Source organism: Artemia sp. Qi Xiang Cuo, chromosome 13 (assembly GCF_049724085.1).
Source record: "Artemia sp. Qi Xiang Cuo chromosome 13, ASM4972408v1, whole genome shotgun sequence".
Taxonomy (NCBI): domain Eukaryota; kingdom Metazoa; phylum Arthropoda; class Branchiopoda; order Anostraca; family Artemiidae; genus Artemia; species Artemia sp. Qi Xiang Cuo.
The window spans coordinates 25,492,781-25,636,959 of record NC_142806.1 but is presented as its reverse complement, the minus strand read 5'-3'; the positions used below and the strand labels follow the sequence as shown (position 1 = coordinate 25,636,959).

At 36.0% G+C, this 144,179-nt stretch overlaps 4 protein-coding genes across 4 annotated transcripts in view; 2 read left to right on the top strand and 2 right to left on the bottom strand.

The window, feature by feature from the left end:
* LOC148945119 (sialin-like) overlaps positions 1 to 17,675 on the top strand; it is a 149,223-nt gene extending 131,548 nt beyond the window's left edge. The window contains exons 5-8 of the mRNA XM_089099528.1: positions 245 to 483; positions 10,590 to 10,736; positions 13,639 to 13,927; positions 17,226 to 17,675. Of these exons, the coding sequence (XP_088955654.1) occupies positions 245 to 483; positions 10,590 to 10,736; positions 13,639 to 13,927; positions 17,226 to 17,476 (926 nt within the window). The 3' untranslated portion in view covers positions 17,477 to 17,675. The remainder of the gene's footprint in view (positions 1 to 244; positions 484 to 10,589; positions 10,737 to 13,638; positions 13,928 to 17,225) is intronic.
* An 11,680-nt stretch (positions 17,676 to 29,355) lies between these two features.
* Positions 29,356 to 107,256, bottom strand: LOC148945118 (translation initiation factor eIF2B subunit delta-like). Its single transcript, XM_089099257.1, has 5 exons — positions 107,158 to 107,256; positions 48,807 to 49,779; positions 40,478 to 40,798; positions 35,533 to 35,704; positions 29,356 to 29,608 (listed from the first exon to the last, which is right to left on the bottom strand). Coding segments are annotated over exons 1-5 (1,644 nt in total). The 5' UTR covers positions 107,160 to 107,256; the 3' UTR covers positions 29,356 to 29,432.
* Positions 107,257 to 116,587: 9,331 nt separating this feature from the next.
* Positions 116,588 to 129,292, top strand: LOC148945117 (sulfiredoxin-1-like). Its single transcript, XM_089098854.1, has 3 exons — positions 116,588 to 116,671; positions 126,644 to 126,800; positions 129,064 to 129,292. Exons 1-3 carry the CDS (start codon positions 116,589 to 116,591, stop codon positions 129,271 to 129,273), a joined length of 450 nt encoding a protein of 149 aa, XP_088954980.1. The 5' UTR covers position 116,588; the 3' UTR covers positions 129,274 to 129,292.
* An 11,491-nt stretch (positions 129,293 to 140,783) lies between these two features.
* LOC148945116 (sulfiredoxin-1-like) overlaps positions 140,784 to 144,179 on the bottom strand; it is a 5,273-nt gene continuing 1,877 nt past the window's right edge. The window contains exons 2-3 of the mRNA XM_089098821.1: positions 143,195 to 143,351; positions 140,784 to 141,012 (exon numbers count right to left, since the gene is read on the bottom strand). Of these exons, the coding sequence (XP_088954947.1) occupies positions 140,803 to 141,012; positions 143,195 to 143,335 (351 nt within the window). The 5' untranslated portion in view covers positions 143,336 to 143,351 and the 3' untranslated portion in view covers positions 140,784 to 140,802. The remainder of the gene's footprint in view (positions 141,013 to 143,194; positions 143,352 to 144,179) is intronic.

The following is a 144,179-nucleotide window of genomic DNA, read 5'->3' as shown; positions in this document are numbered from 1 at the left end:
TTATTTTGTGTCAATAAGTTTTTATTCGTTTGTTTCCACTGACTTCTTTTATATTTTCTTTTATTTTTTTTTATTTGTTTGTCTCTTATCATCTTCTTTTTATATTTTCTTTCTCTTTTTTGCATGCCTGATACCACTATCCTTTCTGTTTAGAATTCAGACTGACTGATTTTGTTAAATGTTTGAGACTATAAAAAGAAAATCTGTATCATATGTTTAGTTTGAAATTATTTTGCTGTTCTAGGTATGTCTCTTGGAACGGTGATCTCTTTGCCGTTTTCTGGTGTTTTGGCTGGCAAACTTGGTTGGGCATGGGTGTTCTACATTCAGGGCATCATGTCAATCGTCTGGTGCGTTTTATGGATATTTCTGGTGTTTGATTCTCCGTTGACACACAAATTTATCAACCCAGTTGAAAAACAATTTCTTATCGATTCAATGAACTTGAAGGCAGTACCTGTCGATGGCGCAAAGAAACAAAAGGTATGGGATTTTCAGATACTTCACAGTGAACCACCTCTCTCTTCCTAAATCTCAATATACTGGAATTTTTTCTTTTGTTTTCATATATTTTGCTGTTTTTTTCTTTGTTGCTGCTTTTACAAATTACTCTCCTTTATTACTCTCCTTTACTTTTCCTTAAAAAACTTATTTTGTGGAAAGTTTTTTTTAATTAATTTCTGTTCGTTTTATATTGACATAGTCTTTTCAGGGAAAAAGAAAATAATACTTTAAATTTTTTCGTTTTTTTAAGAATTTATAGTTTGATCTGCTATTTGTATGCTGGAGAAAAATTTTCAGTAATTTTTAACAACGTACACCTTTTTAAAAATCTGGACACAAAATGTTGGGTTTAATTTAGTTTCATACCTCCTCTAGTTGACCTGAAATGGAAAACTTGATACCATTCGCAAAAAAATCTGTTTACTTTCTTTGATAGCTTAGATACACTTACGCTATTTTGATTTGGTTAAATTTTAAGAGCAGAAGTAGCCCCAAAAGTTTGAACATAATACCCTCAGTTGTTCTTGGGATACTGCTGAGATGCCTTATTGGGAATTAGCATTAACACAGTGCATTTTGATTTAATCTTATGGCAACATTTAGTTTTTAAACATAAAGCCAAATGGGAGGATGGGCGTGGGAGGGGGATTAGTTTCCCTCCAATCACTGTCGACTATTAAAAGGGTATCAGCCCTTTCTATTTTCAATCGAATGAACCCTTTTACAAGTTCCTACGACAACTCCTTCGATACATAGTGCCCTGGTCTACACAACAACAACAGCAAAAAATAATACATTTTACCCACATCAATCTTTACTATAAAAATGTCAAGCCTTCCAATCACTTTCGACTATTAAAAAGGCACTAGTCACTAGGCTACTAGGCTTAGGCTTTTCAATTTCCAATCAAATGAGCCCTTTTTGAGTTTCTACACTTTCTATAAACACCTTATATGCCCCCAGGGCATAAATTACAACCCTTGCCCTAAGGGCTGTGAGGGTGGTTGTAATCCTCTAAGACCTAATTTCCAGAACTTTCAACTACGTTAAACAAAATGGCTATCTCAAAATTTTGATTGGATGTGTCTGGGAAAATGGTGGGCGGGAGAGGGGCGTTAGTCGCTCTCCAATCACTTTCAACTATTAAAAAAGGCACTTGCCCTTTTAATTCCCATTCAAATGAGCTCTTTTGAAGTTACTACGACAACGCTTTCAATAAAAATCGTATTTGCCCCCAGGGCATAACTTACAACCCTTGCCCTGAGGGCTGGGGGGGGTTGTCATTCTCAAAGACCTAATTTCCAGAACTTTTTGCAACGTTGAACAAAATGGCTATCTGAAAAATTGATTGGATGTGTTTTGGGGAATGGTGGGCGTGATAGGGGGGTTAGTTACCCTCTAATCACCTTCAACTATTAAAAAGGGCACTAGCCCTCTCAATTTCCAATTGAATGAGCCCCTTTTGAAGTTTTTACGACAACTCTATCTATGAAAACCTTATATGCCCCCAGGGCATAACTTACAACCTCTACCCTGGGGGCTCTAAGGGGTTTGTCATCCTTAAATATATAATTTCCAGAACTTTCAACTACGTTGAACAAAATGGCTATCTCGAAACTTTGATTGAATGTGTATGGGGAAATGGTGGGCGTGAGAGGGGGTTAATTATTCTCCCCTCACTTTCGACTATTAAAAAGGGTAATTTCAATTTCCAATCAAATGAGCCCTTTCTCAAATTTTTTCAACAATTTTCTACAGAAGCCCTATTTGCCCCCAGGGCATAGTTAAAAGCACTTGTACTAAGGGCTCTGAGGGGGTTATCATCCTATAAAACCCAACTTCAAGAATTTTTGCCAACGTTGAAACAAATGGATATCTCAAAATTTTCATTGGATGTGTTTGTGGAAATGGTGGGCGTGAGAGGGGGGCTAGTTGTCCTTCAATCACTTTCGACTATTAAAAGGGCACTAGCCCTTTCAATTTCCGATCGAATGAGCCCTTTTTGAAGTTTCTACAACATCGCTTTCTATAAAAACCCTGTATGCCCTAGGGCTTACGACCCTTGCCCTGAGGGCTGTGGGGTGGAGGGTTGTCATCCTTAAAGACCTAATTTCCAAAGCTTTTAACTACGTTGAATGAAATGGCTATCTAAAAATTTTGATTGGATGTGTTTGGGGGAAAGGTGGGCGTGAGAGGGGGTTAGTTGCCCTCAAATCGGTTTCGAGACTATTAAAAAAGGGCACTATCCCTTTGAATTTTCAATTGAATGAGCCCTTTTTCAAGTTTCTACGACAAACATTTCAATAAAAACTGATATGCCCCCAGGGAATAACTTATAACCCTTGCTCTGAAGACTGTGGTGGGAGTGTTCTAATCAAAAGGTACAATTTCCCGAACTTTAAGCTACGTCGGACAAAATGCCCATCTCATTATTTTGGTTGGATGTTTTGGGGGAAATGGTGGGCGTGGAACGGATGTAAGTTACCTTCTATTCACTTTCGACTGTTAAAAAGGGCACTAGCCGTTTCAATTTCCAATCAAATGAGCCATTTTTGAAGTTTCTACGACAACGCGTTCTTTAAAAACCTTATATGCCCCAAGGGCACAACTTACAACCCTTGCCCTGAGGGATTTGGGGGGGGGGGGGTTGTCATCCTCAAAGACCTACTTTCCACAACTTTCAACTACGTTCAACAAAATGGCTATCTTAGAATTTTGATTGGATGTGTTTGGGGAAAAGGTGGGCATGAGAGGGGGGTTAGTTGCCCTTCAATAACTTTCGAATATAAAAAAGGGCACTAGCCCTTTGAATTTCCAATCGAATGAGTCTTTTTGAAGTTTCTACGACAACGCTTTCTGTAAAAACTATATATACCCCGGGGGCACAACTTACAACCCCTGCCCTGAGGGCTGTTGATGCAGTGTCCTCCTCAAAAAAATAATGTCTATCTGGAAATCAACTATGCTGAACAAACTACGCTGAAAATTTTTACTGTCTAAAAATTTTGATTGTATGTGTTTGGGGAAAAGGTGGGCGTGAGAGGGCGGTTAGTTGCCCTCAAATCACTTTCGAGAGTATTAAAAGTGTCCTATAGTATCATATTCAAAATTATATTATATTTAACTTTGACGTATGCTTCTAACCAAACCATTATACTTGCGAAAAGATGTCCAATTTCTATTTTCGAACAGATTCAAACAGCACCGTCTTCTGAAACCTAATCAGGTCGTCCATGTGAAATTTTCGACCAGTCAGAGAACCAACAACTGCATCCCAAGATTTTTTACAAGCAAACTCTCTGTGAACAGAACTAAGGATGACTATTCCTTTCATGGACTTCACCAATCGATTCTTCAGCCGGAGCAGTAATCCTTTTAAACTAAACAGCATGAAACATGCAGGGAATTCATCATGAAACGGTATGAGTTTTTCATTGGCGTCGATGGAGAGGGGGCTAGGGGCTTGTGCCCCCTATATTTTGAAAAATACCTTTTGGGGGTATTTTCAATGAAAAAGGCCTCTTTTGGTATTTCTATCATTAAAAGATGAAAAACAACAAGTTAACTCCCCCTGTTTTTGAAAAATATACCCTCTAATCTCTGTGAATTGACGCCACTGGGACTTATCCTGATAAGGGACTATGACCTTACAGTGGCGTCCATCACGGAGGGGGGCACGATACCACCCTAACCTTTTTATCCCCTTTATATTCTGAAAAATTGCTCTTTTTTAGAGGACGTGAGGTATTTTCAATGAACATTTTTTGGGGGGAGAGGGGGACGAGATTGCGTATTTTCCTTTTTATGGGAGGGGGGATATTCCTACCCTAACTTGTCAAACATTGACGCTTTTGGAATATATGAGCCTTATATCAAAATTTTGCTCCCAAGCCGTGAGTCTAACTCTAGTTTGTGGTAATTTCTGTTCATTTTAAGTTGTACTTCATTACTAACATTAATTTATGCAGTATGAAAGCTTCATTTATTCCTTAAAAGTAATTCCTGCTCGCTATACATTTTCGTTGATTATTATCTGACTTGATTTTTACTTGTTTTGGGTTTTAAAACTGAAATTTATTTCCAAAATTTATTTTTTCATGTTTATTTCAAATATGTTAGATCTATTCACCCGTGTAGAGCTGGACGATACTTGGTATCATCCAGCTCTTGGATGATCATTGAAAATGAGATATCGAGTCAAAGCATCGATATTTTCAAAGTCAAAGTATCGATATTTTCACCTCCTACGGTCTTTTTTCACAAACCGCGAATCGAAGACAAAATTCCGAAATCGAAGGCGAATTCCGAGCTGTTTCGTTCAGAAAATGTGACCGTGTTTCCTTATAACGCTGGAGAAGGGAGGTGGTTGTTCTCCCGAAATATATGTTTTTTCATCCAGTACTTTCATTGGCCTTAAAAAACCATTTTCGATCTTCATTTCTTCAGTATTGTTTTTATTTATTAAGCTTGTCAGTGTCACAAAAACCGACTAGATCTGAAAAAAAAACTTTGATTCACTTTTGAAAAGATGTGATATTTTTTTGTTACAAGCTCAAGCTTCCCGTTGCTGTGCAACACATGGCATCGCTTGCCCTGAAGACTGTGGGGGAGTGCCCTGCTCAAAGGTATAATTTCCTGTTGAAGGAAATTATACCTTCAACAGGTATAATTCCAGCCCAGAGTTGAAGAGCCATCTGTTTATTCCGGTATCTGGAAATAGTGTTATTTGTTGATTGTAGAGCGTATAACCCACACTCGAGTTATCCGCATTGTCGGTCATAGATTTGATGGTTTTGTGACAACATTTTTTATTGATTAATAAAGGACTTGAACAATGATTGATTCCCAAAATAATATTGAAAAAGTAAATAACTGAAAAAGACCGTTTCTCAAATAGTAAGCTGTACGAAAAATATGGTTCAATCCCGCTTTCTCGGGCTATAATGAAAAAAAATGCTGAGATAGCTAGGACACGTTATGCGAATAGTTGTTAGTAGTAGTAGTAAGTTCATTTTGTGGGGAGAGGGTCTGGTCTAAGAAATAGGTTTGCATAAAGAAATTATATGGGCAAAATTAAATATTTAAATAGAATAGTTTTAAGTTTCAGGGAAAGAATATTAGCAATGTATGTCGACAGGTACTTACAGGCATTTTTTAGTGCAGGCGATAAATTGTAAATTTATATAAATTTAATTATATATTGTAATTTATAGTATTTTAAATAAATTTAAAATCATTGGCATCGCAATAGCGCAGCCTAAGTAAAGAACGATGTTGGCACAATGTATTGTTTTTTTGTTTTTTTTTTCTTGGTCTTAGACCAGGACACTTCGTATTGAAGGAGTTGTCGTAAAAACTTCGAATAGGGCTCATTCGATTGGAAATTGGAGTGGCTAGTGCCCCTTTTAATAGTCAAAAGGGATTGGATGTCAACTAGCCCACCCCCACGCCCATAATTCCCCCAAACACATCCAATCAAAATTTTGAGATAGCCATTTTGTTCAGCGTGGTTGATTTTCAGATTGAAAATGTGTTTTCAATGATCATCCAAGAGCTGGATCATACCAAGTACCGTCCAGGTCTACACGGGTGAATCGATCTAACATATTTGAAATAAACATGAAAAAGTAAATTTCGGAAATTAAGTTTCAATTTTAAAACCCAAAACAAGTAAAAATCAAGTCAGATAATAATCAACGAAAATGTATAGCGAGTAGGAATTACTTTTAAGGAATAAATGAAGCTTTCATACTGCATAAATTAATGTTAGTAATGAAGTACAACTTTAAATGAACAGAAATTACCACAAACTAGAGTTAGACTCACGGCTTGGGAGTAAAATTTTGAAATAAGGCTCATATATCCCAAAAGTGTCAATGTTTGACAAGTTAGGGTAGGAATATACCCCCTCCCATAAAAAGAAAAATACGCAACCTCGCCCCCCCATCTCCCCCAAAAAATTTCAGTGAAAATACCTCACGTCCCCGAAAAAAGAGCAATTTTTCAGAATATAAAGGGGCCAAAAATTTTAGGGTGGTATCGTGCCCCCCTCCGTGATGGACGCCACTGTAAGGTCATAGTCCCTAACCTGGTGACTAGCAGCACAAATATCATATGTGATGTCGCTCATTCCACACTGGGTACCCAAAAAAAAAACATTCAGATGCCTTGGATAACAGATGAGATCATTTCACTCTGCGACGAAAAGCGCCAACTCACGAACAAGCAAGATAAAGAAAGTAGGGACCGGTACAAGCAACTCAAACGAGCTGTGGAGAAATCCATCAGACGTGCTCATCGTGCTTTTATTAAAGACACGTGTGATCAATGTAAATCGACCTTCAAGAAAGGAGACCCCCACTACATGTATAGAAGAGTGCGGGAATTGGCCAAAAAGAAGGACATCAAAGCGTTCTCCCTTCTCGACGAACATGGAAACCAAATACAATCCACAGACGGAATCCGCTCACGATGGAAAAACAATTTTAAAAATAAACTGAATCTGGACATCCACCCAGACCCTACAATTCTCAACACTTTCCCTATAACCTCTACAGATCCAAGTCCTCCCCCTCTTCACTCTGAAATAGAAGCAGCTATCAGAGACTTGAGAACAAACAAAGCTGCCGGCCCCGATGAAATCCAGCCCGAAATACTGAAAGTAAACTGCAAATCACACCTTGACCTTTACCACAAAATTACCACAGCTGCTTCGAAAATATGTCACTTCCCTTCACCCTGGTGCGAGACCGTGATAATTCTCCTGCATAAAATTGGCTCTAAATCTGTCTACAACAAATATTACCCAGAAAGTCTTACCAGCCACGCAGCAAAAATCCTCATTGGAGTCGTGCTCAGGTGTATACGAGCCATTTTTTAACTGGTCATTCTGGACTACCAAGCCGGCTTCTGACCTAATAGATCAACAATTGATCAGATATTCACTGTTCGGCAGATCATGGAAAAGTATAATGAACTTGGCCGCAGCATCTACCACCTTTTCATAGACTTTAAACAAGCTTTTGATCGGATATGGAGAGAAGGTCTATGGCACATCCTTCTTCACTTTGGCATCTCATCCAACCTGATCTCGCTGAGCAAAGACATGTATATGAAGTTCAGTAGCCGCGTCATGACTGGAGAGCGACTTACCGAGAGCTTCAAAACCTCTACTGGAGTACTTCAAGGTTGCCTAATATCACCGGAGCTGTTTAATCTCTTCCTAACTGCAGCCCTTTCACTCAGTGATAACCCGCCAGGCGCCCTTGTCGGAGCAGTGGTGACAGACAAACTGACATACGCTGATGACATAGACCTAATAGCCGAGTCCCTACAAGATCCACAATCTCAGGCTAACAGCGTTCAGTCGTCCAGCAACCTCTTCGGGATGGCAATCAACACCTCAAAAACGAAAGCCATGCGCTGTTCACACAAATTCGATTCACATGTAAATCTCAGCCTTTAGCTTGGTGAAGGTACCATTGAGTGGGTGGAAGGCTTCGCCTACATTGGGAGCTTACTTCATTATGAGAACAACCAACTCCAAGACATCAATAGACGCCGGGAACTTGCAAACTCCGGTCTTAAAGTTCTGACGCCTATTTGGAGGACTAAAACCTCAACAGACAGTTTAAAATCGACACTGTTCTCTTCCCTCATTATTATGATCGCCGTCTATGCCTGTAAATCTTGGACGCTTAAAAAAGACGATCAACGCCGCTTAGCTGCCTTTGAAACCAAATCTCTGCGACGCATCGCTGGTATCACCTTCCATGACAGAATCTCACACTCCAAGCTTCTCTATAATCTGAGTCAAATATACAATGCTGGACGAAATAAAACTAAAACACCTCAACTGGCTGGGACATACACGAGGCATGGCTAGTACACATATCCCAAAAGTAAGCTTCGATGGAAGAGTAAACGGTTCTCAACCCAGGGGTCACCCTCCAAAGAGACGGAAAGAAAACTTTCCACCTTACAACCTGCCACAACTTTGCCGCCTGGCCAACAACAGAAGTACCTACAAGAGGCACATCAATGAACTGGTTAAAGAAGAGGCCCCAAAACGACCTCCAAGGACGGATGGGACATAAGTCAAGTCAAACTACAGAAAAACCACGGGTCAATTAAGCATGTAGAATCTGATCATCATCCTAAAGAAATATATTATGCAAATAAAAATAATTAGGCAGAGCATAGAACATTTGATACATACTTTTCGTTGACGATTTACCAGGGTAAGAATATGGACTAGGTAAGTGATTTTTCAATATACGCAGACCTTTATTTTGTTGCCTCTGAAGGGGAAGAATATGAGTTTTAAAAGTATTCGAAAGAATAATAGGACAGTAATTTATATATGAATGTACCAGAGAATGATAAAGATATTTCAGGGCTAAAAACGGCAGAATAAATTTCAGACGGTTCATCATTCCAATATTTCTTGACAGTTTCATTCGAAGATAAATTGCATGGCTTTTAAATGATAAATTTGGATCCATTATTATCCCAAGATATTAACTCTTTCAATTTCTACGGATGAGCCTAAACATTAATCGTCATAACATCCGCTGCTGCTCTCCCAGTACGAAAGGAGATAATGAAAATTGTCTTAGCACAATTGATAGACAATTTATTTCTCAGAAACCATAAGAAAAGCCTCTTTAGTGTTGATTAGAACCTGAGCATCAAAGATCTAGAGTCGGGCTGCTGATATTGCATGCCGTGTCATCGACGAATAATATGTTAAGGCCAATATCGTTCACACAAATGGGAAATAGCAGTGGACCTAAAATAGAGCCTTGTGGAACTTCAATTGACTGAGATGGAGATATTGACGAGGAAGAAGTATTGCCCCCGTCGACATACTGATTTCGGTTTTTTAGGTATAACATTATCAAGTCGTTAGTGGGGACTCTTATACCACAGTTATCAAGTTTAGCTTGCAATATTTTATGAGAAATCGTATCGAATACCTTTTGAATGTCTAGAAAAATTGTAAGCAGGAATATCACCTTTGTCGATGGCGTCATGAGCAAACTGAGTCATTGTCATAATAGCATGCTCAATAGAGTGAGACTTCCGGAACCCAAATTTCATCGGGCTAGAAAATTTAGTTTTCATTAGAAAGCTGACTATACGGTTATAAAGGCACTTTTTGAGCAACTTCCCAAATGCAGACAGGATTGAAATCGGCCGATAGTTTGTTGGGTTTTTCGCACAGCATAAATATACATACGAACAGTAGCGAAAAGTCCTATACTCTCCATGAAAGATTTTTGAAACACATCAATCTAACCCTCTCTTCATGACCCCGTATCTTCGCGCACGCGCAATGACAAATGTTTGGCACATTACAGCGGGCTTATACTGTGACCTGACTGAATGCCAAGAAGCGACTGAAACTATTGCGGAGATGTACTGGGAACTTCCCAGCATTAGCGCGCTATGTATGATGTATGTGGTTTTTGGAGAAACTTGTCACTACTGTTCGTGTATATATTTATACTGTGGGTTCTTTGGATCTTCTCCTTTCTACATAGAGATAATTCTTACAGACTTGAAAAAAGAAGGAAATCTTCTGGTTTTAAAACAGAGATTGAACACATGGGATAGCGAGATTACAATATTCGGTGCTATGCACTGAAAATGTGTTTCAGGTGGTGATTTTTATTTTCTTTTCAATTTCTTATTTTTTGAAAAGTATTTCTTTTTATTTTAATTTCTTTAATGTATTACTTTTGTTATAATGATGATGTTAAATTCTACCACATTGAAAGTTTTTTTTTTATGAAACAGGGTTTTAGGTGTTTTTTTTCCACTTAATGAGCATAAATTGCTTGTTACAAGATGCAGGTAGCATTATGGTTCAGAAGAATAATGTCTAATATTAAAAAAAATGTGCTATTTCATATTTTTAAGTCAATGCTGGTATATAAACATGTAAAGTAAGTAATCAATGAAAGATAATTGGATAATACCATCGAGAAGAAATAATTAATATTCAACTAGAAAAATATATTGGAAGTAAGGCCTTATGTGCGTTTTCTTGCATTAGTCGCTTTAACGCTTTATTTTTTTAGGTTCCCGTACCGTGGTTGGATGTCCTGAAATCAATGCCGTTCTGGGCCATTGCAGTTGCCCACACCTGCGGTAACTGGGGATGGTATATGTTCCTTGTGGAGCTTCCCACATATATGAAGCAGATTCTTCGATTTGACATTGCTGAGGTAAGAAATATATTTTTGAATATTTTTTCTTCTAGAAATTAGCGTGCATAATTTTTTTAAATCGGGTAAGAACCACAGCAATTTAGTAAAAGCAACACTGTGTAATGTTAGTAAGAACTGTGATGCTCCACGGATAAATATTGTTTTTTTGGCTCCCCACGGTCCCTCTCTGGGAAAAATGTTTCTAGCTCAAGAACAATGGTTGCCTCCTTAAGGGCAACCTAATGATGAATGAGCCCTAGCCCATGGTAACCAAAAAATTAAGAAGTCGTTTTGAAAGAAACCGTCAAGTTTCGGGGATGGGGAGTTTGACCTACCTTTTGTATATTTAACTTAAATAAGAATACTACTTTAAATGCTGAACGTTGTTAAAATCATAATATTTTTTTGGGGATGAGACCACCACAGTCATGTTCTTAAAAGTCAAATCCAATGTTTATGACCACTACAGGTAATATAGACTAATGAGGATACAAAAGCTTTCGTATTGTTCCCAGCGGCAGTCAGGCACGAACCTTTGGTCACGTATCTGCAGACAAAGATCAGTCCCCGGGTAAACTTGGGACACAATCTTTTGCTATTATAATGTGTTTAAATATCCATATTCATTGGCTCATTTATTTAACAATCACCCACAACAAGTACAAAAAAGTACATATATTATAAAGTATAGAAAAATAAAAGACATACGGACTTAAATATAACAACAGCAACAACAAAAAGACAGATATAATAAGAACAAAAGAGAAAACTGAATGTTATCGAAAGAAAAAAATATTCCTGTTTTACCAAGATTTAAATGGGAATATTTTTCATTTCCTTATTTATATGTATTTGCAATCCCTTTTGCCTACTGGGGGGAACATTGCCTTTAACGGAGTCCATGAGGTAAAGGTAAAGGTAAAGGATGCGGCACTAGACCCTTAAGGTCCAAACCGGCGGTGCTGATCTCCGTTTCGTGGCCCTTCAGCCAGGAAGTGCAATGGGGGGCTGGGGGCCAGCCAACCTATGCTTTCGCAAACCCTTCCTGTTTTACCTTCCCCAGATTTCTCCAGGTACCCAATTAGAGCTTGGTTGACTCTGGCTAAGCTTACAGGGTCACACCACTGACCCGCGTCCCAAACTAAGAAACTGACCACACCAGGGATCGAACCCGAATTCACGGATTCTCAGCCCAGTTTTGTTTTGAGTCCATGAGGGCATCCATATGAAAAATATATGTTCAAAGAACTTAGCTTGAAAACTGAGGAAACAACAATTTTTTTTATATTAGATTTCATGAAACGGAAAAAAAAGACAATATTACAATGCTCTCTGTCTGGTTTTCGATGAGTTGCAAAGCTTAAAGAAAAAATTTGTTTTGAAAGGTAATGAAAAAAAGTGTGTCAAGTAAAGTAAAAGTATATAAAAATTAAAAAAATTAAAGTAATTACCAAAATACACAAAACAATAGCCTACTTGAAAAATCAGATAGGAACTCCTCGTATTTAATTCTTTTTAGTAATGCCGAAGTGTTTTAAACATTTTGAACTTGGTTATCAAACACCGATATTTTAACGCTTTTAAACTCTGTAATTATAAAAGTAATTATAATTATAAAAGTAAATAATTATAAAAGTAAAGCAAAAGTAAAGCATTTTCAAAGTAGTTGGTTCAAAGTAAAGCATTGAAACTTAGATTAAGAAAATCAAATTAAAATTTGTAGTGCTGGGCGTTATTGAGAAAGGCTGTAAGTGTTGAACATTACTGAGTAATATTGATATTTTAATTTAATTTGAATACCAAAAAATATATTTGATGGCTTTATACTTCCTAACTATAAAAAATTCAAGCTTTTTCAAAGTGAACAACAAGATCAATACAGTCACTCCTGGTAAAAAATAATAATAACGAAACACAAAGAAACATGATTAGGTTCTGGGGAAAATACAATATTAAACATTTCTTATTATAGTGGCTTCAGATATTGGCTCAACGGTACTCAGGCTTGTTCAATTTGACGGCCTATTTTATAGGGGTTGCCTCCTTTTAAGTTGTTTTCTTTCTTTTTCTATTATAATACGGACTTTCTTATGGACTAGTAACTTGGGATGTTTAACTTCAAACTCGAAGCAAATACATGTTTGGAATAAAAAGCTGATTCTTTGATTTAATGTTATCAGTATTTAGGCTCTTATGATTTTCTTATTTCTAAGGATCGCTGTTTTTCTACCATTCATTGCTACGAAGAATTCGTTTTGTTTCTTAAGAAAGTGATATACAAAAAACGTTTATGTAAAACTGGAAAGGATCATTCAGTCACAAATTAGAACACAAATTGCCCCTACTAAGGGCCACAACCTATTGGCAGGCAGCCAACCATGGGCCAACACACAATTTTTTCATGGTTTTCCCTACTCTGCTCTCTTTCCTTTGGTCTCCTCAAAATTACTTTATAATCCTCGAATTCAAGGGGGCCAAGGCCCCTCCTGCCCTCCCCTGCGGGTGCATGGAACATAGCTCGAATTACCAGATTACGCAAGAGAAACATTACTGATATTGGTGTCGTGTGTAACTTCTAGTCAAGCTTCTCCGCCCCCTGTTCATCCCTTTCATTTTTTTTTTTGGTCTTAGCATAAATGATCTTGTAGATTAATATTTTGATAGGAAGAAGGGAAGTGGTAAGTAGATGTTACTCTCATTGACGAAGATGAACGTATAGAGTGATGATGTCACGTAGCTCTAAATAAAGATGCAGACACAATTTAATTGACGCTTTATTTTCATTAATTTTAGTTTTTGCCTTTTTTCATAATATCTGAGTATATGCACACCCATTAATGCTAATGATACCTGAATGGCATACCCCTTAATGTTTTAATGTTACCTCTTGGGTCTTGTTGTAATACATTATGTAATTTAGAACGCCAGCTTATCTGCCCTTCCATACCTTGCCATGTGGGTCTTCAGCATGATTTTAAGTTCTATCATGGACAAGCTTCGTAAGGATGGCATTATTGACCAAACAGCTGCCAGGAAAATATGCACAGGGATCTCTTCTCTCCTTCCTGCTATATGCCTGGTTGCTGTCTCTTTCTCTGGATGCAACCGACCCGCTGCTGTAGCTCTCATGACTGTTGGTGTCATGTTTGTATCTGGGATGTACTGTGGATATTTGACAAACCACGTGGACATAGCTCCAAATTATGCAGGTAAGGGCCAATTTGTGAAATTTTTTATAAAGGCAATTTGTCGTGACTATGTCTGCGTGCAATAGGGGGAGGAGATGAGACTTTCAAAAGAGTCCTCTCAATCTCGGAAAAAAGCGGGACGGAAAATTCACTTTGCTTCTGTTTTGACGCTTATGGAAAAGGTTGAACATCAAAATGCTACTTATTCGACCCCCACACCTCTCATAATAAAAAGTATCTGCCATATATGTTATTATTATGGACATAATTGCCAATAGTGAGTCGAGGCTTAGGCCTCTAAGGCTATTGCCTTTAAACCCATTTATATTGCAACATGAAAAAGAAATGATTAGAATTTCCAGCCAAAAATGATTGCTTCACACCGTCATACCCAAAATGCAAGTGCTGCGTGGTACACTATTCTCTATACTATGTATCCTTTTTTAATATCTGGTTGTCTAATAATCTTGATAGACGTTCATGTTGGTTTAGTTTGATTGAACCTAATTTTGTTTTCTTTTTTTTAATCTAATTTCTTACTGTCTTCAAATTTGAGATCGGCTTATGCAAAACTAATCTACCAATTTTAGCCATTTAAAAATCTAATTTCATTTAATAATTGAAGCCATATTTTCAAGAAACCACAATAATTTTTATGAGTTTTTCTGATTTAAACCTAAGAGAACAAGAGCAGTAGCTTCAGTGGGAGGGGGTATGAGCCCAATGATTTTTCGTTCCCATTCCTAGATTTTTAAAAACACCTTTTTTTTGAGGAATTGTCATTGATTTTTTTTTTTGATTTTTTTTATGAAAAAAATTGCCCCCCCCCCGCTTGATTTTGAGAAATAAATTTTAATCCTCCCCCTCTATCACCTTTTTTTCGTGAACTGACGCCACTCACCGAGCGAAATTACTTTGCTACACTTCCCTGTCAAAATGTGTGCTGTAATTTATTGGCTTATTTTTGTGACGTCAATCGTCACGGTTTCTTTTATTTATTTTTTTTAAGTCCCACCTCCGCTCCTCTCAGTAACGACAACTTTAAAAACAAATTTAATTTGAAATCTTACACGTCACCTACTAACCACTATGTACTAAGAAAAAATATTCCATAGAAAAAAAGCCTTTCCCATAATAAAAGGCGTCCTCCCAGTACAGGAAGCCCTCCTTACGGAAATCTTTCTTACTACAGTTTTTGAGCCTAAAATATTATTGCTCTACCATATATCCAAAAGACAGGCCAAATAGCCCCGCCTTTTTCTGCTTTGTTGAATTTACCTATTGGCTCTATGCCAAACTTTGAGCCAGTTCATTTGCAGGAAATTTTAAGCAAGTAAAAAAAGCGAAGAGTTTTTATTCACAATATTTTTGCATAAAAATAGCCTTTCCCGTAATAAAAGGTGTCCTCCCACTACAGGAAGCCCTCCTCACGGAAGCCTTTCTTACTACAATTTCTTGAGCCTAAAATATTATTGCTCTACCATATATCCAAAAGACAGACCAAATAGTCCCGCCTTTTTCTGCGTTGTTGAATTTACCTATTGGTTCTATGCCAAACTTTGAGCCAGTTCATTTGCAAGAAATTGTATTCAAGTAAAAAAAGCGGAGAGTTTTGATTCACAATATTTTTACATGTAAACTCTCTGTTTTTGTGTTCAAGCCATTGAGTAAATGATTATTATGTGAAAACTTTGAAACATTACTTTCTCTCTCTTCTAATATTATAAGAACAGGGATATACGAGATTCTAGAAATAAAATCTTCGGACGAATGGAATTTGGTGAAGTACAACTAAAAATGTGAGTTGATTGAATGCTATTAGGTACTGTTGGAAAGATTCCTCATGGTAGGTATGAGCATGTTGAAATTTAAAGGGTACTATAGGCTAGATTTTACATAATTGAGTTCACAATTTTTTTTTTAATTTATTTATTAGCTCTTGTTATTATTCTGCATGCTGTCATGACCCTATGTTATTCATACAATTTCCAATCGACTCAAGTTGTTCCGTGCCATAAGATACCATATATTTTTTTTTACCATAGAGGGTTTTTCTAATTGTTTTTAGTTATTTCTAATTAGTCTCTGCTCTGCGTGACTTTAATTTAAATCCTCTAAAAATTACCGTTATTTGAAAGGGTTTAGAATCAAACTGAAGCAAAAAAATTAAAAGAAAATAAATTAAAGAGGAGATTTTATCATGATCATCACAGTTTATCATAATAAAAAATATGGTGTTGTTTCACCCCCCCCCCCACCCACCCTGAAGAATTAGAAAAATGTCCAAAACAGGATGGTAAGCTACATGCACTGCTGTAATAAAAATGTGGTTACCAAATATTTCCCCTTTGGTGGCATAAACCTTACAAATAAACAGCAATACTCAAATAAAAAAATACCCAAAAGAAGGATACAGAGTTAAAAATCCTACTTACTAATAAGGTTCTTCTTAATTACTTTCTTAAACGTAGATATATCACTAATTTATTTTCATATTCCGACCAGAAGGGTAATAACTTCTAATCACAATATGATGAATAGAGAAAGTTGATTGCTTTACAAAAAAAAAAAAAAAAAAAAAAAAAAAAAAAAAAAAGAAGTATTAGCATATATCGAGGACGGAATGTCATAATTCTGAACCGAAGATCTCAACTGCGCTAAGCTATCAAAATGCGAAATGTGTTCATTGTGTTGCAGCTCAAAAATGACCAAAATGGACTCCTTAGCTAAACAACCGAAAAATCTTTACTGTTGGAATATAACAGTTCAAGAAGCTTTAAGAGTACTTAGTCCTTGGACTAGTTGAAGGAGCTGTAGCACCGCAGCGCTTTGGGCACGAATCCCGTTCCGTTTGTACTTTTTTTTAATGGGGTTGCTCGATATCTTCCCATACTTTTTAAGAAGCGCTTTAAATTCGATGGAAAATTCCTTACTAACCCAGTCTACCCTCAAAACCAATCACTATCCAATTGTTTGTTCCTTTAATTGGTGTAAAGAGTGCTTTCTGGTAACATTTTTCTATTTTTCAAGTGGCCCCAAAATTCGTACAAGAATTACAGAATGGTGCTTCTGCCAAATAAAGGGGGAAGAGGTTTACTAATACTATTCTGCGAATAAAAACGCAGTTGTAACTCGCTATTTAAACGAACAAACTTACTTTCCTCTATAACAACTATGCCGCGCTTAGAACTACAAAGAAATTTTTTTTTTTTTTTTGCAAAAAGACATCTTAAGTAGGTATTTTAAATAGATACTGCCGCATTTGATAGGCTTCAACTGTGTAGTTGACGAGTTTTATTGACGCTGCGGTTTATTTCAGGTACTTTGATGGTACTTACCAACACTGTGGCAACCGTGCCTGGATTTATTGTTCCTATTTTTGTTGGGGAATTAACTCATGGTAATCAATCACATGAACGTTGGCAAATTATTTTCTGGGTCACAGCTGTGATTTATATCGTACAATTAATTTTCTACACTCTATTTGCGTCGGGCGAGGAGCAACCATGGAATAAAAAGTATACTAAAGATGGAGACAGTGTTGAAGCCGGTGAATTTTTGGGACACTAAGTAGTGCTTTTAGTGATAATATGAATTATGTGTATTTTATCAGCTGTTTTTAAACCAAAGTTTTATGGATCATATGTGTTATTTTTATTTCTCTCATCCTCTCCCACTTTCTATTCTTTTCTCTCTCCTCTCCCCTCTTTCTCCTTAATCTCTTCACACTGTAAAATTGGAAACTGTAAATAAAATATTTTTTTAACTAGTTTTTTGTTCCTAGCAAAAATATAACTTTTGGAGGATCTAATATTTAAACATCAAATTCTCTCTGCCTTTTAAAGCCTTTACGAGAGAGCTGCAGCTCACTTGTCTATCCCACTTGAATAGTTTTTCTGACCGAAAATAAACAAACACAAACGACAAAAATATCTAGGCACAAACATGTGTTCTTCTCACTTTAGTTTAAGGATTCATTTCCTAAGAGCTTACTCGGATGCTAAAAAAGATTAGGAGCTTTATTCCATTTTCAGGGAAAAAGTCACCAATTCACGGTAATTTTTTTCCGTGTTCACGGTAAATTAGCACCAATTCACGGTAATGTATGTGGGGCATGTATTTTACAGAATCTAGGAAAGGGGGAGGGGCAATATTGTTCTTTGTTTTAAATGAATATGCAAAAAAAACATCTTTCAGTGAAAATATAAAAAAATATTTTTCAAAATATAGTTAGGGGGGGGGGGGTGAACTCCTATCCTCTTAAAATTGACCCAACTGGGGAAAAGCCTCGAATATTCGGCTGTCATAATTAAAAGAGCGACATACGCCATTTTTTTAAGTTTTTCAGGAGAGCCGAAAAACGGAAAAAAGTTTGTCGGCTGTGGTCGCTCTGAGGGATGGGGCTAATGGAGATACAGGGAGCATCTTCTAAACCAAATTTTTATGCTCTTTTCAGTGGTATAAATTAAATTCAGGTATTTCGAACGAATTAAAAATTATTTCATTTTATGGCGTATGTCTCCTTTTTCCTTGACAAAAAAAGGAGACAAATTCCAGGTCCCCATGTTGTAACTCCACAGGATAATGTCAAAGTCGGAAAGAACAGGGCCAAAAGGAGACATGTACTCTGCACGTGTCTTTATCTCCGTAACGGTATGAGATAAGACAATTCTGTCTGCACCATTCGATTCCTTGTACTGAGTTTACCCACGGCACTTAACTCGTTTTCGACCAAAATGGCATATGTCACCCTTTTAATTATAACAGCCGTATCGGTATGATCAGGACCGGATTCAAGAAATTTACCGGGATTTGACCCCCCTTTTCTCGAAAGCATTATTCAACTGTGGTCCAACATTTTTCTTTTTGTATTTTCAAGAATGCAGTAACGATGGTCCTTCTTGAACTGAAGAAGAAAGTAATGAAACCTGCGAAAGCACAGTACACTTGCCAATTATGTGCATTGCGCTACCCGTTGTTCAAAATTTGTCCTGGTGAAGGCCTCTAATCTGAAACTATTTAAAGATTCTCAGTGGGAAGCTGAAAGAAGCAATATATTCTCCCTCTTCATTATAAGATATATAGAGAAAGAAAACGAAAAAAAATGATAGAAACTTTGAAGCCTGTAAAAAGAAAAATAAACTCAAAAACTGCGAACTTTCGGAAACAAAACTGACTGACCCACCCTCCTTCTCCAAAATTTTATATAATATGTGCCTACAAAAGTGTAAACGGATTAAGTTGGGTTTCAACTAAACCCCAGAGGACGACTTCAGTGGTTGGCAAAAAATCATCAGAAAAATTTGAACCAGTAAGGATTTATTGAAACGAATTACATGTCTCGTGCTTTAAAATATAATTTTGGCTCAAAGCTTTTAACTGACAAAACTGCTTCTCTGTTATAATTCTCACTGGGTTAAGAGACATGATTGTGTAACTAATTTTCTTGAGTTCGTTTTTGCGGCTGCCGGTGCATATGAGAGCCTTGTCAATAATTGTCTAGCCCGGGTCTAATGGCAAAAGCCAGATCTTTGGTACAATTATCGATCCAGGATTCTGGAACGGGAAAGAGACTTATTTTCTCCCAACGCACATAAATATATGTAAAAACTGCACATAAGCAAAGGGTGATCCCCTTTTTCTGGATCAAAACAAAATTTCCTGGTCACGGTGACCTTTCTTTATTATAGAACGCAATCCCCGATACAGTCCTTATTGAAGCAATTGGCGGGAAAAAGAAAACAAGTATCGAGCACAGCCTTCTCTTAAAAACATCTTTTTTTAATAACGGGGATTTACTTTATAATTTCTACTCTCTTGCTGTTTTAAGCTCCATATTTTCCTTGGGTTTCGTTTAATTTGTTTTAAACTATTATCATAACCTTAACAATGAGAATGTTATATTCTAACTTATACTTATTATTTCTACAATCTTAGCGCATATTATAATTGAAAAAAAAAAAAATCTAGAATCTTTATAAAGGAGCTTGTAAATTGCCTTACCAGAAGATGGCAGAGCTGTAAGAGTGCTAAAAATCACAAACGAGGAGTACAGTCATTAATTACCGTAACATTAGATTGCAGAGGCCCAGGAGTGCTTACGATTACTTCATTGTAGTTATTTCAAGATTTTTAACTTGATCCTACTTTACTCCCCCCCCCCCCCCCTAAAAAAAGAAGCTATTTTGGCACAAACATCCTCAATGTAAAAACGAAATGAGATCTGATTGCTACTACGCATTCAAATTATGACGGTCAACATTTCACACTGCTAAGAGCATGGGTAACTTATAAAAGTGAATACTGGAGCTAGTGTCGAGAAAAAATCGCCAGCGCCACCTAGAAAAGTTTACGATGTTTCTAATTTTGTTTTCCTCAAAAACTGAGGCTATACACTTATCACTGCATGAATTTTTCCAATTATCCTTGGTTCACGCAGCTCCATTTTCACGCAAAAACAACCGTTTTTGAATGACTCAAACGCGATTTTTCTGTTTTTCTTTTCCTGCAAATTTATGCATCATAGCAGTTCAACGGCTGCGTTGAAATATTTCTATTCAACCACTGAAAAATGTTTCCGTTGTTTAGAGCTGCAATATTTTTTTAACCATACAATGCAAACAGCTGTAAAAATAATTACAGCTGTAGTATATGACAATGGACCTGAGTGCTTTTCAAAGAAACATTTAATCCTCAAAGCCCGGAAGGAATTTCCCAGGGAGATAAACATAGAATATAAAACTGATATTATTAATTAGACACATCTAGCCTTTTGAGTATTTTTTCTTGGCTTCTAGAACGTTTTAGTCCATTCTAACGCTGTTTAAATCTCCAACTAGTTTTTGCGCTTCAACGGCGACAATAAACTGTTTCTGTATGAAAAGTTTTGCGATTTTGCTGCAACTGTTATCCGTGAGTTGTTTTGTATTAAAAAAATTCCATGAGCGTGAGCGAAGGGTTATACTAATTTGTCCTTATTTCACTAGAAAATGAACAAAATATCAAACGCTAGATGGCATTAGCAATTAATTTTGAACACTAGTACTAGTTTCCGCTTTTAATACTTTTACTAAAATATTTGGAGCCCAAACATTGCTGAACTCAGACAATACACATTGCATTTGTACTACAATTAAGCAAGGCATTTTCCTTGTTTTTGAAATCTTTTTAGAAAGCAGATATTCCGTTACTAAAGCGTTAACTGATCTAATCTATGAATTCTTCCAAAATAAGATATTGAATTCAATATTCCGCATAAAGCAACGCAACACAAGATGGCAGAGGTGCAGAAATGCTCAGCAGATAATTTAGAACTGAATTTGATTCTAGTTTCCTTGGCAAGTTAGAAGAAAAGAATCGAACTGTGAATAAAGCTCCATCTGTTCAAACTATTGATCATGATTTCCTATATTGTCGTTGGATAGCCTACTCCACAAATTCATTTTTTAGCCATCATTTCTAAGGAGGAGGCAATAACGGTAAACCTAGTTTTATCTACGTTGAAAATCTTTTAATCAAGATTTATTAGAATAAGATCTATTAGAAAGGGTGGGGGGAGCTATTTTTACGAGGATCAAAGGAATGGGCCCTTTTGTGTAGGCATGGTTTCCCCCATCCATACACACATACATACACGCGTGCTATTCAGTAAACGTACAATACTCAGTATTAAGAGTTCTTGTGACGTTCACTAATTGATTTGCAGTTCAAATGATGGACACACGGAAATGTACTCCATTTATGAAGAGCCCTTGTTGGGTATACATACATTTTAAACACGAATCTTTGACAGAAATTTATAATGATGAGATTAATCAATTAGAGAGATAGAGAGGCGGCGACGCTATAAAGCTGTAAAGAACCCGTGTTATGTAGACAGAAGATTTAAACTCGAATCTTTGACAGAAACTTGTAATGATGAGATCAATCAATTAGAGAGATAAAGAGGCAGCGTCGTAGATGATGCTTATAGCTGCAAAGAAAGCGTGTTGAATAGATAGAAGTTTTAAACACGAATCTTTGACAGAAATTTATAATGATGAGCTTAATCAATTAGAGAGATAAAGAGGCAGTGTCGTAGATGATGCTTATAGCTGTAAAAAACCCGTGTTGTGTAGAAAGAAGTTTTAAACTCGAATCTTTGACATAAATTTATAATGATGAGATCAATCAATTAGAAATAAAGAGGCAGCATCGTAGATGATGCTTATAGCTGTAAAGAACCCGTGTTGTGTAGACAGAAGTTTTAAACTCGAATCTTTGACAGAAACTTATAATGATGAGATTAATCAATTAGAGATACAGAGGCAGCGATGTAGATGATGCTTATAGCTGTAAAGAAAACGTGTTGAATAGATAGAAGTTTTAAACACGAATCTTTGACAGAAATTTATAATGATGAGATTAATCAATTAGAGAGATAAAGAGGCAGCTTCGTAGATGATGCTTATAGCTGTAAAAAACCCGTGTTGTGTAGACAGAAGTTTTAAACTAGATTCTGACAGAAATTTATAATGATGAGATCAATCAATTAGAGATAAAGAGGCATCATCGTAGATGATGCCTACAGCTGTAAAGAACCCGTGTTGTGTAGACAAAAGTTTTAAACTCGAATCTTTCACAGAAACTTATAATGATGAGATTAATCAATTAGAGAGATAAAGAGGCAGCGTCGTAGATGATGCTTATAGCTGTAAAGAACCCGTGTTGAATAGACAGAAGTTTTAAACTCAAATCTTTGACAGAAATTTATAATGATGAGATCAAACAATTAGAGAGATAAAGAGGCAGCGTCGTAGATGAGGCTTATAGCTGTAAAGAACCCGTGTTGTGTAGACAGAAGTTTTAAACTCGAATCTTTGACAGAAATTTTTAATGATGAGATCAATCAATTAGAGATAAAGAGGCAGCATCGTAGATGATGCTTATAGCTGTAAAGAAACCATGTTGAATAGATAGAAGTTTTAAACACGAATCTTTGACAGAAATTTATAATGATGAGCTTAATCAATTAGAGAGATACAGAGGCGGCTATGTAGATGATGCTTATAGCTGTAAAGAACCCATGTTGAGTAGACAGAAGTTTTAAACACGAATCTTCGACAGAAATTTATAATGATGAGATTCATCAACTAGAGAGATAAAGAGGCAGCGATGTAGATGATGCTTATAGCTGTAAAGAACCCGTGTTGTGTAGACAGAAGTTTTAAACTCTAATCTTTTTTATCAAAATTTTATAATGATGAGATTAATCAATTAGAGATAAAGAGGCAGCGATGTAGATGATGCTTATAGCTGTAAAGAACCCCCAGAGCTATTAAAGATTTAGTTAAAAAGAACATAGTTGAAGTATCTTCATAATTTTTTCATCGCAGTTGAAAAGCCTAATCCACAAACTCCTATTTTATCCAGCATTTTTGAGAAGTGAAACACGGACTCAAGTATTCTAAAATTCAACATAACCAACTTCGTTATACATATTATAACATTATCATAAAATAAATCTCCTGGTAAATTTTGGTCAAAAGAAACATATGTTTTAGAACAATTTTCCAACTTTAAAATCCATTTTGGTTTTTATATGAAGATTCCTCTAAAATTAAATTACAAATCAGAATTTGTGGATTTCTGTGCATTCGTAATATAAGCTTAGATAATAAGCAAATGAATGGATATCCATTCAGACAATTTTAATTTTGATATTCTTTTAGTTTTCGTTGCTTTTTATACTTATTTGTTTCTCCTGTTTTTTTACCCCCCAAATTCGAATTCAACCGATCGGGGATTCTAAAAGCATTAAAAAAAATATCTCATCAATATTATTTACAATAGAAATCTCATCAAAATTATTTACAATAAAAAATAATTAAGCATTAATAACATAAGCTACAATTCATACTTTAACTGAGATGGATCCACAGTTGCTATATCTGATTCTCTTTTATAGCAACAGTGAACCAAATCAAATTGATTTTATTTTTGTTTATTGTTCTCAGCCTTTACCAAAGATATACCACACTTATTACCACAAATTCGTCTTGTAACTGTCTAATAGTTTTACACAATTGTAAGCACAAGTATTAAGTTAAACTTTAGTGACCTACTTACGATTTGCCATGAAGTACTCCAACGGTTTTTTACCTGAAATCGAGTGCTTTTTTTTATGAGAATCTCTCTAACTATCGTTAGGTTGCTAATCTTTGACCAAGCACTGATTGCGATTCAGTAAACGCCAATAGATGTACGGTCTTTCGTCAGTGGCGTAATTTTTTCAAAATCTTGGGGGATCAAAGTTGGAGCCAATTTTCCCAAATGAAGTAAAAATGACAGTCAAAACTGAAAATGAGCCATATAGTACCAAGATATACTAAATAAAATTGAACCGTTTCTGTGGATGCTTGAATTATGCCAGGTGTATCATAGCATTGGAAAGATTTTTGAAGAAACTAAATCTTAGCTGGGGGGGGGCGAGGTTTGGGAGAGCCCGTTGCACCATTCCCTGCCCCATAGCAAACTATGCCCCTATGCCCCGTCCGTCCCCACTGGACCCCCTCCTTCTTTGGGAACTTTTAATCCTATGCAGAACATCTCGTTTACTATTAAAGTATGTCCCAACGGCCCTTGCAGAAATACGTGCGAATTCCAAAAAAGTAATTATTACAAACCCTTAGACAAAGAAAAAGAACGTGCAGTACAGTAAATTTTCCCTAATTCCAAAAATAATTGTACCACTATAAACTTAAAAACAGATCTATAGCACAGAACAAGGTCTGGGGAGTATTAATACTGGCTAATATACAGGAGTTCTGGTTAAAGAAGCTGCTAAACGCTAGGTGGCGTTAGTTATTTTTCTTTTCTACATTACCGACAGTTTCCACCCTAAAAGTTTCTCAGATTTTTTTTCTACTAATAAAAGATAGCCTGTTAAGAGCTATCTGTGTTAAAAAAGGATTATATTTCGGAATCAATTAGAGACTAAATATATTTCGTCATTGACATCTGACCGGTATACAACAGTTCAATTTTAAGCCGGATTAACTTTGGAATATATTATAATATTGAGAGTGCAGACATATGATGCCTTGCTTGATTGGATTGAGTTTTCATTTGGATAATTAGAAGGCGTTTATTGGAAAGTTGGGGGACTTAAAAAAGCCTCCTTGCGGGCACGTCATTGTTTTGTGACTTTACTTTAAGATTTAATTATGCTTAGAACTGCGTGGGCTTAAAGTTAAAAAATTATTTTGAATATGTTACTGAATTGTGTAACGAGAGCACTAACAGATGGAATAAAATTGGATTGTATCGTAAAAGCGTGTTTTGTTTTCTATACACATGAAGATTTTATAAAGGCAAAGCGAATCCTTCATACTGAGTTGAATATTACGAATCGTCTTGTGACCTACTCTAAAGATGAAGACAATATCATTGAAATATGCAAAATTCTAGTTTCAGCTGCGAAAAATAATGTGAGCATGCCAAAATTTGTCATCTTTAACCCCTGCTCGGTTCCGGTCATCGGAGATGTGGTGAATGCAACAGTTACTGCGAAAGTAAATGAACTCTCTCGGAAGCTTGATAATTTTTTGGCCACCCAGTCCGCACCAGCCACCAGTATTTTCACAAGCAGTCGTAGTGCACCTGAAACGTCCAAGCGCCGAAACTCTACCTATTCTGTCGTCTTGAAAAATCTCCCGAAGGAGCTCAGTGACCCAAATGACCGGAAAGCTTTGATAGATAGTTTCTGTGAAAATACAAGTAATATTAGTGAACTTTGCAAATCTGTAAACGAATGGAAGCTTGTGGTCAGGTCGAAAGCTGCAGCAGCGAAAATCGTTGGGAAAGCGAAATCTTCCAAGACCGATCTCAAAATTACTGTTCGAGAACCCCTGCACATAGCTGTGCTTCGAAATGTCCCTGAGGATATAAACTGTGAAGGACTAAAAAATCTATTCCCGAATAGTACGAAGACTGAACAGTGCGGAAAATCCCGTTCTTTCAAAGTGTATTTTAACACTCTCAGTGAGCTCCAACAATTTCTGAGTGATTCGGTGATTATCGGCTACGAGCGTCTACCTGCTGATCCGTTTAAGTTCTTGCCAAGACGATGCTATAACTGTCACAAAATCGGTCATCTCACTTCCCAGTATACGGCTGAACATGTATGCTCTAGGTTTGCCTCAAGTGAGCATCGTTCTACGCGAGATGAACCATGCAGACAGCCGACATTCTGCGTTGAATGCAAAATCGGCAGTCACACGTGTTACAGTGTAAAATGTCCCTCAAATAGTAATCCACAAAAGAAATGACATCTGAAGCTTATGCAGTTAAATGTTTATCTTGGAACATTAATGGCTCGTACACGAATAAAAATCCGATCTTAGATGTTGTTTTTGAGCAAAATGAAGGTGCCTTTTTACAAGAACATTTCGTCACAAGCCGCAACAAAAGTATTCTTAGTTTTAATAGTTCAGTATCGGTCTATTCAGTTTCAGGGAAGCAGCGAAGTGGAAAAAGGCGACCTTCCGGTGGTATTGCCACTTTTGTTCGTTCGAATCTAAGATCTAGTGTATTTAAATTTAATGATAATTTTCTAGCGATTATTATTGAGGGTTGTGTTTTTATTAATGTACATTTGCCTACAAATTACCATAATGAGCGTTCCGAGCATGCTTTTACTTATTCTAGTGATAAACTTGGCCAGTGCATTAACCGTATTATATCCTTAAGCCTTGAATGCATACTAGTTGGTGACTTCAATTGTGACTTGAATGCTCTTATCTAGGTCTTTACGTTCTACGTTGTTGCTTAGTATTTTTGGAGACCAGTTTGACCTCGAGTGCAAAGATTTAAATTTTACACATGTACACACCTCAATGTCCACATCAGATCTCGATCACGTCGTTGCGTCCGCAAATCTCAGGATTTCACCTGTCAAGGTTGTGCCTGATTTTCAGCTATCTGATTACTTACCAATACAGTTCTCAGCTGAGATTCCTTGCCACAGCTCAGATACACAAACGCAAACAACTTCGAAAACACATCCTAGGTCTCGCCGTGATTGGTGTAAAATTAACCCTGTTTTATTTCAAGAAGAAGCCGCCAGAGTCCTTAGTAAGATCTGTGTCCCTTTCCATCTTCTCTCTGGATTAACTGGTCTTTCAAGGGAGGAACCACAACTATCAGTTGACTTTTATTGCGCAGAAATTGGCCATGCCCTTCGCTGTGCTGAAAAAGCTGCCGTCCCTCTAAGTAGACCCCGTCATCATACCCTTCCAGGCTGGTCTGAAAATCCAGAGTTAGTGGATACCCATTCTAAGTCTAAATTTTGGCTTCAACTTTGGGTTTTTGTGGACGACCCCGTTCGGGGTAGTCAATTCAATCCGCCTGCTCACAAAAAGAAAATTCGCAAAGGAGCTAAAAGCTCACAGAAAAAAGATGATTGATATCGAATCTACACGGGCCAAAATTAATCCTTCTCTCTTTTGGCGTTTTCTTTCCTCTAAAAGCAATGAGTCTTTATCCGCATCTGCTATCCTTGATTCTGAATGGTACGCATAGTATGGGTCAGAATTTTCGCCTCCTGACCCAGCCCTCAACGAAAGATACGAAGCTGAGTTGGACGACATCTTAGATAGTTGTCTTCGGAGTGATTATCTTGTAACGGAGGGAGCTGTATGTAGGGCCATCTCTCACCTAAAACCTAAACACTCTTTTGGGATTGACGGGATCAGTGCACTCCATTTAAAAAGTGGTGGGCCCGCTCTCATTAGTCATGTAACCCCCTTAATGCAGATTATCCTCATTCAGGGTATTGTCCCAACCACTTTCTCAATTGGAGATCTTACGCCAGTTCCTAAAAAGGAAAAGTTACCATGCAATGCTCCTCTTTCCGTCCACTCACGGTTGCTACCACTTTCTGCAAGTTATTTGAACCTTTATTCTTAGATGAGTTTGAAAAACTGTGTTGTAGTCCACCAATACAATTCGGTTTCTAACGCGGCATTGGTTGTGCGGAAGTGCTCCATGTCGCTGCATATGCACTCCTGGATGCAAACAAATCAGGAGAAAGTCTAGCGATCGGGGGCTTAGACCTGCAGAGAGCGTTTGACTCATTGATTCATGCACGTATGTTGCTAAACTCAGCTAAAAGAGGAGTGAACTCAAATATCATCCGGGCTTTCCGTGATATTTATTCTCACCTTCGCGTGCGACTCAAGCTCCCTCCCGATAAAGGCCTTCCGTCAGCCCCATGGTCAGCTTTGATACCAGTCCGTAAAGGTGCCCGTCAGGGAGCAGTTTTATCCCCCAATTTCTTCAATAACTACATTATTGAACCTCAAGACAGCTGTCCTTCATCATGCATTCTCAGGTCCATTGACATCTCCCTAGTATGCTATGCCAATGACACGCTGAATCTCAGTCAGACGCTTAACCGCCTTTCAGAAATATTCTCATGTCTGCAGTCTAACTACGAGAAAGTCGGTCTGAGATTTAACTCCCAAAAGTCGGAAGTTTTGCTTTATAATTGGAAGAATGACCCTTCTACTAATATCACACTAGGTGATTGCTGAGTAAAACCAGTTGATAAAATAGTATATCTGGAGCTTCCAATAGGTTCCTCATTACAGCATACCCGTTCCCTCCTGATCTCACATCTTGAACGGCGAATATCCAGCTCCTATGCTTTGATTGTTAAATCCACTCCGAGATTTAACCGTCCACTACTGGCAAGTATTTACAACACTACCGCTCTGCCACATATATTATATGTGACCCCTTTCTGGAATTTATTGGCAAAACGTGAAAAGTCTAAAATCCGCTCTATATTTTTCCGTTTTGCAAAGTACCTACTAAAATTGCAACCTTGGACAAAAAATAGTTTTCTGATTCTGCGCTATAAACTAGCGGACCCAAATCTAGCTGTTGAGACATTTATTAGCCGGCAAAAAACAAAACCAGCAATTCTAAAGCACGAGTGGGCAAGTTTGCTTGTTTAATTTTCCCTTTTGTTTCCCTTTTTATTTTTTTTTTTTTTTCTCCTTTCAAAAGTTGTTGTCTTTATTGCTATTTTCGAAGAAGTTGTTGTTTCTGTTGTAATCTTTGAGTATGCTATCTTTCAGTTTCCACTTTTCGTACTATTTTGTAAACTATTTAAGAAGTTGTTGCTTTTGTTGTTATTATTATCGTTTTGTTTCCTCTTTTCGTATTTTTGTATACTCTGTCATTGTACATTTATTGTATACGACGGGTTTTCAATAAATATTATATTATATTAAAGCACTTTTTAGCAGGAAATCACTCCTACTCGGGTACAGTCATTCACCCCATGTATCAAGAATAGTAATAAAAGCTGGTAGAAAAAGATCAATTTAGAGTTGAAAGATCAGCAGTTTGGGGTCTACTCCTTGACCAACCCCTGATTCTACTTAAGTAAACGCAAATGGATGTATGTAGTCAGCCAAGTTAATTTCCTCTTAAAAGAATTTACAACAGTAAAACACGTTAAGTGCACAACAAAAGAAAATTATTCATCAGTATCAAGTTGTTTCAACCGTAAAATAGCTTTGGCAGCCCCAGCTGGAAATACTCCAATTTCTGTCACGATTGCTGTCAAAAAACTGTTGGGTGTTATGTCATATACCAAGTTCAATCCGTCAATGTTCGAAGATTCATTCAAATCAACCAGTTGACAGGGACTACCTATAAAAATAAATATAACTGCACAAAATCAAAGGGTATATCTGGTGCTCTTTCAGAAATCGAGTTACTATATATACTTGAGTCGCTCCTAAAAGTAATCTAGAATGCGTTTATCGACTCTGTCCTTTGCAAGGACTTAAATACTCCATTAAAGGCGGGTTGTGTCGGCCATAATTTAAACCAAACACGTTTAAGATTACCACTTGCTGAAATAACACCTGAAATACACCATTTTCTATCGTCCTAGAAAATATTGTTAGCTAGCAATTTTATTAACAATTGCGTTTCATTAGCTAACAAAATATTGTTAGCTAGCATTGTTAGGTTTTCTGTAACAAACCGCATTGTTGTTGAAGAATTTGAGGCGTAATATTAAGAAGCCAATAAAGCAGCATGACATATTTAAGCTTAACACTGATAGAGAATCCAGATAGTAAACTGTTTTTTTTTTAACCTTCGAATTTTGTGTTTGGGGGCAACATATTTTTCCTCCAGTCATTTCAAAAGTATTTATAGGTTATTATTTTTCAATTTTACAACGAAATCCTCCGGATCGATCTCAATAGAGGCACATCCCCCTAGTTTCGTACGTACAGGTATGAAAGAAAGAAGCTCTCTTTCTTTCACGGCTTTTAGGAAATTTCGGGGGGACATAACTTTCGGTTGAACACGAGAAGTGATAAGGTTGGTACATGCTGGAAGGGGAGGAATCGAAGGAGTCAGCAAATGTGGAAGGTTGGGGAGTGTGTTAAAAGCCAGTGGATGACCAACCTTTTTCATTTAAGCTAAAAGCGGCCATTTGTACTCTATTCGCACATTTGTTGGTTTCATAGCATGCTAAGACAGAAATATTATAACTTTTAGCCATTACGGTAAGCAAACTGTTATTTAACCTCTGACGTTAGAAACGTCAAGGTTAAGTAATCGGACTTATCAGATAAGTAATCTTGGAATGATCGAAAGCACTGTGCGTAAACGTAGTGAGACTTAAAGTCTACTGAAATTCAACAAGTATAAACCATTGTAAAGTATGAAATTTTTAAGATTTTTGACTTTCACATACCGGTAAGCAATATTTCCATCTATTTTTCAATCGCCCTAAAGAAGATGTCATAAGTGACCATCTACAAACATGTCCAAAAATACATACATTTTCTCCGAAAGATTCAGTATTTGCATCATATCAATAAGAGTACAGGCGAAAGGGTAGCATGCTGGCACCAGGTAATTGTTTTGGGTGGGGGTTGTCCTATTCACGCAAATATAGGTCAGGATTGTGAAAAAGTAAGGGGTAGTGATTTACTTTAGATATGGTTGGATATATAGGCAAAAGTTTCTGTTGCGTTTTTGTGGCCAATTTCTTACACAAACACACAAACAAAAAAAAAAAAAAAAAAAAAAAATAACAGTTAAGTTTTTTACTGTTAATAATAATCACTTATCTACACAAATACTTTTTGCCTGTAGTACGCAGTAAAGACAATGGAATTTTAAACTTCCAATCAGTCACAAAAAAAAAAACTAAAAAAAAATCGTGTAACATATTGATGAAAGATTGAGGAAGTGGCGGTCTTTTCTGTGCTAAAATTCAGGAATCTATGTCACCAATGATGGTGACTATACAAGTTTAAGGTTACTCGTGATTAAAAAAATTATTTCTAAATGTATTTTTCAAAACCTAGATGGAACAAAACACCCAAAATCTGGAAAGGATTGCCCCCTCTCCGATTGACACTACGGACTCTCTTTCGTCAATAGTTTGCGTTAATATATATATATATATATATATATATATATATATATATATATATATATATATATATATATATATATATATATATATATATATATATATATATATATATATATATATATATATATATATATATATATATATATATATATATATACACCACAGTCTCCAGTGCAGCTGTAATTCTCTGTTTCAGTTCTTCAATGTTAGCTGGAAGAGGAGGTACGAAGACTAGTCCTTTCACATAACCCCAGAGGAAAAAATCACACGGCGAAAGGTCGGGTGATCGTGGTGGCCATTTCAGAAGCAAATCGTCTTCTTCACTACCTCGACCGATCCATCTCTCTGGCAGAACCTCATTGAGGGAGGCTTGTACAGTGAGCTTCCAGTGAGGTGGAGCCCCATCCTGCTGAAAAATGAAACTTTCGTCTTCATTTTCTATGAGTTGATCAATTAGCCAATTCTGAAGCATTTGAAGATAAACATCTCCGTTCACATTTCCTTCGAAGAAAAATGGCCCATAAACTTTTTTCTTGGATATTGCACAAAACACATTAACTTTTGGTGAGTCCCTCTCGTGTTCAACTGTGGCTTGAGGATTTTCTTCGCCCCAAATGCGAACATTATGTTTATTAACTTTGCCACTCGTGTGAAACGTGGATTCATCACTAAAGACTAGCCGATCATCGAAATCGTCTTCTTCGAGTTTATCTAGCATTTCAACACAAAATTCTTTACGTTTTTGCTTATCACCTTCCCTCAAGGCCTGAACGAGCTGAAGCTTGTAAGGTTCAAATCGCAATCGTTTTCTCAGAATTCGCCAAACTGTTGTTTGTGGAATGTGGGTTTCCACACTTGCTCTTCTAACACTCTTTCGAGGACTACGCAGGAAGGCTTCACGAACCTACTCCACTGTCTCTGCTGATGTTGATGGCCGTCCTGGCGATTTAGGTATGCATAAGCAGCCGTTTTCTTGAAATTTTTGGTGCCAAGTCCTAATTTGTTTTGTAGTTTGTGTCTTCTTTGCAAATTTTGTGAAGAAAGCACGCTGCAGTGTCTTAGGTGACTTAGTCCGAGCGTACTCTAAGACGCAATACGCTTTTTCTTTTGAATTGAACGGAATATCTTAATCTGAGAAGATAGAAATACCAAACATTACACACAAAAACGTGAAACGTTTCTATACAAGCTGTGAGAATTTGAGGTCATTCCTACAAAGATTGCCAAAGTTATTGGGCTACAAAATGGGGTCAACCTATTTTGGAACACCCTGTATATATATATATAGTATATATATATATATATATATATATATATATATATATATATATATATATATGTGTGTTAAGATTTTGCTTTTGACAAAGTACAAGACCTTTCAAGAGAAAAAGTACCATATCAAACACTTGCAATTTAAAAGAAGGGATATACTGGGAAATATACAAAGGAGGACATACACAAATGGAGGGAAAATATCCCCCCCCCCAGATTTTTTTCGTCTCCCTGAATTGTGAAAAATGACTTTTGTGGGGTGTTTTCATTCCGAATGTCCTTTTTTAGTATTGCCACTGAAATAAATTAAAAAAAATGACAAATATACATATATATATATATATATATATATATATATATATATATATATATATATATATATATATATATATATATATATATATATATATATATATATATATATATATATTTTTTTTTTTTTTTTTTTATGGTATATGATAAACAAATACATGTGTTAATACAGTGAAAATATCAGAATGGATTATTGACTCTATTGTGAGGCAAAGACATTATTCCTGGCTTTTGTTTATTACAAGTGATTAGTAAACACTTAAAGTGTCTTTTCAAATTCGATTTACCTGTGAATTATCTCCCTTTTCCCCGTAAATAGACTTATAAACTTCAATTCCCAGAGGATTTTAATTATCATTGCGACGCTGTCAATAATTGGCTGCCAACGCAGTGTTGCCGATACAACATCGTCGGTGCTATATTTCCCGGTGTGTCCAAATTTGACACAAAAAAAGTCAAAAACAAAAAAAAGGGTCATTTTCCTACTAAGCGGGCAAGGTTGCCCGTCGCGGGAAGAGGGACGGTTGCCCGTCGCAAGAGCCGGTTTACCCGCCGGCAGGGACCTCCCTTAAACTGCGGGGGTTAGGTGAACGGGAATCGTCGCTTCCCCTGCTCTGTAAGATTTTCAGAAAAAAAAACAGAAAAGCCAAAATCAAAAATTTTTTGGCCAATTTTCTAATCTTCCCGAATAAGCAAGCAGAAGAGGGAAGGTTACTTGTTGCAAGTGCCGTCGTACCTACGGAGAGTGGAGTCTCCCTTAAATTGCGAGGAATAGGTAGCGAGGACCTACGCTTCCCGTGCTTATCGGTGCTCAACATGGCACAGATGTCTCTAAATCTCAAGCCAATCTTGAACTTTTTCCAGTCAAACAGAGAGTTGGATCTAACGTTGCTGTCGAAAATGAAATACGACTTCTTTGATGTAGCAGCATTACGCGACGCTAAACTCGAACTCCTTCAGCTAGCATTCCCTGAAAGAGTAGCTTTAGCCACAAGAAGCCCCACAAAAGACTCAGCATCATCAGAAATATTAGATTTGCTAGCTGAATGTGATAAGAATAATATCCCACTTCCAACTTTCGTCATCACTGACCCATCTCAAGTTCCACAGGTCCCCGAGACCAACTTCTCTATCCTGCTAAGCGAAATTCGGGATTTGAAGAGCTCAGTGTCCGTGATAAAGCAGCATCCGACGGGTGTTAAATTGACAACTTGCCCAGATGTTGGAGCTACAGCCCTAGCGAACAACAAGCCTCCAACTTGTACTGTAATTATAGAAGACGCTCTGTCAATGACTAGACTACAAACACTTAGTCAACCTCAGTCCAAAGACGAGATTCAGGAGTTCAGACAATTAAAAAAACAATAAACTACAAGTTAAATTCAGCGATATTGTAAAAGCAAAAGCTTTTTGTGTTGAAGCTCCTAGTGTCCTTTCGGCAAATGCGCCAAGTGGCAGCAGCATCAAATGCAAACCCAGGGAAGAAAAATCTTATGGCATAATAAGAGGACTTCCAATAGAAGTAGATGGTAGCAAAGTTGCCAAACATAATCCAGGCCTCGTCGAGGAAGCTTTTCGTTTTGGACGAAGTAAAACAATCAGACTGACTTTCAAAAATAGACAGACCAAGGGCTTTGTAATGTCTTTGTAATGTCCAAGGGCTTTGCTTTCTATCAATATTTTTAAGTGTATAATTTTGTCCTTTAAGGCATCGCAGAGTGATCCTGTCACTCTCGGAAATCATGTTGTCCCTAGGGTATTAGAGATGAGATATCTTGGTATTATGATTGCACAAACAATGATAAAAATTAGACAAGCCATTGTTAAGTAAACAACTAAAGCCATTAAATGTGCTTATGCATCAATAGTGCTGAATTGTAGACACTACTCCAGGAAATCTCTTGCTTTAATTTATTATTCAGTGTGCTTACCACACATAACCTACCTTGCCGGTACATCCCACATGCTGTCAGTGAGAGACATTGAAAACGTCAAAAATTGCTACAATAAATTTGCAAACTTTTACTGTACATACCAAAGCGTTATAGGAATTCCCGCCTTAAAAAATAAGGTCCTAAAGAGCCATCCAAACAATGGTCTAGCATTCGAAATAATTCAGTGCTAAAAGTTAAATTTGATAGACGACGTTTCTCACCTGCAATTATTTGAGTGTCGTGAATTACAATAAGTGTTGTACCTTTATCTTTTTGAAGCTGGTTTCTTTTTCTTTTTGTAGTGCTCCACTATAATCTATTTATGTAGATGGTGGGTGAATAAATGTTATTATATATATATATATATATATATATATATATATATATATATATATATATATATATATATATATATATATATATATATACATAAAATACGATGTCCCAATATTAAAAAAAAGTGGCAATAAAAATATTCTTACTTAATATTGTCCTTCCTTTCTTACATAGATTTTTGGAAAATTTCGGGGTGAGACAACTACCGGTCGAACCCGAGTAGTGATAAAATTGGAACACGTTAGAAGGGAAGGAATCCAAGGAATCAGCAAGTGTGGAAGGATGGGGAGTGTGTCAAAAGCTAGCAGAAGACCAACCTCTTTCATTTAAGCTAAAAGCGTCCGTTTGTGCTCTATTTGTACATTTGTAGGTTTCACAGCATGCCAAGACAGGAACATTAAAACTTTTAGCCGTTAATGCCACTTGAGATGTGCCAGCTCTAGCCAAGACGTCACTATTTACAAGCAGAGCCGAGGAGCCGAGGAAAACCTATAAAACAACAAATTTCAAAAAAAAAATTTCATTTAATACTTTCATTTGCCCTCCTCCATTGATTAAAAAAAAAATATGCCCTTCCACAAGTTGCAGGTCACATAGAAGGCTGCAGCCAGACTCGGCGGAGACACACAAAAACACACACGAACACGCACACATACACATACACACACACACACACAAATAGACACACACATAAGACACACAAGACAAAGACAAGGGTTAATATATAACCAAATATATAAAAAATATATATTTGAGTTATGAATTTATTTGTACCCTCTTACAATAATATGAAAAAAAAGCGCAGTACCAAATGAAATAAAAAAGAAAAACCCTATCTAACACTAAGACTTCATTACAAATAGTCTAATAAAACCAAGAGTTGAGTCAGCGGTGAATCGTATAGTTTGCTAGGAGATAGCATTCAAGCTCTCCACTTAAGACCTTTGTTGATTGATTGAAGATTCCGTATATAGATAAGATCTTCGTGTTAAAAAACCTTCGTGGAAGTCCACCAAAAATTTTGCATATCGTTAATAAGTGCTTTGTATATTTTGACGCTTGGTGAAGGACAAGAAAATAAAACTAAAATCCTTATTTCCATGTACCTAACGTAGGAAACTGAAATCATTATTTCCAACTACCTAGCGTATATGACATATTCAAATATTAACTGAGAGCAGTCCCTAACATTAGAAAATAAATTTTTTTGTAATATCTACATTTACATGAACGTAATTATTCTGAAAGTAAGTCTATAAATTGACAAACTGGGGTTTGTGTATGAAACTACTTCTTGTCCTCTCCGAAAAAGAGGGAGAGGGCTGGCCTGTTTAATTAAAACTGGAGTGAATATAGGAAATAATACTAGCCAAATTTTGAAATCCGAGCTTTGTTTGAATGTGTGGAATTGCTTAAGGAAATGCTTTTTAAATTATTTAAAAACCCTACAATAGAGTAATGCGCCAGCTATCAGCCAGACAGCATACGATTTTACCTCTGAGTTGGCATAGCTTAATTCAACTTACATTCTACTGCAATTCAAGAGTACTTATGGATGTAAATTGCACACGCTGAATTTTTTTTTTATATTTACAACTTCCATATAAACAACATTGCCATCTAATTTATAATTGCCACAAAGTAGATATCACTAGTGAACCATTAGTATCCCCCAAAAATGCAAAAATTGTATGCCCGACTCGCACCATTATCGTGTCTGTCGACAAAAAGCTAAGCATTGTGAATGACATGTTTTTTTTTCTTGATTTTAACATCCCAATTATATTTCAGAAGCGAAAACTTAAAATGGCAAGAAATTGGATTGAAGACCCTGTATTAACATTAACTTGCTATCTGCATTACTGGTCAGATTCCTCTTACATACAGAATTAAACTACTGATCAAAGTTTCCATTTTTTCTAGTTTTAAAAACTATGCCTCAACCCTTCACGCTCATTGGCAGTTGACAAATTTTATGCATGAAAGTTGAACACTTCTCAACTCGAGAAATTAAGAACGGTATAACTAGCGCAATTTTGATTTTATCAACAAGTGAGACTGGAATTTGGCCTTGAGCATCGCAGTTTTACAAAAATACACACAAAAACACTTGTGTTCTGGTGATAGGTAGCACGCCAATAAGAGCAGTGCTTCCACTATACCCAAATTTTTCGGGATTTCCCTGAATTAAACTGGGTTACCCTGGAGTTTCCAAAAAATTGATGTTTGTAAACACACAAACGACAACACGAAACAAAAATCGTTGATGTTGGCGAAGATTTTGTTTATAAAAATTTTTCTTTCAGAGAAACCAACTGAATCCCCCGGAAATTCGGGGTAAATAAAAACCTGGGTAGGTGCCAGTGAAAAGGTAACATAATGGTACTACGTATTTTACTCTCAATGATTGAAGTACAAAATACTTCTTGAAAAGTAATTATTGCTTAACTGTACTAGTGAGAAATATCCCACCCGATGCTTACATTTACGACAAAATTTGGCGGAATACTTGAGATTCCTTAGGAATGATTCACATGCGAGCTACATAAAATATAAAAGTTACATAAAATATAAAAAAAAGAGCAATGGTGAATCAAATCTTCGAAACCATATTATTCGAATTTTATGGGGAGATAAAGTAACATCGCCAGTAAAATAGAGCAGCTATATCGTACATCATGTCGAAACATAGACTGGAAACTGCAAAAATTCAAACAAACATAAAATATTATTATATATTACATTATCATATATCATATAAATATAAAAAAAACTATTATATATACATTATACTATATATAAATCCATACCTGAACCATCTCTAAGAAAAGTGTAAAATTGCCACACAGCTTTTCGTTATTTCCCATCCCCTTCCAGGATAAATACCAGAAGAAGCAAATTTTCCCCAATAGCGTTTCAAATTGCTTACAAGAAAATATTACATTATGGACCGAGATTTTTTTTTTTAATGAATCTTCCTCCCAAGTTGTCTCCCCTTAAAGGATGAATGATCAGTTAATTCGTAATTAACAAATTAATACGTCAAATAATGTTTAAGAAAAACAGTGTTATTCTTCATTGTCTTGTATGTTATTGCTTGAGACATTTCCTTTTGAGTATTATACATGCTTGAATCAAGACTTTTTTATTCAAAAGATTAAAACTTCAAAAGCTTCTAAAAATGTTGTGTTTTCAGTAAAGTACTAGTTATCTATATGTTTATATGAGTTAATATTATATAATCATATAAATGTCCATGGAAAGAAATGGGTAATTATAATCCTATATATAAAATAGGTAATATTGTAATTGCCAAAACTAGCATCATATAACCAACTAATAATGGTGTTACAAATATTTAAAACACGTGAAAACAGTTTAGATTAGCAACACTAAGCCAATTTTAAACAAAAAAGGGTCATAATTCTAAGCTACACTAGCACAACAAAGAAGCAGTTATACGATTCCCAAAACAAACAATTTTGAATTGACTTTTCTAATCCTCCCAGATAAAACGATAAATATATTTATTGTTTTACTTACAATACACTTTTAAAGAAGGAAAAAAATAAATCGTACCATGCTTGAATCCCAACAGAACTATGTTTGCATACTAGTTTTTTTATTTATTTTTTTTTATCCTACCAAACATGTAACAACAAATTTAGCTTTGTCTTATTAATTCCTCCCAGGTAGAATTAGGACTAGTATTCCATCGTCATGTTTATAAAGCGTTCTTATAAACATGAAAAAAAAAAACGCACTTGAGGGCCTAGCAGGACACTCCTTGGTATACTAATTTTTTGATTTTTGGTGATCCCGTATAACTGTAACAACCAATTTCACCTCAATTTTGTTCACTCCTCCCAGAAAAGGTACCAATAAAAGTGATGCAGATAAAAAAAATTGGCTTTAAAGTATAGACCATAAAAAATGAACCCAGCATTTCTGTTTTCATAAGGATTATTTTCCAAGTTCAGCAGTTAAAAAAAAACAAAAACAACTGAATGTCAACAAAAAATATTCACCTACAGGAAAAGCTTGTCATTTGTAGATATGCCCTGTCCAAACAGGCGACCGACCAATAAAAAAAATAGCATCATTGAATTAATTTCAGATTTCAGAAGATGACATGTAAATTTTTTATGTTGTCATAGCTGAATGGTCTTTGATACAAAAGGGCAAAATTATGATGAAGCAACTTGCAACTTTTGATCTTTGTAGCTGTTTTTAGTTTTATACTTTATTTTTCTATTTTCATTTATTTTTTATGCAACAAAAATAGTTTTATTGAATTGATTTATTCTATTCAGACTGGTGTAAGTGTCCCAATAATCCACTTCAAAAATCTTCTGGCTTAGAAATATGAAAATCATCTTGGATATGAAAGCCAGGGGCGGATCTCCAGCCTTTTTATTGGGGGGGGGGAAGGCAAGAGAGTTTCTTATTCGGATAGTCAAGGGGCATGGGACATATAATTTTTTCTCCCCACATTATTGGGGGGCAACTGCCCCCCCCCAACGACGCCCCTGATGAAAACTCCCTAATAATGTAACACTGTAATGATGACTGTCATGAACCACAACCAGTCTGAACTATAGCCCCCAAATACACCACGTTTTATTTGTTCTTTTATGTCTAGAAAAACATGTATAAAAAACACAATCAACATTGAACTCTTTTTTACTGAGCCATAAGTTTCCATAAGAAAAATTTAACACAGCATAAACTACAGGCTGCTTAAATATCAATTAATTAAACTATAAATGAGAAAAATTCGCCAGTTGTCAGGTACTACCTTCATATGTTCCATCATGAAGCTAATATTTCTAGAAAAAACATGTCTAGACTAGAAAGATTTAAAAACATTAATAAATAAATAAAATACGAAAATTTTATAAAAATAAACTGAATAAAAAAAACGAAAAAAAAAAAACGAACAAAAAAAAAAAAAAAAAAAAAAAAAAAAAACGGAGTCTTGCCCTGAATTTCGCCTAATCATTATTTTGTCCTTTCGCATCAAAAAACATTTGGATATAAAAGCATCGGAAATTCAAATTTGTAATGTCTTCTTTCTATTTTGATGTAAAAATGTTATATTTTTAATTAAGTTTAAATAAAATTAATTTAATTTCTTTCTCCCTGCATTAAATGGATCTATAGTTTTATGTTACCAATCCTGAGAGGAAATGACACTTATGCAAATAATGCTAAAGAAGAATTTATGAGCTAGTACAAAAAAATCGTTCAAGTATCACATACCATTTTAACGTATTTCATCATGAAACTGATATCCTTGGAAAAAACTAAAGTGCATGGGATGCCTAATCTTGCAAGTCGCTTCATCATCTCTTTTCCCTCTGGTCTCAAAGCACTTTCAACTACAGCAACATGGAAGACCCTTCCAATCATCTTCATCTTCTTAAACGCTTGAAACACAGTTGACGAAAAGCCAAAAGTCATATAGACTTCTTCAGAATTCGAAGCTGTAGCTTTACAAATGGATTCAGCAATGCCATCAATTGCCTTTTTAATGTCTGTGTCAATATACAAGTCAATAGCATCAATTAATTCATCTTTTAGCTAGAAAATAAAGAATATACGTGGAGAGTCTACACAGCATAGATATCCTGGGAGGGGAGGGGCAGGTATGGAAAAAGTTCCAAAGCTGCCAGTAGCAGAATTCAACAGAATTCCAAAAGTTGCCAAGAAATTATACTAGGCCATGAAAACTGCCTAGTAGCATTGCTACTAAGCTACGCAATTTTTCCACGGCAACGGGGGGGGGGAGGTTGTATTCTCCTGAAGAAGGAATCAAACACGTTAGAAATTTTTTTTTTCAGGCTATAATTCTCTTACCAGTCTTTTGAACCAACAATAAGCAAATAAGTAGCTGGTGTGTATGAATCTGTCTAACTGATATTAATAAAAACATGGACTAGATCAGGTACGTCAATAAGACCTTTTTTGGAAAGGGAGTAACAATAGATTTATTAGGGATATAAGCAATCAAACAAGGTTTTTTGACAATTTCAACATTACTTACACACAAAAAAAAAGATTTTAGAAGGGCCCCTGACCCCTGTGGTTATGATCAAGGGCCAGATACTAAGCTTGAAAATGTCACAGACTGCCAAACACTGAAATTACCAAAAAAAAAATAAAAATGAATAGTTATAACCCTATAGGATTTGAGTCACCTAAACTCTATTCACAACTACTGCTGTCCATCTTCATATTTCAAAAGAATTACACAGTAATAGACATCTTTGTTTTTATTTTCCCGTCAAAATGAAACCAAAGAACACGGGGAACGTATATTCATATTAGTAGAAGTATGCCCACGGTGCCATTTGGCCAGTTCAACATCCCCCTCAACGTACCCTGAAAGTTCAACTTAATACCCTAGTAAGCTGTTGTATTCCAAGTAACATGACAAAACTAACACGAAAAAAAAATACATAGAGCCCACTTTGCTCTTCATTTTTTTTTTTTTTTATAACATTCACAACAACATATAATTGCAGTATAGACCTGAAATTTGAAAAAAAGTAGTTCACATAACTTAAGCTAGACCTTTTAATAGAGCCCTGCATATGCTGGAAATGTAAAATAATAAAAAACAAAGAAAAAAAAAAAATCAATTTAATAACTTAAAATCAAAGTTTTTCATATACTGACTCCAAATAGAAATTCAAGATTAAATTTACTTTGAGGGTTTTAACAAATAAAAAAAATTAGTTGTGAAAAATATTTCTATTTTTACTGAACCTGGATATGTAATGGTCGTTAGCGAGCCGTATATCTCAATTTAAGTAAGCAAGTAAAGATAAAGCTTCATGAGTTATCAATCTACTGGACATATCTCATTTCAAGTCATACTAATCACACCGGCTTTGCAAATTTTCTTGCATGTGAATGCCCAGAAATGCAATTTTTTTTTGCTTTTGTAGCTGCAATTTGACATGATTTTCTGAGGAAGAATTAGTGACAGTACTAAAAGGATTAAAAGACAATAATGCCCCAGGTACAGATAGTGTGGTGATTTTTTTTTAAATATGGTGGTTATGAAGTTGGATAAATTTTTTTGGGCATATGTCATGTCAAATTACTACTACTACTACTAACAACTTATTGCTGCACAAAGCACCCTGAGGCCAACACAGCTATGCACGGTCCTCCTCCATCCCAATTTATTCAAAGCATTCCTCTTTAGACCCTCCCAGGAAGTTTCTATTTCCCTTAAATCTTTCCTTATGACATCCTCCCATACCAATTGAAGACAACCTGCTTTTCATTTTGCCCTAGATGGTTGGTCAAAAAGAACAATCTTTAGCAGTTGCCATCCTTCATCTGCACAACATGCCCTAGCCATCCCATTCTTTCTCTCACTATAGCCCTAGAAACCGGGACTAGCCCCATTGTTTCTACAGCCTACTGTTTGAGATACGATGAGTCAGTTGGGTACCCAAAACAATCTGTAGGCAATTTCTCACAAAAACATCTAATGAAAATTCCTCTGTTTTCCGAGCACCCATGCTTCAGAACCATGCTTGACCACTGTCATCACTATAGCTTCCAATATTCTTTCTCTTCTTCTTCTAATTCACAGCAGGCGGGCTATTCAGTTGGTACTATTTAGCCCTCTTCTTTTTGCTTCACTCTGTGGGCTACAGAGCTACTGTCTTGGTTGTCTCTTATTTATTAGATATTGTCAGATATCTTTCAGTAGATCTTTTGACTCAAGGAGTTCGAATATAAGATGATAGATATCGATTTCTGTGCTCTGTGTACAGGTATAGTTGGCTAGGCTCTTGGCTGATAGTGAGATTTTGTGGTGTTTAAAATATTTTAACAGTTTACAAAGCAAGGTATGTTGTGCAGACGTCAGCATATTACATTCAAATAGGCAATGGTCAATTGTTTCATTATTCATATTACAATTCCTGCAAAGAGGGGACAGGGAAATTGAACCACTTGAATTAGAAAGCTTATATGAGAATACAAGGAAATTTAGTCCATTTATTCCAGAACGAATTCTATGATAAATTTTAGAAAGATACTTATTGGGAAAGGGGGAAAGGATAGGATTAATCTTATTAAAATTAACATCTGATAGCCTCCATCGGTAAATATCTCTGATTTGAATTGGTATTCCACTTGGCTGGTCAATATGTATAGCATTTCTTGCTATTTTATCAACCTGATGATTACCACTTATGCCAGAGTGGCTAGTAATGAACTGAAAATAAATTTTTATGCCACTTGTAGCAAGATTATCAATAGTACTGAGACAGTGATAAGTATCAATGTCAAAATTATACTGAGGAGCTGAAGCCAGCAACTCAAGGCTTGATAGAGAGTCGGAATAGATGATAATATTATTCGAATTCGCAATCAAAGGTTGGTTTCGTTTAAGGTGTTCTAATGCCATGATTATGGCATTTAACTCAGCAGACATTATAGATAAATTATTAAATAATCTCTCTCCCATTGCAATTTTCAGGTGAGGAAGGAAAACACCACTTGCAACCTTCTCATTCATTTTTGACCCATCAAAAAATATTTGGAAGTGATTTTTATAGGTAATTGTATTAAGTTCTGAAATTTTTTTCTGGACAAAAGCAATGGGGGTCAAATCTTTATTCCAATTTGAAAATTCAGTATTTATTATGGGAAATGATCAATTCCATGGAGGGGATTGGGGGAAAGTAGGTGCAATAGACTTTGCTGGTACAGGGAACTTCTTTTGAGTTTTGGCATACTCATTTGCAATACCTCTATACATGGCTGGATTTCTTGACCAATTATGTAATGTGTGTGAGCTATTTGATTCAATTTTTGGAAGATGTTTTGTCAAGAGAAAGCTACGTCTCTCCCTTATTGTTGTTAATCCACTCTCCATAAGCAGAAACTTGGTGCTTGTGGGTTTCCCAAGACCATATATGAGACGTATTATATCATATTGTGTTGTTTCAATTTTTTGCATCTGGGTCTTTGCAAATGCACCAAAGACAATGAGCCCATAGTCAATATGGGGTCTTATATGTGATTTATAAAACTGGAGTAAGGTTTTCTCATTACAACCCCAGGGTGTGGAAAGAAGTCTTTTTAGTATATTTGCTTTTCTATAACTATTTTTTATTTTGTTTGAAATTTGGAGGTGGAAATTTAGTTTTTGGTCAAGCATGAGACCTAGGTAATTAATATGATTATCTTCTGAAATAGTTGTTTTATTTAGAGTTAGTTTTGCATTAACATGGTTTCGCTTCCGGTGAAATTGGATTATTTTTGACTTGGTGGGTGCAATGGGTAAATCTGAATGTTGAGGTAATTTTTCAAACTGGAAAAGTTACTTTTGCAGATTTGACTGTGCTATCTGAAAGGTGTTGCCAGATGACCATAGCACCGGGTCATCAGCATATTGTAGATTCGTGTGGGGTAGGTTCATGTCCCAGAGATATAGGACAAATAGGAGGCAACTGAGGACTGCTCCCTGAGGTAGGCCTTTGGATATTGTCTTTTGGGGTGAAGAGGCTGAACCAACACAAACAATGAAACTTCGCACTTCTATGAAGGATTTAATAAAAGATACTACCTTAGGGGGTACTTCAAGTTTTGCAAGTTTATTTAAAAGGATTTGGTGGTTCGCATTGTCATATATCCATTCAAAATCTCGGAAAGATGCGGCTAGGATATTATTTTTTGAGAAAGATTCATTTATTGCATTTGTTAGCAAAATGAAAGCATCTGTTGAGGAGTGGTATTTCCTGAATCCAGTTTGAGTGTGTGGGATCATTTTATTATTCTCAACAAACCAGAGGACTCTGTGATAAATCATTTTCTCCATTATTTTACCCATCACAGGCGTAATCATTATGGGCCTATAAGACTCAGGGTTATCTTTTGGTTTATTTTTCTTTAGGATTGGTAGGAGGGATGAACATTTCCATATATTGGGGAACCTAGAAGATGCCCAAGCGTGATTATAATAATTTAGCCGTTCTTGTTTGTGTGAAGGTGTGAGATTCTTTATCCATGTAGGGTGTATATTGTCATAGCTGCTTCTAGTTTTGGTCCTAATATGATGTATTGCATTATTCAATTCCTGGATTGAAAATGGATTAGTTATGTACTCAGATCCTGGGCACGGTTGGTAACTTGGGTTAATAGGAATGGTGGACAGATTGCTTTGATTATTCGATGTTAGCTTAATAAAAAAAAGATTTGCAAATAAGTTAGCCTTTTCTTTATCCTTGTCATAATGGTATTGTTATGCGCAAACTCATACTGGAGTGGGTTTGGGAAAGTTTTTTTCTCACAGATGTGGCTTATGACTTTATATATAATGGGCTCATGCGTTTCTCTGGAGAGATTATTTGCAAAATTATTCCAGTATTTATATTTAGCATCTATTATAGTCCTTTTTAGATTAGATTCTGCTTGTAATTTTTTTAAATATGCAGTAGGTGTTGGTTTTTTTTTATGAATTCTGTCCTAGCTGCCTTTTTTATCCTCCATTTATTTAGGCACTCATTTGTCCACCATGCTTTAGGAATTTGTTCAGGGAATGTTTTCTTAGGTATTGTCCTGGGGATAGCATGATTAACTGTATTTATTAGTAAAGATGTCAAGGCTTCAGCATGTGTGTCAACTGTTGTGTTAGAAATGCATGAACTTTGGGTGAAACTTGTAATTTCATCATTTAGCTTATTTTGGAACATAGACCAATTTGCTTTAGTGTTGATATATTTGGTGGTATGAGATAAAGTTTCAGAAGGTTCATTTAGGGAGCAAACTATAGCAAAGTGGTTTGTACATAAACTATCCATTTTATTTATGTAAATTTTGTTCAAAAAATTTAATGACACAAGTTGTAGGTCAATTGTGGAGAATTTGCCACTTTTGGGGTTGACATAAGTATTCAGGTTTGGAGGGGTAGCAACAGCTAATTCATTATTATTTGAAGTCATATGCTCCATAAATTTACCAGCTTTATATGCTGGTTTATTCCCCCACAAAAGGCTGTGGGCATTGAAATCACCACAAATAATGATATTTTTTAACATATTAGAATTATTTATATAATTAAAGAAATCCTTGGCATCTGTAGTTTGGCCATTAGGGTTATAAAAGCTTATTATGTAGGTTTTTAAATTATTCAGCCAAACACTTATACCAATTACATCAACATCATTTTCAAAATCTGGAAAATTGATGCCACAAAATTTTATATTATTATTAACTAATAAAGCTACACCACCTCCTTTTCTCTCTGAAGATCTATCCTTTCTCAGGATAGTATATCCCAGAGACTTAATTTGTTGATTTTGGGTTAAATGAGTTTCCTGGAGGCAAGCAATATTAATGGAATTACTATTCATAAATGATATTAGTTCATTTAGCTTATTTTCTGTGAGTGATCTTACATTCCATTGGAGTATTGATAAATGTTGTGTTGTTGATTTATTCTTCATATGACTGTGTATCAATGTCCAGCTTTGTTAAAAGTAAAGCAAGATCTTTTTTTGCTTGAATCGGCATATCATCTGGGATGTAGAGTTTTGCCAATTCTGCAATAATTTTTGTTTTCTGTAGTTGATGTATGTTCATGGCCTGAACTGCATTACAGTTTAGAATGAATAAGCATATATTTGGGGATTGCATTTTTGGTAGTGCATCCTGTTTGTTGGTTAAGGGATTGATTCCTGGTAGTGTTTCTGGTTTGTTTCTTCTTGGGAGGGGGGCCCAGGCTGACCTCATCTCACTGGACAAGGAGGCTTGTTTGCTTCCTTCTGATAGGGATTTGAGCTAGGGGGCTTAAAAGATGGTGTTTTCTATGGGGTGCTTGAGGCATTGGGGCCGATGGACTGGGGGGGTTTGGTTGGTTTCATTACAGGCTTTATTTGGTATTGTTGGGCCGCATTTGCTTCCATTGCTGCAAAGGGGTATGGGATGGCCTTCTCTGTTGATATTTGGAGTGTTAGAGCTCTTTTCTTGCATGCAGGGCATAATGATTTATTTGCAGATTCATGTGGGCCTTTGCAATTGATGCATATAGGCTGAGTGTTGTTGCAAGTTGTCAGCTCTTTAGGATGGAAAGATTTACAATTACTACACTCTTGGAGAATTTCATTGCATTTGTTTGTCGTGTGTCCCAGTTTGAAACACTTCTGACACTGAATAGGCTTAGGTTTGTATTCCTTGTGTGGTTTGATTTGCCCAAATTGGAATAATTTTTCTGGGATATCAATTTTATCCTTCAGTGTGAATAAGAAGGATCTACTAGTTTTTAGGCCATTAGAGTTAGATTTTCCAAGTTGCGTAACATCCTCAACTGGGATTGTGTTTCCAGCCCTATCTGAGAGGCCTTCTTTCAACTCCTGAGTAGATATCTCTGGGGGAACATTATAAACTACTATTTTTGTTGGTGATTGTTTTGGGTTCCAATTAGATGCAATAATTGGGGTATTCGGAAGGGATTTTAGGTTAATTATTGTATCCGCTGATTTCTGATCTTCTACAGCTATTAGCAGATATCCATCACGGTTAATGTTAAGAGAGAACATTGATTTTAGCAATTTAAAAATTGCAACTCTTATTGCAGTGATCATTTTTATTTCAAAGGGGGTAGTGGGAGTAATTTTAAGGTGAATTCCTAAGTTTTTGGAGGGAGGATCTTGGGCAGGGAGAGAAATGCTTTTAATTGGGGAGATTTTTTTCCTTTTTTTAGAGCTTCAAGAGAGGACCTCTTGAAACCCATTATCATCATTTATGGTTACATTAGGACCTACAGTTATCATTGTCCTATTCTCCGAATTAGAGCTATCATTAGAACTTTCAGAAGGTGTGCTTGACCAGCCAGGATGGGTATCTTTTACTATGACACTTTCACTGGAATTTGACTTGGGATCTGGTTGGACGTTTTTTTTTGGAGGACTTCTGAAAATTTCCGATTAGAAAAGGCTTTAAACACAAAATAAAACTAAAACAAGAAGGGAAAATAGATGATATAAAACCGTCTGCACTATACTATGGGGAGGATAAACACCACAGTATAGCCCTGAGATAACTTGAGCAAGATTGGTTAGGTACAACTGCTGATTAGAAGCGATAATAATCACAAGAAAATATATTTCGATTTTCTTATAAGGTTGCTGTTGGATTGCCGATTTTAGTGCTTGATTCTAACCTTGGTTTGCAGACTTATCTTCCTATTCTTCCAAATAACAAATTATTTCACCCCTCACCCTTATATTGCAGATTCTGCAATATAGAACCTTTAGACTACTGTTTATCTGAACACGATTATGCCAACACCCATTGAGTACTCTTCAAAGCGCCTCGAACCCCAATAACTATCACCCACAGTAGCCTTGTTGACCAGACCCTTGAAAAGAGTTCAAAAGAGCTAAAAAAATAAACCAGGGCAATTCAGTACCTTGAGTCCGAGGAACTACTAACAGAAATAGAAACTGTAGCAAGCTGTGGCTGATCAATGTTGAATTGAGCTAAATAGTCCTAACTAAAAAGCAAATAAACTTAAGTAAAAGAAGAAGAACAGCTTTACTGAGAAAAAACAAAAACAAACCTCATTGCTGGGTATATCCTTTTCCCCCAACTGTAGGCACTTAGTCTTTACAACTCGTAGACAATTCGTCATTGAAACACTAGCTGGTCGTTGCTGTTCAACAAGCCTAAAATTTAGCTCTATTCTAGACAACAAATTCCTACTGAAGTCATTCTCTGCTGAATGTTCACATGATCTGATCAAGAGCTTTAGACATGTGAGAAGACCAATGGCTCTTGCATTTCCTCCACTGATCAATCCATTAGCAGAGTCTTGCCCAAACTTATAAAATGATTGGTGGATTCTGCACAATTCAAGAGCTTTAACTGCAAGTTTTGGATCCCTTTCAATAATTGGGAGATGTGAGAAAAAAGACAAGTCGGAAAATTTCACTTTTTTCTTTGTCTTTTCAACTGTTCTGATTGTCAGATCTAGTTTGGGCATTGTTGTTTTGTCTCCTGTAGACAGTGAAGGCTGTAACTTTTCAATAGATTTTTCTCGTCCACTGCAATTATTCTCTTTATCCTGATTACTTTTTAAAGGCAAACCCTGAGCCTGTTTTGCAGCTCTCTGTGCCTCCTGTAATTTCCTTCTCTGTGCTTTAAGCTGACTTTTGCTTAGTCCATTCGTATCTGAATGTCCTTTTGTATCATTTTCCACTTTTTCACTGTTTATTTTACTATTATTGATCATTTGAATACCAGGCAATGTTGTAACTGCCCTAACTTTCTCCAAGATTCTTTCTCCATCAACTGAATCCATTCCAGAATCAATTTTCAAAGCATCATTTGCTTTACTTTTGATGCAACTTGTCATATTTTTAATGGATAGATCATTTGTGTTCTCTATCTCAGGAATCATAACTCCATCTTTTGTGCCAGCTTTGACTTTTTTGGCAGCTTTTAAAGCTTTTCTTAATTTTCGTTCAGCTTCTATTTCGTCACGACTTTTCTCAGGAATAATTGGCTTTTCTTTGGATATTGTTTTGGATGCCCTGAAAAAAGATTAACACTGAATATTCCAAACAGCACAGGCATATAGATAAATCAAAGGAAATTTTACACAAAACAAGAATCCATTATGCCTTTGTGAGATGAATATGAGGAAAAAGAAAAAACTCCATTCTTTTGTTGTAAACGGACAATATTGCTGTTTTTGTGTTTTTTCATTTTTAAATTGAAACTTTCAGCGCTACTACTATTGGTATTTCTGATCTTATAATTCAGATAAATCAAAAGTGTAAGTGTATAAGATAAGATAACGATTTTATTTTCAAACGCCACAAAAACGGTCATGCCGATCAGCAGCAGTTTTTGTCATAATAAGACACTAAACGTATAAAACATATAAAGATCACAGCCACAGCCATCGTCATGCGAAAATATACATTGATTCGAAATATCACAAATTCAAACTAAACAGAGTCAAAGAGAGTCAAGTTAAAAAGAATACTGAACTAAAGAAAATAAAAATATACAATTATTGATGAGTGGGTGCCGAATTAAAAATCTTGACGAATGAGGCAACAAAGCTACTTGCCTACCGCATATGACGCGCTGGTACCGGCTGAATTTTTGGCACCGGTTGAGCTAAATTTCGCGGGAGCCTTTGGCGCGAAGGGAGATGCTCAGGGGGGAGGATTCCACGAAGCCGCGGATTTTCCGAAATACCGACACCAAATTTAAAACACATTTCATCACGGCGCGTCGATAAGAGTTTTAAGCGAAAATTGTTTCAAAAGGGAGCAATAAGGGACTTTGGGAGATTTTGACACAGCCAGAAGAGTTCGGTACTGGATCCTTTTCAGGCGGTCCTTCTGGTCCGAAGTCAGGCCGTAATGCCAAACGGGACAAGCATATTCTACCACTGGTCTGACAAATGTAAGAAAAATACACAATAGGTGGGGGGTTGGAACACCATGACGAGCAAGGAGTTTTAAAGAAAGGTGTATCCAGGTTGTCAGAGAGCATTGATATAATTTTCTGGGAATGGTATTAAGTCTTATTTTTCAGGCAACTTGAGGAGGTATAAAATTAAACTGAACAATACTATTCGTGCCAGGATGAAAAATTGTTGAAAAGTTTCTCCAACATACAAATAGCAGGCCAAACTATGAATTGATACAGCAAAATACCGAAAAGCTATAGAATATTATTTTTTTTCCATGAAAAAGACTATGTCAATAAAAAACCAACAGGAATTAATTAAAGAAACCTTTTCCACAAAACAAATTTCCAAAGAAAAAGAGCTCCATTAAAACAAAAATGAGCAGAAACAAATTCAAATATTGTTCCAAGCATAAAACTACAACAAATCTATATCAATATATTAAAAAAAAAACCAAAACGAGCAGATATTACAATAAATAACCAAGTCAAACTCAAAACGGGCAAAAATCAACATGAGTAGGGTTGAGAACCCCCATGCCTTCTCAAGACCAGAACATAATTTGCACTTTACTAAAATAAAAGGACCGTGAATTGTCAGTTTAAAATGCATATACTGATATTTACCCCTTAGTCTCAATATTTTTTTATTTATTAAAGTAAAAAAAAGTGCATTCATTTAAAATTTATTTTGTTTTCAGTAAAGTGCAAATTATTTTCTGGTCTTGAGAAGGCATGAGGGTTTTCAACCCTACTCATTATAATTTTGCTCGTTTTGAGTTTGACTCAGGTATTCATTGTAATTTCTGTTTGTTTTGGTAGTTAAACGGCTCCATATTTTTCCGGGAAAATTCGTATCTTGGGATATTCTCGCATAAAAAAACGGTTAATTAAACAAAAAAAATCGTTAAGAGCCTCAATTTTGGTTTTTGCACATGATGCTATGTACTATGTTATTACATCGTATAAGCATTTCTTATGACATATAAGATTTTCTTACATGATATAATGCATAGCATAAATAAAATTGTTGAGTTTCCAACGCAACAGTTCTTTATATAATATGATGTCTGTTGAAAGGCCCAAAAAATGAAAATTTGCAGTTCCAGTAAGTATAAATGATGGTTCTTTGGAATCAACACCAGAACAACAGTATCAAACGTGATAAGATGTGAAATTTGACAACCTGGACCATCAATTGCGACAACACCAGTACGGACAACTAAAGCCAAGGCCATCGCTAAATTGTCTAAAGTAATCAAAATCCAATAACGTATCAAAAATGAAAATGAAGAGCAAAGACACAGGCGATTAGAAGATATGAGGAAACGACAATTAGATCGTATTAAAAATGAAAATGAAGGGCAAAGACACACGCGGTTAGAAGACATAGGATACCAAACAAGCGAGGGATTCAAAAATGAAAAGAAGAGCAGCGAGTCAATGGAAATCAACCTGGACAGATAGAATCAAAACGAGTCAAAATTGAAAATGATAGCAATTATGATTGGGTTTGGGATTTTGATATGGATATGGTCACCAATGCCTACTATACCTTTGTTAAAAAAAAACCAAAGGTTTGGTGATGTGTATATCATAATGACGAAAGATAAGCCGAGGTGTAACAAAGCTAACAAATTGAAAATGATAGCGATGATAATTGGGTTTTGGATTTTCGCATGGATAAGGTCATCAATACCTACCATAGCTTTGAAAATCAAAAATATGGACTGGATAAATTGTTGGAAGAAAAAGAAATTTTTTCCAACCACCTGAACAATTAAAAGAAACAAAGGTTCGGTGATATGTTTTTCATAATGACAAAACACAAGCCCAGGCAAAAGTTAAAGGTCCAATAAAATTAACTAATTACTTAATTTATTTATTTATGACATGTCATACACAAAAATTGCAAAAAAACGAAGTAAAAGGAGAGAAAAAAACACATCGTACTGATTTTACGACTACTTTGAATCAGCTTGTTTCGACAGGAAGCTTCTCACAATTAGAGATTTTAAGCTTGAAAAAAATATGTAATTTTACAAAGGCACCACTTCTAATATAAGGTCCATTTGGACGTCATGACATCAAGAAAAGATCCAAATTGTCTGGGTTTGAAATCAGAATTAAAATCTGATTCTTTTGATGTATCTAATGGAATCAAAATTCCGTTTTTTAGAGTTTCGGTTACCATTGAGCCGGGTCGCTCCTTACTTACAGTTCGTTACCACGAACTGTTTGATATCAACTCTTCCATTCTGAGGAATAGGGAATTTGCTGGAAATAAACAAGCTGATCTATCTTGCAGATTTTACAAGCGTCAGCCAGTCTCCTTATATCACTTGATTTTTGAAAGTCAATCCATCCAGAAAGAATTAGCATATATAAAGAAGATCTTCAGTAGTGCAAACCACAGGGTTCGGACAGGTTGGTTCGTTTCAGATTATAGGCTTTGTCCTATTTTAATAGGATTTTACGGGCCCAAATATAGGATTCGGAAGTCCTCGGGATCAGATCTGTGGTAGATGGCGTGGGATGCCTGGTGACATAAATTCGTCATTTCCCGAGTTTCTGCATTTTATTATTATTATTATTATTTTTTTTTTGTTTCAAATAAAATTTTTACAAATAGTAAAAAACAGTAAAAAATCAGATACACATACTGTGCCAACGATTGATTGATACAGGCAACATAATTGGAATCACTCTTGCTGCTTCTTGGGCATTAATTTCGAGATGAGGTCAGTATTTCTCTTTGCAAGAGACTGCTCCATTTTCGCAGATTCCACTATCTGCTCTCTTTCACTTGTTCTGGACTTCACAGCTCCTTTGAGCACAAAAAATAGCTAGAGCAATGTCTATGGAACTCTTGGACTCGGCAGCCTTCTTCATTCTGTTGGTCGCATCCTGAAGTAGAGTATCTGCTACTGTTCTCTTTTCTTGCTTTGATGCTCCAAGTTTTTTCCTTTTGCTTTCCAGGTCTTCTGTTTCTTTCTTGTCCTCTTCGAAAGCTGCTTTCAACTTCTCGGATAGCTCTTCTTTTTTTTTTTTTTTTTTTTTTTAAAAATATTGTTGATACCAAAACCGTACGGAACGTGCACGATTCAACAGTTCTTTTGTAAAAGCAAACCGTTCTGGTGTCCTTCCATAAAGCCTCAACATGTCACATACCATGAGTCTTGCATCCAGAACGCGTTCAGAAATTAACGCCTGGTCTTCGCCGAGAACCCTACCAGAGCGCGAGAATTTTACAAATAGAAAAAAAAACAGTAAAAATTCAGATACACATACTGTGCCAACGATTGATTGATACAGCCCAAATACTTGGAATCACTCTTGCTGCTTCTTGGGCACCAATTTCGAGATGAGGTCAGTATTTCTCTTTGCAAGAGACTGCTCCATTCACGCAGATTCCACTATCTGCTCTCTTTCACTTGTTCTGGGCTTCACAGCTCTTTCGAGCACAGAAACAGCTAGAGCAATGTCTATGGAACTCTTAGACTCGGCAGCCTTCTTCATTCTGTCGGTCGCATCCTGAAGTAGAGTATCTGCTACTGTTCTCTTTTCTTGCTCTAATGCTCTAAGTTTTTTCCTTTTGCTTTCCAGGTCTTCTGTTTCTTTCTTGTCCTCTTCGAAAGCTACTTCCGAATTCTCGGATAGCTGTTCTTTTTTCTTTTTTTCCAAATATTGTTGATACCGAAACCACACGGAACGTGCAAGATTCAACAGCTCTTTTGTAATAGCAAACCGTTCTGGTTTTCCTCCATAAAGCCTTAACGTGTCACATACTATTAGTCTCGCATCCAGAACGCGTTCAGAAATTAACGCCTGGTCTTCACCGAGGATCCTACCAGAACGCGAGAATTTTACAAATAGTAAAAAACAGTAAAAAATCAGATACACATACTGTGCCAACGATTGATTGCTACAGGCCAAATACTTGGAATTACCCTTTCTGCTTCTTGGGCATCAATTTCAAGATGAAGTCAGTATTTCTCTTTGCAAGAGACTGCTCCATTCTCGCATATTCTACTATCTGCTCTCTTTCATTTGTTCTGGACTTCACAGCTCCTTCGAGCAAAGAAACAGATAGGGCAATGTCTTTGGAACTCTTGGACTCGGCAGCCTCCTTCATTCTGTTCGTCGCATCCAGAAGTAGAGTATCTGCTACTGTTCTCTTGTCTTGCTCTGATGCTCTAAGTTTTTTTCCTTTTGTTTTCCAGGTCTTCTGTTTCTTTCTTTTTGTCGTGGACCTCCTGCAACTTCCACCTGTTATCCTCTTCGAAAGCTGCTTTAAACTTCTCGGATAGTTCTTCTTTTTGCTTTTTATCCAGATATTGTTGATACCGAAACCGTACGGAACGTGCAAGATTCAACAGCTCTTTTGTAATAGCAAACCGTTCAGGTTTTCCTCCATAAAGCCTCAACGTGTCACATACCATGAGTCTCGCATCCAGAACACATTCAGAAATTAACGCCTGGCCTTCACCGAGAATGTTACCAGAACGCGAGAACCCAGGTTCAACATCTGCGCTGCCATGCGACAATGTAAGCACCGCTTTGATAAGCTCGGTAAGTTCTGGGTACTTGCTGTACCCGCGCTAATTCACAAGTCCAAAATAATGGCTCCAAAAATGATCGATCCGAGTAATGTCCTCAAAGGGTCCAGTTTCCGTTCGCAAAAGCAGCCAATCAGCGTGGGCGACGTCTGACCTTACTCCAATCACAATCTCGCATGCCACAGCCGCTATGTCTGCAATGCTTCTTGAATCCTTCATGTTGAAGGGACTCAAACAGCGTAAAGCTTCTAGGAAACCATCCTTTTTCAGAGGACATTTGTTCAAAATATGCCAAATGCCCGCAATAAAATATTTTCACACATTGACATAGAAAATGTCCTTGTCTTTCAGTGTTACTTTCTCATCGAAAGCTTGTTCCACATTTTCTAAAACTATGGGCTTTTCTGCAAATGTTTCAGCAAGGTTCAACTTTTCTGGTGAGAAATTTTCAGCCTCGGTCACAAAATCTGGAGTAAAGACCCGTCCGCAAAGCGTCACAACTCGTCTTTTGATCTCTGAGTGCAGAACATGAATAAGAGGCTCTTCTTTCTGGAGCAGCTGGGTGAAACTCATGAACAGTTCTGCTGAGGCTAGAACAAACTCGAGTTTGGCCTTCGTCGTCACACTTTTGATATAAGCCACAATCTTCAAAAGTTTGGGAGTGAACAGAAGATTCTTCAGTTTTTTCTCTCGGTACGAAGTTCAGGAAGTACTCTAAGATTGCCAGAAACTGCTGCATGATTCTAGCAAGAGCACGTCCGATCGTCAGCCAGCGGCAAGGGACATGCTTCATGAAAGCATTCTCTGGCACTTCCACATTCTTTTGACACTTTCGATAATCTTCACAACGTGCAAGCTAGCCGTCAAAAATGAATGCACAAAGTCGAAACTTTCTTCTCCGAACACCTGAAGACCTTTCAATAAAGCATTGTGGATTATATGGATGTTGCAAGAACCAATGTTCAACATTCCCTTTCCCGTTACTTTCTTTTTTCAGCATTGAACTTGTTCCAAACTCTTTTTGTTGAAGTTTGGTCCGTTACTTCCAAGCGTGACCAGTTTTTCAAGTGGCAGCTGATTCTGATCAATGGCTGACATAATCTTCCTATATAGGTCATCACTAGTCGCGTGGCCCATAACACTTGTGCATAAACTGCTCTGGATTTCGTTTCCGTATGAGGACCAATATCGAACACGTATCTGTAACTCTTTCATACCGGCGTTGTTGGTTGTCTCGTCATATTCTAGCACAAAATATGACTCAATGTCCTTCACAAGCATTTGCTTACAGTAAGGATTCAGCATATCGCTGATCAAATACAAGAGTTTCTTCGCATATTGGGACATTCCTTCGGGGATCTTATATCCTTGGTTGTTTCATCAACTCAGGATTGTCCGATCAGGTGAAGCTGTTGTAGATACAGCTGAGCAGTAACTGCGGCTTTGTGTTCTGCAGATTGCACATGTTGGTTTAGCTGAGCAGCCCGAGCTGTGCAACCAAGATTTTTCAAGCAGTTTGCAAGAGAACGAGTAGTGGTCGTTCTCAGTCTTACACTATTCAGCAATCTTTCTACCGCTGCAATGCGTCTTAGCAAGCCATGAACTATTAAACTTGGTAGGCCCCATACTTAATTTACAAGCATCACCTGCAAAATAGCGTCCCGCGATTAGAAGCCCATAAAAGAAAAAAGTGTGGATATGTCCGAAACTGGGCTGTATTCGCATAAGCCTTTTATAGCGTTCTTTCAGCCAGGAAACGCATAAGTCGTTAGAAAGAACTCCAGTATCATTAAGCAGAAACTGCTAGCCTATATACTGGTCTTTGCTCATTTCGGAAAGACCCAGTAAGACAAAAAACAAAACATAGACTACTAATTCAATCCAAAAGTGTAGCCCAGACAGAAACAGCTTGCTAAGCCCAACACAAAGCATTAGTTAAGTTCAAACAGCTCAACAGTTGTAATTAGTAATTAATTATTCACATTTCGCAAAAGGCATCTTGGCTTACTTAACACATTAATTAACAATTATTTCATAATGAATTATTCGCATTTTGCGAAAGACAACACAGTCTACAAGCAGAGTCAAAAGCAAAGAAAAGCACATCTTGGCTTATTTAACCAGCAGTGAAAATTGCAAATTATGAGCAATGTTCTTAGTGCCCTTTAGCCGAAAATATAGGAATAATAGGATTTTAGCCAAAATACAGGCATTTTATAGGAGTGATTAAAATATAAGAATTTGTTGGAATTTATAGGCGAGTCGGAAACCTGAAAACAGAAACCCATTACTGACAATTTGAAACTCTCAAACCTCCCAGGTCACACTGAAAGATTGGTTTATAGAAGTCCTTGATTGGTTCTAACTTTAGAGAGGGATATTTGTTTTATTCCCCCTGTGTGATAATGTCAATTTAATTGGTAAATTTTGGTTTTATATGCAGCAGCCCTAGAGAAAAAAAAAAACAAGTATAAAAATATATATATTTATGAAAACTTTAATATATTTTTAGGCCAGAATGCACAAGATTGAACGATTTTCAATCACTCAGAGATGAACATACTTTGCCCCCAAAAGTTTTGAACAAAATATTTCAGTTGAGATTTCTTACCATAAAAGGAATATACCATTCCAACTGTAGAAAATGAATAAAAATACAAAGTCTTCCTGTAGTATAATATTAATCACAATATTTTCCTTAAGAGTAGAAAGACACAAACCTGATGGACATAAGATTTTAAGCAAGACTTTAACAGACAAACATACACGCAGCTCCATGCCTTGGGAGAGGGTGTGTCAAGACATTTTCAACATTAAGGGTTGAACAACTAAAAAAGTTTCTTTTAGCATAATTCCCAAAACAGTCCTTTTGACTAGTCTGGGAAGGGTGTTTCTGCCTACAAGCAGTGGCGTAGCTTTGTCAAAATCCTAGAGGGAGAAAACTTGGAGCCGATTGTGCCAAGTCAAGAGAAAATGAAAGTGAAAACTAAAAAATGAGCCATATATTACCATAAAGGCAAAGATATACTAAAGAAAATTGACCTGTTTCTCCGGATGCTTGAATTGTGCAGGCTTATCTTAGTTTTGACAAGATTTTTTCAGAAACTAAACTTCATTTCGGGGGGGGGGCGAACTGAGGTATGGGGGACAAACTTGGGTCGAGGGGACAGTTGACCCCTGCCCCATACCAAATCACGCCCCTGCCTGCAAGTATGTTAATATAGGTGTGTGTAACTAACCCCAATGTAACTGTTCTTCATTTAATTGAACTTTTCTTCAAATGAACCCTATTCAACTGAAACCCCACACAACTCAACCCCATTTAAGTTAACTTCAATTTCACTAGACCTCCATACAACAAAACCCTGCTTAACTGAACCTTTGTTCAACTGAATTCCCATGCAACTCAACCCTGTTTAATTGAACCTATTTAACTTAACCCACATTTAAATAGTTATGTTTGATTCAACTAAAACCAAAGCCTACGAAAAAGTTTTACCTAAAACTGATTAGAAGCTAAAATTTTGTTTCTTACTTTCTTTTCAACTTTTAATTTATATTACCTTTCGGGGTAACCCTGAAACTTTTCCAAATTGAAATAAATTTTGAGGAATGGGTCTATCAGGAAAAGTATGGCCCAGAAGCGGTTTTTTTTTTTTTTTTTTCTTTTTTTTTTATGAATCTCATAAGGATTTGCCAAGGGGTAAGTGGAATTCTGATATTATTCAGAATTCCACAACTGAAAACTGAAACTCAGAATTCTAAAACTGAAAGAGCCCTAAGCTCTTTCAGTTTGATTTTTGAAGTTATGTAACAGCATTTTGTTTGAGGATTTGGTCATGAATACCAAGACAGAAAATAAACAATATTAAGACAAAAAAGACACATACCGAGACAGAAAATACCAAAAATACCACACAAGATCAATCAGGTAATGTTACCCAGTGTTACAGATTCTGAAAAAAGCCTATTTGGTATTTTCTGTCTTGGATATAACAAACCATAAACATTCTTGGTTACTTTCTGGTTTTGGCTTTACAGCCATGCCGAATTTCGACAATTTTTAATTAATTTGTAAAAAGGAAAACAAATACTAAAATTGTCTTTCTTTTGACAATAATGTTTATCTTTCATATTTACAAAATAATGGAAATTAAAGTTCTGATTTATTCCAGTTCATTGCTATTCCAGTTCATAAAAAGAGTGATCCATCTACTACTACTACTAATACTACTAACAACTCACCGCAGCACCAAGCCGCGTGAGGCTAACACAGCTACGCACGCTCCTCCTCCATCCCGATCTATTCAAAGCCTCCCTTTTTACACCCACCCATGAAGTTCCCATTTCCTTTAAATCATTCTTTATGACGTCCTCCCACCCCAGACGAGGACGAGCTGCTTTCCGTTTAGACCTAGACGGTTGGCCAAAATGAACAATCTTCAGCAATCTGTCATCCTTCATCCGCACAACATGTCCTAGCCACATCAACCTTTTTCATTATAGCCCTAGAGAGCAGTATTGAACCACATTTTTCCTATAGCCTATTGTTTGAAATACAGTCAGTCAGCCAGGTACCCAGAACAAACCTTAAGCAATTTCTCTGGAAAACATCTAGCAAATCTTCATCCACTTTTCGGAGCGCCCATGCTTCAGAGCCATATTTGACAACTGTCATCACTGTAGCTTCTGATATTCGAATCTTGGTTTGCAGACTTATCTTCCTATTCTTCCAAACTTTTTTAACTGTGAAAAAAACACCGTGAGCCTTGGATATTCTACTTTTGACATCTTCACAGCTCCCACCATCTTTATTAATAATACTACCAAGGTAAGTGAAGCTGTCCACCTGATCAATCTTTTAATTACCTAGCTTCACCTTTTTATCTTCCCTTATTCCTAGCCTTAGTGACTTACATCTAGGATGCTTAAATCATCAACATAATCTAAGTCCATGAAACTTTTTCCTCCCTATTTGATTAAGTGGTCTCCCATTGCCTTTCCTGTGCTCCTTAAGACAAAGTCCATCAAAAATCTCCATATAAAGGGGGATAGAACACAACCCTGCTTAAGCCCTGATTTAATACAAAACCAACTGCTAAGCTCATATCCTACCTTAACCGCAGCAGTGTTATACTCGTACATAGCACTAATCACTTTAATATATTTGTCTGGTATACAATACAAGGATAAAACCTTTACTAAAGCTCTTCTATCAACATAATCGAATGCTTACTCATAATCTATAAAACTGAGGATCAAAGGTGCTTGAAAACTCAGGCACTTCTCAATTATTAACCAAAGAGTGGAAATTTGATCGACACATTCTCTACCTTTTCTAAAATCGCACTGTTCTTCTCTTAAAACTTTGTCTACGGTATCTCTCAGTCTAAAAAGTATCATATTACTAAGTAATTTACTACCTACAGAGACTAGATTAATCCCTCGATAATTACCACACTCACTTTTATCACCTTTCTTATAAAGCGGCTTAATTAAGGTTTTCCTAAAATCATTAGGCACTTCCCCTTTTTTTAAAAATCATATTCATAATCTTCAATAACTAATTTCTAACCTATGAACCACCATATTTAAGAAACTCATTTACCACCCTATCAGCACCTGGAGCCTTATTATTTTTTAGTCCTTTTAGTACTATCGCTAATTCCTCGTCACAAAACAAATCTTCCTTCACAGTCAAGGTATCACAAACTTTTTCATTTTTCTCTATATCTCTTCTTTCAACTCTATCTCGGTTAAGCAAATTTTCAAAATGTTCGGCCCATCTCTCTTTAGTTTTTTCGTTATCGCTAATTCCGGCCCTATTTCTATCTTTAACTGGGCCAAGTCCGCATTGACTACTCTCTCTCAATTTGTTAACATACCAGTACAATATTTTTCTATTATGTCGTCTAGCTGCATCTTCCAGATCCTTGGCAATTTTATCCATGGCCTTCACTTCACACCTCGTTAGTCCATATGTTAATGTTTTTCCCACTTTCTTTACATTTCTTTTGTTTTCATATGATCTATCACTAAGGTAATTCTTGTACAAGTCCTTTCTCCTTTCTATCAAATATAAAGCTTTTTCACTAATATTCTTAGCTGCAGTTCTAGCTTTTTTCCCTAAGACACCTTCAGCAACTTCACAAATTATTTGTATAAAATTATTCCAACCATCTTCCCCATTATCAAATTTCAAACTCTCAAGTTTAGTATTCAACTGTTCCTCGAAAGTTTCTCTCAAATTCTTATCCTGGAGTCTACCAACATCATAACTTCCCGAGCGGTAGTTACGCTTCCGATGTTTCAGCTTTAAATTAACCCTTGACACTACTAGATGGTGATCTTTACTTTTAACATGAATAACGGCACTCCTATATACCCTAGTATCTTGTATTGATCCTGCCAGTCTTCGGTTTACAATAAAATAATCAATAAGCTTTGCTGTCTTACCATCACGTAAATACCATGTTAACTTATGAGTCGTTTTATGACCAAACACCGTATTGGTTATAACTAGATTGTTATACCTACAAAATTGCAAAAGTCTGTATCCATTACTGTTTTCTTTTCCTACACACAATTTACCAAGGCTAGGATATCATCTATCCCTGTTTCTACCAATCTGGGCGTTAAAATCTCCTAATAAAAACACCATATTTCTACCTGGGACCCTGTCTATTTGCTCCTGTAACTGTAGGTAAAATTCACCTGAGTCACTCGCATCTCCGTCAGTCGGTTCTACAGGGGCATATACCACTATAACTGATACCCTGAACTTTTTAGTCATAAAATGAGCAATTAGTATTCTACTATTAATACCTTCCCAGCCTAAACAAGACTTAGCCATCATGAGCCCTACTCCCTGTCTATGTACCCCATCCTTCCTGCCTGAGTAAACAAATTCTATATCATCTAATTTCATACTTCCTACCTCTGGGGTATGAATTTCTGAAACTCCTAATAAATCCAGTCCGAATCGTCTGAATTCGTCAATCAAAATGTCGATACGATAGTCATTTTTTAACGTCGTAGCATTACAAGTTCCGATTTTCATGTTCTTTAAATCATTGAAATTATTTTCGCGTCAGGAAACGCAATAATCCTGGGTACCAGTGCAGGACGGGGATCACGTATCTTCTCAGTCTACACCGAAGTGCTAAAGCCGGCTTAGAACCGAACAGCAAGAAGTCCCTGGGACCTCCATGAATGGGGGCTTTGTGCAATCCTGGGCCCATCTTGGTCACAACATGGTTTCCAGCACTTGGCGATGCTCTTCTACCAACAAGAGTTGAAATCCTGCACAGACAACCTCAAGCCTATTACCTCCGACTCATTATATATTCATGCCTACAAATATTATGCTACTACGAGGAGGCAGCCCATAATAGATAAATTAGCTAGGAAGGGGTTTTTCAGCCCGAAGACGACCATCAAAACATACCAAGCACTGTACCGATATATTTAAAATACAAGATTCCTTCCTTCTAAAGATGATTCGGGCAGAAATTAAACGTCCCCTAATTGAGTTCAAATACCGCTTCCTAGAGTCTAAAAATTTAATCAGCAAAAAGATAAATTGCATTCTAGCTTCAGTCGAACAACGACGCTAGTCGTTCGAATTTCGCTAAGATAATTGTAGCAAAAAAATGCTATGCACAACATTTCTAAGGAAGTTTAAATGGCAAAAAACCGTGTGAACGCCTGAATCATCTGAAATATCTTAAAGAAATTATTGGACGAGGATTCGCGTCCTTGGGCCACGAGAGCCAATGGCAAGCCAGTCCTTACAGCGCAGGACGAAAGAACTGCGTTTGGGAGTGGGGTAAATGTGTTTTTTAATTTTAATATGAATTTAGATCTGAAACAGTTAGCACAGAGCTAGAGAGATTCAGACCAATTTATTGTATTTTGATCACCGTTATTGTCATAGAAGTGACCTGTTCCTGTGTGACTAAGCTTGTAAGTTCAATAAATCTATTGTCTTTTTATCTGTGTTTATTTCATTTATATGTCTTCGTCTAGTCCAATAATAGGTAACTAGTTCGTAAGTCTCCAAGGTAAAGCTCCCAAAGGAATCTGATCTCCAGATAGCCCGAGAAGAAGAGGCCACGCTTTTTCACCCCTACAAGCACCAAAAGTTGTCATCGCCACAGCTTAGGAAGAGTTTCTAACCCCTGCTAGCCTATAAGAATTCGTATCTCTTAAGTAAGATCTAATTGCGCCGCGGAAACAAAGTTCTGAGACGTCAGTATTTTTCGTTCGAAAATTCTTAATTTCTCGTAACTTTTAATGGATTAAATTAAATGAAATAATTCAAAGATATTCAATATCAGCATTAAAATACAATTCGATTCATATGTATATTAGAGAAATTACGGCATCCGGTTCAAATGTAAGAAATAAGAAATAGGGAAATAAACCTATGCCGTTCATATCTGACTTATTGAGAAAGCCGGGTTTTGTTTTGATTAATAAGAATACGTTTGATTCAAATACAAATTTTTCTATCACAACCCATAACAAATATCATCGCCAATATTTCTTCAATGGTACAAATGGCACGGTCGGAAATTGGAGGAAAACTGCGAACTAGTTAGGCTATTTAAACTTTGTAATTTGAACTTAATTGTTGGAGAGATACCGACATATAAGTAAATTGATCAGGCCTATTGCCACTAAGCTACGATAGGAAACCCCTTATATCTCATAGGAGATAATAGCCTACCCCAAAATAGGTTAAGTAAAATTTTAAGTTGATATAAACGCAAAAAAAAAAAAAAATATGGACGATCTACGTGAATTGTTAATAGTTAAAAATTTTACAGACAAAAATAAAGACAGTGCAAACTCTATCCCATAATCCACTGTTCAATCAAATATTGACGAAGTCTATATCCAAATGAACAATACTGTACTATTAACAAAAACAGATGTTGTAGAGCTAAAAGATATGATGATAATGCGAATTCGAGGCTAGGCCTTAAGCTGTCTAAGACAGGTTAGGCATATTACAAGAAATGACGCCAACTTGCCAATAAATATATTTGACGACTTATTAAAAGCATTCAAAGAGATATTAATAGAAACCAGTTCTATAAATAAATTAAAATACGGAGTTCATTAGCATAATGAATGCGAAGGAAAACATTATGTATTCGGCAGCTATGCTAGTCGTGGACGAACAAGGAAATCAAATATATGAGAAAGAATGGGATGTAACCTACAACCTTAAAGTGTACGCACCCCACACCTATAAGTATGGTTTAGCGCTTGCAAATTCCCCGAAGTATCGCCCGGCTAGAGGGGAAGTCAAAACAAAATATAGGAGAAGAAGCGCAAAGCAACTTGGCTGTTTACAATTATTGATAAGACGCCTACAAAAGAACCTCAATATCAAATATTTCTATTGCAAGGGACCCACCCAAACAGACTTATTACTCCTTGATAAATGCAGAGCCCCCAAAATTTGCTATAACCTTGAAAAAAATCCCCAATGTGTCAAGTATGAACGCATACATCATCCTTTAGCAGAAATTCAATATTACAAACAATTTTTATTTGACCCTGAATCTGAAGAATACAAATCCCTCGGTAGGAAATTATTCCTGAAACGTATGAAAACTTACCAAATGAAAAGAGACGCCCATAAAAATAGTAACAAGAAAATAAAGAAAAGATTCTAAACTCAAAACTACCCATTAGTAGGTAACTTTAGAAGAAATTAACCTCCTATGCATAAACTATTTTGTCATAGTGCAGATTATAATTGTTTTAGGCCTACACACAAAATAGGATACCAGTGTAATTATGTGCTGCACGCCTATTTACTCATATGTTCCTTACTCGAAAAAAAAAAAATAAAAAAATACATATATATAATAATAACAAAAGGAGTATACAAAAGAATTTTGCAAAAAAAAAAGAAGTACAATAAATGATAAATTAATTCTAGAAACAAACAATAAGATGAGGCCTAAGAATATCTTCCTAATCCTCGTTGTTCACGCAGTGGCCCAAGATATTGTAAAACACGGAGTAATATTCAAGCATGAAAATTCACTCCTAGTTAGCCATGACACCTTGAAAATATTCATAAAAATGGATCCCAAACCTTATGAAACTTTGTTCCGACAGGTAGCAAGACTAGAAAAAACACAAATGAAATCAAAGCCTCGATATTCAAAACATTAGATCCAACAAAGGACTAAAGGCCGACAAAACAGTACATAATGAAGAATTTCAAACTTCAGTTGTACCCAAACAAAAATCAAAATTCGTAATAGATGACCCTGATGAGAACAGAACAGGAATTGACATGGCACTTGGAACGAGCACTGAGGAAGACAGAAAGAAAAGACTGGCGGATAATATGGAAGACTTAGCAAAAGACGTTGCTAAAACAAAATTGACACAAAACCCTAAACTACTGACTCCAGTGAAAGGAAAACCTTACGATGGAAATTACGCAGCGAACGACGAACAACCGTTACCCAATCTAAATGAGAAAAGTACACAAACAATTTCAACTCATCAAGCCTACTTAATACTATATGGACAAAGATTACATGCCCTATTTGAATTATTCAACACTGAAGTACAAAAATTAAAACAAAGTACCACGAAGATTTTCGAAGTATTCTTTCAAAGAAATAAATACCGTAGATCTACAGGCCTAATTCTCATCATCGGTGAACTTGCCTCCCAACTTTTCGGTTTAACGACAGAGGAAGACCTAGACAGCCTAATGGAAAGCGCAAAAAAGTTGAACAATGCCATGAACTTAACATTACACGTTCAAGAGATAAAAGCCAGTGTTGTAAATTATCAGAGAGAGAAAATCGATAGGATATCTAAGAGAATCTCAAAAATTATAAACGTAATGAACTACTTGAGGAATGAAGTGGACCGCGTGGTAATAGACGCGAGCTTAACCATGATTTCACTCGACACAATTACCATGTCATTACTAAATTTGGCGACAGACGTCAGCAAGTTCGAGTTTGCACTATTTGCCCTCACGGGAGGAACTTTGTCCTACGACCTAGTAGATCCTTCTAGCCTAAAAAGTATGCTAGACAAAACAAAAACGCACCTAACGTTTGGCTTACATCTGCCCCTAGAACCAGAAGTATAAAATTTATACCATTACTATACTAAAATAAAAGTCCACGTCACGGAAATAAATGAACAGCTATTTGTGGTAGTAACAATTCCTCTGATAAATCAACAATCCGTTTACGACCTCTACAAAATTTCAACTTTCCTGGCTAACATAAAAAGACGATTTCATCTATGACTATCACGCCTGAGGAAAAGTACTTGCTTATTGATCAAGATAGACGAAAATATGTCCTAGCCAATACACAAGACTTAAAAGAGTGCATACAATTCAAAAACTTAGTATGCCAACTCACCCTATCTATTCATAATGTCAAATCTGGATTCTGTATGTTAAATATATTTTTGAAAGACGTCCAACAGGAAAAAACACCAAATTCATGCGAAGCCGTGGTAGGAAGTACTAAGCGAGAAATATTCATTCACCTTAGAAATGACCTTTAGTTATTCTCAGTTCCAAGAGAAACAGTCGGAACTTTGTCTTGTTACAATAATACGGAAAGAATAGACCCAAGCTACAAAACAGAATTACTGTTACAAAATGTGGGTACGATAACCATAAAACAAGGGTGTCGACTCGTAACTAAAGAGTCAACCGTCCGAACGCCGTTAATTACCACAAGCACAAAGGTAATAAGTCCCGAAATAACCAACTTCAAGGCGATCAACCTGTCGTACACTATTCCAAAACTAGAAAACGAGGAAATAAAAACCTCGATATGGTCAAAAATAGAGAAGAATAAAGGGACGATAAGGCTTACAAAAATAAGAGAAACATTGGATTCGCAAATTCCCCTATTTACAAATGAAGACCAAAGATTAACTTATGTAGATAATAAATACGGATTGTTCTCGACCAATTCCTGGTGGAACATACTATTGGCCGTATGTTTCGTATTCGCAACTTACCTGACCATAAGAACCCTATTAACGTGTAATTACGGAAAAATCCTAAAACTAATAGAACGAAAACCAAGAGAAGAACACGGGGAAACAGCTGAAATGCTGAGGTTAAACCCGGAGCCCCATGATAAAGTCTAAGCCAAGAAATAGGGATAACATTAGAAAACGAGTGGGTATAGAGGTCTCCACTCGTCCTTGTTATGTCTTGTTCCCTCATTGTAGTATCGTTTGCGTAAAACCGTGTGGTTATGACGCTGCAACATGCGTTTCTTAAACAGCACGGACTTGCGTGAACAATGAAGGCATGAAATAAGTTGTAAAATTAGACCTCAAACTTAATAATGTAGGGTAAATTATGTTTATTTAATAGGTATTGAAGAAGTATATAAGCCCTTTATCGATGTTTCCGTTCTCAAAACCAATTTGAAGACATCTCTGTTTTAAATTTTTAAATTTTCATTGTGAGTACTAATATTAATGTATTTATTTAATTCTGTCTCATAGCTTAGAAATTAATATACCCAATTAATACGTGACTTATTTGTACTATGAGTGTTTACTTTAAAGAACGTGTGATTCTGCCTCGCTATTTTTATTACAGGAAGTAAATGGCAAATTGGTTATTGAGGATTACAATGAGCTGCCCAGTACAGATACGACACAGTAGCATCTATTTTCATCATATATCAACCAACGAAGAGAAATCACCATAACTCCAGGCAATTTCCATCTCAGCTTCGTCTACGAAAACAACAGTTACCTTCGATCGTCGTTTCTTCGACTACGAACCAGATTATGTATCAGGTAAAACTATATTTGAACCTCAGTATCAAGTGCTTTAACGAACTATATAATCACATAAACGCTGAGAAACCCGTCGGTCAGTAAAAGATATAAATACGTAGATATCGCTGTTGATACTAACTGTGGACCCCATAATAATTTAACAGTATAGTGATGATATTTGAAGCTAAACGATATTAAACGATATTTAAAGTTAAATGATACTTAAAGACATTTGAAGATATTTGAAGACGAAATTAAAGACAATTTGAAGTTTAATTCTGAGAACCATCGATAAGAACAAGATAAAGGATATTTAACGATATTTGAAGTTAAAAGATACTTAAAGACATTTGAAGATATTTGAAGCTGAAGTTAAAGACAATTTGAAGTTTAATTCTGAGAACCCCATCGATCAGCACACGATATTTAACGATAGCTAAAGTTAAATGATATTTGAAGATGTTTGAAGTTGAATTTAAAGACAATATATTAAAAGACTCACCATAGTATGACGACAACCCGTTTCAAAAGGCACAAATGAACAATTTTACGCAAGAATACAATCTCTATGTGCCTCAAAAATCCTAAAAAATGATATGCTGAGAAGAAAAACACCAACACCTGTAATGGGAAGAATCATTTCTCAGTTGACTATTAGAACGATATATAACGGTCATTTCCCAGTTGACTATTAGGGAAAACTTACCGCGTAAAGACAACTAGACTCGAACTGTTCCATGAAGAAACCATAACATAAGTGCTTCGAAATTTTTGCCAGGACAAAAGGAGTGAAGGACAGTAATTTACAACAGAAGGGTGTAGTACACTAAGGACACGAAAGGTGATGAATAGATGTGAAACTACATGTGTCACTTCCTAATAGCTTTGACAATTCAAACATCCCAATAGTGAAAGTGTTTTAAGGTCATCAGTGAATATGATGAACCCAATATTGTATGTTATAAATCATTCATGTATGTACCACAAGTAGAATTGGATGTAATATTATCATGTTATTCATTTAACGTAGTGTAGATAGTATGTAGTAGGTCATATAGACAGCAAAAAAAAAAAACTAATGTAAAAGTAGAATAGTCCCAACCTTATTGGAAATGTAAAAGTAATCAGTGCTAGATATAGGAAAAAAAATCTTTAGTATAGTAGCTAACCTAGAACCATAAATAATCTTAGTCCGGTAGATGAATTTTAGTTAGGGATGTAGAATAAAATAAATAATTAAAAAAATTTTTAAGCGCTCCTAATGAGCAGTTACTAATGACGGGACGTCATTAATTAATGGGTAGGGTGATGTGTACCGATATATTTAAAATACAAGATTCCTTCCTTCTAAAGATGATTCGGGCAGAAATTAAACGTCCCCTAATTGAGTTCAAATACAGCTTCCTAGAGTCTAAAAATTTTAATCAGCAAAAAGATGAAGTGCATTCTAGCTTCAGTCGAACAACGACGCTAGTCGTTCGAATTTCGCTAAGATAATTGTAGCAAAAAAAATGCTATGCACAACATTTCTAAGGAAGTTTAAATGGCAAAAAACCGTGTGAACGCCTGAATCAGCTGAAATATCTTAAAGAAATTACTGGACAAGGATTCGCGTCCTTGGGCCACGAGAGCCAATGGCAAGCCAATCCTTACAGCGCAGGACGAAAGAACTGCGTTTGGGAGTGGGGTAAATGTGTTTTTTAATTTTAATATGAAGAGAGATCTGAAACAGTTAGCACAGAACTAGAGAGATTCAGACGAATTTATTGTATTTTGGTCACCGTTGTTGTCATTGAAGTGACCAGTTCCTGTGCGACTAAGCATGTAAGTTCAATAGATCTATTGTCTTTTTATCTGTGTTTATTTCATTTATATGTCTGCGTCTAGTCCAATAATAGGTAACTAGTTCGTAAGTCTCCAAGGTAAAGCTCCCAAAGGAATCTGATCTCCAGATAGCCCGAGAAGAAGAGGCCACGCTTTTTCACCCCTACAAGCACCAAAAGTTGTCATCGCCACAGCTTAGGAAGAGTTTCTAACCCCTGCTAGCCTATAAGAATTCGTATCTCTTAAGTAAGATCTAATTGCGCCGCGGAAACAAAGTTCTGAGACGTCAGTATTTCTCGTTCGAAAATTCTTAATTCCTCGTAACTTTTAATGCATTAAACTAAAAGAAATGATTCAATAATATTCAAAATTAGCATTGAAATACAATTCGATTAATATTTAAATTAGAGAAATTATGGCGTCCGGTTCAAATGCAAGAAATATGAAATAGGGAAATAAGCCTTTGCCATTCATATCTGACTTATTGAGAAAGCCGGGTTTTGTTTTTGATTAATAAGAATACGTTTGATTCAAATACTAATTTTTCTATCACAACCCATAACAAATATCATCGCCAATATTTCTTCAATGGTACAGCACCAGAAGAATTATCCATTAGTCAGGATCCCGTGCGAATGCTGTGTCGTTTACAAGGCCATAACTTCCTCGAGGGTTGCCACTCCTCAAGTAGGAATAGAGTTGACCGCAAGGTCCCCGATCTTGCAGGTACCCCGAAAGGGTCGAGGCAGCCCTTTGCAGAGGTTGTTGTCCGTAGATCTGGATCTTACGCCCTGCCGCAGTTGTCCTCCTAAAGAGGATCCTCCCGCGATGGTGTTCTGCATCACCATTCAATTTAACCCATTACTGGGAGAAGGTTTGTAACTCATGAGACTTGTGGACAAACCAGTGGGCCCTGTTGAGTGTACATTTGAGGGGCCTTCTTCCTCCTCCACCTGTATTTATGACCCCAGGCAAGGGTGCCCCAGTTTCTATTATGGATCCCCACGGACAAGTTCCCCCTTCGTCCGTGCCTCCTGTGGAGGTACCCCACATATCTGTGGGGCGTTCCCCTATCACCACCTGGGGACATGCTGAATGGCCTGGGGGAGGCCAACTAATATCTAACCTAATTTTTTTATTCACTTCGACATTAGCTGGTAAAACTAATATAAAATTAACGTCTGGCCTCATTTATTGATTCACTTCAGCATTAGCTTGAAAGACTAATGTAAAACTAATATCTAGCCTAATTTATTGATTCACTTCAATATTAGCTTGTAAAAATAATATAAAAGTAATGTCTAGCCTAATGTATTGATTCACTTCAACATTGGCTTGCAAAACTAATGTAAAACTAATATCTACCCTAATTTATTGATTCTCTTCAAAATTAGCTAGCAAAACTAATGTAAAACTAATATCTAGCCTAATTTATTGATTCACTTCAACATTAGCTTGTAAAACTAGAGTAAAACCAATATCTAGCACTTTCTCCCTTTTTGTTTGGCAGTCAGCACTCCGTTTCCTTGATTTCTACTCATCAATTTCGGCTTTCGGCCGAAACTTTGAACTACTCATGATCTAATTGACGCCACACAGTTATACGCTCACAACTCGACCTTAAAAACACTGCAGTGGGCTTATTTTTGGATTTTTCTAAGGCCTTTGACACAGTCGATCATAGTGTTTTAATAAGTAAATTAAGTAGTTACGGTATTCGTGGAGTTCCCCCTTGGTTTGGCTCTTATCTATCTGGAAGGGTACAGAGTGTGAACCTAGGTGGAATATTTTGACAGCCCTTACCTGTTCGGAGGGGTGTCCTGCAAGGCTCCATTCTAGACCTGATTTTATTTCTCCTATATATCAATGATCTTGTTATGGACCTGGGCCCTTCAGTGTATTCCGTACTATTTGTTGATGACAGCAGCTTCTTTATCGCTGGCACCAATTTACTAGTTCTAATTTTCATGTTCTTTAAATCATTGAAATTATTTTCGCGTCAGGAAACGAAATGATCCCGGATACCAGCGCAGGACGAGCTTGAAAGACTAATGTAAAACTAATATCTAGCCTAATTTATTGATTTACTTCAATATTAGCTTGTAAAAATAATGTAAAATTAATGTCTGGCCTAATGTATTGATTCACTTCAACATTAGCTTGCAAAACTAATGTAAAACTAATATTTAGCCTAATTTATTGATTTACTTCAGCATTAGCTTGAAAAACTAATGTAAAACTAATATCTAGCATAATTTATTGATTCTCTTCAACATTAGCTTGCAAAACTAATGTAAAACTAATATCTAGCCTAATTTATTGATTCTCTTCAACATTAGCTTGCAAAACTAATGTAAAACTAATATATAGCCTAATTTATTGATTCACTTTAGCATTAGCTTGAAAAACTAATGTAAAACTAATATCTAGCCTAATTTATTGATTCTCTTCAACATTAGCTTGCAAAACTAATGTAAAACTAATAACTAGCCTAATTTATTGATTCTCTTCAACATTAGCTTGCAAAACTAATGTAAAACTAATATTTAGCCTAATTTATTGATTTACTTCAGCATTAGCTTGAAAAACTAATGTAAAACTAATATCTAGCCTAATTTATTGATTCTCTTCAACATTAGCTTGCAAAACTAATGTAAAACTAATATCTAGCCTAATTTATTGAATCTCTTCAACATTAGCTTGCAAAACTAATATTTAGCCTAATTTATTGATTTAATTCAGCATTAGCTTGAAAAACTAATGTAAAACTAATATTTAGCCTAATTTATTGATTTACTTCAGCATTAGCTTGAGAAACTAATGTAAAACTAATATCTAGCCTAATTTATTGATTCTCTTCAACATTAGCATGCAAAACTAATATCTAGCCTAATTTATTGATTCTCTTCAACATTAGCTGGCAAAACTAATGTAAAACTAATATCAAGCCTACTTTATTGATTCTCTTCAACATTAGCTTGCAAAACTAATGCAAAACTAATATCTATCCTAATTTATTGATTTACTTCAGCATTAGCTTGAAAAACTAATGTAAAACTAATATCTAGCCTAATTTAATGATTCTCTTCAACATTAGCTTGCAAAACTAATGTAAAACTAATATCTAGCCTAATTTATTGATTCTCTTCAATATTAGCTTGCAAAACTAATGTAAAACTAATATCTAGCCTAATAAATTGATTCACTTCAACATTAGCTTGTAAAACTAAAGTAAACCCAATATCTAGCACTTTCTCCCTTTTTGTTCGGTAGTCAGCACTCCGTTTCCTTGATTTCTCCACATCAATATGGCTTTCGGCCAAAATTTTTAACTACTCATGATCCAATTGACGCCACACAGTTCATACGCTCACAACTCGACCTTAAAAACACTGCAGTGGGCTTATTTTTGGATTTTTCTAAGGCCTTTGACACAGTCGATCATAGTATTTTAATAAGTAAATTAAATAGTTACGGTATTCGTGGAGTTCCCCTCTCTTGGTTTGGCTCTTATGTATCTGGAAGGGTACAGGGTGTGAGCCTAGGTGGAATATTTTGACAGCATTTACCTGTTCGGACGGGTGTCCTGCAAGGCTCCATTCTAGGCCTGATTTTATTTCTCCTATATATCAATGATCTTGTTATGGACCTGGGCCCTTCAGTGTATCCTGTACTATTTGCTGATGACAGCAGCTTCTTTATCGCTGGCACCAATTTACTATCAGCAATAATCAGAGGCGAATATCCAGCATTTTTATTGGGGGCAAGAGGGGTCCATATCTGGATAGTCAAAAGGCATGGGATGTATAAAAAAAATTCCCCACATTATTGGGGGGGGCAACTGCCCCCCCCCCCCTGCCCCCCCCAAACGACGCCCCTGGCAATAATCTCTGCCCAAGTGATTCGGAACAGAGTCCAGGCGTGGTGCCTTACGAATAACATGACCATTAATAGCAAATAAAGTCAAGTAGTATTAATTAGAACCCCCTACAACAAACACGTAATCCAACCTGCTCTTGGTCTCAAGTACTCCTCCGACATCCTCCCGCAAGTGGAGGTTGCCAAGTTTCTTGGTGTATTTATTGACTCAAGCTTGTCATTTTCTAATCATATTAATTACATCACAGTAATAATTTTGAGACAAGTGAGACCATGTGAATTATTTTCTTTTTCCTGACATCCTAGTCACCCTCTATTATTTCTTTATTTTTCCTTACTTTTCTTTTTGCAGATCAGTTTGGAGAAATACAAATTGCTCCTTCACTAGAAAAAACTAAAATTTGCCCAAAACTATGCAATTAAAGCAGATTTTTGGCTTCCCCATCTATATCTAACCCATGCTTTGTATTCAGATTTTTGTATAGCTCCACTAGATCAAATCTTACAAAAACGAAACTTATCACTTGCTTACTCAGCTTTACACAACAATCTTCCTCCTCAACTACTAACCTATTATAATGTTAATAATTCGGAAGCCCCCTGTCTCTGTTCATCGAATAGAGCCATTATAATCCCTAAATGTGTTTCCAGTGCTGCCCAGCAATCTCCCATTTACAAATCTATTATTCAATAGAACAAAATACCCTCCAGTGTTGGGTTAGTCACAAGTTTCTGCATGCTGTACAAAACTGTAACAAAACTTGACAATATAATTTAATCTTTAAAGTGTTAACCAATTTTTTCAAAAATCATATTCATAATCTTCAATAACTTATTTCTAACCTCAGAGCCACCATATTTGAGAAACTCATTTATCACCCTATTAGCATCTGGAGCCTTATTTTTTTTTTAGTCCTCTTAGTACTGTTGCTATTTCCTCTTCACAAAACAAATCTTCCTTCACATTCAAGGTATCACAAACTTTTTCATTTTTCTCTATATCTCTTCCTTCAACTCTATCTCGGTTAAGCAAATACTCAAAATGTCCGGCCCATCTCTCTTTAGTTTTTTCGTTATCGCTAATTCCGGCCCCATTTCTATCTTTAACTGGGCCAAGTCCGCATTGACTACTCTCTCTCAATTTGTTAACATGCCAGCGCAATATTTACTATTATGTCGTCTAGCTGCATCTTCCAGATCCTCGGCAATTATAGCCATGGCTTCCACATCACGTTTCCTTCGTTTATATTTTAATGTTTTCTCCACTTTCTTTACATTCCTTCTGTTTACATATGATCTATCACCAAGGTAATTCTTGTACAAGTCCTTTCTCCTTTCTATCAAACATAAAACTTTTTCACTAATATTCTTAGCTGCAGTTCTAGATTTTTTCCCTTAGACACCTTCAGCAACTTCACAAATTATTAGTCTAAAATTATTCCAACCACCTTCCACATTATCAAATTTTTAAACTCTCAAGTTTAGTATTCAACTGTTCCTGGAAAGTTTCTCACAAATTCTTATCCTGGAGTCATCCAACATCATAACTTCCCGAGAGGTAGTTACGCTTCCGATATTTCAGCTTTAAACTAACCCTTGACACTACTAGATGGTGATCTTTACTTTTAACATCAATAACGGCACTTAGTCCAGGACTTTTAGGGTTTGACCCGGACAAAATTGCAATATAAACGAAAATGGTACCAAAATGATGAGAAAAAATTCTGTACAATATACTAAAAGTCCCCATAAATCCGAGTGGGGCGAGTACCCGAAAAACAGGGGAAAAGGGGGAAATGCGGGGGAAATTGGGAAAAATGCCGAACATGCCCAGAAAATAGTTCAAAGTGAGTTTTCTGGGGCTTTCCCATACGCTGATTACGAAACTGATATCTAAAATTCAGTATAGAATAAAAGTACTATGGAAAACGGGGGGACCAGGGGGAAGAGGGGAAAAATTTAAAAATACAGGGTAGGGGTAGAAAGCACTCTGAAATATGTTTTCTGGGGTCTTTCTATCTGCTGAACCCGAAACTGACATCTAAAATGAAATAAAGAACATGAACCCCACCATAACGGGGGAAAAGGGGGAAAGAGGGGAAGAAAAGGGACAATTGAAGTCAGGGGTAGAAATCAGTTTGAAATGTGTTTTCTGGGGTTTTCCTATCTGCTGATCACGAAACTGACACCTAAAATAAAGGAAAGAAAACGAGAACCATGAAAACCGAACAAAACTGGAGGAAATAACGGAAAAGGGGAAGGGAAGCCTGACTCCTGAGCCAGCTGCTAATGGCTAATAAGTAGGCCTATGGACAAAATAACTCGCTTCAGTATCAAACTTTTACTTTCTTGAATCACATACATTTTTTACAACCACGTGAATTACTAAACATAAAGAAAACAACTGCTTGGCAGTGTATAAAACTTCAGCTATTATAGGTAAAATTTGTACTTTCGAAGGCAATATCATTGAATAAAAAACTAAAAAAAGAACTTCAGTAACTATAGGTAAAATCTGCACTTTTTAAGGCAGTAGAGTTGACTTAAAAAACACAGCATTGATGTCACTAGTCGAGCTCCTCGTCTTCGACAATCTCGTTGTCCCTGTTCAAACAGTTGATACCCTGACATTGTCCGCACGCGAACCTACACGCTGATCCATGTTTCTTGCAGCTGCATTGCGAGTTCTCGCAGCCTGTCTTACAGTTGCATCTCACAACACTCAAAAGAGTCTAAGGTGCGGGCAACAAATTGGTCATCACAGGTGAGTATATATGGTCTCTGAGGACCCAACCCCAGTCAGCCGGGTCGCGGTCAGCTGGTTCCCTTTTCCAACAGGATACCTGGAGGCACACTCGCTGGGAGTGGAATGAAGCTGCAGCTTCGGTTGGCGGAAGCCTTTCAGGCTTAACAAACGCCGTAGTATTTGACGAAGAAACTTTTTCCAAGAAAATTCGATGTCACAGCTTAGTGAGATCTTCGTTTGATCGTGCTTTATACAAGCTGAGGAGAAGATATTCACCCGCTTTCACAATTTCATCTTTAAACGATGATTCATCCAGAAACACTTCGCATTTTTTTCTGAACACTCCGCTCTTCTTCAAAAGAGGTAGCACAGCTTGCTTTCCAAGTCCGAAAACTCGTGAGGTCGTGTCACATCCCAAGAGTGCGTGCCCTACCAGAAGTAGCCTGGATACTTCTTCCATTTTTTTTTTAATTCGTTGAGGCACCAGAACCGTGTTATCGCTTCTTTTGCGTTCCTTGACGATTCGAAGTAAAGTGTTTTTGCATTAGGCGGGAGGTGATACAAGAGTAGAATCAGAAGGTCAGTGTCGTTGCCAAGAACTATTGTTTCAGAGTTTTCTGCTTTCGTTACCGCAGTCTTCACGATTAGATAGTCAGCATCGTCCTTAGCATGGATGACTTCAAATCCTTTGGCTCTGAGTTTTTCCCCAATGTAGCTTATAATTCGCTGTTTGTTCTGAGAATTGCTCAAAAACTCTTCCTTGTTTTTCTGGAGCTTCATCCCTAAACTGAAATCGATCACTTGATGCTGGGTTCTCTTACACCGTCGGTTGTGGGTAGCATCTTTCGTGGTTGGACCAGCGCTGTATCCATCAAAGACAACACTAGGGGAGGTACAGCGTCGAGTAATGAAACTACATCTCGGAAGACCGCTTCTGAAAACTAGATGTCGCTCTTGCTTAATCTTGACAAAACGCAACTATAACCATGAATTCAGGCACCCAGGGAAAATAATGAACTAAACTTGGCTTAGTACTGAAAGAAGAGTTGCCAATACGGAAAAATTATGCTTGACTTAACAAAAAAATCTCGTCGTGCCTTGTTTATCCTGCTACCATGTCACATGTGTAAGCATCCACGCAGACTGGGGACTATTGGATCCGCTAGATGTCATTCCGTCAGGATAGGATTTGTCGTCGGCACTGGAACTCCGCGGTGACTAGTCTACCTTGCTTCTCTTACTGAATGTCGAATTAGAACAGGATTATGTTGACGAACCCACGCGCTTGTTGATAACGGCGAGGAATACGGAATAAAGTAATTTCAGTATCTTTCCGTATTTCTTTCTCGAGTTTTTTTTTTGCCTTTTCCGAACCTATGGGGTAGCCGAACCTCTATAGATCTCCTGTATTAACATTTTTAAACATTTCCACATGCTTTCTACCCCTACCCTGTATATTTCCCTTTTTCCCCTCCCTCCCCCCCCATTTCCCCGTTTTATGTTAATCAATTTTTTTGGATCATTTTAGTTCTCAATTTCGTAATCACCAGATAGGAATACCCCAGAAAATATCTTTCAAACCGCTTTCTACCCCTACCCTGTATTCTTCTCTTTTCTCCCCTCTTTCCCCTGTTCCCCCGTTTTCCGTAGTACTCTTTTTCTATACTGAATTTTAGATGTCAGTTTCGTAATCAGCGTATGTGAAAACCTCAGAAAACTCACTTTAAACTATTTTCTGGGCATGTTCGGCATTTTTCCCATTTTTCCCCCTTTTCCTCTGTTTTTCGGGTACTCACCCCACTCGGGATTATGAGGACTTTTAGTATGTTGTACAGAATTTTTTTCTGATCATTTTGGTACCATTTTCGTTTATATTGCAATTTTGTCCGGGGTCGACACTTTTTTGAGCTAAAAGTCCTGGACTAACTCCTATATACCCTAGTATCTTATATTGATCCTGCCAGTCTTCGGTTTACAAAAAACATAATCAATAAGGTTTGCTGTCTTACCATCACGTGAATACCATGTTAACTTATGAGTCGTTTTATGACCAAACACCGTATTGGTTATAACTAGATTGTTATACCTAAAAAATTGCAAAAGTCTGTATCCATTACTGTTTTCTTTTAATAAGACAATTTTACATAGGCTAGGATACCATCTATCCATATTCCTACCAACCTGGGTGTTAAAATCTTCCAGTAAAAACATCATATGTCTACCTATGATCATGTCTGTTAGCTCCTCTAACTTTAAGTAAAATTCATATGAGTTACTTGTATCTCTGTCAGTCGGTTCTAGCGACAAATACTACTAATAATGATATCCCGAAATTTTTACTCATGAAATGAGCAATTAGTATTCTATTATTAATACCTTCCCAGCCTAAACAAGACTTAGCAGTTTCCTTATTCATCGTGAGCCCTACTCCCTGTCTATGTACCCCATCTATATCATCCAATTTCATACTTCCTACTCCTGGGATATGAATTTCTGAAACTCCTCATAAACCCAGTCCGAATCGTCTGAATTCGTCAATCAAAATGTCGATACGATAGTCATTTTTTAACGTCGTAACATTACAAGTTCTAATTTTCATTTTCTTTAAATCATTGAAAATATTTTCGCGTCAGGAAACGCAATGATCCCGGATACCAGTGCAGGACGGGGACCACGTATCTTCTCAAGTCTACACCGAGGTGCTTAAGCCGGCTTAGAACCGGACAGCAAGAAGTCCCTGGGACCTCCATGAATGGGGGCTTTGTGCAATCCTGGGCCCATCTTGGTCACAACATGGTTTCCAGCACTTGGCGATGCTCTTCTACCAACAAGAGTTGAAATCCTGCACAGACAACCTCAAGCCTATTACCTCCGACTCATTATATATTCATGCCTACAAATATTATGCTACTACGAGGAGGCATCCCATAATAGATAAATTAGCTCGAGTTTTTCAGCCTGAAGACGACCATCAAGACATACCAAGCACCAGAAGAATTATCCATTAGTCAGGATCCTGTGCGAAGGCTGTGTTGTTTACTAGGCTATAACTTCCTCGAGGGTTGCCACTCCTCAAGTAAGAATAGAGTTGACCGCAAGGTCCCCAGTCTTGCAGGTACCCTGAAAAGGTCGAGGGAGCCCTTTGCAGAGGCCTTTGTCCATAGACCTGGATCTTACGCCCAACCGCAGTTGTCCTCCTAAAGAGGATCCTCCCCCGATGGTGTTCTGCATCATCATGCAATTTAACCCATTACTGGGAGAAGGTTTGTAACTCATGGGACTTGTGGACAGATCAGTGGGCCCTTTTGAGTGTACATTTGAGGCCTTTTGACATCAGTCATGAACTATTAAACTTGGTAGGCCCCATACTTAATTTACAACCATCACCTGCAAAATAGCACCCCGCGATTAGAAGCCCATAAAAGAAAAAAGTGTGGATATGTCCGAAACTGGGCTGTATTCGCATAAGCCTTTTATAGCGTTCTTTCAGCCAGGAAACGCATAAGTCGTTAGAAAGAACTCCAGTATCATTAAGCAGAAACTGCTAGCCTATATACTGGTCTTTGCTCATTTCGGAAAGACCCAGTAAGACAAAAAACAAAACATAGACTACTAATTCAATCCAAAAGTGTAGCCCAGACAGAAACAGCTTGCTAAGCCCAACACAAAGCATTAGTTAAGTTCAAACAGCTCAACAGTTGTAATTAATAATTAATTATTCACATTTCGCAAAAGGCATCTTGGCTTACTTAACACATTAATTAACAATTATTTCATAATGAATTATTCGCATTTTGCGAAAGACAACACAGTCTACAAGCAGAGTAAAAAGCACAGAAAAGCACATCTTGGCTTACTTAACCAGCAGTGAAAATTGCAAATTATGAGCAATGTTCTTATTGCCCTTCAGCCGAAAATATGGGAATAATAGGATTTTAGCCAAAATACAGGCATTTTATAGGAGTGCATTAAAATATAAGAATTTATTGGAATTTATAGGCGAGTCGGAAACCTGAAACCTGAAACCAATAGACGAATTGTCAGCAATACTGACAATTTGCTACTCTCAAACCTCCCAGCTCAAACTGAAAGATTTGTTACATAACTTCAAGAATCAAACTGAAAGAGCTTAGGGCTCTTTCAGTTTTGGAATTCTGAAGTAGAATTCTGAGTTTCAGTTTTCAGTTGTGGAATTCTGAATAATATCAGAATTCCACATGCCCCTTGGCAAATCCTTAAATGAGCTTCATAAAAAAAAAAAAAAAAAAAAAAAAAAAAAAAAAAATACCTGATAGACCCATTCCTCAAAATTTATTTCAATTTGGAAAAGTTCCAGGGTTACCCCAAAAGGTAATATAAATTAAAAGTTGAAAAGAAAGTAAGAAGCAAATTTTTAGCTTCTACTCAGTGTTAGGTAAAACTTATTCTTTGGCCTTGGTTTTAGTTGAATCAAACATGACTATTTAAATGTATGTATGTATGTATTTATTTATGACCCATCATACAAAAAGAAAAAGAAGGATGGAGTACATTCAAAACAAAGAAAAGAGAAGAAAATCAAACAATCAAAAGCAAAAACCAACATTAAATATAAAAAAATGACATTTTGCCATTCATGGCCAGTTTCCTTACAGCACATATGAGCATTAAGCTCACATAGCTTGACACATGGATCCGATTGGCTATATTTTCTTATAAGGTACGAGTTACTGGTCCACGGAGGGAATCGCAGTAGAAACTTAGCATATCTAAAAACGCACGCTTCATTCTAAGACGATCAAGTTCACTAAATATTCGGTAAAACGGCACTAAATAAAGAATATGTGGCAGGGCTACACTATTATAAATCCTTGCAAGAAGGGCTCTATTCAAATGGAATTCGGAACTTACAATCGCACCATATGAACGACGAATTTTACTCTCCATATTTTCCAACATTAGTTGCTTAGTTTTCTTAAGATTCTTACCAATTGGGAGACCAAGATATATCAACTTATCAAAAGGCTTTACTCCAATACCATTCAAATCTATACACGCATCATCAACTCTAGTCAAACCTAACTCATTGAAAATCAAAACTTCACATTTTGTTGCATTTAGGGAAAGCCCAATTTCACGGTAATTTTCTGAAATTTCTCGGAAACATTTTTCTAACCCGCTAGTGGTCCTACTAACATTAAGAACATCATCTGCGTAACAAAGTATTGATAAATCCATCCCTTTATAAATACAACACGAAGAAAGTTGACACTGAGCTGGCAACGTTGCATTATTATATATTGTGGGTGAAGTAATCGCACCCTGTTTAACCCCAATGTGAATTGGTATTTCATTGGTCAATAAAGCATTTCCAGGAATACGTATTTTAGCTTTCATATGGCAGTACATGTAAAGAATAGGTCTAACTAAACCTGGCAATACTCCACGGTTCAGAAGCTCATTCATTGCTTGGGGATGCAATAGCAAGTCAAACGCTTTACTAACATCATACGTTCCACGGGCTAGGGTCCCATCGGACTCATCTGCATCAATCACAAACATTTTAGAGCATGGAAACATCCCAGCTTAGGCTGGAATCCGAACTGATAAGGAGGCGTATAGCAAGTAGAACGTAGACTATTAATTATAAGCAATTCAAAAATCTTAGCAAATACACTTGAAACAGTTATGGGTTGTTACGATGAACACTCATATGGATCCTTCCCTTTTTTAAGGATCGGTGAAATAAGACCTAAACAAAAAGAATCCGGGACTACACCACAGCAAAAAACCATTTGGTAAAGCAACGAAAGATGAAAAATGAGCTTATCAGACGCATTTTGAAAATGAAGGGCACATATACCATCACAACCCATTGATTTTTTCTTTTTAAGCTCTCGTATAAATTCACTCAAGTTTTTGGTACTAACTACAAAGGCACCCGGTCCGGGATTAAACAGTCGATCATTTAGTTCATTTTCAAATTTCTCACATTTTTTAGCATCAGGTTCAGCAAACTGATTCATAAAATACGAATACCATTGTAGCTCACTGATAGTAGCTATATTTTCCCTAGCTTTATTATTAGCCGAACGAGTCTTCCATAACTTATTTGGCTCATTTGATATTGATTCGGCAACTACAACACTTTGAGCAACTCGGTGAGATTTGAGCTCCTTCTGAAAACGCCGCTTTGTAAGTAGCCACAAGGTATTAACAATTCCATTTCTAGGTTTTTCACACTCATTCCACAAACGTAGCCAGAACTTCGACGATTGACATGCGGCTTTAATGCTTTCGTTTCTAGACCATCCAAACTTCTCGGTGCCCGGTCTACATTTTCTTATAGGGACAGCGTACATCTCAGCTATTTTTAGAGCATGGGTAATCTGTGCACAGTAAAAATTCAGCTCAATCCGTATTGCAGACTGGTCCATCCCAGGTTGTCACTGAAGGAGCTGAAACAGAACTCGAATTTTTTCCAATATGCGGTCGCACTCCGCTTGGAAGATATCCTTATCAATCTTATCCTAACATTTAAGATGAAAAGATTTTGGATTTCTTTTACCAAGTTGAGAAGAATTAGTACCACTTCTGGGAATTGAGAGGGACAGTGGGATACGATCGCTGCATTAACCTTACAGACTGACTTCAACCATTAGATCCGAATTGGGAGGATGAAGAAATACTGCATGGTCAAGGTTAGACGTACTTTCAGAAAAGCAGAAAAACGCATAATTTTTGTTTTTTGGAATGACTGTGTAGCCAGTTGGCAAAATAGAAAGAAAAGTTTCAGTTTTTACACTTGAATTATGGAGTAAGTCACAATTAAAGTCTCTAATAAGCATACACTTTCCATTAATCTTTTTGATCTTTTTTAACAATTTGGTTACTTTTCTGCAAGCAATAGCAAACTTTCTTTCAGAAACTACATCTCTGTAATTTGTTGGAAGATAGAGATTAAACTACAATAAGATCATCAACTGTTATGGCAAGATAGTAATCACACATTTCAAGCAGTCCTGATTGGCAAGTTGTCAAGACGGCTAGACCACCGCTTGGTTTTCCTTTTGCATCAAGTCTTTTAGCTGGGGATAATTGTACTGTTACACTAGAAGAAAGGAACAAAAGCTGAGAGTTCATATCTGTCAAAAATTGCTCCTGTAAACAAATCACGCTGTAAGATTCACATAGTTTATCCAAATCTGGAAGTTTATCAAGAACCCCACCATTAATATTCCATGACATAACGGAGAGAAGTCTTTCAGTGGTTATTCCAAGGAGTGGGATCTGTTCTGCTCTGAGCTTGATTTCCGATTTTCTGGGCAGGATACTGAATAGCATGAGTGACCTGAAACTCTACATACAACACAACGTTTTTTCTGCATGCACGGCTGCTCCTTAGTACTTTTATGGGCATTACTTACGCACTTAGAATATATTACAGCGTTAGGACAATTGGCCTCTATATGGGCTCTAAGTTGGCATTTGTAGCAACAGTATTGTAAGAAGGGAAATTCATCAGCATGTAAACATTCAAAACCAATCTTTGGAGGGTCTGTCCTGCTTGTTTCCAAAGCGTCTTTTGACTGGAAGTAAAGTCTGAATGTCCGGGACTTACCGATCTGTTCAGCTTTTTCACATGTTGGGATCAGATTAGTTACATCTGCCGCCTCAAACTCCTCTGGAACAAAACGCACAATTTCAGAAAACCTCTTCGATTTTACGCTGGTTTCTAGTGAACTATTTTCTATTTTCATGGTATCTGCAATCCTTTCAGCCGAGTCCTTTGACTTGACCAGTACTTTTAAATTGTCTTTTTTTCTCTTCAACTCAACTATATCATCACTTAGCTTTCCACATGTTGACAGAATAAAGTCCTCACGGGCGATTGGCGTTTCAAAGGACTTGGGAGGGTTTTTTACTACGACTGAGTAGGGCAAAGGAGTAGAAGGCTGCTTCAAAGTAATAGTTGGACACGCTATCGGTGCCTGTTTTATCTGTTCCGTGACGCTATCTGACTTTCTACACATCTGGTTTACTTTAGTTGTGATACATGCACCAACTGCATCGGCGCACTGGGGTACTTCCTCAGGCTCATAAATGACAAATTTCGGCAAAGTTTTCTTATCTTTAGAACACCGATAGACAGCCTTTGTTAAATCAAGCACATTCTCAGAATTCTTGTTAGGTGTTCGCATTCTGTCATCGTATCAAAATCTCTCGTAGAAAGTCCACAGTATTTTCTTTGCTTCAAGAACAGACTCGCGGGTGAAGAACTCTACCGCTCTATTAACATAAACATCTGTTGTCGAACGACACGCTAATGATCGGGAAATATAGTTCAATAGCTGATTCCACACAAGATCAGCTTTGCTGCATTCATCCATTTAACTGATAAAAGTCCAAATTCGAGCTTGTTATATTTCGTTAGCACGAGCAATATTTTAATCGTATGTCCAAAATCAATGTCCATATCCAAGCCAATAATTATCAGTTTTTAAATAAATCTTCTCACTAACCAGGTATCGACAATAAATAAGTATGTCAGGATTATACGTCACTAATCCCTATTGAACAAGGGTTCAGTTAAGCAGGGTTTTATTGCATGGAGGTCTAGTGAAATGGAAGTTAAGTTAAATGGGGTTGAGTTGCGTGGGGGTTCAGTTGAATAGGGTTCATTTAAACAAGAGTTCAATTAAATGAAGAACAGTTACATTGGGCTTAGTTACACACACCTATATTAACATAATTGCAGGCAGGGGCGTATTTTGGTATGGGACAGGGGGCCAACTGCTCCCTGGACCCAAGTTTGTCCCCCCCCCCCCGAAATGAAATTTAGTTTCTGCAAAAATTCTAGTCAAAACTAAGATAAGCCCGCACAATTCAAGTATCCGGAGAAACAGATCAGTTTTCTTTAGTACATCTTTGCCTTTATGGTAATATTAAATTAAAAAAATAAGTTTTTTGTTAAACTGAAAGTAAGAAGCGACATTAAAACTTAAAACGAACAGAAATTATTCCGTGTATGAAAGGGGCTGTCCCCTCCTCAACGCCTCGCTCTTTACGCTAAAGTTAGACTCTGTCTCACAACTTTATTTTTTAAAACAATAAAAAGTTTGACTTTCTCACAACTCTATTTTTTAAAACAATAAAAAACTTTAGCGTAAAGAGCGAGGCGTTGAGGAGGGGACAGCCCTTTCATATACGGAATAATTTCTGTTCGTTTTAAGTTTTAATGTCGCTCCTTACTTTCAGTTTAAAAAACTTGTTTTTTTTATTTAATTTCTGATTGTTTTTTAGTTAATACAGCTTTTATTTGCATAACAATTTTACTTTTCTTTTGCTAAATGGATGTCTTTACAAATTAACTTACGTAACTAACTTCTATATTCGTATATTTTTCTTCTAGCAAAAAATACAAAGTTGCAGATTTTTGCAGATATGAGCTTGAAACCTATGTAATAGGGTTTTCTGATACGCTGAATCTGACGGTGTGATTTTCATTAAAATTCTTTCACTTGTAGGGGATGTTTCCCCCTCTTTAAAAAATCAAGTAAATTTTCTCAGGCTCGTAGCCTTTGATGAGTAATACTAAACTTAATAAAATTTATATATTTAGGATCAGCATTATAAACTCATTCTTTTTATACATTTATTGACATCAAAATTTCGTTTTTAAAAGTTTCGATTACTATTGAGCCGTATCACTTGTTTTTTTATTGTTTTTTTTTTATTACGTATATGTTATTACTTATATGAAGGGGTTCTCCCCTTAGTCAATACCACGCTCTTTACGTTAAAAGTTAAAAAAAAATTTTATTCACAAACCCCTGAATCACAAAGGCCGGTTAATTAGAATAGATAGCTCTTTTGAAAGCACTAAAAAAAAACTGTAGTGTAAAGAGCGAGGTATTGACTTGGGGGAGAACCCCCTCACATACGTTATAATTTCTGTTCGTTTTAAGTTATAATATTCCTTCTTACATTTCAGTTGAAAAAACTTGTTTTTTTTATGTAACTTCTGATCGTTTCTTAAATAATGCTTGGAAATCCGGCGCCCCCTTCATAGAAATGTCCCTTACCCCAAAGAAACATCCTCCACGGAAATAATCTCCAGAGTAATCCCCTCCTCTAGCCCCCCCCCCCCCTCCAGAAAAAATCCTTCCTGAAAATGGTTGTAAACTTCCCAATAACCAATAAATAATGCTGGCAAGCCCGGCGCCCCCTTCATGGCAATGTCCCTTCCCCCATGAAAACTTCCTTCATGGAAAGATCCTTCCATATAGCCCCCGACCCTCTCCTTCCCCCACCTACCAGAAAAAATCTCCTCTGAAAAATCTGCACACTTCCCAATAACCAATACTATATGTTAACATTGAGTAAAGTTCATAACTTTCAGCCCTCCCCCTGGGTACTTTGGGGGATCAAGTCATCCTAAAAGACATTTTTATCATATTTTCGACCATGCTGAACAAAATGTCTATATCAAAATTTTGATCGGGTGACTTTGGTAAAAAAATGAGCATGGGTGGGGGCCTAGTTGGCCTCCTTTTTTTTTTGGTAACTTAAAAAGGGCAATAGAACTTTTAATTTCCGTTCCAATGAGCCCTCCCACGATATTCTAGGACCACTGGGTCGATACAATCACCCCTGGAAAAAAAAAAAAAAAAAATAAAAAAAAAAAAAAATACACGCATCCGTGATCTTTCTTCTGGCAAAAAATGGAAAATTCCACATTTTTGTATAGGAGCTTGAAACCTCTACAGTAGGGTTCTCTGAAATGCTGAATATGATGGTGTGATTTTCATTAAGGTTCTATAACTTTTAGGGGTCTTTCCCCCTTTATTCGAAAATCAGCCAAATTTTCTCAGGCGCGTAACTTTTGATGGGTAGCACTAAACTTGATGAAAATTATATATTTGAAATCAGCATTGAAATCTGATTCTTTTGATATATCTATTGGTATCAAAAACCCGTTTTCTAGAGTTTCAGTTACCATTGAGCCGGGTCGCTCCTTACTTACAGTTCGTTACCACGAACTGTTTGATATGGATCATTTTTCAGTTTTCACTTCTAATCAGTGTTAGGTAAAACTTATTCTTAGGCCTTAGTTTTGGTTGAATCTAACATGACTATTTAAATGTGGGTTAAGTTAAATAGGTTCAATTAAACAGGGTTGAGTTGCATGGGAATTCAGTTGAACAAGGGTTCAGTTAAGCAGGGTTTTGTTGCATGGAGGTCTAGTGAAATGGAAGTTCAGTTAAATGGGGTTGAGTAGCGTGGGGGTTCAGTTGAATAGGATTCATTTGAACAAGAGTTCAATTAAATGAAGAACAGTTACATTGGGCTTAGTTACACACACCTATATTAATATACTTGCAGGCAGGGGCGTAATTTAGTATGGGGCAGGGGGGCAACTGTCCCCTCGACCCAAGTTTGTCCCCCCATACCTCAGTTTGCTCCCCCCCCCCGAAATGAAGTTTAGTTTCTGCAAAAATTCTTGTCAAAACTAAATAAGCCTGCATAATTCAAGTATCCAGAGAAGTAGGTCAGTTTTCTTTAGTATATCTTTGCCTTTATGGTATTATATGGTTCACTTTTCAGTTTTCACTTTCATTTTCACTTGATTTGGGAAAATTGGCTCCAAGTTTTCTCCCTCTAGGATTTTGACAAAGCTACGCCACTGCTTGTAGGCAGAAACACCCTTCCCAGACTATTCAAAAGGATTGTTTTGGGAATTATGCTAAAAGAAACTTTTTTAGTTATTTAACCCTTAATGTTGAAAAATGTCTTGACACACCCTCTCCCAAGGCATGGAGCTGCGTGTATGTTTGTCTGTTAAAGTCTTGCTTAAAGTCTTATGCCCATCAGGTTTGTGTCTTTCTACTTTTAAGGAAAATATTGTGATTAATATTATACTACAGGAAGACTCTGTATTTTTATTCATTTTCTACAGTTGGAATGGTGTATTCCTTTTATGGTAAGAAATCTCAACTGAAAAAATTTGTTCAAAACTTTTGGGGGCAAAGGACGTTCATCTCTGAGGGATTGAAAATCTTTCAATCTTAAGCACAGTGGCCTAAAAATACATTAAAGTTTTCATAAATATATATTTTTATACTTGATTTTTTTTTCTCTAGGGCTGCTGAATATAAAACCAAAATTTACCAATTAAATTAACATTATCACACAGGGGGAATAAAAAAAATATCCCTCTCTAAAGTTAGAACCAATCAAGGACTTCTATAAACCGTCTCCCTTGAATATGACTTCGTCATTGATGCACAGTTCGTGTCAGACTCCCTAAAATGGCAGTATGTGACTAGGACATAGTTTGCAGCAAGCTGGCTGGCAAGTTTCTATAATTTGTCGGAGTGCAACCAGCTGGGGGTCTTCTTTAGACTGGTTGCGGATTTCTTGCAGTTTTGGGCCATGTTCAGGACTTTCGTTTCTTTTTTTTTGGGGGGGGGGACTTTAGAACAGGCACGGTCCCCTGAACCAGAATTTAAGTCTGAAGTAGAGGAGCTTGATTTGCAAGCATATCCTGTTGAAGACAGTCTTAATGACTGTGAAAGTCACTGAATGTTCTGCTATTATTATCCAGTGCCTAGTTAATCAAAGTGTTAGTTAAACAAACTTTTTGTTTATTTGTATTTGGTACTTTTATAAATAAATGAAAAATAATATGTATATGATATGAGGAATGTGGCTGAATGCAGTTATTTAAATATGCAAGGCTGTTAGGGTTACATCTCTTAGGTTTTACTGTAAGAAAAATGACTAATATGATTTTATAAATGTAAATTTGATTTTTTTTTTTTTTTTTTTTTTTTACAAAATGGATATCCAAAATAAGGTAATGTCCGATTGCTGAGAAATTACCCTAGCAACAAGATTACCAAAGGGATAAACTATACTATTATTAAAATTGTTGAAACTCATGATAATCAAGCATTACCTTTAGTAAGCCTAGGAAAATAGGAATCATTATAAAACCCAACTAAAAGTTGAAAATGGTACTTAAAAGGAAATGCTCATCTGGTCTTGTAGCTACAGGGCAACACTAAAACATCAATTTTACCATTTATTTCATATGGAGTTACTTATTTTATCTTGTTTTACCAAATTTACTTATTGAGTTTTTTTATGGTAATTTTGCAATGCTACTTTCAAATAGTTTCCCAATTGCTGATGTAAGATTAATTGGTCAATAATTGTTAGCTTCATTTCTATAGCCCCCGTTTGTACAGGCATGATGTAAGCATCCTTCCAATCTTACAGAATATATATAGTACTTAGGGGCTTTTGGTAAGTAGAGTGAGAGGATGCAACAAAACTGCACATGTCTTGTGTGCTAGCCAGGGTGTTTTCCATCTGGCCCTGTAGATTTATTTGAGTTAATCTTCTTTAATTGGGTATCTACATCAGTTTTGTTATATTAGTGAGCACCATGCCATACCTTGGGGTAACTGGAATTGGAGTATTATCAAGGGCAGTCAATATATAGATGAACTGCTTATTTAATGCATTGGTAATCTCTCTTGGGTCACAGATTTTTGTGCCGTATAGTAGAAGTTGGGTAACAGAATGCCTACCAGGGTTACCAGATGATGCAGACCTCCAGAATTTCTTGGGGTTAGATTTCATTGTGGCTGGTACAGATTTCTCAAATTTTTTTGTCATTTTTCTAGTAAGACTTTGCAGTTGGTTACATCCCTGTTTGTATTTTGTGTAATAATCCACCTGGTTGTGATTCTTTATGTACAGATTCCAGTATTTGGTTTTTTTGTCCCTGGCCTTTTTTATTTCTTTTTTAATACATGGGAGGGTTTTCAGCCTCCTTTTCTAATTTACAGAAGACAGATTTTTAAAAGCTCCCAATAATATTCTTTTCATAGTTGACCCTGACTCTTCTACCTCCATACAATAAAAAACCAATCACATTAATAGAATATTCAGATAACCAGGAAACGAACATACCTCTGGAATCAGAATTTCATCCTGAATCCAAATATGATAGTCATTTCCATCCAAATCCTTTCTAACCTTACCTAAGTACATAGCCCATATTATATATTTCTAATGCATTTATTGATTCTCAATTTTGTCACTGTCAACTTAATTTATGGGTAAACTAGTTATGGTACTTGTTAAATATGCTGACCAGACTCAAGAAGTGAAGTTGGGTCATAATGAATTGTGATCTAAACATAATGCTTCATCATAATGAAATATACTAGAATATGATAACATTAGTAACAAGATTATGGAAACTACAATAGAGAATTTGGAAAGCAGGTCACCCAGAATGCATTATATTAGATGCCTAACCTATCTGAATATTCTGTTAATATAAAGCTATACCAGGAGGTAAATACATCTCTTGATGGCTTGTTTTAATGCTTCTTCCAAATTCAATAGTAGCTTCTAGTGTAAGTTCCATTTTTTTAGCTCTTAACAGCCCATAGTAACCAAAAGTTCAAAAATTTGTTTTTAGAAATAACTACCTAGTGAAAAAAAATTGCTACTTTTAGCTGATCCAGGAATGGTATCTATTTTTATAAATCTTAAATTACCAAGGACATTAAAAGCCAAATCTTTTAATTGATAACTAGAAACTTATGCAACCATACACATTTTAAAACATTTGAAAAAAGTGTGAACTCAATTTTAATGACAAATTCTTCAATTTTTAATTCAGTTTTTTACACTCACAGGTGAAAAATAAAGAACATACATAAACATATGCGGAAAACGAGCAACATCTTGTTGACAAATAGAAATTGGAAAAAAGTGTATGTGTTGTAGAATAGCTAAAATCTAAGCTATGCATTAATCATTTATTGTTAAAATTATTCAACACTTCAAATCATTAGTTGTTGACTTACCTAAAAGAACCTCCTTTTAGGATGACCAATCAAGCCATTTTGTTGTTTTTATCCCTTCTAAATATTTGCTGCAAAAGTGTCACTTTTATTACTTAACTTGTGTCACATAAAGTACAAATTTTTAAATTAATTATTTTGATTCAAAAACATGAAAAAATACAGACATGATACATCCAACTATAACAAGCAGGATTTTATTTATCACCCTAGGCTAACCTGTTTGGCTTGAAGATAGGCAATTAAACTAGCCCCATGTAGACATGGAATAATGAGCAACATAAAACACAGGACATGTCTTCTTTAGATGATTATTTGTGGGTTCCTGCAATATTTTAGAATATTTAAGTTCAAAAAGTTTTATTGGATTTACCAAAATAGTTTCCATATATTATTTTCTATGGTTTGGTTTAGAAACACTGTGAAACTTTAAAATGAATTCTAACCTTTAATGTTTTGCAGCAACCAAAAGAAAAGTCATAGAAAATCCTGGTTTTCAGGTATTTATAGACCTAAGATGAAGCCATGTGACAAAAAAATATGTTTTTGCCTTGGTAATTTAATAATAAAAGGTTATTTTGAAAACACATTTGTAAACGGTTTTTGAAAGGAGCCCAAAACCTTCCAAAGAAGCCATCACAGCAGAAAAAAGGACAATATTGGGATCACCATTGTTGAAAGCCCTAAATAGGAAATATATCGCATCCCCACCTTGAACAACAAGAAAAATCACATTTTTCCATGGGTAGCACTGAAATAACTCTTTTTCCATTTTTATTTTTAATTTTGGTTGCTAACAGGACACTGGAACATCATAAATACTTGTTTAAAACTTTGTTTAAAAATTTATTCTTACTTCTAATCAGATTTAACTAATTTTTAACTTTATATCATAGTCTAAAAACTATAACCTAGGTAATAAGTTACCTTTCAGGCCCCAGTTAGGGCTGAGAATGGAATGTGCACCAGAAGTAATCATGGAATTTAGAGAGAGAATAAAAAAAGGCATCAAATGATTTGCATTATTCACTTTCTTCCTTGCGAAATTATATCAATACGTATACATTCACCAAATAGCTGATATCCCGTGAAGGCGTCATCATGCTACTATCTCTGCCCTTTTCTTATTTTGGGGCTTAGTAGATTGCATATGTGATAGATATATACCTATTTAAGTTTTGACATAACGCATTTTACTTTTAATTTGGGCTATCAATTTTTTTTTTCATTGACTAGCTTAGTTTTTGAATTGGTAATTCCTATTATTTCAGTCGAATTTTAAGCTGTATCAAAAGTTCTTTTCCTAAATTTAAGAAATATATGGTAAAATTCTAGTTTAGGAGTTTTTTACTACCTTGGAATATAGTGGACCAAAGTGAATGAAACTTTCAGGAATGCATTTAGAATATTATTACCAATGCTTTGAAGTAAACTGTACCAGTTTTCTAATTAAAATTGTGCTGCAAGAGGATAATTTTTACCATCAGAACAGACAGTACCTAAATTGTACCAAAAACAGTACAATTGTACCACACTGGCAACACTGATTTAGGGCATTGGTGATCTCTTTGGAATTTATTGTGAAGCAAATATGCCCAATCCTCCTCCCACCTTAGGGCATTGACCTTTGATGACCTTTTATAACATTTGTATTAAGACATCAAGACATCAAGTGGACATCAAGGCACAAGAAAAGTCTTTAGTCAATCCTTATTTATAGGGTTTTAAGGATCTACATATAATTTTTTTTTTATCTGGAAAAAACTTTTGACACAGCTCAAAATTCTACAAAAATAACAGGAAATACATTTTCAAAAGCTTAAGCTAATAATAAAAAAAATTGGAAATGCAAAATTAGGGTAAAATGTTTTTTTCAGAATCTTGATAGGTCATATACCTGTCATGTATACACTCTTCTAAGCCATAGAAATATGAAAAGGGCAGAAATAGTAGCTTGGCTATACCTTCAAAGAGGAGTTTTTTGAGCATAGAGTCATTCTGGAGTTTCATTTACCTTGCTCTACTACTTATCAAGATAGTAAGAAACCCCTAAACAAGAATTTTATGCTAAGGACTAAAAGGGTCTGATGACTGCAAAGGGCTGCCTTTACCCTTTTGGGGTACCTGCAAGACTGAGGACCTTGCAGTCAACTCTATTCCCACTTGAGGAGTGGCGCACCTTGAGGAAAATACAGCCTAGTAAACAACACTGCATTTGCATGGGATTCTGATTAATGGATAATTCTTCTGGGCTTAATCTATTTTGATGGGCATCTTTGGGCTGAAAAATCTCTTCCTAGCTAATTAATCTACTATGGGCTGCTCCCCATAGTAGCATAATATTTGTAGGCATGAATATTTAATGAGTTGGAGGTAATAGACTTGAGATTGTCTGTGCAGGATTTCAACTCTTCTTGATAGAAGAGCATTGCCAAGTGCTGAAAATCATGCTGTGACCAAGATGGGCCCACGATTGCACAAAACCTCCATTCATACTGGAGATCCCAGGGACTTCTTGCTGTCCAGCTCTAAGCCAGCTTAAGTACTTTGGCGTAGAATTGAGAAGATATGTGATCCCCATCCTAAACTGGTATCTGGGATCATTGCTTTTCCTGAGGCCAAAATAATTTCAATGGTTTAAAGAACATGAAAATTGAAGCTTAGAATGTAACAACGTTAAAAAAATGACTATTGTATTGACATTTTGACTGACAAATTCAAATCATTCGAACAGGACTTCTTAGGAGTTTCAGAAACTTGTATCCCAGGAGTAGGAGCCATGAAGTTAGGTGATATAGAATTTGTTTACTCAGGTAGGAAGGATGGGGTACATAAGCAGGGAATAGGGCTCATGATGAATAAGGAAGTTGCTAAGTCTTGTTTAGGCTGGGCAGGTATTAATAATAGAATACTAATTGCTTATTATATGACTAAAAAAATCAGGGTATCAGTTATAGTAGTATATGCCCCTGTAGAACTAACTGATGGAGATGAACTGATGGAGAACTAACTAGTGACTCAGATGAATTTTGCTTGCAGTTACAGGAGCAATTAGACAGTGTCCCAGGTAGAAATTTGATGTTTTTACTTGGATATTTAATGCCCATGTTGGTAGGAATAGGGAAAGATGGTATCCTAGCCTAGGTAAATTTGTTGTAGGAAAAGAAAACAGTAATGGATCCAGACTTTTGCAATTTTGTAGGTATAACAATCTAATTATAACCAATATGTTTTTTGGTCATAAAATGACTCATAAGTTAACATGGTATTTATGTGATAGTAAGACAGCAAACCTTATTGATTGTTATAGTAAACCAAAGACTGGCAGGATCAATACAAGATACTAGGGTATATAGGAGGGCTGTTATTAATGTTAAAAGTAATGATCAGCATCTAGTAGTGTCTAGGGTTAATTTAAAGCGGAAATTTTGGAAGGGTAACTACCTTCTGGGAAGTTATGATGTAGGTAGAATCCAGGATGAGACTTTGAGAGAAGCTTTCCAGGAACAGTTGAATACTAAACTTGAGAGTTAAAAATTTGGCAATGTGGAGGATGGTTGGAATAATCTTAGAAAAATAATCTGTGCAGTTGCTGAAGGAAAGCTAGGACTACAGCTAACAATATCAAGGAAAAAGCTTTATGTTTAACAGAAAGGAGAAGGGCCTTGTACAAGAATTATCTTAGTGATAGATCATATGAAACAAAAGGAACGTAAAGAAAGTGCAGAAAGCATTAAAATATGACTAAGGAGGTGTGAAGTGGAGGCCATGGATAAAATTGCCGAGGATCTGGAAGATGCAGCTAAACAGCCTATTAGTAAAATATTTTACTGGCATGTTAATAAATTGAGAGAGAGTAGTCAATCTGGACTTGGCCCACTTAAAGATAAGAATGGTGCCACAATTAACAATAAGGAAAGAGTTAAAGAGAGTGGGCAGAAAATTTTGAGAATGTGCTAAACCAAGATAGAGTTGTAAGAAAAGATGTAGAAGAGAAATAAAATGATTGTGATTCTTTGGATGTGAAGGAAGATCTGTTTTGTGAGGAAGAATTAGGAACAATACTAAAAGGATTAAAAAATAATAAGGCTCCAGGTGCTGATAGGGTGGTAAATGAGTTTTTTAAATATGGTGGTTCTGAGGTTAGATATAAGTTACTGGAGATTATGAATATGATTTTTGAAAAAGGGGAAGTACCTAAAGATTTTAGGAAAACCTTAATTAAGCCACTTTATAAGAAAGATAATAAAAGTGAGTATGGTAATTATTTGAGGCATTGGTCTCTTTAGGTAGCAAATTACTTAGTAATGTGATACTTTTTAGACTGAGAGATGCTGTAGACAAAGTTTTAAGAGAAGAACAGTGCTGTTTTAGAAAAGTTAGATGATGTGTCAACCAAATTTTCACTCTTGGGTTAATCATTAAGAAGTGCCAGAGTGGTCAAACACCTTTGGTTCTCAGTTTTATAGATTATGAGCAATTGTTCGATTCTGTTGAAAGAAGAGCTTTAGTAAAGGTTCGATCCTTGTATAGTATACCAGATAAATACATTAAAGTGATTAGTGCTATGTACGAGAATACCACTGCTGCGGTTAAGGTAGGAAATGAGGTTAGCTGCTGCTTTTGTATTAAATCAAGAGTTAAGCAGGGTTGTGTTCTATCCCCCTTTACATGGATTATTTTGGTGGACTTTGTCTTAAGGAGCATAGGAAAGGCAATGGGAGACTACAGAATCAAATGGGGAGGAAAAAGTCCACTGGACTTCGATTATGCTGATGATTTAAGCATGCTAGATGAAAGTGTGAGCAAAATGAATGAACCTTTAGAGGTTTTGCGAGTTCAGGGTGCTAGAATAGGTTTGAAAATTAATGTTTAGAAGACTAAGTCACTAAGGCTAGGAATAAGTGAAGATGAAAAGGTGACATCGGGTAACAAAAAGATTGATCAGGTGGGCAGCTTCATTACCTTGGTAGTATTATTAGTAAAGATAATGGGAGCAGTGAAGATTTTAAAAGTAGAATAGCCAAGGCTCAGGGTGTTCATAGTTAAAAAAAAGTTTGAAAAAATATGAAGATAAGTCTGCAAACCAAGATTAGAATATTAGAAGCTGCAGTGATGACGATGGTCAAATATGGCTCTGAAGCACTGGCGTTCTGAAAAGCGGATAAAGATTTGCTTGATGTTTTCCTGAGAGATTGCTTATGGATTGTTCTGGGTACCCAGATGAGTGACCAAATTTCAAACAATAGGCTGTACGAAAAATGTGGTTCAATACTGCTCTCAAGGGCTATAGGGCTATAATGAAAGAAAGGTTGAGGTGGCTAGGGCACGTTGTGTGAATGAAGGATGACAAATTGCCAAATATTGTCCTTTTCAGCCAACCGTCTAGGGCTAAACGGAAAGCAGGTTGTCCTTATCTGGGATGGGAGGACGTCATAAAGAAAGATTTAAAGGAAATGGGAACTTCCTGGGAGGGTGTAAAAAGGGAGGCTTTTAATAAATTGGGATGGAAGAGGAGCGTGCGTAGCTGTGTTGGCCTCACGTGGTTTGGTGCTGTGGTGAGTTGTTAGTAGTAGTTTAATTAATGTTTCCTTAGATTACAGGTTTTTCGAAAATCATATTTGTAATCTTCAATAATTTATCTCTAACTTCACAACCCCTAAACAAACTCATTTAGCACACTATCAGCACCTGATTTTTTTTAATCATTTTAGTACTGTCACTAATCCATCTTCACAAAATGAATCTTCCCTCACTTACTAAGTCTCACATACTACTTAATTCTTTTCTATATATTTTCCAGCAACTTTATCATGGTTCAGTGCATTTTCAAAATGTTTTGTCCCTCTCTCTTTAACTCTTTCCTTGTAACATATTGTAGTCCTATTCCTATCTTTAACTGGGACAAATCTAGAATGACTGTTCAATATTTTCCAATTTTGCAAAAAGATTTCAAATTTGCAACCTAATAGCCTCCCAAATGTTTCAATTATTTGAGTATTTGCTTCAGTTGACATATTTGTCTTTTACATTGCTAACTGTGACCTCTGAACAGTTTTATTAATTATATAATCTTCTAAGTTTTATTTCCCAAGATGCTCTGCTGCTGCTGCTGCTGAAAAAAAATATAACTTACATTTGGTATTGTGGTAATTAAACTAGAAATTAAGAAAAAATTAATATCATAAGAAATATAACTTGCATTTGATAAAAAAAACACAAATTTTTATATTTTTGTAGTGAAACAAAACAAATTGTATATCTGATTATTTTCTAAAACTTACTTCTAAAATACATAGCACTGATTTCTTTGGAACTGAATCCTTATGATTTTGGGAAAAAATAAATATATTAATAAGCACAGTTTTTTTTTAATATTTTGAAGTATCTAGAGATTTGTACTGTTTTCTTTTTTCTAATACATAATGTAGGGGTTTGAAACATTCAATACAATTTATTCCAATAAAAATACAACATTACATCAATTACATTACAGTTTACATTCAGAGTTCAATGAGGTAACGCCAAAATTGTATTGGATATTATTGCCTGTCTGGATTTATTTCGGTGAGGTCATAGTTTATTCCAAGTGAGTTGCTGACCTGAGTTACCTTTAAGAGGATTATGAATTGAATCTAGTTTGCTTTTAATTTGACCTATATTTCAATATTCATTAATTCAGTGTTTTTTCTTGAAATAATACATTGACTTTTTAATTTGTGTGGCGATTACGATAGCCATGAAAAGCACTGACGAAACGCCTGAACTTGTATATTCTCTAGTGCGGAATTTTATTCAAAGCAATTTGCTACGCGAAATTGAGGAGGATATTATCAAAAGACATGGTATGGGAGTTTTTTTGACGTGAACATTGTCAAAAAAGCTAAAAGTTTACTGTGGCAAATAAGTGGACCTGAATGGGATTGCCCAGTATGTAAGGGGAACAATGCACTTTCTAGTCATTTTAGTGACATTATTTCTCTGCTAAGATCTCTTGACAGTAGCAACACTTTTGTGCCTATGCTTGTGATAAAGCAACTTACTGAGGTGCCATGTCTCCCTGCCAATGCTTATACTTCTTTACTCTCTAAGTTTAAAGAGCTACAACTAGTAGTTGTTGAATTCAGTGTAGTGCTTCCAGTTTTACAGTAATATCAGGTACAAGAAATTGTTATAGTTGGATGTATCATGTCTGTATTTTTTCCTGTTTTTGAATCAAAATAATTAATTTAAAAATTTGTCCTTTATGTGACACAAGTTAAGTAATAAAAGTGACACTTTTGGAGCAAATATTTTGAAGGGATAAAAACAACAAAATGGCTTGATTGGTCATCCTAAAAGGAGGTTGTTTTAGGTAAGTCAACAACTAATGATTTGAAGTGTTGAATAATTTTAACAATAAATGATTAATGCATAGCTTAGATTTTAGCTATTCTACAACACATACACTTTTTTCCAATTTCTATTTGTCAACAAGATGTTGCTCGTTTTCTGCATATTTTTATGTGATGTTCTTTATTTTCACCTGTGAGTGTAAAAAACTGAATTAAAAATTGAGTTCCCGCTTTTTTCAAATGTTTTGAAATGTGTATGGTTGCATAAGTTTCTAGTTATCAATTAAAAGATTTGGCTTTTAATGTCCTTGGTAATTTAAGGTTTATAAAAACAGATTCCATTCCTGGATCAGCTAAAAGTGGCAATTTTTGTTTACTAGGTAGTTATTTCTAAAAACAAATTTTTGAACTTTTGGTTACTATGGGCTGTTAAGAGCTAAAAAAAATAGAACTTACACAAGAAGCTACTATAGAATTTGGACAAAGCATAAAAACAAGCCTTCAAGAGATGTATTTACCTCCTGGTATAGCTTTATATTAACAAAATATTCAGATAGGTTAGGCATTTAATATAATGCATTCTTGGTGACCTGCTTTCCGAATTCTCTATTGTAGTTTCCATAATTTTGTTACTAATGTTATCATATTCTAGTATATTTCATTATGATGAAGCATTATGTTTAGGTCACAATTCATTATGACCTAACTTCACTTCTTGAGTCTGGTCAGGATATTTAACAAGTACCATAACTAGTTTACCCATAAATTAAGTTGACAGTGACAAAATTGAGAATCAATAAATGCATTAGAAATATATAATATGGGCTATGTACTTAGGTAAGGTTAGAAAGGATTTGGATGGAAATGACTATCATATTTGGATTCAGGATGAAATTCTGATTCCAGAGCCAGAGGTAAGTTTGTTTCCTGGTTATCTGAATATTCTATTAATGTGATTGGTTTTTTATTTTATGGATGCAGAAGAGTCAGGGTCAACTATGAAAAGAATATTATTGGGAATTTTTAAAAATCTGACTTCTGTAAATTAGAAAAGGAGACTGAAAACCCTCCCATGTATTAAAAAAGAAATAAAAAAGGCCAGGGACAGAAAAACCAAATACTGGAAGCTGTACATAAAGAATCACAACCAGGTGAATTATTACACAAAATACAAACAGGCACGTAACCAACTGCAGTCTTACAATAAAAATTACCAATAAATTTGAGAAATCAGTAGCAGCCACAACGAAATCTAACCTCAAGAAATGCTGGAGGTCTGCATCATCTGGTAACCCTGGTAGGCATTCTGTTACCCAACTTCTACAATATGGCACAAAAATCTGTGACAAAAGAGTGATTACCAATACATTAAATAAGCAGTTCATCTAGGTATTGACTGCCCTTGATAATACTCCATTTCCAGTTCCCCCAAGGTATGGCATGGTGCCCACTAATATAACAAAACTGATGTAGAAACCCAATTAAAGAAGATTAACCCAAATAAATCTATAGGACCAGATGGAGTACACCCTGGCTAGTACACAAGACATGTGCAGTTTTGTTGCATCCTCTCACTCTACTTACCAAAAGCCCCTAAGTACTAAATATATTCTGTAAGATTGGAAGGATGCTTACATCATGCCTGTACAAACGGAGGCTATAGAAATGAAGCTAACAATTATTGACCAATTAATCTTGCATCAGCAATTGGGAAACTATTTGAAAGTAGCATTGCAAAATTACCATAAAAAAACTCAATAAGTAAATTTGGTAAAACAAGATAAAATAAGTAACTCCATATGAAATAAATGGTAAAATTGATGTTTTAGTGTTGCCCTGTAGCTACAAGACCAGTTGAGCATTTCTTTTTAAGCATCACTTACAGCTTTTAATGAAATTTTTTAATGATTCTGATTTTCCTGGGCTTAAAAAAGGTAACTCCCCTTCATCTAGAGTTTAATCCATTTAATTAACTGTCTAGTTTATCCCTTTGGTAATCTTGTGCCTAGGGTAATTTCTCAGCAATCGGACATTACCTTATTTTGGATATCCATTTTGTAAAAAAAAAAAAAAAAAAAAATAAATAAATCAAATTTACATTTATTTAAGAGTAAAATCATATTAGTCATTTTTCTTACAGTAAAACCTAAGAGATGCAACCCTAACAGCCTTGCATATTTAAATAACTGCATTCAGCCACATTCCTCATATCACATACATATTATTTTTCATTTATTTACAAAAGTACCAAATACAAGTAAACAAAAAGTTTGTAACACTTTGATTAATTAAGCACTGGATAATAATAGCAGAACATTCAGTGACTTTCACAGTCATTAATACTGTCTTCAACAGGATGTGCTTGCAAATCAAGCTCCTCTTCTTCAGACTTAGATTCTGGTTCAGGTGACCATGCCTGTTCTAAAGCCCCCCCCCCAAAAAAAAGAAACGAAAGTCCTGAACATGGCCCAAAACTGCAAGAAATCCGCAACCAGTCTAAAGAAGATCTCCAGCTAGTTGCACTCAGACGAATTATAGAACTGGCTGGCCAGCTTGCCGCAAGCTATGTCCTAGTCACATACTGCCATTTTGGGGAGTCTGACATGAACTGTGCATCAATGACAAAATCATATTCAAGGGAGACAGGATAGTGGTATCAGCATGTCTGAGAACCGAAACGTTAAAACAGCTACACATGTCCAACCTAGGAGTGGAGAAAACTAAACAGAGAGCCAGGATGCTCATTTACTGACCTTGACTGAACACAGACATAGAAAATCTGATTGTCAGCTGCTACACAGGCAACTTGTTGCCAGGGTGGAACTGAAACTGGTGAGTAGAGCCACTATTCTACTCACCAGTTTCAGTTCCCCCCTGGCAACAAGTTGCCTGTGACATATTCACCTTGCATGGAGCCAGCTACCTCCTAGTGGTGGACTACCATAGCTGCTTTTTTGAAACTGATCTGTTGTGTGAACTAACATCTGCCGAAGTCATATTGAAACTGAAGTTGCATTTTGCCTGTCATGGTATACCCCAGGTCATGATGTCCAATAATGGTAGACAACTTGTGTCAAACAAATTCAAGGAGTTTGCCAGAGACTGGGGATTTGAATTAAAAATTTCAAGTCCAATATACCCCCAGTCAAATGGATTAGTGGAAAAGACTATCCAGACTTGCAAGAGCATCATGACCAAGGCAAGTGAAAATGGATTGGACCTGTACCTTGGAATTCTTGAATACCATAACACCCCAACAGATGGTATAGCTGCCCCCTCACAAATGCTCATGAACCACCAGCTCCACTCAAAACTGCAATGCACAGAAAAGCACTTGGAAAAGAGAGTGGTACAGACTTCCAAATTCTTGGTGAGCAGAGAGATGGCTCAACACAGACAGAAATCTTACCATGACTGGCATGCTAGAGAACATCCCAAATTCAGAGGAGGTGACCAGGTCTTCTCCAGAAAACAGCTGGAAGCACCATGGAAAAGCGGGGAAATAATTAAAGAGGCAGATGAGCCTAGATTGTACTACCTATGAACTAAAGATGGTACAATCCTTTGTTGCAACTGAAGACACTTAATCAAAGCAGCCTCTCCACTCACACCTGCCATGAAGTACCCCTCCTGGGCTGTGGCAAGGTCACTAAACCTGGGACAGGTTGCAGATTGGCCTGACACTGCCACAAGCATGAATCTGCACAGATCATTGCAGATTCCTGACTACCACCACTGAGCCCAGTATGGCCATAGCTGAGCCCCACCTGCCAGCAAGTGAACCGTCTAGCACAATTGAAGCACAAGCAACAGCTGCTCAGGCCACAAGATCTGGCAGAGTGGTGAAGCCACCAGAAAGACTAAACCTATAATAAATAATAAAGTGACAATGAAGCACTTGTGTCTAGTGTAGGTCTGCCAAAACCCATTGGCAGCTGATGGGAGTGAGCCTTGCATCTCCTGGTGTAGTGTTCAGTTGTGTCCTGCATTGAGTGATAATTTGCCAAGTTATTGGCAGTTAGCAGAGTAAGCCTAGCGTCTCCAAGCCTAGAGGTAGAAGGAGCTCATCTCTTGGAAATAGCTGAAGGGGGATGTAGCATTATGTGATACCTTGCTTTATGCTTGTGGTTGTGCACCAGCTGCTATTGTGTACTTATGCTTATTTGCCTTGATGTGTTATGCTTGCTTACTTTGCTTATAGTGTCCTTTATTGTAGGTGCCTGGGTTTTAAAAGAAAGATTTATCTACCAAACATTGCACTAAGGATCATATATTAATTACTACCTACACCCTCCCATCAACAGGAGAGTAGAATTTTCAATTTTCTTTCTAAAGAAAATCCAGAATTAAAAAAGGGAGAAATAGGAAAGAATTTTCCATGGGGAGGGGGGAATATTCTGTGTGGGTATTTTCCAGGAGGAGGGTAAATACCAGCTCCCAGGGAAAAGACAGCATGAATACAGAATTTCTCAAAGATGTGGAATTTAATGAAAAATTAAGCAAGAAAAAAACAGGTTCTAATTTTAATTTGGAATTTAAAATAGAAATGAGGATATTGAATCTGCTTTGGTCCTCAACATTGTTGAAAATCCAAATGATGTAGTTATTTATGATCAGACAACTTTAATATCTGAAGCAAATGGCTCCCATATTCTTTTAGGGAGGCAATTGAAATTTAAAAAAAATATCCATTAATGGACCTTGCAGGTCCACTTAATAAAAGCAAGGTCTCATTAAAGAGACCTTGCTTTAAATAGAGATAATGGAGATATTCCTATTAACCCAAGTTACAATAACTTAAAATTAAAGGATTCAAATAAAATTTTTCTTCAGCTTAAATTAAGATCATCATACCACACTTTTAATGATAATTGGGGTAGTAGACAAGCTAAGTCACTCACTAAGCAGAGAATTCTTGCCCAATCTAATTGGTAAATAGTCTGTCATTAATTCTGGCTTGGTAATTTGGTTTCTTTAATTCAGTATTTCTTCTGCTTTGTTAGAACTGAATCACAAGGTTAGTTTCCTTCTTTTTTTGAGCATTGAAGATGGCTAGGCAGAAGTCCCTGACAAAATATCTGCCTCTATCATTTTTGCTTCATTTTTGTCTGCTGTCTGACATTACCCTCATTTTTCTCAGCTATTTGTTTCTCTTGTTTGTTATATGTCAACCCTGCTTGTAGCCCTTTCTATCTTTAACAGTACATTGAACCAATGTTAATTTAATTTTATTTAAATTAATATTTCACCATTTTTCAATCACAATTACCTGTACTATAATAAACTTTATTATTCTGATAACAAGTGACCTAAATCAAAGAGACAACCTTTTAAACTGCAGAACACAGATATACACAAAACAAATCATATTCTATCCTTTTTCTGCAAGCCTTTTTGTGCTTTTGTACTCTGAAAATTGCAAAACGTGTTGTAAAATGGGTAAATACCAATTTTATGGGGGTCCATACAATTACAGTAAAATACCTAATTTTCCCAGTTACAACACTACTTGAAGGTATAATCAATTCAGTCATTATGTATCATTAAAATATTAATAGTCTACTATTACCTAATAAACATGGCTTTTGTCCCAATTGATCAGTTGACACTAACCTCATTGACATATACAAGCATGTTTAAAAACTTATTGTTAAGGGATCTCCTGTGGACATGTTATTACTGGATCTAGCCAGAATGTTTGATAAAGCTTGCCACAAGAGAAAAAAACAGTAAACTTTGTGCAATGGGCATCCACGATGATGTTGTCAACTGGATAATGTAATTTCTTACAATAGAAAGCAGATGGTAAGAGTATGTGGAGACAAAAGATCCATCTTCTTCTCAGAATCAGCAGATGTAAAAAGTGGAGTACCCCAAGGGACAGTTTTGTGTCCAACTTTATTTAATATTTTCATTGATGATGCACCTTCAATCATGGAGAATAAAATTTGCTTATATGCAGATGATTCCAAAATAAATGGTTCTGTCCATGACCCTCAAAGTGCCATAGCCATCCAGGCTGATCTTGAAGCATTGCCAAAGTAGGCAAAATCCTTGCAGCTCAAATTTAATATTCAGAAATGCAGAGTCATTCATTGTGAAGCAAATAGCCCTCTGTGCCAGTATTTTATGAAATCCAGCAATGGTTCAAAACAACCATTCATATATAGTCATGATGAAAAAAATCTGGGGGTCTTGGTTGATGATAAGCTCAAGTTTAATTTTCATGCAATCTGTAGTAGCCAGTGCCAACCAAACTCTTGGTTTAATAAAAAGAACATTCTGCAGCAGATCTCCAGCTGTGATCACCAAGCTCTTAAAGGGCCACATATCCTAAATACCAATTTAACCAAAATTTTGAATTTAGGATATGTGTTTCTACTCCAGTAAATAAGGGTGATATGTCAATTCTACAATCAGTGCAGTGACATGCAACTAAATACATAAAGGGATTTCAACATCTTATATATTCTACTTAATTACATAAGCTCCAACTACCATCTCTGACATATAGACATAGGCAAGGAGATGTAATAATGATATACAAGTTAATATGTGACCAGAGTGTGATCCCCAACCTGTTCCAGATAGTCAGTTCACCAAGTACTAGAGGCCACCCCTTGAAGCTTTATCCAAAATGTACTAACACCAGGCTGCAAAACAAACTCTTTTTTAACCATGTAGTCAGCCTATGGAACTCAGCCAGAATACTATTATGTCACCCAGCGTTGTAGCCTTCAAGTCTACAGTTGACAAAGACTGGTGCAAGAAACCTTGGCTCATAATATGGGATGCACCTAACAAGTTGAGTTATGATCATCAGTGACCAGCATTCACAAGACTTGTCCTTATTGCTGGACAGTGTGATTTAAGGTAATAAGGTTTCTTAACTTTCTCCTTATCTAAATTATATTATTAAATTATAAATTGTATTACATTTTATATTTTAATTAATTAAATTATATTTTATATTCCTATCTCTACTAGGATAGGCTACTTTTCAAGATAGCAAGAAGCTTTGCAACTACGGATTTACCAGACCCAGTAAAGATTTAACTTTTAAAAAGTAATAATTAGGCCTAGGCTTGTGCCAAATTTCTGTCAATAGCCTAAACAACATTTTGTGAAGTTAAAATATTCATAAGGCTAGCTTAGATCTAGGCTAGCATACAAGTACATTACTAAAATAAGCAAACAATCACCAAAAACTCCAAATTTATTTCAATTTTAGGCCTGTCTTCTATTGTGTTCTTGAAACATAGCCCTTGGTAAAAGACCTCTTTTGGGAAAGACCACTTTTCTTTGGCATTCTGGAAAAATAGCAATGGGTTTTTGGACCATCCCTATTTTACTACATAATGATGCAATGTGAGGACAGTAATAAGAACCTGCCTTCTTGGTCAAATTTTAACCAATAATTTTAAAGAATAAATTAAAAATGTGTTCTCTGTTTTCACAAGCAATTGAAAAGAAGTAATTATGTATAATATCTGTGATTTATAGAATAAATATCAAGGAATAAAAGTTACATTTTTAGAATTAGAAGAAAACCAGCTTTCTGTTAATATGTGAATAAAACTGAAAAACTAAAAGGATATATACATCAAAATAGGATCATTGGTATTTCCAAATAGAAGTCCTTGTAGGTAAGTCAATAAACTATTAATTTCAAGTGTTTGATTGTCAACAATTTTAATAGCCTAATAGGCTAACCATATTGATGCATAGCTTAGATTTTAACCTTTCCTCTGATAGCCTAGCCTATATACAATTCTTCTTTGGTAACAAAATGTGTGAGGGTTTTAGTTTTATGTAATTTTGCTCAATTAGATACTGTTTTTTTTACCCTAGTCTACTCCTTAACTAGGTTATTAGGGCTGCTCTTCTAGACTAGTAGCCTACCTGGTCAATAGGCTATAGCCTATACCAAATCATATTATTGAGTTTCAAATAAAGTGAATAGGCTACACCATTCGATGCCTTTTTTTATGCTGACTACGAATATAATAAGCATTTCAATCGGTAAGTACTTTCAGCCCCCCCCCTATGGCGGCCATACCTAACCGAAACCTGAATTTGCCGATATAGGGGGGGGGCTGTATTTTATTTCCAACCGAAATGATTATTATATTTATAATAAGCATAAAAAAGGCATCGAATGGTGTATTCACTTTAGTCCTAACTCAATAATGATTTGGTATATATTGACCGCCTACCCTTATTCAGGCTCAGGACTACCCATACAGGGGGCAGGGGGTAGCGCCAGCCCCCTCCTAGCTGAATGAAACGGACTTATTTTTGTTTTTAGATTTTTTTATACAGCATTAAAAGTGCCAATTAGACTAGGTAAGCACCTCCCCATAGAATTCAGCTTTTAGACACCCATCTTCAGGCTTGCTGGTAAGGGTCATTTCTTATTGAAAGTCCGTGTATCAAGCAGTAGTGATTTTAAAACAGTACTTACATGTTGAATTAAAACAAAGTATAAAATGATTACAGAATTTCCTAAAAAATAGCATCAGCCAAGATTTATTCTAGTTTCTGTCAAAAATGTTTCTAGCGAATAATCTCATAAGTCGATTCAAAATTAGATGTCACTAGTCTTTTTTCGGAAGACAAAAAAGAGGTTGCACACAAAACCCACAATCCAAAGTACAAAAGAAGTGGAATGAAAGCCGTCACTGTTATTGTTACTTTTAGCTGAAAATGCTTTAATGCATCTTTTTTTTCGTTAATTTTGGTTGCAGCGGTAGCTGAAACCTAGTAAAAGGCTATGCAAAAATGATCGCACACAAAAGTAACTCAAATAACAAGTACTGATTGAAAATTGGCGAAGTACGATTATCATCCTAGTTGACAGAAGACCCTGAAGTCGTGCCGAAATATAATTTTGTGGCGGCAGACACAATAACACTTTGCAGGAGTGCGCTGGCAGCGTACCAAAAAATGTTTTAGTGGTGCGCCACCTAATAATTATCGGTGGCGTGCCGTCAATTGATTGCCGTTTGTTCCATTTTTGGAATTTGTTTCGCTACTTCGACAAAGTTTTGGAAACAAAATTGGTAATAAAAATAATTTTTTTTCTACTGAAAATAATTATTTGGCAATTTTTCATCGACACTCTGGCGTAATGCCATTTTATTGACTGTCTGGGTATTTTTCTTAGCAAATTTGTCTGAGCTTGTGACAAGCTTAGACAGTTAAACCCAAAATACGAACACAAACAGTCAACTAAATACTGGTCAACCAATTTTTAATTAATTTTTGCTAGCACAACTGTCTTAGCTTGTAAATGGGTTCACTCACCTAACACTCTAGGCAGACAAGCCCTTTTGTGCTGGGTTTATGAATTGGATCTCTCGCCTTGCCTGACATTCTACATGGATGGGCCCAATTTGGCTTTGGACACCTGTCATTCCACACAAATTAACGGTCCTGTGTTATATTAACGGTCCTTGTTGGTCATATGTCAATATTTATGACACAGCATTCCACGTTTAGACCCCGAGCGGCCAAGCCTATTAGGTTTAGGTTTCATTTGTTCACCGCCTTTAAGTCCAACCAAAATTCAGTCCCAGATTTTGCATACAAGTCCAGTGTACATTCTTTGTCACGCGTCAACTCAAATCAATCCAATCTTTCATTCCTTAGTTCTATGACTATGTAGCTTAGTTCTTCACTAGAAATGACGTATGAACGGATGATAGATAGACTTATCAAAAAATGAAATTACATTTTTTTCATACAATCCTAAAAAGGTCTTATGCCAGATTTGCCATCTCACTCACTTGGACTATCTGTCTTGGCTTTGTCTACAATAAGCGGATGGCTTGACGTCAGCAACTACTTGGTTTTAATTTTTCTTCAATTAATACTTGATTTGAGCAACACTAAAGCTTAAAACGAAAATAAATTATTCTGTATATTATGGGGCTGCCTTCTTTTCAACACCCCGCTCTTTAAGCTGAAGTTCGAAGTTTTGTCGCAATTATTTAAGAATAACACCTTAAACACAAGGGTCGTTCAATTAGAGCCAGAACCTTTTTCAAAAGTGCATTGAGGAGGGGGCAATCCCTTTCATTTATGAAGTAATATCTGTCGATGGTATAATTGATTCGTCCTGTCTCGTTTCAGCTTTATAGGAATCCAGTATGAAACTTTTTTGACAGTAGGCACTTTACTAGTACATTTTGGCCATTCATCTGAGGAAATAGAAACTTTATGGAAAGTGCACAAAAAGTGAATCCTTGAATAGATTGATGTGGAGGACAAGCTAGTGCAGTTCTGACGGCTTGATCTTTCAGTAAATTCTTTGGAATAGCGATAGTAGCAGCATTGGTAAAATTCTAGATCATAGGGTTTTTAAAAGAGGTAAAGGTAAATACCACGGCATTGGCCTTTAGAGTCTCTACCAACCCCCTACCTTCAGCCAGGATATGCAATGGGGGGCAGGGGACCAACCATCTTGTGCTTTCATACACCCTTTCTGTTTATCTTTCCCAGATTTCTCCAGGTACCCACTTAGAGCTGGGTCGACTCTGGCAGAGCTTATAGAGTAACGCCACTGACCCCCGTCTCAAACCAAATAATTGGATACACTGGGATTCGAACCATAACCCTCTCGGGCAACAGATCCTAAATCCAGGGCACCAATCCACTTGTCTAGGTTTTAACTATCTTGGAAAAGAGTTGAGTTAGGTGAATGAGCAGCACTATAAACCATACTAGGAATTTTCTTTTAAATCAGGATCTAACAAAGTTGCAATGCTAATGCACGTTTCTCGTGCCTCAGTTCTTCAGTGATTTCTAACTTTCACTTTTATATACTAAGAAAGACTTTGCTATCTTTCATTAATGGTCAGTGCCCTTCGGAGGAGAGGGAGAGGAGGTAGTCGCTTCACATTACCTTCCTAAGACATAAAGTAGGCTCTAGACATAATGGCACCAATTCATGAAAATATTGAGGGATAGAAAATGTGTTTTTCCAAAATCAAATAGGGAAGGGGGTAATTTGGAATTCATAAAATGGTTGACCGTTTCTAAAGAAAGCATTTCAAATAAAAGCTCGCCAAAGGAGAACAAAGGTCGAAAATTTGGTTAGATTCCTTATTTTATGCTCTGGCAACATCCTAAATTAGAGGCTCCATAGAAGGCAACATCTGAACAAAATAAAGGGTTGCCATTAAACTCTCTATTTTACGCTCTTTAAGTATCAAATTTGCATTTTTGACAGCGCACCGCCTTTCCCCCCTGACTGCCCCAGATATAAACCTCAGAAAACTAAATAGAAAATACTAAAAGAAAATAATGAAATTCTTACTTTGATAAAAACACCTATATAGGCTAGTGGTTAATATAAGCTTAAGTTAAGTTTATTAATAAAAATAGAACTTAACAAAATACATACATATATATATAGAATACATGAAAAACGAAGTCATTCAAATAAATCTTCCAGCCCACCCGTGAACTTGCTAAGGCAAGCTGTCCAAGGGGCGTGCCAGGAATAGAAGAAAAAAGAGAAAATATTAGTAATAGCTATAAGCACAAATTAAATATACCAGAAATACTGATAATACAAAACAACATGTATATATGTATAAATAAAAATACATAATTCTTTGCTGAGTTGCTACTGGAGTCACAGTAACGACCAAAACCGAAGAAGAAAAAACTATCCAAATAATCCACTATACTCCTTCACACATCTCAAACAACAAAAGAACAAGAAGAAGAAAAAATAACGAATAATATCTTAGGACTCATTAATAGGATACATTTTTTCCTTGACTTTATTTCTAAATTTTTCTTTGCTCCAAAAGATCAAAGAATTAATTATATGAGGAAGTCGATGGGCGGTAGAGAATTATTAAATATCAAAAATAAACACCTAAACGAGGATGAAGCACGAGTGACTCAAACACCATCTCCCCGTGAAGAGTTAAATCGCTCCGAATGGCCACTTCAATATCCAATCTAATATATACCGCAAGGCCCCCATGTTGACGAAATTGCCTGTTTTTGGTGTAAAATTATATCCCTCTAGACCAAGCAACTCTGAATTATGATCATTAAGCCATGTCTCAGTTTAAGTTATTACCTGAACAACAGAAATATTAGCTAAATCTTCCATAAACTTATAACTTGAATTTAGCCCTTGGCAATTCAGATGAAAAATATTGAAAAAATTGCCAGGTTTACGGCATATACGACCAATCTCACACGGTAAAACAAAATTCGAATCTTCAAGCTGCAAGCGAATGCCGCACCTGAGGTCCGAAATTCCACTCGAAACATCATTATATCTACACGCAAAATCTATTCTATTACTTTCTAATTCCTTTAATTTCCGAGGTGCTGTAAGAGATTGAAATATATATCCATAACTAAGAGTTACAAGTCCTATCTTACGACAACTCCATCTTTGACACAGTTTGCCTACTTATGAAAGAAATTTGCTAAGCAAAGAAACGTAGTTCTATTAAATTCTTTATTCCATGTTCTTTAAAATATCATGGCTTCTTTTCTCACAATTTCTTTTCCCCTGATGACCCTAGATATAGTCCTAACAATATATCTCTTCGTTGCTTATCATCTCATAATGTGACGGGGGCGTAAGCCAAGAGTTGGGCACATTTCGAAAGCGCTTCCGCTATACTTTACCCCCTCCCCTAATTTACAAATTTTTAGGCAAATAGGTGCTTTTTTTCATATAGTGAAGCATATATAAACACGGTACTCGAGGAATATCAGGGCTAGTCAAAACTCATTTTAATTATAATTAACTAAAAAAAACAAGTTTTTTTAACTGAAAGTAAGGAGCGACATTAAAAATTAAAACGAACAGAAATTATTCCGTATATGAAAGGGGCTGTCCCCTCCTCAACGCCTCACTCTTTACGCTAAAGTTTTTTATTGTTTTAAAAAATAAAATTGTGAGACAGAGTCAAACTTAAGCGTAAAGAGTGAAGGGTTGAGGAGGGGATAGCCCTTTTCATATACGGAATAATTTCTGTTCGTTTTAAGTTTTAAAGTCGCTCTTTACTTTCAGTTAAAAAAATTTGTTTTTTTAGTTAATTTTTGAACGTTCTTGAATTAATGCAGCTTTGACTTTGGCTCACCGTACATGAATAATTAAAACAAAATTCGCAGATTAATTTTCCTTTTTTTGGCTAAATGGCTTTCTCGAAATTTTGTTCTGATGTAACTTACGAATTAACTTACGCAACGAATTTCTATATTCGTATATTTTTATTACGTATATTAGGGAGTTCACTCCCTAGTCTATACCTCGCTCTTTGCGCTAAGTTCAAATTTTGTTCGAATCACAAACCCCTGAATCACAAAGGTCGGTTAATTAGAATAGATAGCTCTTTTTAAAGTGCTAAAAAAACTGCAGCGTAAAGACCGAAGTATTGAATATGGGGCAAACCCTCTCATGTAAATAATAATTTCTGTTCGTTTGCAGTTTCAATGTTGTTCTTTATTTTCAGTTGAAAAAGACTTGTTTTTTTATTTAATTTTAAACCGTTTTTTAAATAATGCTGGGAAATCTGGCGCCCCCTTCATAGAAATGTTCCTTCCCTCAAGGAAATAGCTTCCTTGTAAAGATCCTCCCCCGTAACCCCTACTCCGACCCCGACCCTGCATTAGAAAAAAACTCCTCCTGAAAATACCTGTATACTTCCCAATAACCAAAACTAAATGTAAACAATGGGTAAGGTTTATAACTTGCAGCCCTTATCCCGGGAACTGTGGGGGATTAAGTCATCTTCAAAGACATATTAATCAGATTTTCAACAATGCTGAACAAAATGGCTACGTCAAAATTTTGATTGGGTGACTTCGGAAAAAAAATGAGCGTGGGAGGGGGCCAAATTGCCCCCCCCCCTCCCAATTTTTCGGTCACTTAAAAAGGGCACTAAAACTTTTAATTTCCGTTCGAATCAGCCCTCTCACAATATTCTAGGACTACTGCATTCATACGATCATCCATGGGAAAAAAACAACAACAAACAATTAAACACGCATCCGTGATCTTTCTTCTGGGAAAAAATGCAAAATTCCACTTTTTTGCAGGTAGGAGCTTGAAACTTGTATAGTGGGGTTCTCTGATACGCTGAATATGATGGTGTGAATTAGAACTCTAATTTTCATTAGAGTTCTATGACTTTTAGGGGCTCTTTCTCCCTTTTTTCGAAAATAAGGCAAATTTTTTCAGGTGCGTAACTTTAGATGGGTAAGACTAAACTTGATGAAACTTATATATTTAAAATCAACATAAAAATCTGATTCTTTTGATGTATCTATTGATATCAATATTCCGTTTTTTAGAGTTTCGGTTACTTTTGAGCCGGGTCGCTCCTTACAAGTTCGTTACCGCGAACTGTTTGATATAAAAACTATGTGTGATATACAATATATTAGTATGTAAATTTGCAAATAAATATATACTATGAAAATATATAATATATACTAACTAATATATAAACTGCCGACTCACCAAAGCCTTTTCGGGAGTGGTGCGCTGAAAGACTTTCGGTGGCGCGCTGCCAGTTTTAGGCGTGGCTTCGGGGACTAGATGATAGATGTCAAACCAATTTAATTTTTTTTCTGACTGGTGAATTATTTTTCGCTGGCCAACCATGACCATTTTAATTTCTTAATGCTGAATAGCCAACTATGGAATTACAACGTGGAGCTACTTTAGCTAAGTTAGCCCATGAAAACTGTTTAAGCAAAAAAAAACTTGTACAGCAATAATCTAAACTGTGGCAGCACAATTAAAGTGTCCCAGATATATTAAAGATTGTATTTTAAGATGACCCAAGAGGGTTGAACTATTAAAAAGAAAATTAAATGTCGACTAAATAAGCCTTTCCGTCGTCTTCTTAAATTAAGTAAAAAAAAAACTTTTTTTTTTACTGAAAATAATGAGCAATATTAAAAATCAAAGTGAACAGAAATTATTGTGTATATGAAGTTGTTGCCCCCCTCGTAAATATCTTGGTCTTTACGGTAAAGCTTTTAGCACTTTTGAAAAAACAAACTTCCTATTCTAATTAAACGGCCATTGTGTTTCAGGAGCCGTTCTTAAGAAATTAGGACAAATAGTAAAACCTTAGCGTTAAGAGCAAGGTATTGAGGAAGGGAGGGGAATCCCCTTCATATACAAAATGATTTCTCTTCGTTTTGAGTTTTTACGCTACTCCTTACTTTCAGTTCAAAAAGGTTATTCTGTAAATTTAATTTCTGATTGTTTTTCAAATAATACCGATAAGGTTGGCTCACCCTCCATAAAAAATTTCCTCTCCTCACGGTAAACTACTCCGTAGAATTCTTCTCCCACTTATAATACAACCCTTCATCTTTAAGATTCTCTCGGAAAATTTTCATCCTCGCTGAAAATCTTCCTATCCCACTAATGCCTAATGCCTTCACTAATGCCTTCATTAGTACACTAATGCCTTCAGTGTAAAGTTTCTTCGGGAAAGCTCACCACCGGGAACTTCCATCTCCACGGAAAATTATACCCGTGGAAAATCTCCCCCGCAGAAATCCCCCCCCCAAAGAAAAGAAATTGTATACTTACAGATAAGAAATACTATACATAAACAAAGGGGAAATTTTATGACTCACAGATCTTTACTCAGGGCTGTGGGGGTCATGATATCCCCAAAGGCATAGCTTTTCAAAGGCATACTGGGCTTTTTAACTATGTTGGACAAATTGGCAATCTTAAAATTTTGATTGGACAACTTTTAGGGAAAAAGGGGATGGGAGGAGGGCTAGTTGCCGTCTAATCATTTTGGTCACTTAAAAAGGGCATTAGCACTTTCAATTTCTATGCTAATGAGCTCTTTCTCAATATTCTATGACTATTGGTTCGATGTGGTCACCCCTGGGAAAAACAACAACTAAACACGCATCCCTGATCTTTCTTCTGACAAAAAAAATTATAAAATTATACTTATTTACAGATTGGAGCTTGAAACTTATACAGCCGGGTTTTCGGATGCGCTGATTCTGTTGGTGTGATTTTCATTAATATTCTTTGACTTTTAAGGGGTATTTCACCCCTTTTCTGAAAATCAGGCAAATGTTCAGGCAAAATCAGGCAAACTGTAAGTAAGGAGCGACCCGGCTCAATGGTAACCGAAACTCTAAAAAACGGAGTTTTCATACCAATAAATACATCAAAAGAATCAAATTTTAATGCTGGTTTCAAATATATAAGTTTTATCAAGTTTAGTTTTACTCATCAAAAGTTACGAGCCTGAAAAAATGTGGCTGATTTTAGAAAAAAGGGGGAAATACCCCCTAAAAGTTGTAGAGCCTTAATGAAAATTTCACCATCATATTTAGCGTATTAGAGAACCCTACTGTAGAGGTTTCAAGCACCTATTTACAAAAATGTGGAATTTTGCATTTTTTGCAAAAAAAAAGATCACGGATGCGTGTTTTTTTTTCCAAGGGTGATCGTATTGACCCAGTGGTCCTAGAATATCGTGGAAGGACTCATCAGAACGGAAATTAAAAGTTCTAGTGCCCTCTTTAAGTGAAAAAAAAATGGAGGGCAGCTAGACCCCCTCCCAAGCTCATTTTTTTCCCAGTCACCCGATCAAAATTTTGAGATAGCCATTTTGTTCAACATGGTTGAAAATATGATAACTGTGTCTTTTAGGATGACTTAATACCCCGAAGTCCCAGGGGGAGGGCTGAAAGCTATGAACTTTACCCAATGTTAACATATAGTATTCGTTATGGGGAAATATACAGACGTTTTCAGGGGGGATTTTTTCTATAGGTGGGGGGGAGGGGGTCGGGGGTTATATTGCAGGATCTTTCCATGAAGGAAGTTTTCATGGGGAAGGGACATTGATATGAAGGGGGTGAAGGATTTCCCAGCATTATTGAAGAAAGAGATCAGAAATTAAATAAAAAAAGTTCGTTACTTAAGTTAATTCGTAAGTTACGTATATTTATTACTAATAAAAACGTTCGTAAATAAAATTAAACAAGATTCGTGAAAGCCATTTAACCAAATAAAAGTAAAGCTAATATGCACATTTTGTTTTAATTATTCATGTACGGTGAGCCAAAATCAAAACCTGCATTAATTCAAAAACGTTCAAAAATTAAATAAAAAACAAGTTTTTTTAACTGAAAGTAAGGAACGACGTTAAAACTTAAAACGAACAGAAATTATTCCGTATATGAAAGGGGCTGTCCCCTCCTTAACGCCCCACTCCTTACGCTAAAGTTTGACTTTCTCACAACTATATTTTTGTTTAACAATAAAAAACTTTAGCGTAAAGAGCGAGGCGTTGAGGAGGGGACAGCCCCTTTCATTTTCGGAATAATTTCTGTTCGTTTTAAGTTTTAACGTCGTTCCTTACTTTCAGTTAAAAAAACTTATTTTTTTATTTAATGTCTCGTAGCGTTTGATGGATAAAACTTAACCTAATGAACCTTGTATACTTGGACTCAGCATAATAAGCCGATTCATGTGATATATCTATTGACATCCATTTCTTAGAGTTTTGGTTACTATTGAGCCCCCCGCTCCTTACTTACAGTTTGTTACCGAGAACTGTTTGAACAGAGGTTCCTGGGTAATAGCACATTTAGCCTTTTTTTTTTGAAATAAAACCCATGGATGTATTCTACTATGTCACTGAAATGCATTCCGTACAGGGGTGCATGCAGTGGCAATTTTTGGCCCGGGTAGGGTTACCTGACAATTTTGCCCTCCAGGTTTATCTGGCATTAAATTCCTTTTAAGAAGCCTAATTTTAAATTGCAGTTTAGACACAAGTTATTAAAGATGGCGCAAATTCCGATTACGAAAGTAAAAGTTAGAAGCCCCTAGCTAGTTATCATTGTTTCATTATCATGCTAAAAATGTTCGCGAGTTCCCAATCAAGGACACATTGCATTGTTAGTAGGATAACCGATTTAAAAGAATACTTGGGAAAGTAAGCGTTTTCTTTTCATTATCCCTGGGGAAGATACAAAAAGACAAAATAAGTTTCATGTTTGTTTCAAGGTTGCTTTGCTTTGGAGTTCCAGACATGACGTTAAGGTAGCTTCACATTGTCATTAAGAAGTTACGCATCATCGAATGTTGTTAATAAACAAATATTTCTTCAAGTGGATAGTAAATAAGCGCTGACGAACCTTACAATAGTTTTTTCCAATATGGCTTTAGTAAACATCTGAAGTCTAAAAAGCCTCTAAGGCCAAAGATTTGGCTTATGTTTTCCCAACAGACTGGTCATCTTAAGGACTGCTCACGGTCAAATTTAAGAAAACTACGCGCTCAGTAACGTAAGAAAATTACACGTGAAACAGAGTTGAAATCTGTTCAACTCTATGTCAACAGAAACGTAATTCAGTGTAAATTTAGATTAAGTTCTAACACATTTTGGTTGATTTAAATAAATAGGAAGCGATTACAAAATAATGACTAAGTTAGTTTTACTAAATGAGTTTAAATTAGTTGGCCAGTATTTCTCTAAAATTTCTGGATTGTCTTGAAGCATTATTACTTGATGTGCGACCTATATCCTGGAATGAGACACGTGAAATAGAAGCTGCAGTCTCTGCTATAGCGTTTGGGGTACCGCGTAAATTAACAATGTAATCATGAAGACAAAGTGCACATTTAATGATTGTCACCAACTTATAATGCTGCTTGATTATCTCTGATCTAAATATTCTGAACCTTTTCACAAAAATCCCGAAAGTGTTCTCAATTAATATCTTTTGGAGTTCAGTAAGGAATCTACCTGGAAAGGGCCTCATTATGTAGTCCTTGAGCTTAAAGGCTTCGTCCCCTAAGAAAAAATGCGGAAGTACGGTGTTAGTTCCAGAGAACTTTTGGGTTGATAAAGCCTGGTATCTAAACTATCAATGCGCTTCCCAAAGTCGGGCTGTGGAAAGCCGCCAACATCACTCTCAGATCTGTTGGCCCCAACATCACAAAACAAATTTGTAGTTCGCATTAAAAAGTTACAAGTAAAATAACACTAAAATATTTCTTATAGTTAAAAAACTGAACCAGAATTGTAAGTAGATTGAAGCCTGACGTGCTTACCATCTATAGCACCAATACAATTTGGCATTTTCGATCAGGTATAGATCTACATTGCAGTAACTTCTAAGTCTTCCTCACATGGAGCAGCAAAGAACTTGTGAAAAAGAATGTCAAAATTTGCCTGTGCAATTTCTTTCGAAATTTCTGAGACAGTTGAAATTCCAACTCTGAAATCTTAGAGTAAAGTTCTCATGCTATTTCCTGTTGCTAAATAACGCATATCAAGGGTAACCGAGTCTCAAAGAATATGGCTTTTTAATATTCTATAATTTGAATTTTTCTCTGTTATGTTTGCTCGTACTTTACTTAGCAAATCAGAAAATTAATTTCTGGTAAAGAGTGTCAAATTTATGAATTTTTCATCATCGTTAGTCAGGAAAAGCTCATTAAGCAAGTTTAGCTGCCATATTTTTTCTCTTTTGGTGTTTTATAGCATCGGACCTACCCACTGCTTCCTTTTCTTTCGTTTCTTAGATCCACTGGCATTGTCGTTTTTCTCGGAAGCAAGTAGTGCTAACGCAGTAACTAAAACATCGTCATCAGAGCTATTATTATCGGTCATGTTGAAAATTTTTAAACTAACTGCTTAAGGTTTTTTATGGAGTTTTTAGTTATTTTGGTCTGAGGGGAAAGTAATTTAGTCTGAAAGCTTAGCTACATAAAACCGTAAACATAAACCGTAAGTGTAATTCTTACGTTTCGGTCTGAAAGAGCCATTAATTTAAGAATATGAAATAATCTTCCAATGTTCACTTATAAATAATATACCAATCAGAAGCAAGTTTGCATTTATGCGGACTTTATGTAAACAAAAGGAAAATGCCTAGTTGGTAATGTGTAGCCGCTAATTTTTTTTATTTTTTTGATTTTTTATAGTATCTCCACTTAAATCTCATATTAAAGGATAACGACTGTATAACTAAGTCAAAGAGATATTTTGAAAATATTTCTTCTGACACCTCAAGTAACTCAGACTAAAAAAGCAGTGATGGCTGCAAAATTCTCTCAGTAAATAATAGGCTAGCATGTTGGTGTTTTTCAATGGTAGTTGATGTTTTTCTTTGTTTGAGCAACTACAGTCTCAGATCAAGCGATTTTACGTAGTTCCTGGTCTACAAGTAATATTATTATTTTTTAGTTAAAAAGCTGCAGCAACAATTCTTTCAGTATAGGTACTATCAACTAAATTTAATAGACCAATGGTTCAGCCTATGGCTCTTCCTATCCACATAGTAGTAAGTGCTAAAAACCCCTTACTAAAACCAATACAGTTTTAACATAAGATTGAGCTTGGAACATGGCAGTAGTTAAAGGTAATAAAGGATCAAGCCAAAGCTCTCTGTGGTGGGCTGTTTGATAATTTTAAGGACATCTAACAAGGGTATCTCCTGCAAATTACATAGAAAAAAAAACCTACTAGTAACTTTATTTGGGACATAATTCAACACAGTAAGTCTATTACATGACAATCTTTTTCAAAAATGAGAAACTCCAAAATTAATTGTCTGGGAATTATTATATTACATGCTCAACGCGTATGCTGATCTGCCTGTGACTTACTATCAAGACCACACCCCCGGGAAAGATGTTTTGGGATTTGACTCCCCCTCTTCAAAGTATACAATTTTAATTTTCTAAAATTCAAGAAAGCTGAGTTTCCAGCAAAGCATAAATTCTTCAAAATTCAGCAAATATAGGAAAATATCACGAGTCACTTATTTTCAATCACTTTCGTAGATACGTGTTGCATAAATTGTAAAGCAACAATTTTGTTAGTTTTAAGTTTCAACTTCGCTCTTTGCTTCTGAATTTGCTGAATTCTTCAAAATTCAGCAAATATAGGAAAATATCACGAGTCACTTATTTTCAATCACTTTCGTAGATACGTGTTGCATAAATTGTAAAGCAACAATTTTGTTTGTTTTAAGTTTCAACTTCGCTCTTTGCTTCCGCCATGAAAACTTCGTTTTTTATCAATCTTTTTTTTATAAAACACGATAACACAATAAACACGATAAACACGATAAACACGATAAACACAATAAACCCTACTATTATGGATAAACACGATAATCACAATAAAGCTCACAATATGGTTTATTGTGTATAAATATAATAAAACGTGCTGTCATGGACATAATCATCACTACGAAAAAATCTTTGTCTATCTCACAATATCTTTGAGGAGTTGCAGATAACTAATTCAATTGGTTACGAAATATTCTCCTATATAACATAAATAGAAAATGAAATCGCTTTACAAGAATTTCAGGTATAGCCTACAGTTAATAGAGCCTGGAAAAATTTGTCTTATTATTATTGAATTTTTGTTCCGACACGATTTTGTAAAGAATTTTGAATTTCTCAAAAGAAAGTATGCTTTCACTATTTCGACTTCTTGGACTTCAATATTTTATAAGAACTTATCACTCAAATGATATCATTATGGGGAACAAAATGCCAAAGCAAGATACTTCTCGAAATTCAGGGAGACTATGCCCTCCCCCTACCCGTGAACAGCGGGTCTTTGTGTGACATAAAAACCGGTGACTGATTCATCTATGTCTTGACAGGGCAGGGCAGTCAAAACCCTAATGTTAAAAATGGTTGCATATTTTGACGATTCTGTGATATACCGGTTGTTTGATGGCACTGGAATAAAAAAATGAAAAAATAGGCACATCAGGGTTTCAAACCCTTTTTCAAAATCCTTGAAAATATGCTTTCGTAATTTAATTTTACTGTTAGAATAAATTTTAATAGTCTTTATTATTATTTGTGAATAAGCTTTGAATTTTAGTGGAAATGTTTATTTTTTTACTACGCAGTTTCTTTTCTCTATCAAAACTCAAAAACAAAAGCTACATTTTTACTTCTAATGGGGCTGGGAGAGGATGAATTCAACAGATGGATTTTAAATATGAAGTTAAGGATTTTTGGTATGGTGATTTCTCTACTCAGGGGCGTCCCAAGGGAGTGGGGGTGAGGAGGGCCCATCCCCCAATTTTTGGCATTCTGGCATTCGGTAAAATTTTCGCCGAAGGCGAAAATTTTGGCAGAAATCTTACAAAATCGATATAATTTTGCAAAATTCTTGATTTTTGCGGAAAATTCGGCATAATTCAGGTAGCGATTCGGTAAAATTTACGAAGATCACATCCCCTCCCCCTATAAAATGAGCCTCGTGACGCCCCTGTCTCTACTACACTGTCTATGATTCCCTGCCTGTCCAGTCCGAAAGTGATACAAAAAGTCCCATTTTTGGGTTCCACTTACCGCCTTAGAATGACATATCCAAGACGAGTTACCTATGTCATTATTAATCATATAGATGTTAGTATTAGCCTACAAATGAGTGCTTAGACAGCTATCTATGGTGTTTCAGTTGAGTCTGGCTAATTCCTCCAAAAATTTCTCTTCGTGGACAATTCCCCCGCCCCCGTAGAAGATTCCCCTTGAGGGCAATTACCCCTAAAAAATTCTTTTTACATAAACGATTGAGTAACCAAAGGGAAATTTAAGACAAACGAAAAAAAAAAAATGAAGTAAAGAAGGGATTCTGGAATATTATGTCTATGTTCTGAAACACAGGTAGAATACATTGTGTAAAAAATCCAATGGGTTGTCTTTCATGCTTTTATTTCTTTTAATTCTTTTTTCGTGTTTTTGGAGGGATGTGGCTTGATTTATTATAGTAGGATAAGATAATTGGTCTGAAAAATAATTAGCTGGCTTATTTTAAATAAGATGTTCTTTCCATCTTCGAATTATTCGATTCTGACTTGAAGCTTCACTCCATGCTATTAAAATGAAATAAAAAAAAACCCCTTAAAGACACTTCCGATGGTAAAATCTTCTGACATATATCTAGTGGGCACGTTCTTGATCACAAGGAGTGAACTTATGTCAGGCACTATAGATGACGGTACCAGACCATGTCCGCGGGAAGGAAATACTCCTACTTCTTAGTCCAGGCCATATCTCTGTACTGTTTCATCATAAGGCAACCGTTGTGTTGTCAACACTAATTTTGTATTTCCAGGTAATTTTCCTTAACCTTTATTTTCGACGTAACACCTTCAATTAGGTATTTGGACTTATCCCCATTTGAAAGTTTGTTTGTTCTTAACCTTTATCTTGGCCTGCTACGATAACTCAACCCTAAAAAAAACTACAGAAATAAGAACAAAAGAAATAGAAATAAATAAGTGAAGGTAAAGAGGAAAAGACGGATCAAGAGGACAGCTGTACTTACCTAGGTTGTATCAAACAGTTCGTGGTAACGAACTGTAAGTAAGGAGCGACCCGGCTCAATGGTAACAGAAACTCTAAAAAACGGAATTTTGATACCAATAGATACATCAAAAGAATCACATTTTAATTGTGCTTTCAAATATATAACTTTCATCAAGTTTAATGTTACCCATCAAAAGTTACGCGCCTGAGAAAATTTGGATGATTTTCGAAAAAAGGGGGATAGATCCCCTAAAAGTTATAGAACCTTAATGAAAATCACACCATCATATTCAGCATATCAGAAAACCCTACTGTAGAGGCTTCAAACTCCTATCTACAAAATGTGGAATTTTCGATTTTTTGTCAGAAGAAAGATCACGGATGCGTGTTTATTTGTTTTTTTTTCTTTTCCCCAGGGGTGATCGTATTGACCCAGTGGTCCTATAATATCGTAGGAGGGCTCATTGGAACGGAAATTACAAGTTCTAGTTCCCTTTTAAAGTGACCAAAAAATGGAGGGTAACTAAGCCCCCTCACAGGCTCATTTTTTTCCCAAAGTCATTCAATTAAAATTTTGAGACAGCCATTTTGTTAAACATAGTCGAAAATTTAATAAATATTTTTTTTAGGATGACTTAATCCCCCACAGGTCCCAGGGGAAGGGCTGTAAGTTATGGACTTTGCCCATTGTTTACATATTGTATTGGTTATTGGGAAGTATACATACATTTTCAGGATGGATTTTTTTTCTGGTGGGGAGGGGGCGGGCTGGAGGAGGGGGTTACTCGGGAAAATCTCGCTCTTTACGCTAAAGTTTGACTCTGTCTCACAACTTTATTTTTTTAAACAATAAAAAACTTTAGCGTAAAGAGTGAGGCGTTGAGGAGGGGACAGCCGCTTTGATATACGGAATAATTCCTGTTCGTTTTAAGTTTTAATGTCGCTCCTTACTTTCAGTTTAAAAAAATTGTTTTTTTGTATTTAATTATTAATAAGAACGGCAGGTGCGGTGAAGATTTTAAAAGCAGAATAGCCAAGGCTCAGGGTGCTTTTTCAAAGTCGAAAAACCTTCGGAAAAACAGGAAGATAAGACGGCAAACCGAGATTTAATATTGAAAGTTACTGTAATAAGTTGTCAAGTTTGTTTCTGGAACGTTGGCACTCCAGGAGACGGTAGAGGATTTGCTAGATGTTTTCTAGAGGAATCGTCTACGGATTATTTTGGGTGTTTATCTGACTTACTGTAGTTCAAATAGTAAGCTATAAGAAAAAAAGGGGTCTATCTCCCTTTCTAGGGCTATAATAAGAGAAAAGTTTAGACGGCTGGGGCATGTTCTCTGGATGAAAGTTGTCAGTTTGCCAAAAATCGTCCTTTTCAGCCAACTATTTAGGGCCTAACAAAGCGTAGATTGTGTTCAAAGGGGATTGGAGCAGGTTGCAAGGAGTTGCTTAAGGAAAAACTTCCTGGGATGGTATATGGAGGGGGCTTTGAATAAACTGGGATGAAGAAGGAGTGTGTGTAGCTGTGTTGTCCCCAGACGGTTTGATGCGGCAGTGAGTTTTCAGTAGTGGTAGTAGTAGTAGCTATGTATTAGCTTCTTTTCACTCGATAAATCGGGCAGGAAAGTGCCTTTTTAGGCGTCATATTGCAATTATAGATGGCGTTATTGAGACAAATTTATGAAAAGCATATTGGTATGATTAATTATGGAGCCTTGAAACCTAGAATGCTTGAAGTTTCTCCTGTACTTTTTCGATCCGCTCCTTGATCTTATGGTTACCGGAAAGCAATAGTCATATTTCAACAAATTAATTTTAAGTATTTCAGATTCTGAGACTTCAGTGACTATAAGAAAAAAGAAAAATTCTTCATGGAATTTCGTCCGACACTGAGCTTTTGTCTGACCAAATTCTTTTAAACCAAAAGCAAAATTGATCTTTAAAAGGGTAAGTAATTAAATTTTCAATTGATTTTGCGCCGTTCAAAATCTTTTCTTCGAATTAAAGTTAGTTTTAAAAATTTTTGTCCTAAAAAGTGTTGTTTAAGAAAATCAACTGTTAGTATTAAACTTGAAAAGAGAAGGAAAAGTCACTTAGTAAGTCAAACTTAAAACTGATTGAAGCTACTACAAATGTGAGTTCAGAGCTCGGCTGGATCCCTCCTCAATTGCCCTAATGCCTAGACGCTAACATCATTTACACTTTACTAAAAACGACATATTCTTATATGGTGAACATTGTTTTTATCATAACATTCCGTTCAAATTAAAAGGCTAATCAACTTTCCAGAAATAGAAAAAATTAAAACTCTCAGAAATATGTGCATTTTCCGCTACAAAATATTGAATACTGTCTTGATAAAAATACTGATAAAGACCACACTGTTTTACCATTATACGAAACTAGCGAAGATAACAAGGCAATTTGTGAAGACAGTGAATTAAGACAGTGGTACAATCTAAGCGGATATTTTGGCTGTATATACTACAGCTGTCATCAGCGAAACGCAATAAAAAACAAATAAAAAGAAAACATACCTATTCAAAATCTCATCAATAAAACAAATGTTAAGACTAAAGTAATACAATATATTTTAAAAGAGTCTCAGTTTCCTCACCTCTACAGCAAAATATATATATATATATATATATATATATATATATATATATATATATATATATATATATATATATATATATATATATATATATATATATATATATATATATATATATATATATTTATATATATATATATATATATATATATATATATATATATATATATATATATATATATATATATATATATATATATATATATATATATATATATATATATATATATATATATATATATATATATATATATATATATATTTATGCTGTGCTCACCACTCATAGGCTCAGCCGAGACCGAGAAACATTTTGTCTCTGTCATGCCTATGGACGGCTGCATGGCTACCGTCGACGTTAGTCTTACCGAATGCTTTTTTACCGCCTATTGTGTACGTCGCAATACTATCCTATACAGCTCTAAGAAACAGTCGGTAAAAAGAAGAACGCTTGGTAAAACAAACACTAGGTAAAAAGCCAATTATGTCCCATGCTTAAGGCCCGTACCTGACTTTTTCAAACGTCTGAGTCGCCAAAAACTATTTCTCAGCTATTCTCAGAAAGAGGATCAGCTGGGAAATACAGATCAGAATGATCAAAGTTTGACTGAAAGATCCAGCTGATCCTTTCCTTAAGAATTAAATAAAAACAAAATCATAAAGAAAAGTTTTTCAAAGACAACTAAAGAGATGTATCAAATCAAATGCGTGAAAAAATAAATTCATTCAGCAATCCAAACTTTAAACCAGTAGAAATTATTATCAATGACCCAAAACGAAATAAAATTACAATGGATAATCAAGTGATACTTGAAGCGAACAGAAATTACCACAAACTGGTCAGAAAGGGGACATCATTTGCATTTTACTGAGAGGATTTTCTTATTTCGAGTAATATGTTTGTATTTGTCATAATATCAACAACAATACAATATAAGTTGTATAATAAGGCTAATCAAGGTTTACAAATAAGAGTAATACTACCTGTCCCCTTCTCACCCTCTCAAAAGTTCTAGTGACTTAAACGTAATTTGCATTTTATTGAAAACGGTTTATATTTTGAACAAAGCGAAAAAAAATCGCTATACTAACTAAGATTTCTGAAAAGAACTAATGACGGTTGACTCATTGTTTTATATTATAATGAAAATTATTCCTGGAAATCTTTGTAGCCTTTATATATTAATGTTACAAAAAGAAAATGTCCAACACATGCTGTGTTTTCAGTAAAGTGGGAAAAGCGTTCTGGACTGTTGAGGGCGTTAATGGGTTAGTCCTACTCCTTTTTGTGATGATTTTCTGTTCGTTTTAAATTTGACTTGATTATTCGTTTTAATCCCCTTTTATTTAAGTTTGACTAATTATATGACTTTATTTCTGCTCGGCTTAGGCTTAATATAGCTTTCCACTTTTCTTTGAAAAACTTCTTTTTTTGAAAATAGTTCTTAGGAACTATTTTCTGTTTTGGTATTTATTGACATTGCTTTTTTATTGGATAATAAAAGGAATATTTGTAAATCTCTTTCGGTTTTTCTGCATAATATTAAGGTTTGGACTTGCTATTTAAATTTTGAACAAAACGTTTCAAATTTTAGAAATGCCCGTCGATCAGTTTGACTCTTATCACTAGAACTTTTGATTTTCAATCAACTAAGCCCACTCTGAAGTCTTGAGGACCCCCCTACCCTTTCGAATGAAGTGGTTCTGGATAATAATCAAAACATTGAAGGCTTGTGGCTGTTTACTACAGCCATAATTGACAAATTAATACCCACTGATTACTAAATACCCAATAATTCGTTTTTGATTAAACGGTACTTATCCGAAATAAAATAATAGTAAAATTTACCAGAAGAGTCCTACGTGATAAATTTGTAATTTCTTTTATTCGTTATGAAAAGCAGCCAGGTTTTTTTTTAGTATCATCAAATAAATAAGGAACTTTTAAAATTGAACTCACATGCTTTGTTTTCAATGTCATTATTTTACAACCTTTTCTAGGGTTCTGATTCCCAGAATGTCACAGAATCACATTTCATACAGTGTCCACAGTTCAGAAGAACACGAGGTAGTTGATATACCAGTGAAAATTCTAATCCGACCCTTTCCTCCTGAGGTTGATGAAAGCAAAGTATGCAGTCTCATGGAAGCGTTGAAGGTATACTAAAAATATTATAAACAGTTTGAATTTATCAGGTATGTCAGCTCGTGCCAAAAGTCTCTGAAACTTCATTCCTCAATAATTGTAGACACCTCCTCTTTGTAGAAAGGAAATACTTCAAACACATAGGGCTATGTGAGGGCTTTTATGAAAACAATAAATCATCATAAAAAATATCAGATATGCATTGGCACATGCGTAGAAACTTATTTAAGAGAATAGAGGGAGGGGGGGGGGTGGGGTTGATGATGAATTCATTAAATCAGAAAAAAACAAAATAATATGAAAAGATGGGCGTTATTGCTTCAATTTCAAATAATTTCAATTTCAAATAATCAAATAAATAATATAATATCAAATTCAAAAAATAATACAGAATATGCATCAAGACTTCCACTTTTATAATATACATGCGTCTCTACAAAAACTCCTAATTGATAAACTAGCACCAGAAGACTCTTCAAAGCACCATAGCTAGTTCTGACACACATTTCAGATAGGCAGAGACAGAAAGCCAAAATCTAATTTCAGAGATCAGGGTTGGGGCAGTAGCTGCAACCTAGTAGAGAGTGAACCATGACCCATAGTAACAGAATAATTTAATGCTCAATTTTTAGATTCATAGAATTTAGCTAGCTTGAGGTTTTTAGAGAGTTTCAATTGTACACTGAAAGTTGTAAATATTGTAAATAACAACGAAGACTACAGTACTTTTCCATTATAAAAACAAGCAATAGGTACAACAATAGGGAGTATAGGGTTCTGCCGAAGACGGCCCTTGGATAGAAGGCCGAAATGTTCAAAGATTCAGCAAGTTTCACTGTCTTAAAAAATCCCTATTGGTTTACCTGTTGTTTGTTTTATTTATAGATACTGCGGCCAGTTGAAGGCTATCAAGAGCCTTATAAATTGGTTTTCTATTTTCTGCAGTCTAGTTAAGTACTTTCTAATGCCTAAGAGAGTAATCTGTTTTTGTGTGGATTTTAAGTCTTCAGTAAAGTGCTGCTTTTTGAGAAGACTTGTTCGTTTTTTTTTTTTTTTTTTTTTTTTTTTTTATACTGGGGAAGGAGACAGGTCAAACTCTTTGAACCAGCGAAATAACCGACAGGCTATTCAAAAATGACATAAACAATTACAAAAAAGGATTTATATTTCGAGGTTTCTGTCCCTTTGCTCCACTGAGCCTCAAAATGCATTTACATGGAAAATAAAATGAACGACAGCAGAGAGAGAGAGAGAGAGAGAGAGAGAGAGAGAGAGAGAGAGAGAGAGAGAGAGAGAGAGAGAGAGAGAGAGAGAGAGAGAGAGAGAGAGAGAGAGAGAGAGAGAGAGAGAGAGAGAGAGAGAGAGAGAGAGAGAGAGAGAGAGAGAGAGAGAGAGAGAGAGAGAGAGAGAGATGAGTGACAACCTAGAACTCAAAAATAATCTTGCCTCTGCAGGAAATTGTAAGTATATTCATTGTTGCAGGAAATGTAACTATTCATCGTTTTTACAAATTGGAGCCTTATAAATTGGTTCTCTATTTTTTGCAGTCTAGTTAAGTACTTTCTAATGCCTAAGAGAGTAATCTGTTTTTTGTGTGGATTTTAAGTCCTCAGTAAAGCGCTGCTTTTTGAGAAGACTTGTTTTTTTTTTTTTTTTTTTTTTTTTTTTTTTTTTTTTACTGGGGAAGGAGACAGGTCAAACTCTTTGAACCAGCGAAATAACCGACAGGCTATTCAAAAATGACATAAACAATTACAAAAAAGGATTTATATTTCGAGGTTTCTGTCCCTTTGCTCCACTTCACGCCTTCACTCCCTTTGCTCCACTCCATCTCTTCTTGATTTTACCTCGCAAATACTTACCTGCAGATACTCCCCGAGAGTAAATCACATCCAAGACTATTGTTTCATAGCTGGTTTTTGCAAAAAGTCTGTGAGACTTAGAGGCTCACATTTACTGCAGAGGCTAGTGGGATGGGAGGAAGCAAAAACCACCAGATTGCCATGAACAAACACGTTGTATGAAAATGATAGGAAAATAAGGACATAGTCATAACATTTGAAAAGGCTTCCCCTCTTTGTCTGTGACTGGATATGGTCCTTATCTTTTTGGCTCGAAGATATATCTATCAATTAGTATTTTTTATTTTTGTATTGAAAAATCCTTTAAGCTCTTAAGCAGATGATGACTATTTTTATAATAAGAAGAAAAACTTGGCAGAGCATTCATCAATGTGGTGATTATATGGATGGTAATTTCGATTTATCCTTTTTAGGAGGAAAAAACAGAGAAGAATGTGCCCCCAATAGAAGTACTTTGGATCAAAGGAACAGAAGGTGGGGATTATTACTACTCATTTGGTGGATGTCACCGGTACGCAGCTGCGAATCGACTAAATAAAGAAACTATCCGCGCGAAACTTGTGAAGTCAAATATCTCAGATCTTAGAATGTATTTAGGCTCATCTACACCAGACTTAAAATAAAAGGACGATAGTATCGTTACTTTGAATTGCGGCGAAGGAGGGAGTCTTTGAATTTTTTTGTTGTGAATCTGAGATGTATAAAAAAAACTCTAGGGTATTAATCGCTTGGCACAGTCGTTATCCAATGTTTCACTTTGTTTCGACTCTGTTGATATCTTTAAAAAAGGTTTTATCCTTGCAAGGTATACCGGACAAATACATTAAAGTGATTAGTGCTATGTACGAGAGTCACACCGCTGCAGTTAAGGTATGAAATGAGTTAAGAAGTTGAATTGTTTACCCAAATTGTAAAAGAGAAAAATCGTGTAGGGTCAGAAAGAAACAGATATATGAAAACTGATTCAAACAGTAAAAAAATTATTAATAATTATTGATTTGAATCAAGTTCCGAACCTAATGTTCCTAACCTGAACGCCTATGTTCTGCAGACACGCTCACATCCACTTTGCTATCGTAAGGTATTCATAAATTAAAGTTGTCTAAGACTTTGCTCACATTCTTTTCATAAAAGAGATATACCACTTTTATGTTTAGCTGTCAGCAGACTTGATGCTTTATTCATATCGATTGGTATTTAAAAACGTGAAAAGGTAATATCTCGGTATGACACAGGTAACAAATGGTACAGGAGACTTGAGGTTTTATTTATATCGATTGGTGTTTAAAAACATGAAAGGGTAATATCTCGGTATGACACAGATAAGAAATGGTACTTGAGGTTTTATTTATATCGATTGGTATTTCAAAACATGAAAGGGTAATATCTTGGTATGACACAGGTAACAAATGGCACAGGAGACTTGGGGTTTTAGGATACTTGAGGTTTTATTTATATCGAATGGTATTTAAAAACATGAAAAGGTAATATCTCAGTATTACACATGTAACAAATGGGAAAAAAATGAGTTATGAGCAAGCGTTCGATGCTGTTGATAGAAGAGCTTTAGCAAAAGTTTTATCCTTGTTTTGTATACCGGATAAAGACATTAAAGGGATTATGCCTGGTGATATGAATGAGAGTAACACTGCTGCGGTTAAGGTAGGTAATGAGGATAGCAGCTGAGGACGCAATAAATAAGAAATTAAGCAGGGATGTGTTCTATCCCCCTTTATATGGATCATTTTGATGGAATTTGTCTTAAGAAAAACAGAAAAGGCAATGGGAGAACACGGAATCAAATGAAGAGGAAAAGCTTTCCTGGATTTAGATTATTCTGATGATTTAAGCATCTTAGGTGAAAGTGTGAGCAAGGTTTCGCGAGTTCAGGATGCTAGAATAGTTTTGAAAATGAATGTTAAGAAGACAAAGTCGCTAAGGTCAGGAATAGGTGAAGATTAAAAGTTGATTTTGGGTAGCAAAAAGATTGATCAGGTGAATAGGTTCACTTACCTTGGTAGTATAATTAGTAAAAACAGTGGGATCAGTGAAGATGTTAAAAGAAGAATAGCCAAGACTCAGGGTGTTTTTCAGCGTTGAAAAAAGTTTGGAAGTATAGGAAGATAAATCTGCAAAACAAGATTAGAACAATGGAAGCTACAGTGATGACAGTGGTCAAATATGGTTCTGAAGCATGAGCGCTTCGAAAAGCGGTTGATGATTTGCTAGTTGTTTTCCTGAGAAATGGTTTACGGATTGTTCTGGGTACCTGGCTGACTGACCGTATTTCAAATAGTAGGCTGTACGAAAACTCTAGTTCAATCCGCTTTCTAGGGCCAAAATGAGAGAAAGGTTGATATGGTTAGGGCGCGTTCTGCGGATGAAGGATGACAGATTGCCGAAGGTTGTCCCTTTCGGCCATCCGTCTAGGGCTAAACGGAAAGCAGGTCGTCCGCGTGTGGCTTTGGATGATATCATAAAGAAAGATTTAAGGGAGATGGGAACTTCATGGGAGGGTATAAGAGGGAGACTTTGAGTAGATTGGGATGGAGGAGGAGCTTGCGTAACTGTGTTGGCCTCAGGCGGCTTGGTGCTGCAGTGAGTTATTAGTAGTAGCAGTAATAGTAATTGAGCCCTTTTCCTTGTTTCTACAAATATCCTTTTGACTGGAGGATAACACATGGAAGGCACATCGTTCTGTACTGAGTCTGCCGCTTTGAATAAGTTTTCTAATGATATATACTTTCAGCAAAGTTTTGTCTTAGAAAAAACCATGAACGTGAACAAAGTTTTTTTTTCTTTGTCCTTCATTATACAAGCAGTTTATCGATTATTTTCTTGTAGATCAAGAAGGTAATAAACTCAATTATCTTTAATTTTTATAGGCTTCATTCTAAAGTTGCAGATAACAACAAACTTTGTTTTGGAAATACTTTTAACACATAAAAAGGAGCTAACAGTGCACGATTAAATTCTCAGATATTCTTATGACCACAATTTTGACGACGACATAGCTCTTCCGGCTCATTTCACAGAAGCTATGCAAAGGAATATTGAGGAGTTACCTTGTAGAGGCTCCAAAACAGGTCTGCAGATCAATGTAAGCAAGACCAATCAAATAGCTTTATCACTTAGCTTGTACCAGATTTAAAATTTTGAGAAAGCGAAATTGAGGAAGTTAGTAAACTCAATTACCTGGTTAACACGCTAACTCAAGACCACAAATGTTAAAGAGGGATTATATTTTATATTGATTATACAGTTGCAGCATTCTCGTAATTAAAGAATACTTAGAGATGAAAACAAATACTCACTGAAGCTTGTGCTGTGCCTGTTCTATATCAACACATTTTCCACTTTGTCGTTTGAATGGAAATTGATTTAAAAACTTTTTCCACAAAATAAGTATTTCAAAGAAAAGTAAAGAACTCTATTAAACAAAAATGAGGAAAAATAAAATCAGGTAATCTACCAAGCGTGAAACTACCACACATCAGCATCGATAAATAAATGAAACCCATAACGAACAGAAATCAAAATAATTAACCGAGTCAAACTCAAAACGAACAGAAATTAAAATAAGTTGGGCGCAAACCCGTATGCCTTCCCAAGGCCAGAACATAATGTGTATTTTAATGAAAAAACACAAATGTTTTTACTTTTATAATTTTAATAAATCAAATAATATTAACATTTTGATTACTAAATGTCAGTATATGTATATTAAACTGACAATGCACATTCATTTGTATTTTTTCAGTAAAGTGCAAATTTTGTTCTGGCCTTGGGAAGGCATAGGGGTTTTGCACCCAACTTATGTTAATTTGGGAAAAAGGTGGGCGTGGAAGGGGTGTTAGTTACTTTCCAATTACTTTCGACTATTAAAAAGGGCACTAGCCATTTCAATTTCCAATCGAATGAGCCCTTTTTGAAGTTTCTACGACAACGCGTTATAGAAAAAACCTTATATGCCCCCTGGGCATAATTCACAACCCTTAGGGGGGTTGTCCTCCTCAAAGACCTAATTTCCAGAACTTAAAACTATCTGGAATAAAATGGCTATCTCAAAGTTTTGATTAGATGTGTTTGGGGAAAAGGTGGGCGTGAGAGGCAGGATAGTTGCCCTCTAATCACTTTCGACTATTAAAAAGGGCACTAGCCCTTTGAATTTCCAATTGAATGAGCCTTTTTGAAAGTTTCTACGACAACGCCTTCTATAAAAACCCTTATATGCCCCCAGGGTATAACTTACAACCCTTGCCCTAAGGGCTGCGCGGGACAGTCCTCAAAAACATAAGTTGTACTTAGAAATTTTGAATTTTTCTAAAAATTTTTGATGGGATGTGTTTTGGGAACTGGTGGGCGTGGAAGGGGTGTTAGTCGCCTTCCAATCACTTTCGACTATTAAAAGGGCTTAAGCCACTCCAATTTCTAATTGAATAAGTGCTTTTTGAAGTTTCTACGACAACTTCTTCGATACGAAGCACCCTTCTCTAAAGGAAAAAATTAATAAATAATACATTGTGCCAACATCGTTCTTATATGCCCCCAGGGCATAACTTAAAACCCTTGCCCTGAGGGATGTGGTGGAGTTTCCTCCTCTTTACTTAGTCCCCGTTTCTTGTCTCGTTCTCGAATGTCCCCGTTCTTTACTTAGGCAGCGCGATCGTGCTGCCTATGATTTATACAACAACTTTCTATATAAACCTTATGTGCCCCCAGGGTATAACTTGCAACCCTTGCACTGAAGGGTCTGAGGGGTTATCATCCTAAAAGACCTAATTTCCAGAACGTTCAACTACGTTGAACAAAATGGATATCTCAAAATTTTGATTGGATGTGTTTTGGAAAATGGTGGGCGTGAGAGGGGCTTTAGTCGCTATCCAATCACTTTCAATTATTAAAAAAGGCACTAGCCCTTTCAATTTCCAATTGAATGAACCCTTTTGAAGTTTCTATGACAACGCTTTCAATGAAAACTTCATATGCCCCTAGGGTATAACTTACAACCCTTGCCCCGAGGGCTGTGGGGGGAGGGGTTATCATCCTTATAGACCTAATTTTCAAAACTTTCAACTACGCTGAATAAAATGGCTATCTAAAAATTATGATTGGATGTGTTTGGGGAAAAGGTGGGCGTGAGAGGGGGGTTAGTTGCTCTCAAATCACTTTCGACTATTAAAAAGGGTACTATCCCTTTGAATTTCAAATCGAATGAGCCCTTTTTCAAGTTGCTACGACAAAGATTTCAATAAAAACCTTATATGCCCCCAGGCCATAACTTATAATCCTTGTCCCGAGGCTTCTGGGGGAGTGTCCTCCTCAAAAATATATTTTCTATCTGGAAATCAACAACGCTGAACAATATGGCTATCTCCAAATTTTTATTGGATGTGTTTGGGGGAATGATGGGCATGGGGGGGGGCTAGTTGCCCTCCAATCACTTTCAACTATTAAAAAGGGCACTAGCCCTTTGAATTTCCAATCGACAACACCTTCTTTAAAAACCTTATATGCCCAAAGGGCATAACTTAAAACCCTTGCCCTGAGGGCTGGGTCCTCCTCAAAACATATTTCCTATCTGGAAATCAACTACGCTGAACAAAATGGCTAGCCCAAAATTTTGATTGGATCTGTTCGGGGAAATAATGGACATGGGTTGGGGTTACTTGTTGCCCTCCAATCACTTTTGACTATTAAAAAGGGTACTAGCCTTTTAAATTTCCAATCGAATGAGCCTTTTTTGAAGTTTTTACGACAACGCCTTCTATAAAAACCCTATATACCCCAGGGCATAACTTAAAACTCTTGCCCTGAGGGTTTCGGGGGAGTGTCCTCCTCAAAAACATATATTCTCTATCTGGAAATCAACGACGCTGAACAAAATGGCTATCTTAAAATTTTGATTGGATGTGTTTTGGGGAATGATGGGCGTGGGGGGGGGGGGGGGCTAGTTGCCCTCCAATTACTTTTGACTATTAAAAAGGGCACTAGAACTCTCAATTTCCAATCGAATGATCCTGTTTTGAAGTTTCGACGACAACGCCTTCTATAAAAAGTAGAGATCTAGGTGCGTTTCCTGTTTTTAAAGGTTTCGGTAGTTTCTTTTACTCGTTAAGATTAGTCAAATATTACTTGTAAATAGGGCAAACAAGTGAGAAACTAGTAGCCAACTTACTAGTAGTCTACTATAGCCACTAATCCTCTCTTTGATTTTTATTAATTATATTTACTCAAATTTAAGTATCTTCCGCTAAGTTTCCCAGAGCCCAAGTTTTCCCATATGAAGTAACTTTAAGGGGCAAGTTTATTTCTAAAATAATTTAAATAAAACACGTTACAATCAGTGTAACTTTAATAACACATTCCAGTGTTCGAACCTTTTTTAGATATTTTAAATGGCGGGTCCGTAATACAGACCAAAATATTTTGAGCCTTATAGCAGTAAGATTTTTGAATGTGTATTAAAAGTCCTGTTCACTAAAACCGCATTGGGTATCATCCATGGGCGCCCATATGGGGGGCAGAGGGGGGCTCAAACCCCCCTGGCTGAATGATGCTGCCTTATATTTTATATTTTTGTTTTGAGATTTCTATTATACAACATTGGAAGTTACGATTAGACCAGGTAAGCCCTCCCTCCTGAAATTCAGCTTATTTCTGCTTATTTATTAGTTCTGACTACTTGAAATTCAGCTGTATTTTTTAAGAATGCAACCATGCATTCCCATCAATCATCAATGAAAATCAAGTAGTCAGAACTATAGATATGACAAAATTATCTGTATACCTTTCAAGGTAAATCAACTACAATGTTTATTAGACAAATATTAATAAGAATTGCTTCTAACAATGATAATTTGTATTACTGCTAAATGGGGTTTTGATGTATGCTTAGTGGATGATACCATGAGCGCCAATAAGCTGAATTTCAGGAGGGAGGGCTTACCTGGTCTAATCGTAACTTCCAATGTTGTATAATAGAGTTGTAAAAATATAGGGTTTTTTTAGAAGACGTCGTAAAAACTTCAAAAAAGGCTCATTCGATTGGAAATTTAAAAGGCTAGTGCCCTTTTTAATAGTCAAAAGTGATTGGAGGGCAACAAGTAACCCCAACCCATGTCCATTATTTCCCCGAAAAGTTCAAATCAAAATTTTGGGCTAACCATTTTGTTCAGCGTAGTTGATTTCCAGATAGGAAATATGTTTTGAGGAGAACACAGCCCTCAGGGCAAGGGTTTTAAGTTATGCCCTGTGGGCATATAAGGTTTTTAAAGAAGGTGTTGTCGATTGAAAATTCAAAGAGCTAGTGCCCTTTTTAATAGTCGAAAGTGATTGGAGGGCAACTAGCCCCCCCCATGCCCATCATTTCCTCAAACACATCCAATAAAAATGTTTAGATAGAAATTTTGTTCAGCGTAGCTGATTCCCAGATATACAATATGTTTTTGAGGAGGACACTCCCCCAGAACCCTCGGGACAAGGATTATAAGTTATGGCCTGGGGGAATATAAGGTTTATATTGAAATCTTTGTCGTAGAAACTTGAAAAAGGGCTCATTCAATTTGAAATTTAAAGGGATAGTACCTTTTTTAATAGTCGAAAGTGATTTGAGAGCAACTAACCCCCCTCTCACGCCCACCTTTTCCCCAAACACATCCAATCAAAATTTTTAGATAGCCATTTTATTCAGCGTAGTTGAAAGTTTTGAAAATTAGGTTTTTAAGGATGATAACCCCTCCCCCCACAGCCCTCAGGGCCCGGGTTGTAAGTTATACCCTGGGGCATATGAAGTTTTTATTGAAAGCGTTGTCATAGAAACTTCAAAAGGGCTCATTCAATTGGAAATTGAAAGGGCTAGTGCCTTTTTTAATAGTTGAAAGTGATTGGATAGCGACTAAAGCCCCTCTCACGTCCACCATTTTCCAAAACACATCCAATCAAAATTTTCAGATATCCATTTTGTTCAACATAGTTGAACCTTCTGGAAATTAGGTCTTTTAGGATGATAACCCCTCAGACCCTTCAGTGCAAGGGTTGCAAGTTATACCCTGGGGGCACATAAGGTTTATATAGAAAGTTGTTGTATAAATCATAGGCAGCACGATCGCGCTGCCTAAGTAAAGAACGGGGACATTCGAGAACGAGACAAGAAACGGGGACTAAGTAAAGAGGAGGAAACTCCACCACATCCCTCAGGGCAAGGGTTTTAAGTTATGCCCTGGGGGCATATAAGAACGATGTTGGCACAATGTATTATTTATTAATTTTTATCTTTAGAGAAGGGTGCTTCGTATCGAAGAAGTTGTCGTAGAAACTTCAAAAAGCACTTATTCAATTAGAAATTGGAGTGGCTTAAGCCCTTTTAATAGTCGAAAGTGATTGGAAGGCGACTAACACCCCTTCCACGCCCACCATTTCCCAAAACACATCCAATCAAAAATTTTTAGAAAAATTCAAAATTTCTAGATACAAATTATGTTTTTGAGGACTGTCCCGCGCAGCCCTTAGGGCAAGGGTTGTAAGTTATTCCCTGGGGGCATATAAGGTTTTTTTTTATAGAAGGCGTTGTCGTAGAAACTTTCAAAAAGGCTCATTCGATTGGAAATTCAAAGGGCTAGTGCCCTTTTTAATAGTCGAAAGTGATTAGAGGGCAACTATCCCGCCTCTCGCGCCCACCTTTTCCCCAAACACATCTAATCAAAACTTTGAGATAGCCATTTTATTCCAGATAGTTTTAAGTTCTGGAAATTAGGTCTTTGAGGAGGACAACCCCCCTAAGGGTTGTGAATTATGCCCAGGGGGCATATAAGGTTTTTATACAACGCGTTGTCGCAGAAACTTCAAAAAGGGCTCATTCGATTGGAAATTGAAATGGCTAGTGCCCTTTTTAATAGTCGAAAGTAATTGGAAAGTAACTAACACCTCTTCCACGCCCACCATTTCCCCAAATTAATATAAGTTGGGTGCAAAACCCCTATGCCTTCCCAAGGCCAGAACAAAATTTGCACTTTACTGAAAAAGTACAAATGAATGTGCATTGTCAGTTCAATATACATATAATGAAATTTAGTAATCAAAATGTTAATATAATTTGATTTATTAAAGTTATAAAAGTAAAAACATTTATATTTTTTCAGTAAAGTGCACATTTTGTTCTGGCCTTGGGAACGCACAGGGGTTTTGCGCCCAACTTATGTTAATTTCTGCTCGTTTTGAGTTTGACTCGGTTAATTATTTTGATTTCTGCTCGTTTTGGGTTTCATTTATTTATCGATGCTGATTTGTGGTAGTTTCACGCTTGGTAGATTATTTGATTTTATTTTTGCTCATTTTTGTTTAATGGAATTCTTTACTTTTCTTTGAAAAACTTATTTTGTGGAAAAGTTTTTTAAATCAATTCCCATTCAAATGACAAAGTGGAAAATGTGTTGATATAGAACAGGCACAGCACAAGCTTCAGTGAGTATTTGTTTTCATCTCTAAGTATTCTTTAATTACGAGAATGCTGCAACTGTATAATCAATATAAAATATAATCCCTCTTTAACATTTGTGGTCTTGAGTTAGCGTGTTAACCAGGTAATTGAGTTTACTAACTTCCTCAATTTCGCTTTCTCAAAATTTTAAATCTGGTACAAGCTAAGTGATAAAGCTATTTGATTGGTCTTGCTTACATTGATCTGCAGACCTGTTTTGGAGCCTCTACAAGGTAACTCCTCAATATTCCTTTGCATAGCTTCTGTGAAATGAGCCGGAAGAGCTATGTCGTCGTCAAAATTGTGGTCATAAGAATATCTGAGAATTTAATCGTGCACTGTTAGCTCCTTTTTATGTGTTAAAAGTATTTCCAAAACAAAGTTTGTTGTTATCTGCAACTTTAGAATGAAGCCTATAAAAATTAAAGATAATTGAGTTTATTACCTTCTTGATCTACAAGAAAATAATCGATAAACTGCTTGTATAATGAAGGACAAAGAAAAAAAAAACTTTGCTCACGTTCATGGTTTTTTCTAAGACAAAACTTTGCTGAAAGTATATATCATTAGAAAACTTATTCAAAGCGGCAGACTCAGTACAGAACGATGTGCCTTCCATGTGTTATCCTCCAGTCAAAAGGATATTTGTAGAAACAAGGAAAAGGGCTCAATTACTATTACTGCTACTACTAATAACTCACTGCAGCACCAAGCCGCCTGAGGCCAACACAGTTACGCAAGCTCCTCCTCCATCCCAATCTACTCAAAGTCTCCCTCTTATACCCTCCCATGAAGTTCCCATCTCCCTTAAATCTTTCTTTATGATATCATCCAAAGCCACACGCGGACGACCTGCTTTCCGTTTAGCCCTAGACGGATGGCCGAAAGGGACAACCTTCGGCAATCTGTCATCCTTCATCCGCAGAACGCGCCCTAACCATATCAACCTTTCTCTTATTTTGGCCCTAGAAAGCGGATTGAACTAGAGTTTTCGTACAGCCTACTATTTGAAATACGGTCAGTCAGCCAGGTACCCAGAACAATCCGTAAACCATTTCTGAGGAAAACAACTAGCAAATCATCAACCGCTTTTCGAAGCGCTCATGCTTCAGAACAATATTTGACCACTGTCATCACTGTAGCTTCCATTGTTCTAATCTTGTTTTGCATATTTATCTTCCTATACTTCCAAACCTTTTTCAACGCTGAAAAACACCCTGAGTCTTGGCTATTCTTCTTTTAACATCTTCACTGATCCCACTGTTTTTACTAATTATACTACCAAGGTAAGTGAACCTATTCACCTGATCAATCTTTTTGCTACCCAAAATCAACTTTTAATCTTCACCTTTTCCTGACCTTAGCGACTTTGTCTTCTTAACATTCATTTTCCAAACTATTCTAGCATCCTGAACTCGCGAAACCTTGCTCACACTTTCACCTAAGATGCTTAAATCATCAGAATAATCTAAATCCAGGAAAGCTTTTCCTCTTCATTTGATTCCGTGTTCTCCCATTGCCTTTTCTGTTTTTCTTAAGACAAATTCCATCAAAATGATCCATATAAAGGGGGATAGAACACATCCCTGCTTAATTTCTTATTTATTGCGTCCTCAGCTGCTATCCTCATTACCTACCTTAACCGCAGCAGTGTTACTCTCATTCATATCACCAGGCATAATCCCTTTAATGTCTTTATCCGGAATACAAAACAAGGATAAAACTTTTGCTAAAGCTCTTCTATCAACAGCATCGAACGCTTGCTCATAACTCATTTTTTTCCCATTTGTTACATGTGTAATACTGAGATATTACCTTTTCATGTTTTTAAATACCATTCGATATAAATAAAACCTCAAGTATCCTAAAACCCCAAGTCTCCTGTGCCATTTGTTACCTGTGTCATACCAAGATATTACCCTTTCATGTTTTGAAATACCAATCGATATAAATAAAACCTCAAGTACCATTTCTTATCTGTGTCATACCGAGATATTACCCTTTCATGTTTTTAAACACCAATCGATATAAATAAAACCTCAAGTCTCCTGTACCATTTGTTACCTGTGTCATACCGAGATATTACCTTTTCACGTTTTTAAATACCAATCGATATGAATAAAGCATCAAGTCTGCTGACAGCTAAACATAAAAGGGGTATATCTCTTTTATGAAAAGAATGTGAGCAAAGTCTTAGACAACTTTAATTTATGAATACCTTACGATAGCAAAGTGGATGTGAGCGTGTCTGCAGAACATAGGCGTTCAGTTTAGGAACATTAGGTTCGGAACTTGATTCAAATCAATAATTATTAATAATTTTTTTACTGTTTGAATCAGTTTTCATATATCTGTTTCTTTCTGACCCTACACGATTTTTCTCTTTTACAATTTGGGTAAACAATTCAACTTCTTAACTCATTTCATACCTTAACTGCAGCGGTGTGACTCTCGTACATAGCACTAATCACTTTAATGTATTTGTCCGGTATACCTTGCAAGGATAAAACCTTTTTTAAAGATATCAACAGAGTCGAAACAAAGTGAAACATTGGATAACGATTGTGCCAAGCGATTAATACCCTAGAGTTTTTTTATACATCTCAGATTCACAAAAAAAAATTCAAAGACTCCCTCCTTCGCCGCAATTCAAAGTAACGATACTATCGTCCTTTTATTTTAAGTCTGGTGTAGATGAGCCTAAATACATTCTAAGATCTGAGATATTTGACTTCACAAGTTTCGCGCGGATAGTTTCTTTATTTAGTCGATTCGCAGCTGCGTACCGGTGACATCCACCAAATGAGTAGTAATAATCCCCACCTTCTGTTCCTTTGATCCAAAGTACTTCTATTGGGGGCACATTCTTCTCTGTTTTTTCCTCCTAAAAAGGATAAATCGAAATTACCATCCATATAATCACCACATTGATGGATGCTCTGCCAAGTTTTTCTTCTTATTATAAAAATAGTCATCATCTGCTTAAGAGCTTAAAGGATTTTTCAATACAAAAATAAAAAATACTAATTCATAGATATATCTTCGAGCCAAAAAGATAAGGACCATATCCAGTCACAGACAAAGAGGGAAGCCTTTTCAAATGTTATGACTATGTCCTTATTTTCCTATCATTTTCATACAACGTGTTTGTTCATGGCAATCTGGTGGTTTTTGCTTCCTCCCATCCCACTAGCCTCTGCAGTAAATGTAAGCCTCTAAGTCTCACAGACTTTTTGCAAAAACAAGCTATGAAACAATAGTCTCGGATGTGATTTACTCTCGGGGAGTATCTGCAGATAAGTATTTGCGAGGTAAAATCAAGAAGAGATGGAGTGGAGCAAAGGGAGTGAAGGCGTGAAGTGGAGCAAAGGGACAGAAACCTCGAAATATAAATCCTTTTTTGTAATTGTTTATGTCATTTTTGAATAGCCTGTCGGTTATTTCGCTGGTTCAAAGAGTTTGACCTGTCTCCTTCCCCAGTAAAAAAAAAAAAAAAAAAAAATAAAAAAAAAAAAATAAAAAAAAAATTAAAAAAAAACAAGTCTTCTCAAAAAGCAGCGCTTTACTGAGGACTTAAAATCCACCCAAAAAACAGTTTACTCTCTTAGGCATTAGAAAGTACTTAACTAGACTGCAGAAAATAGAGAACCAATTTATAAGGCTCCAATTTGTAAAAACGATGAATAGTTACATTTCCTGCAACAATGAATATACTTACAATTTCCTGCAGAGGCAAGATTATTTTTGAGTTCTAGGTTGTCACTCACTCTCTCTCTCTCTCTCTCTCTCTCTCTCTCTCTCTCTCTCTCTCTCTCTCTCTCTCTCTCTCTCTCTGCTGTTGTTCATTTTATTTTCCATGTAAATGCATTTTGAGGCTCAGTGGAGCAAAGGGACAGAAACCTCGAAATATAAATTCTTTTTTGTAATTGTTTATGTCATTTTGGAATAGCCTGTCGGTTATTTCGCTGGTTCAAAGAGTTTGACCAATCTCCTTCCCCAGTAAAAAAAAAAAAAAAAAAAAAAAAAAAAAAAAAAAAAAAAAACGAACAAGTCTTCTCAAAAAGCAGCACTTTACTGAAGACTTAAAATCCACACAAAAACAGATTACTCTCTTAGGCATTAGAAAGTACTTAACTAGACTGCAGAAAATAGAAAACCAATTTATAAGGCTCTTGATAGCCTTCAACTGGCCACAGTATCTATAAATAAAACAAACAACAGGTAAACCAATAGGGATTTTTTAAGACAGTGAAACTTGCTGAATCTTTGAATATTTCGGCCCTGTATCCAAGGACCGTCTTCGGCAGAACCCTATACTCCCTATTGTTGTACCTATTGCTTGTTTTTATAATGGAAAAGTACTGTAGTCTTCGTTGTTATTTACAATATTTACAACTTTCAGTGTACAATTGAAACTCTCTAAAAACCTCAAGCTAGCTAAATTCTATGAATCTAAAAATTGAGCATTAAATTATTCTGTTACTATGGGTCATGGTTCACTCTCTACTAGGTTGCAGCACCTGCCCCAACCCTGATCTCTGAAATTAGATTTTGGCTTTCTGTCTCTGCCTATCTGAAATGTGTGTCAGAACTAGCTATGGTGCTTTGAAGAGTCTTCTGGTGCTAGTTTATCAATTAGGAGTTTTTGTAGAGACGCATGTATATTATAAAAGTGGAAGTCTTGATGTATATTCTGTATTATTTTTTGAATTTGATTTTATATTATTTATTTGATTATTTGAAATTGAAATTATTTGAAATTGAAGCAATAACGCCCATCTTTTCATGTTATTTTCTTTTTTTCTGATTTAATGACTTCATCATCAGCCCCCCCCCTCCCTGTCTTCTCTTAAATAAGTTTCTACGCATGTGCCAATGCATATCTGATATTTTTTATGATGATTTATTGTTTTAATAAAAGCCCTCACATAGCCCTATGTGTTTGAAGTATTTCCTTTCTACAAAGAGGAGGTGTCTACAATTATTGAGGAATGAAGTTTCAGAGACTTTTGGCACGAGCTGACATACCTGATAAATTCAAACTGTTTATAATATTTTTAGTATACCTTCAACGCTTCCATGAGACTGCATACTTTGCTTTCATCAACCTCAGGAGGAAAGGGTCGGATTAGAATTTTCACTGGTATATCAACTACCTCGTGTTCTTCTGAACTGTGGACACTGTATGAAATGTGATTTTGTGACATTCTGGGAATCAGAACCCTAGAAAAGGTTGTAAAATAATGAAATTGAAAACAAAGCATGTGAGTTCAATTTTAAAAGTTCCTTATTTATTTAATGATACTAAAAAAAAACCTGGCTGCTTTTCATAACGAATAAAAGAAATTACAAATTTATCACGTAGGACTCTTCTGGTAAATTTTACTATTATTTTATTTCGGATAACAACCGTTTAATCAAAAACGAATTATTGGGTATTTAGTAATCAGTGGGTATTAATTTGTCAATTATGGCTGTAGTAAACAGCCACAAGCCTTCAATGTTTTGATTATTATCCAGAACCACTTCATTCGAAAGGGTAGGGGGGTCCTCAAGACTTCAGAGTGGGCTTAGTTGATTGAAAATCAAAAGTTCTAGTGATAAGAGTCAAACTGATCGACGGGCATTTCTAAAATTTGAAACGTTTTGTTCAAAATTTAAATAGCAAGTCCAAACCTTAATATTATGCAGAAAAACCGAAAGAGATTTACAAATATTCCTTTTATTATCCAATAAAAAAGCAATGTCAATAAATACCAAAACAGAAAATAGTTCCTAAAAACTATTTTCAAAAAAAGAAGTTTTTCAAAGAAAAGTGGAAAGCTATATTAAGCCTAAGCCGAGCAGAAATAAAGTCATATAATTAGTCAAACTTAAATAAAGGGGGATTAAAACGAATAATCAAGTCAAATTTAAAACGAACAGAAAATCATCACAAAAAGGAGTAGGACTAACCCATTAACGCCCTCAACAGTCCAGAACGCTTTTCCCGCTTTACTGAAAACACAGCATGTGTTGGACATTTTCTTTTTGTAACATTAATATATAAAG

Excerpts from the sequence above, each read along its gene's own strand:
- LOC148945118 (XM_089099257.1), bottom strand. Across the intron at positions 35,705-40,477 it reads TGATGAAATACGTTAAAATG|GTTTTCCTCGGCTCCTCGGC; the intron begins GTATGTGATACT and ends GTTGTTTTATAG. Across the intron at positions 29,609-35,532 it reads TTTTAGCTTAAATGAAAGAG|GTAGTCCCTGTCAACTGGTT; the intron begins GTTGGTCTTCTG and ends TTATTTTTATAG.
- LOC148945117 (XM_089098854.1), top strand. The coding sequence starts at position 116,589 with ATGCTAAAAATGTTCGCGAGTTCCCAATCAAGGACACATTGCATTGTT. Across the intron at positions 116,672-126,643 it reads TTAAAAGAATACTTGGGAAA|GGTTCTGATTCCCAGAATGT; the intron begins GTAAGCGTTTTC and ends AACCTTTTCTAG. Across the intron at positions 126,801-129,063 it reads GTCTCATGGAAGCGTTGAAG|GAGGAAAAAACAGAGAAGAA; the intron begins GTATACTAAAAA and ends TATCCTTTTTAG.